Consider the following 108,603-nt stretch of genomic DNA (forward strand, 5'->3'; position numbering starts at 1 on the left):
TGAATACAAGTGATTTTAATTTCTTTCTTTCTGTTTTTCTTTTTTCTTGCTGTGCTTTCCTTGCTCGTCTTCAATAATGGCTGCAGGGCTGGGTGTTTGTCCTGTCCTGCCTAAATGGGAGCCTCCTACTGTATTGGAAGCTCCCATTGTATTGGTGGGAAGCCACCAGTATTTAAAGAAAATATATATATATTTATATTTATTATTTATTTATTTTTTATATTTTTTTTATTTATATTAGATGTATTTATTTTATTTATATATGTATATATTTATACATATATTTATTTATATATTTATTAATCTCTACCTACTTCATGGGAGCCTCCTAGTGAGATTGAGACTCCCATGTATATGACAGATTGGGGCTGCCCAATCATAATCAGAGGACTGGTACTGGGGGGGAGGGGTGAGAGGCAGGGCACATGGTGTCAATCTGACACCCTGGCCCTCAGTGATTTGTGCTACAGGGCTCCCATAGGCTATTGGAGGAGCCATGTAGCAAAGTCCACAGAGCAATTTAGTAGTGTATATGCAGTGCCGTCCACATATACAGAATACTATCCTGTGCACAGGCGGGCGCGTCACATCACCGTCGATGCGGCCGCGTTATTGAATGAATGACGCGGCCGCATGAAGTGTCATGTGATGCGCCCGCCTGTGCACTGGATAGTATTCTATATATGTGGATGGCACCGCATTCACCAACAAGCGGCGGCAGCCCATAGGAGGTACTATACCGAGTGGCCCAGGGGCAGATGCCCCCCTGCCCTTCAGCCCCCTGCCTCTCTGTGAGTCTGCCGGCTGCTGAATATACTCACCCCTTATTTGTTCCCTTCTTTTGGAAGCCTGTTAGCTCCCACCCATAAGAACTAATCACAGACGTATTTATATGTATGGTTTTGCCTCAGCTAAGGTGCAATTATCAAGAAACACCCTGTCTCCAGTTTGCAGGTGATCCATGTGTGTGGACTAATTTTCTCAGACCTAAAGATCTGCAATTTTGAGGGTCATCCCAATCTGTCAGCCGGTAGTGTTGGGGTGCGGTGCATTGTGAAGCGATTGTGTAATACATCTTGTGAGACATTGTGGCTCATAGATTTCTGCAAAAAAATTGTACCTTCAAGACAGGGTCGGACTGGCCCGCCGGGGGACCGGGTATCCCCCGGTAGGCCTCGACCCTGAATCGCTCCCCTCTTCATTGGTGGGGGGAGCGAGAAACTTTAACAAGAAAAAAAAACAACTCATGTGACCGAGACGCCGGCTCCGTTCGCACTGAATGTCACGCCCGATGTTCAGTGAGAAACGCCGAAGACAGAAGAGAAGAAAATAAACGAAATGAGCAGATAGAAAAGGTAAGTGAAGAGGGAGCATGGCAGAGTGTAGGGGGAGCATGGCACAGTGAAGTAGGAGCACAGACAGAATTGGCAGAGAGTTAAGAGGGAGCACAGACAGCATGACAGAGAGTGAAGGGGGAGCACAGACAGCATGGCAGAGAGTGGAGGGGGAGCACAGACAATATGGCAGAGAGTGAAGGGGGAGCACAGACAGCATGGCAGAGTGTGAAAAGAAGCACAGATAGCATGGCAGAGTGTGAAGGGGGAGAAAAGGCAGCATGGCAGAGTGTGAAGGGGGAGCAAAGGCAGCATGGCAGAGAGTGAAGGGGGAGCACAGACAGCATGGCAGAGTGTGAAAAGAAGCACAGACAGCATAGCAGAGTGTGAAGCGGGGGCCAAGGCAGCATGGCAGAATGTGAAGGGGGCCAATGCAGCATGGCAGAGTGTGAAGGGGGCCAGGAGAAGGGGGGAGCAAAAGCAACTTGGAGGGCACACTATGATCATAAGGAGGCACAGCATGGTGATTAAGGGGCACCGCGGGCTTGTGGCAATGTAATGTGTGTATAGTAGGTGGTGGCTAAACAATGGGTGCTATTTTCTTTATAGGGTGAAGGTGGGGCAATTTAATTTTATAGTGGGGACTATTAATTTAAGATGGGGTGGTTTGGGGGCTATTAATTTAATGTGGGGCTGAGTTTGAGGAGCATGAGGTCTATTTATTAAATGTGAATATGAATTATTTAATGGCAGTGACGGTTGTGGGAAATAGGTATATTTATTACACGTAATTGTGTTTAATTTATTGCAGGGGCTGTCTGGAGGAAGGGAAATAGGTTTATTAAATGGGAATAATATTACTTTTATGTTGGGCCTGGAGTAAGGCCTAAGTATTAATTGTGGATCCTATTGATTTAACGCTGGTTGGCATTTTCTGAATGTACCCATTATTTTTCCAAATAGGGCCCTCAACATTCCAGGATCCAGACAAGCCGCAACTAAAAATACCAGCAGCCACAGGTGGTAAAAGTAACAAGAATAGGTAGGACAGTCTGTCAAATGAGTCTAGTGCAGGCTTGGCTAACCTGTGGCACTCCAGGTGTTGTGAAACTACAAGTCCCAGCATACCCTTCCAGCAATAAACTGCTATATATTGGCAAAGCATGCTGGGGCTTGTCACAACACCTGGAGTGCCACAGGTTAGCCAAGCCTGGTCTAGTGGGACAATCCTGATTTTTGGTGACTGTTCTGCCCAATCTAAGGGGCAGGTCAAGACTGTGTACTCTTTATACACACACTGCATTTTTTATATATTACACTAATGTTGCTAGCTGTCCTTCGTGGGCTGAGCACTCCCCCTCTAGTGTCTGGTCTTGCCTCTATGATAGCGGGCCACACGCCCTCTGGTGGGCCCCTAGCGTTGCAGTCCCCCGGTGGGCCCTTAATGCCCCAGTCTTACACTGCTTCCAGACAACTACTGAGAGACAATGTGAGAGCATTGCTTTTTACTGCTAAGAGGTCAGTTTTTACGATCACCACTTGCTACGAGTCAGAGTTTCGCCGGCATACTGGACATCCTTTAAACACAGTTCTCGGCCCTATAACTGGATAATTACTCAAGATTTTGTTTCAGACGTGCATCTGTTGCTCTTGCCTGCCATCTGGTGGATGTTTTCTATACAGTTGCTGGATTTATACATCTACAAGATTCTGCACTTCTGAAACAGTATGTGTACCTGTAACACTTAGAGATTCCTGTGCAGATCTGGCATAACAGACTTTGCAGATTGCAATTGAAGAGCTGAGTATTTCTCCATTTGAACAGAAACAGCTAATAGGGTTAGTGCTTTCATTTTACAATCTGCTATGAATTCGGTATTACAGCTCGATTGTTATTCAATATTTATCTTCATACAGTATAGGTGCCTGTCAGGTCTAGAGCAGTGGTTCCCAAAGTTTTTCAGTTTGCGGCACCCTTAGAGTCACCATAATTTTTTCAAGGCACCCCTGCAAAATAATTACTGAGCAGTCCTATTTTATAAGAAGTTGGGTTAAAATAACGTAATAAGTATTTAGGTTAGGACAGAAATACTTAGTAAGTTGTTTGCAAAAATAATACACATAAATCCAAGGGAAAAGAATAATTTTATATATTTTTTCAATTATATTTTTGTCAAAGAATAATTTACAGCTAATACTAAGAGGAATAAGATCAAACAAAATAAAACAACATGTACAAAAATCATCACACTGTGTCCCTTCACCTTTACACTGTGTCTCTTCATGATCACACTGTGCCCTTTCCTCCTCACACTGTGCCCTTTCCTCCTCACACTCTGTGCCCTCCTTCATCCACACACTCTGTGGCCCCTTCATCCACACATTCTGTGCCCTACTTCATCCTCACACTCTGTGCCTTCCTTCATCCACACACTCTGTGCCCCCTTCACCCACACACTCTGTGTGCCCCTTTACCCACCCACTCAGTGCCCCCTTCATCCACACACTCTGTGCCCTCCTTCATCCACACACTCTGTGCCTCTTTCATCCACACAATGTGTCCATTTCATCCACACTCTGTGCCCCCTTCATCCACACACTCTGTGTGCCCCTTCACCCACACACTCTGTGCCCCTCTTCATCCACACTCTGCCCCTCTTCATCCTCACTCTGCCCCTCTTCATCCTCACTCTGCCATTCTTCATCCTCACTCTGCCCCTCTTCATCCTCCCTCTGCCCCCTCCTTCATTCTTTTGCCCCTCCATTGCTGTTTCCTATCACCATTTCCCCTCCCCTTTCTTTACTTACCGTACTTGGCCTTCATTCTTCTAATTATTCTGTCTTCTCTTCTGTCTTCTTACCAATCCGGCAGCGCCTGGGACACAGCATCTTCCTCTCTCCTGCCGCTTGTCACTGAATATGTTGGACGTGATGACGTCAATCAGTGAAAAGCGAGGAGGATGCCGGGTCCCGGGCGCCGCCAGCATGGTAAGTTTTTTTGTTTTTTTCCCTTTCTTCCTGGCCGCAGCACCCCTGGGAGCCGCGGCGCACACTTTGGGAACCGCTGGTCTAGAGATTCCTGTGCAAGTTTGGCATAACAAACCTTACAATTTGCGATTAAAGTGCTGAGTATATCTTCATCTAAGCAGAAGCAGCTAAGAAGGTATAAGTATAGTGAATGTCTTTCAACATAAATTTGCACTGTTACCAGACATTTTGTAATCCTTTATTGGGGTGAACATAATACAAGTCCGTTATATTATTCACTGCTAGTTTTCGAAGGTTTCTTGTATGTATGATGGGCAGCACGGTGGCCAAGTGGTTAGCACTTCTGCCTTACTACACTGTGGTCATGAGTTCAATTCCTGACCATGGGCTTATCTGTTAGGAGTTTGTATATTCTCCCCGTGTTTGTGTGGGTTTCCTCCGCGTGCTCCGGTTTCCTCCCACATTCCAAAAACATACTGGTAGGTTAATTGGCTGCTAACAAATTGACCCTAGTCTGTGTGTCTGTCTGTGTGTGTTAGCGAATTTAGACTGTAAGCCCCAATGGGGCAGGGACTGAAGTGAGAGAGTTCTCTGTACAGCGCTGTGGAATTAGTGGCGCTATATAAATAAATGGTACTAATAATAATGTACGTAATATAGATCAGTACTTTATTTTAGGTGCGAACAGGGCTACCTATGTTCACTCCTAGATCTCTGGAAAACGTGTTTCATTACAGGCTATAGATTACTGTGTTAATTTGAGAATTTAAACAGAAAATTACTCATTAATCATCACACTACTTATTGTTTTGTTTTCAATGAATATTCTTTTATTACAATTCACATGCAAAACTGTTGAAAACGTGTGATTACCAGATGTATACTGATTTAACTTTTCAGTATTTATGTGACTTGTACACTAATATGTGAATGAATGTTTCTCTGTTGAGGCATCTATTCCTTTTGCTTAGGAGGGGTGTGATTTATATAGGTATTGCATTGACTTAATTTAGAGATAGTTAAGACAGATAAAAGGGATAGAAGGTTCTATTTCTGCACCCCTTACAGGGGTATGGATAGATTCCTAGACAAGACATCCTCTTCCTGCTCTGGACACGCTTCACACGATCTTAAGATGGGTAAGCTCAAACAGACCCAAAGCAAGTCAGCTTCCTCATCCCACTTAAGAGCTCATACTGACTCTCTAGATAATACGAGTAATCCTGTCGCTGACTCTCCATTGCTGACAGTTACCACTGTTACAGAGTTAGCTTCCGAACTTTCTGGTATCCTCATGCCCCTTATTGACAAGAAATTGGAGGATCTGCAAACTAGATATGACTCCACTCTGGCCAAAATTGATGCCAACAGTGCCAGGATTGTTACTTTTGAGCAAAGAGTGAGCAATATAGAGGATAAATCTCACGCCCAACAAAACTCTATGGATTCTCAGAATAGAACCATATAATCTCTGATTGATAAGGTTGATGTTTTAGAGAATAGACACCGTAGAAACAATTTATGTTTCATAGGAATTCCTGAGTCAATTAACAACTGATAGAATATTTGGGTTCCACTTTACCAGAGTCTTTGGATATCCGCACTGAATTAGGTGATCCACAGATGGAGAGAGCACACAGATTGGGCCCAGAGAGGGAGGGAGACGTGAATAAACCCAGGCCTGTGATTGCAAAATTTCTGGATTTTAGAGCAAAGGAGAAATGTATCAGTCAGTAATGAATACACCTGTGTTCCAGCAAGGAGATAAGGAAAACATGCTTAGACCTTTCTTAAGCAGGAGAGCGACAGGACACTGATAGACAATCCACTGTAAAGATTTTCCCAGCACTCCCCTGAGACTAGTTAGTTATAACTATACAAAGTATAGATAATTTCTTACAGGCAAAGAGTATGCAAGAATCTTAACATGTAAAACCAGAGATTCTATCCGGGTGAATTTTGCCTGGTACAAGACAGTGCTGATATTAGGAGTACCACATAAGTCTTGTTGTTTGCTAAGACAACCTTCTTGTGGTGGAACAAGAATGAGCTCTGCCTGATGTAGAGAGAGACAGTAGTATTACCTTTTCCAAGCCCATGCTTTCCCTGGATTATTACCATTTGCAATGCTGCTAGCAGAGCCGGATTTAGACCTCATGAGGCCCTAGGCAAGATACTGGTTTGGGGCCCACATCCCTGAAACAATCCATAACAATATATTTTTTTAGCATAGCATATATTAACTTTTAACACGTACTAGAAAAGATAGTGCAAACAATGTTATACCAAAAAATATTATCTTTTTAACTCCTTACCTAAAACAGAATGTAAATGATGCTGTACAAAATAATTTCTTAGCTTCAAATGCCTTATATCAGACAAAATGCAAACAATGTTAAGTTTGCTCTTTGTCTGATATAAGGCATTTAAAGCTAAGAAATTCTTAACCCAAACGCAAATATTTCAGTGTCTTAAATATATATACATGATTATGTACATGACTATATAATGATTTGTATGTTTTACATTGGATTGCAGATCTACGATGTTTATTTTTCTTCACTTTCTAATTGAAGAAATAAAGCATATAAAAAATAAAGAATCTAATAAAAATCTACCTTTATATCTAGATCCTATACCACTATGTACCTGACATTACTTACACAGATTTGTACTAATTGTGCAAAGGTGCCTATGGGGAGAATCACAGATAAGAGTATTCTTTGCCAATTTGCCTTTAACATTAAAATATATCTTTTTCACTATCCTGATAATGGAGAGCCCAATCTGTCCTGAGAAAAACAAATTAAAGTTTAAAAGGACAGATAATGCAGTCAAGATATTCCCTGTTTAGCCAATAGGTAGCAAAATTAAAATGTGGTTTGGTCACAAAAGTATGAAATTTCTCCTTCCTGTCATTAAGGGGATAATCATGAAATTTAGCATTCAGTGACTTTGTAGCTAGACCTTTAAATTGGCTTCTTCCCTTTCAGCCTCCTCATGCACCATGTCAAAGACTTGAAAGTTGCCGTCTTTTCTTGTGCAGAGGTCTCCACTTTCTCTTGTATGGTCAGCTGGCCCTTTACAAGACTGGCAGCTTGGCAATTACCAGATCCACTGTCTAGCTCATCATCACATTTTAAGCCTCTCTCTCTCTCTCTCAATCTGTGTCTGTCTAAGCTCTCAATCTGTCTCTCTAAGCCCATGTCTCTCTCAGCCTGTGTATCTCTCTTTTACCTCTCAGCCTGTGTCCCTCTCATCTCCCAGCCTAGTGTCTCACTCGGCAGGGGCTGGCCAGGCTTAGCTAGTCAATCCCAGAGAAACTGATCAAGCAGGAAGCCAGTCTCAGGCACATAACCAATAAATAAAGGCTGCAGGCTCGGCTATTGATTACAAGACCTGCAGGTCTGCCGAGCAGGGTCTGCTGCAGCTCACAATGTGCACACAGCCTGTTACTGCCTCCAGGCAGCCTCAGTAAGCCATCGACCTACCGGGAAAAGTCCTGGTAAGGTCTATAACCAATCTGCCTCTGGTAGTAGTGTACAGTTACCAGTGATGAAATGAAAAAGCACTGAGCCATCGTCATTAATAAAAATAAATGATGTAGCTTCATTCTATTTACAGTCCTTCAACCATACTTGCCAGCTTTTGAAATCTGTCCCATGGGAGAGCACAGAGAACAAGTCATGTGACAGGAGGTAGGAGGGGGCGTGACAGCATTGTCACATCAGCATAGCCCCGCCCCCTGTCAGACAATGCTGAAATTCATGGCATTGAATAACGGGAAGGGGCTTAATGCTGTCATTAAGCCCCACCCCCGCTATTCAATTCCTTGAATGTGAATGCCGTAAGTATCCGGGAGGTCATCTACTCTTCTGAAGACTGGGAGCCACCTGGAAATTCTGGGAGAGTAGGCAAGTATGGCTTCAACTCTCTCAATAGCACAAATGACTTTGTTGCAATAAAAACCATGTTGTTTTGGCACATTACAAGAAAATAATCATGTTATCCTGTACAAATTCTGTAGCACTAAACACTTTTATATGTTTGCACCACTTGTCTCAAGAGCTGACATGTTCATAGTATCGGACTGTTTCATTTGCACTGTTGCCCCATTTTAGCGTACTTATACTTTCTGTGTTTCCACATCTCTTGTAGCGTCGTTCCCAAATACACCCAGTGCACATGCTAATACAATTTGGAATACATGCCCAAAAGACTTACGCACCTCATGTATGCGAATAAAATTAATACTGAAACTTATAAACACGCAAATACCAGAACGTGGAAATATTTGATTTTACATTATTTTTTTAATAATTATGATTTACATTATGGAGACTTGTAATTACAAAATTAAGAGGTATTCTCTGTAATCAAACTTATGCTAGCAATAACGTGCAGTGATGAAGAGTGGGCAGGTTACCATGGAATACATAAGAATGTGAGAACGTGTTCTTGGAGAAATGTACTATACCGGTGCTAGTTGTTATTCTACCATCTATATATTGATGTGATCCATATGTTGCTTTTATCTCGCTAGGCTACAAGAGATGAAGAGATGCACCATTACCACACAACTGAATATTTTTGACCAAAAAATTATTAAGCCTGCCACCACGTCAAGGTAGACTCTTGCAGCAGGGCCCTAACCTAACATTATACTATATCTTGTAATAGTCTATTTCTTTTTTTATTCAATCTTTTGCTAAATATTTTCATATTTTTACTAACACCTTATGATATTTTACCTTATTTTTATTCATTCAATACTCTTACATCTTCCTAATCAGCTCACGGATTCTAATAATTTCCTATACAATACAATATTTAATCTTCAAATAGCCTGTTGTAGTCTTCTTATTGACTGAATATTCTATTTTTTTTAAATTCAATATATTTAAAATGGTATTTTTCTGACTAATCCTAGCATATACTAACATTATACCTGTGTATATAACACTAATAAAAGTGTTTCTATTTGTTTATATAATGCATGAAAATTATTGTATCTCAGTTGCTGCTTGCTGTTTTTATCATCTTTATTCTAGTTTACATCCTGCCATGTTGTACTGTAATAATTTATCTGCTAATACCCTGTACTGTATAATGGTGTTACATGAGTTCATTCCATATATGAGCTTATTATACCTGATTATTTTGCTAAATAAGAGTCATTTAGTTTAATCCTTTGGCCAAAAATATACATGGAAATATCTAGAAATCACTGCAATAGCTAGGCTTTGTGTATCGTTATATATTTTTAACGCAGTTCTCTCAGCACCTCTGAGATGTATTTACACTTATAATGTTGTGTCTGTGTATACATGTTTACTTTTATCCTCTATATCTAAAAATTAATTTTTGATGAATTAATTTTGGCTATTTTTGTTTAGGATTTGCAAAAACTTTTGTTATTTTTAGTGGATACTCCAGAGCTGGACACAGGGCAGGTAACAGGGAAATGGAAAGGGACGAGGTGGGTAACACAGACGACACGGTCTCCTGGAATATTGCCTTCTTGCTCCATCATGATGGTTATTACGCTTTCTTTGCCAAGCCCAGTGGTGCTCGTCTCTCATCACCTAAAGCAATACAATAAGAAAAATGTGATTCAACATACGGAGCCAAAGGGCCACACAAGTGACTTTGAGGGTCACTCTCAGATCACAGTCTAGTTGGACATCCATGCTCTAGAATAGAGCAGGGGCGCACGCAGGGGGGTTTCTAGTCTCTGGAAACCCCTGCCTGGTGTGCCTGACTTTTTTTTTCTCCCCACCCGGCGTGGGTGGAGAAAGGGAGGGGGCGAGCTCGGGGGCAGAGGGGGTGCTGCTAGCAGGGGGGGGGTGCAGGGGGTTCTGCGAGTGGGGGGGAGCAAGGATCAATCATTGGTGTTCAGTGGCAGCAACATGCAGACAATCGTGAGGCTGCCTGTTGCTGATTGGCCTCAGACAGGGAGTGCTCACTTCACTTCCTGTCTGAGCAGTGAGGCGCGATGCAGCAGAAGTGCACTTAAAGGTAAGTGAGAGGTGCTGATGTCAGTGTGTCTGTGTGTTGACAAGGGGGTTTGTGGCAGTGTAATGTGTGTGATGGCAAAGGGGGCTTGTGGCAATGTAGGGTGTGTGTGGTGGCACAGGGGGCTTGTGGCAATGTAGTGTGTATGTGTGATGGCACAAGGGGCTTGTGGCAATGTAATGTGTGTGTGATGGCACAGGGGGCTTGTGGCAAGGTAGTGTGTGTGTGTGTGATGACACGGGGTTTGCGGCAATGTAGTGTGTGTGTGACGGCACAGGGCTTGTGTGCAATGTAATGTGTGTGTGATGGCACAGGGGGCTTGTGGCAAGGTAGTGTGTGTGTGTGTGATGACACGGGGTTTGCGGCAATGTAGTGTGTGTGTGATGGCACAGGGCTTGTGGCAATGTAATGTGTGTGTGATGGCACGGGGCTTGTGGCAATGTAGTGTGTGTGTGATGGCACAGGAGGCTTGTGGCAATGTAGTGTGTGTGTGTGATGGTACAAGCGGCTTGTGGCAATGTAATGTGTGAAGTAGGTGGTATCTAATTCATGGGTGTTATTTTGTTTGTGGGGTTATAGTGGGGCAATCTAATTTAAAAGTGGGTTGGTGCAGACTTATTAATGTAGGGTGGGATGATTCATTTAATGTTGGGGTGGTTTGGGCGCTATTAATTAAATGTGTGGCAGAGTTTTGGAAACAGGATTGCTATTTCTTAAAAGTGAATGCAAGTTATTTCATGTATGGTAGGTAACAGGTTTATTTAATAAATGTGATTACAATTAATGTTGGGGTTGTTTGGGGGAAATAGGTCTTTTTACTAAAGGTGAATAAAATTATTTTACAGTCGGGCTAGTTACAAGAAAAGGGCACTAATAATAAAATATGAGTTGTTTTGATTTAGTGTCGGACTGCATAGAGGAAGGGAGGCATACTGTGTTCACTCTTTGCAGGTATTTCTATATCTCATGTACCTATTCTATTTCCAAACAGGGACCCAACATTCCAGGATCCAGACAAGCACAACTGAGCTTAGGACACAAGCAGCAGTAACAAGTATTGAAAGCAGGAAGAACAGGTAGGAGAGAGCAGGACAGTCTGCCAACTGTCCTGATTCTGGTGGGGCAGTTCTGAGTTTGGGGACTGACCCACTCAGTCAGGACTTTGTCCCGACTACAGGGACAGTTGGGAGGTATGTCCCACTTCACACTGCTCTGCTCATGAAGGGAGAGCTGCATGCATCTAACAGTAGTGCACGCAGCATTGCTCGTATATTTAAAGGGGGATTGGAAGAGTTAGAGAGCTACCTAGCACTGTCTAAAATTATAGCCACACTCCCATGCATGCTGGTCACGCCCACTGGTGGTGTGCCGTGGTAACCATCCTCCTCAAATCCTGCGTTTGCCCCTGTAGAGGTGCACATCTTGTGGGTCCAGAATCTGTATTGTGGCCCTGTGACTGTCAGATATGTAAAACATGCTATTGGGAACCACATTTTTGTTGACCATCATTGCTCTGGGATACAGTGCTTTTAGTTCATATTGACAATAGGAATATGATGAATAAAGGTGTCCATGCACAATGAGGAAAGCGTTCCCTTTAATATTTAACCTCAAACGTTTGATCTATTTCCTAGTGACAACATGCACAGATCTATGAGCCAATGCTTTACACTTTAGATATTCAGAGCATGATACTGGCAATTACTAAGAGAGATCTCCATATACAGATGGACAATATCATTATGTTTCATGTTCCACAATGTTGGGTAGTTACTGTGTTAGTGGCATTGTCTCCATAGCAGTTCACATGCAGAGAATCCCCTAGACAGATCAGTCCCCCAACTGACTCCTTGCTTTTAAGTAGTAATTTTTACCTTAAATAACCATTTATTATTTACCACTCAAAGACCCATCAGTAGTTATTTACTGCAGTAAATATATGTAACAGTACAGTATAGTCACATTGCTATAGTCACATCCGACTCCTGTGTCCCAGTCTTCTCTTATAAACACTTCCTGCACTGCTTTCTGTGTCACAATATTGTGCTCTAATTGCATTCTGATTGCACAAGGTCAATAACCATTTAGAAAGTGACAGAGCTCACTTATATCCTTGACATTAAGCACTAGCAGGTAGATATTACAATTAATGCACCACTGTGCCAGATGATCCCATATGCTGTAACTGTGTCAGGAGAACCCAATGTGAAATTGCTGTGCACAGAACTCTCTCCACATTACATCATTCTGTAAGGAAGCCCATCAAGTGTCATCACTGAGTCACATGTCTTCCAGGAGTCTCTGATGCTGGCCGTGTATATAAGGTGGTAGGCAGTGGAGACTGTGGGTGGATATTATGCTAGTCTCAGCTGCAGTCCTTATATGTCTGCATGTGGTGCTACATGCTTCTCCCATGCCATATGGTGACTCCATTGACATGCGATGTGAGGTTGGCTTAAAGAACATCACATGATGTCTCTAGGAAGCGTGTACCCTCCTATCTGGGGGTCATTTACATGTACTAATGTTCTACCCTGTCGTTGACAGCACGGTGCTGACAGCTGTGCACTCTCTGAGCAGTAATAGGTCATTTAATATTGGGTCGAGAGTAGAACCAGGACAACAAGCTTGGAACCCTGGGGCACAGTCTAGTGATGCTGCTGTGTGAATATAGTAAAACAGCATCCTTGTGTAACGCACAATACTAATTACTATTTCAAATTGCTTTGGTATTTAATGTTGTTCAATTGGAGCGACATGTTTTTTTCAGATACATTACACTGTACAATGCTTACAAGAGGTGATTTTCCACTGAACCCCATAATAGTCCATGAATTTCTTCTACTTCTACGTATCCTACTATTTTACACACCTCTTCACACTGTTCCAGAGTCACAAATGTTCGGAGCTGCATTCTGGTCCACAAGGCTTCTGTGTTCTTCAGGAACATCTCGAAAGGAGCATGTCGTGCACCATAAGTGTAGATTGTGTGGTAACAAAATTCTTCCTCTTCCATTTTATATGCAAGTAACCTACAGAAACAGAAGACCATTAGGAGTAGGTACGTCTGTGTCATATAGCCAACAAATTTACAAAATATGTTTTAATTACCATGATTAAAATGAAGCTGCCATATCTTGCATAGTTCCTTTTCTATAAAGTACAGGCTGTGAATAAACTGTGGTGTGGAATAGATAGAGGGTGTATCTATCATAGAGGTAGGGCCCTCTTCTGGTGAAAATGCTTTAATTGAAATCTTTTTACTCTGCATAATGTATTAATGAGATTTCCACCAACAATATTCACTCCAGCGATTGTCTTATTTAACAAGTATCCACCATGATCCCTGATCTGTAAGCGACACCTCAGATTGGCATTAACAGAAAGAATACATTGAATAATCTAATTAACCGAATAGGGGAGAGGGGGAGATTGTAAATATAATATAACATATTTCATATGTACAGTCATATATATATATATATATATATATATATATATATATTATTGACTTTATTTTGCTTTTATTTTTATGTTAACAGCATAAAGATGAGGGGATTGATTTACAAGGTGGAAAGATTGGGAGGGACAGAGGGGGGGTGTCAAGCTGGGGGTTTGCTATATACGCAATATATACAATTTATTGGGTGCCTGGGAGGGTGTGTTCTGGTTCTACAATATATTTTTACATATAGAATTTTTTTTGAATCGAGCTTCTTAGTTACACGCGTGTGCTGGGCCCCGCACATGCTCAGAGGAGAACATGGGCCACTGGATATTTTTCTCCATCACAGCTGAGTATCTCTCAGCTGCCACGGTGATAAACTAATGTTGAAGCACCGAGATAAGTATATTAATATATTGCCATGATAAACTGAGATAAAAGATTAGACTTTCGACCATGATGTCTTTCAATAACAAATATACCCTACAGTGCTGCTCGCCCGGTGTGCTGACAGATATGTGCTTTTTTCTTGCAGCAAATTATGGAGAGGGGAAATTTTTACCTCTAGGCCTTAAATGACCTGTACATTGCTGTGCCCTGATTTTACACCCATAGTTCCTCTGTTATTTGATTGTTTAGTTCTAACACATGATCCTCCATTGTCTGGACAGACAGTAAATTGTTTATTAGGTGAGTATATAACCCATGTATTTGGCTCATGAGGGAATTAATCATGAGGGAAAATACTTACAGTGCGGAGTAAAAATTGATACAGGTGTATTCGCTCACTGTGAGGCCGGCTCTCTGGAAGTAGACAAACACCATTGCCAGTAGGTACTAGAAAATAAATACCCGTTACATAGTCAGAATGGAGAAAAACATGTGTACATAGCCAGCAGTCCTATTGTACAGTGGTTCAGGTCCGTTTCCTGTGACAAAAAGGGTGTGTTCCCAAGAATTAGGGACATGGCTATATGATTTGGGGGCATAGGTTTGGTGAATCTAAATGTGGGCTGAGCATATCAGAGGCATGGCTTAACATGTCCTGATGTTCAAATCGGAAATGTTGGTTTGAAAGTGTATAAACACACTGCAGATAGACTTAGACACAACACAACCTCTTGCTGGAAGACACAGTCTTTGGTGTATGTTGAGAAGCCCCTTACTGGGAGTGACTACATCCATAATGTGCAATAAACATCCCCATAATGATGAAATCCCCTTTAAATTGTTTACATGGTGAAAAAAGTATAAATAAGTTTTGTAACCAGATTCAAACAATCAGACATTATCAGACTGATCATTATATATTACACGCTATTGAGTAAAACTATAAGAAAATAGTAATGGTTAAGTAACAGTAAAATAAATACCTTGTCTGATATTCTCATGCAATAATCTCTTCTCAGAAAACTGTAGATGGTACGTTCCTCTGCAATAAAAAGCATGAAATGTTCAAATGTTATATGATATAGTGGGGAATATTTACATCATCGTTTGTACATGTAACTGTGAGTAAGAGTTGGTGTTGCCCATAGCTGCAATTCAGACATTTACTTTCATGCATAAACTACTAGAAAATTGCAGCATCTCATTGATTGATATGGACACCTGCTTTTCTACAGAGTAACCTATAAAATAATATTCAATATGTTATAAGTGTATAAATTTAGCATATTAGACAGACTTTCTAAAGTCTAAAGGATTTTTCTCATACTAAAGTTGAACATGATGCAATGGGTTTATAGGGTGTTGCTGGTTGCCAGAAGTTAGTCACCACTCACTACTCCGACTGGCACCAATTGGCCAAACCAGCATCTTTTAGTGTTAACTGGACACTAATGTGATATCCCCAGTTGTAGGAGGGTATAGCTGCCACCACCAGGCAGCTTTAAAGGCACCTTGAGCCACTCATGCCTCTTGTGAAAAGTGTAGCTGCTGTGGCAGCTCTTTGCTGGTTGTGCTGACTGAATGCTCTCTGACCACTTACTGTGGATCAGGACTGCTGGGTAGCAGGACAGTGCTGACTCAGGACTCTGGGCTCAATGCTGGACAGCCGAGGATGGATTAAAATGTGCCCTTTAATCAGTTATCACAGGAACACAGCAGGGACAGGTGCCCCCAAAGGAACTAGCAGCCTCTTACCAGTAATGGTATTTATTGGCTCAAATAGCTCCTTTAAGTGCATACATACATTACAAGAAGATAGTGATGTTTTCCCCCTCTCTACACTACCACCTGTTAGTCTGTTCCAGGAAATTTAAACTCTAAATCTCCCACCCAAGCTTTGACCTTTAGATCCAGGGCCCCTTCTCAGCCAAATTCAGCTTTAGGGCATTTGGACCTAGAAGTAGAGAACTGTATTTATTTTCAATTACAATTACCTAGTGCTCCCAATATACAATTTAAATGTTTCCCTCATTATATGTGGGGAGGGGGGGGGGGTCCAAAAATAATTTTTTCTGGTGCTTGTTTTTTGCTAGCTATAACTGTTTTTATAAATCATCATGATGTTAACATTTGTGCTATTTTATTTTGTTCTTTCATTCTACATGTATTGTGGCCCTTTGCATCCTTAATCCATGTTCACCATCAAATAACTAGATAAATAAATGAAAAGTTCCTCCTTCTGAATAGGAAGCTTAGTGGACTCATTCAGTTATCTTGAATGTGGCTTCTGATCAGAATATTGAATTTATTGGCCTAATTTTATTATGCAAAGAATAATGGGCTTTGGTAGCTAAAATCTCAGTTTCCCATAGGTAATATATTAGATGGAAGAATTCCCAGAATTTTCCAATCTTAAAATCCTTTGCAATGGCAGATAGAGAAGACGGACCCCATGGTGTAATGATGGATATATGTACTGCAACATGAATATGTGGCATTCTCACTAGAGGTAATATTTATTTTTAAAAACATGTGTTGTCAAGGTGATATTGTGTAATAAACTGATAGTTGTACACATTCTTACTTCCCACTTTATAAATTAAATTATTTGTTTTTGCATATTAATGCACATATATCTCTGTTATTGGTACTTGTCCTATTGCTTACATTTTTCTGCCACATTTTCCGTGTTCCATAGCATCAGTGTGGATGTATTTTGCAAAACCAAACTTATTTTTTGCCAAGTGTCTACTGTGATTGATCTACAGTAAGTGAATGTTGTCTACAACAATAACGGATAAGTGGTCTGAAATTCTTCAAGACAGGAACCATTTTTGGGATTTTGCACTCTGTCTGATTAGCTGGGAATAACCTTTTCTTCTCTCCAATAGAATGTTACATTGGGATACCAAAGGTATTTGCTTTACTCACAGCCTTAAAGTAGCAGAAACAGGCTGACACTTCTGTGCTGCACAAGCAATGCTCACATGTGAATACTATTTGGAAAAATTACAGAGCTAGAAACCAAGCAAAACATTTACTGGCCCCATATCACTGGACCCTCCGACTGTCACTGACATCTGGGGTTGTACAGGAATAAGATGCCAACATTTCTGCAATGGTTCTTAGAAAAATAATTTTAACAATTTGGTCTTATTAAATGTTAATAAATGTTGAGAAAATAAGTCCTACCCAGCAGTTTGTAAAATGCAGCTTTCTCCTCTTGTCCTAGGCCAGGTGAGTTTTCAGTGCTGCAATGTTGGCTTTGATCTTCATGTAGTTTAATTCGCTTGGCAGGGTTCAGCTTGTCTTCTGTTGTCCTGTTGTGATACATTTTTATTTTATATATGGAAATAATGAATATTTATTTTCAAATAGAAGATAAGGGAAGTGATGTATTATCCATAAATGCACCACTATAATTCATTTTTAATGCGAAAATGCTCCTATTTGTTCACCTAGCACATGAGGGACACATACTGCTTTTGGGAACTACTGCTGTAAAATGGGGATGCAGCTATTTTCCAAGATGCAGGTCACATCTATACACTCAGTACTGCACCGCAGGAATATTCCCCGAGCTAGTGATATTGTGTATTGTATAATATCTGACACAAATATACCCACAGCCCCCATCACAATGTATTTAGCCCCTGAGCGGAGTGACCCCTTCCACTACTCCCCCCATAATCTACTATATGTAGTAACTGGCTCAGTGCACTTACCTCTTGTCCATTCTTCACGACACAGTCACACTCAGCAAAGGACGAAGTGAAAGAAAAATTAAAAAAGAAGGTGTAGGTTAAAACACAAGGGAAATTAATTGAAAATCAGCAAGAAACAATGCACTATACAATACTAAAAACTAAACTAAAGACTAAACTAAAGACTACTTAACTAAATAAACTACTACTTAACTAAATAAACTACTTAACTAAATAAAACCCCAATAAATCTTATAAATAAATATTATACTACAGATAACTTAACAGATCTAAATACAAATATGCTATATAATAAAATCTAAATAAATATAAATATATATGTATGTATAAATAAAGTTATAAACTATTCAAAATTCAGTTTTCAGCTCGAGAGTAAATGGTTGGGTATCGCAGGGCTCAAGAGTCACAGCGATATGAGGACCATCAGGCACCAGGGCTCACGGCCAGTTTGAATATATACAACTGACATCACCATGACAACCTGCTCTGCAGTGATGATGACTGAGGTTATAAAGCTGTTGTCATGGCTTCAACTAGACTTAAACGGCCACTAGAGCTAAAATGCTGCATTACATAAATGTACTAATCTATGAAATCTATTTTAAGAAGCTGTCACAAGTTTGACATGAGGTAATAAATACAGTCAAGACTTAGTCATAAGTACATTAGTCTTTCTGGTTTTAGGACTATTAATAGATACTGCAGTTAAACTACTCTTATCTAGTCAACTGTAATCGATAGTTAATCTATTTTAGGTCCCTAACAATGGGAACTTGGCCCACAGCGCTCATAGATGGTATTAGCAGTGGAGGAACTAATGCCACTGCAAAGGGTATAGCTGCTACGGGGCCAATATGAGGGCCACATGGGCCTGGAGCTGGATAGCCTGAAGGACCTATTGAGAGAAGCCCAGTCCCACCGGAGAGGGTGTGGCCATGAAGTGCATAGCTAGTGCCTCCATTCAACCACCTACATCTCCCTCACAACTTCCCTAACATGAAGCGAACAGCACTAACCGGTTCACTCAGCATTTAAGGAAAATGAATAGTGGGAACATGTGAGGACAATACATTATTTACAGAAAAATTGTAAAACAAGCGAAATATAATATGTGTGTCACTTTTCACCTTAACAGCTTGAGCAATGCCTTCCAAACTTCCAGTAATACACTTGCAAAATTAGTGGTACCAGATACCAATGAAGTTTCACAGGAAATAATTTTTGAGTGAAACTATAGTTTGAAATTAAGTACAAACACGGTATTTCCAACATCATGAATAAAAAAAAGTATAGAATCTACTACCTGGAAATGGTTTACCAGGACATATTGAAAATCAGAAATAACAATGAAATAATAGCAACTATTCATTTCATGAGGGAGGGAAGATAATGGGTCATTTTTTTAATGTAGTTTAATAGATCTTAAGCTTAGTGCTCCAAATTACAAAAAAATCTGTTGTCCAAGTCCAGAGCACTGTCAATGCTAGATCCTGAAACTGTACATCTTGATGTACAAACTCCTCCAGATTTATACAGCATACACCCTTATCCTCACTGATCCCATCATCGCTGCAACAGCTGGTTCTGTGTACTTCTTGTGATGGACAAACACCCAGTCAAAAGTTTAATCACTACAACAAAAATTGTTACATTTGTTAACTTCCAATATTTGTCCTCATTATATATGGCCACATATTATATAAATGCCAGTGATTTTTATCATTAGACTGACACTTGATAGAATAATCATGTGTTAGGAAATCTATACTTATGCCACCTCCTACGAAAAATAAATACATTTATTTGGTGTTTCTGGGACACAGGAAGACTCCGTATCTTGAAGTCACTCACAAAGAAACACTGTGATGTGAACCATGTTTTTGGCAACTCTTTATCCCCATTTTGTTATCAGAACTTCAAGCAATTGCACCACTGTGACAGGCCAAACAAAATGGCTGCTGAACTCCATTTTATTGTTCTTGTACGTTTATTGTGTGTATTGTAAAATGCTATAATAACGAAGGCAAAGCCGGGATATGTCTATATATATATATATATATATATATATATATTTATATACATATATATAATCAGCTAGGCGTTGTCTCAGTGCTAACTGCACTGGAAAGTCCTTTGTAACTTCACTGCTATTACACGTGCGTAGAATAAGTGAAACTGTTACTCATAGCTGTACCAATAAGAAGTTCTTATTTAAGTTTATTCCTAAAGCTGGTCTTGCTGCAAAACAAGTTGCTTCGTCCTGGACCGTCGGCAGGGGGGGGGGGAATCGGGGAGAGAGGGAGCGAGAGAGAGAGAGGGGCCCTGGATAATTGCAGAGTAAACATATTACTAAGAGAACTATCAGAGCTAAGTATATTATTATTATATTTTTACTTGTTTGCAATAAAAGATTGAAATTTTAACTTTGTGTTCACAACTCTTTAACTCCTTGCAACCTGAAAGAACGCAATACGTAGAGTAGTGGTTCCTAACTTTTTTGGTGATATGACCCACCCACAGATATATATGCCACATTATTCATTTCTTCTTTACACACCAGTGTTAGTATTATGTAATAAATAAACTAGAACAATACATAAAAATAAGTGTTTAAAAAAAGTTGATAAATTTGTTTTAAGAAAAAGAACGTAATATATATGCTAATATAAACGGCATTTCACAAATGCATCTATATTGTCACATATCCCTTGATGTTCATGTTTTCACCTAGTCACACACAGCCTCTGTAGGCGCAGCCCCCATCTCACTCAGCAACAGACAGCCTCCAACGACCGGACTGCTCCCAACCAGGGAAGCCGCCAGTGGTCCACATCACCACCCCGCACCGTTCATCACCATGAAACACTGCCACCCTGCTAACGATATTAACCCTTGTGTTGCCAGCCTTGTTTTGGTGTTTTATGATAACCAGCACTAGGCAAGTCAGCTGCGGCTGGTGGCACTATAGCAGGGAAACCCGCACCATGGGGTTCCCCTGTCATAATGACAAATCAGCCCCAGGCTGCTCAGCACTAGTCTGGACCTCCTAGTGAGCTGGGGTCCGCAAAAAAGGTCCCCGCTTAAGGATACCCAGCCCCATGCTGGGAGCACTAACGCTCTTCCCACACCATGGGTGGTGGGTGTGGGGTAATGAAAGTGTAAACAAAAAAAGTAAAAAAATGAATTAAACCCAATTCTAGCTTGTGGATCTACAGGTCCCAGCCAGCCCAGGCTGCCAATAACAGTCTGGGTGTGCAGGTGCTTGTAGAACTACAAGCACAAGCATACCCATTGCAGCCAGAACATGCTAGCACTGGAGCCACAAGTGCCAGCATGCACTGACACCCAGGGCCCATTGAACCATGCAGTACCACAAACTAAAATTTAAACAATGCACACACCTCTTTTATGCCACATAATTTTATTTAAAATAATAAAATCCCAGATATACTTATCGCTGTTAATCCTTGAGTCCATAATAAAAACCAAAACATTCCAAGGTCATGTAGCTGAGCAAAAATAAATACCATCCTATGTCTTGTAGTCCATAAAAATCAAACCCCCAAAAATATTCCACAGATTGTTGCAAAAAAAACATTCTTGAAGAGCCCCACAAAATCCTCAAGATATGGCTTGGTAAAAAAAGATACCATAAACATCACAATGAGAACTTAGTTCCTCTATGGAGGAACACACGCCTCAAAATGAAATATTGAAGGTCACAAGGTCTATTCATAAGCTAGCGGGGTTTCCCATGCTTCCCACTGACAGCGTGGGCCCACCAGACCCGCTGGCTGAAGTTTAACTAGACCCCTAGCTGGTGCAAGGGATATTGCAGAAAAAAAGTAACTTTGAAGCATACAGCGCTTAATATGTCCGTGGCTGCATGCGCTCAAGTTTGGCATACCCCTACTGTAAAATGGCTGAGGCAGAATGCCTCTTCCCACCCAGTTCACTCCCCGATCTTGGATACTGTAGTAAGTGTCCTTTGCACTCGCAGGCGCACGGAACAGGGCTGCATTCACAGTCATATCTGCCAGTTCTGGGCACGGGCAGAGTAGGTTTTTGGACGATGCGCTTCAAATTGACACATACATACCTTGATGAATCAGGCTCTATATGTGCACTCTTCAACTGTGCAATATTTGTCTGAGAGTGATCTTACAATCCTACTTGGAGGCACTGAGGAAACTAACTAGCAGTAGTATCTGTGCAATATGGCTAGCAAGTAATGGTTCTGGCCAGAGCCGGATTTAGACCTCATAGGGCCCTAGGCAAGATACTGGTTTGGGCCCCCCCCCCCCCTATCATGCCCCCATATACATATTATTGCCATCATGCCCCTCATATACTCCCTTAATACCTCTGACATTGCCCCTCCTTTAGTTAACTTACCTTCTATTCTGCTTGTTTACTTCTCCGTTCGATGGCGCGCTGCCGCTGCTCCTCCTCTCTGCTCAGTCAGTGCTCCTCGCCACTTCTTACTGAAAATCACGTCGGGAGTGACGTCATCACGCCCGACGTCATTTTCAGTAAGAGAGGAGAGGAGACTCCCGACGAGCGGTCAGCTGACTTCTTTTTTTTTTTTAAAAAACTTCTTTCTTTTCGGCATTATGCCGGCAGACAGAGGGGGATGGCAGGCGGAGGGGAGCGCCCCTCTGCCTTGCCTGCCCCGCTCACCGTTGGCTCTGACAGGGCCCTCTAGGTACCGCTGGGCCCTAGGCAGTCGCCTAGGGTGCCTAGCGGGAAATCCGGCCCTGGTTCTGGCAAAGGAGTGGGTGAAACTATTCTGTGCCTCCAGTACAATATTCACCATGTAGAGGACTTTGTCTAAAACTGGCTCTGAATGCTGAGATGGGTGAAAACTCTAACATTGTTATGCATACTTGCCAACTCTCCCGCATTGTCCGGGAGACTCCCGCATTTTGCGAGAGTCTCCCGGACGAGTGTGGCAATCTCCCTGATAGGAAGGGGGAAAAATTTAGTTTAAACGCCGCGATTCACCCGGAATCGCGGCGTTTAGCCCCGCCCCCACTGTAAAATGACGCGATTTGCGTCATTCCGTCACGGGGGCGGGGCCAAAATGACGCAATTTCGCAGCCCCGCCCCCTGCACGCCCACGTCCCAGCCGGCATCTCCCGGAAGAAAAAAAAAAAATGTTGGCAAGTATGTTGTTATGCTGTTTAGGGCCCCATTTACTCTCAATCAGGCTTTGGTATTACAGTTATGGTGATTGCTCATGCTTTCATAGACTGGAATGTTGTTACGTATAAATGATTGTATGGCCTGTTACAGAATCGGCTCAGGTGGGGAGGGCAGACTGTAGGAATTGCAATGTAATGTAATTATTAATGAATGTTTTATATAAGCAAGTGTTGATACATTATAATCCACTGCTGCAATAATGGCATGAATATGCTGTTATTTAGGAGGAATACTGCACTGTCATTTATAGATCTGAAATATATAGGATTCTGTCATTGTGCTTAATCAGTGGCAGAACTACCTCCAGAGCAGTATATGCTTTTGGCCAAGCTGTGAAGGTCTTTGCATGACCAGTAGATAGGGCCCTTAAACTCCCCTGTGTCTAATGCAAGTTAGCAAGATATATACTAGTTCTTTTCTGATGTGATATGGTATGGTATGGTATAGTATGGTATGGTAATGTTATGTTGTTGTTATGTTGGTCTTTTAATGTTACTATGTTAGATGCTGTGTACTAAATGGATATTTAGCTAACAAAACAGACAAAGAAACCATGAACACCTTTTTATATGTTCATTGTAACATAGTTGATGAGTTTGAAAAAGACACCAGTGTATCAAATTCAACCTATTTTGGATCTCCTGCGATCCCTAACTCATATTTGAAATTGATCCAAATACAGAAATGACAATCTGAAAAATCCCTCCTGGCCCAATATTGCAGTCCTATTTCTTCCTGGATCCACTACTATTCTTCATTTTAATTAATGATCGTAGCCCAGGTTACCTTTCTCCACTAAAAATTTGTCTAACCCTTTCTTGAACATATCAATTGAATCTGCCATCACAGCCTTCCCTGGCAGTCAATTTCATATCTTGTCTGCCCTTACTGTAAAGAACCCCCCTGGTTGTGAAACTTCTTCTCCTCTAACCTTAGGTGGTCACCATGTGTCCTGTGCACAATCCTTGGGGTAAAAAGTTCCCATGAAAGTTATCTGTATGTGTGTATGACTTATAAACCTTAAGTCATCAATCACTTGACTTTCACTCAGCCAAAAAATGTTTTCTCTCACACATGTAAAATATGGAATAAATATTGATTTAAAGTAGTGCCAGTTTTATAGTACGTACTTGAGCCCTGCCATTTGCCAGAACAAAGGATTGCTATGGCCTTACCTGATCTACAGGTAGAGGCGCTATCTGAACCTTTACCTGTTTATGGATATCAAAAGTCCTGTCTTTGTAGGAGAGTGTGGTGATCTGGGTCCCATACCTTCAAAAGGACATTATGACCTATCCTTGGAAGTAGCTTCCTATCTGGACCACCTGCTGTTTAAGTACCAAGTTGTAGACTTTAAATCAGGACAGGAACCCATATGTAAGGCATGGCCATTTCCATCATGCAAACTTTTTAATGCAATGGAATAACGTTAACGATTTAAATATATTGTTAGTAACCTGGATTATGGAACATGGATTATATACTCAGTGGCCGCTTTATCAGGTACACCTGCTTGTTAATGCAAATATCTAATCAGCCAATCATGTGGCAGCAGCTCAATTGATTAAAACATGCATATATGGTCAAGAGGCTCAATTGCTATTCTTCTCATCCAACATCAGTGCCTGACCCCATAAATGCTCTACAGAATGAAAGGGCAGAAATTCCCTTAGAAACACTCCAACATCTTGTGGAAAGCCTTCTAAGAAGAGTGGAATCTGTTTTTATATATATATATATATATATATATATACACACACACACAAACAAATGCATAAATATTTACCGTAAGTAAATACAAGCATCACAGGTACCACCTGAAATTACAAAACTTTCCTGAGCAGAGATAGTAAGGTTAGTATTACAATATTACAATTACAAAGCTCGAGGTATTCGAGTTTCACTTATTGCACTAACCAGAATCTGGACCCACCCTTCTTAATCTATGCCTAGATTCATACCACACAGACCAGATTTCGTGATATTTGCATTCTGCCCATCTCACAGTGTAAGTGTATCTCTCATGATCCATAGTGTCGTTTACCAAGGCCTTCCATTTATAAAGATCTGGTTTTACATTTGCAAGCCTGTTGCACGCTATGATAAATTTGGCTAGAGTTAAGGCTATAAAAACAAATTTGTACAGAGGTACACTTAAGTTGTCTTCAAGTGATATACCAAATAGGCATGACTTAGGCTAAAAAGGGGGAATCCCTGGTACAACCTCACCAATATACTTCCATACTCTACTCCAAAAAGCAAGCATCCCCTGACAGTACCATAATAGATGCCAGAAATCACATCCTAGCAACCCACACTTAGGGCAGGTTTGTGTTCTGTCTCCCGTCCATAGCTGCCAAGGACATAGGAGTGTGATATACTCTGTGTAAAATATAAAAATGAATTTTTTGAAAACAGACACAAGAAGTGGAAAGTTTTATGCTTTTTAGAATATGACACCACTCTTCCTCTACAATTATGCCAATATTGGATTCCCACTTAGCTTTCAGAGGTAATAAGCTATTGCAAGTTTGATGATAGTTAAGTTCCGCATACACAGATGAAATGACTCTACGACCTTTCATATTCTCTAGTAGCGATCTGACTGGAGAAGTTAGTAGTACGAGGGGTGTGTTTCCGAACTGTGATAGGGTAGCATGTCTGATTTGCAAAAAACGAAAAAATGCCCTATGAGGGACCTGAAAATCTCTTTTAAATTGTTCAAAAGATTTGAACAGACTTGCTTCGTAGAGGTGGCCCAAAGAGGACACCCCTAGATGACGCCAAAAGCAATCCCCGCTCAATTTACATAGTTCAAGTAGGGCATCGTTATATCAGATCGGAGTGTCTGCATCTAATCCATTCCCCTCAAGGATTTTGTGTGCCATGTTCCAAATCCTAATGATAGGGGCATCTGATCTACGAAACCAACCCATCAAAAGTACCTGCACTGGGGTAAATTGAGGCCCCACCCGCTCACCAATAAAGCCCAACAAGGAGCAATTTTCACTACCACTCAACCATTCAATCAAATGTGATAACTGAGCCGCCATATAATATAGTTTGAGAATAGGCAAAGCTAGACCGCCTTCAAACTTGGACTTACATAAAAATGACCTCATCAGCAATTTCAGGACCCGAGATGTTAAATTGGATTTTATTTTTATTTATTTTTTTCAGGTGCAAAAGATGTCCCACCAGGGGCGGGCTGGGCCGAGGGGTAGGGAGGCATATGCCGGACAAAGACATATTATTTTGGGCCCCTCCCTCCGGACCAGCCACCCTCTCCCGTTGGCGCTGCGGATACTAACGATCCGTCCCCCCTCCCTCCCACTCTGTGTGCTGTTCTTGTAGTCACATGGGATGCGCACCACGTGACTGGTGCCATCCCATGTGTGAAGAAGAGATGAAGAAACTTGCGCGTGTGCAAATGAAACCAAGTAAGTGAGGGGTTGCGGTATTATTATGTGTGTGTGTTAGCATATGAATGTAGTGTGTGTGTGTGTGAGGGGGCAGCATATGTATGTAGTGTATGTGTGAGGGGGCAGCATATGTATGTATTGTGTGTGTGAGAGGGCAGCATATGTATGTAGAGTGTGTGTGTCAGCATATGAATGTTGTGTGTGTGTGTGTGTGAGCATGAATGTAGTGTGTGTCTGTGTTAGCATATGTATGTAGTGTGTATGTGTGTGAGGGGAGCAGCATATGTATGTAGTGTGTGTGTGAGGGGGGCATCATATGAATGTAGTGTGTGTGTGAGGGGGGCAGCATATGAATGTAGTGTGTGTGTGAGGGGGGCAGCATATGAATGTAGTATGTGTGTGAGGGTGGCAGCATATGAATGTAGTATGTGTGTGAGGGGGCAGTATATGAATGTAGTGTGTGTGTGAGGGGACAGCATATGAATGTAATGTCTGTGTGAGGGGGCCAGTATATGAATGTAGGGTGTGTGTGAGGGAGGGGGGGTCTCAATATAATGTGGGAGGTAGGCTATTCATTTAATTGTGGAGTGCAGGTGGTTGGTAATTATTGGGTGCTATTTTATTTGTGGGGTGATGGTGGGGCAATTTAATTTAATAGTGGGGCCATGAATTTATGATGGGGTAATTGGACCTTTAATTTAATTCTGGGGTGGTTTGGGAGCTATTTATTGATTGTGGGCTGTGTGGGGAAAATAAGGTCTATTTATTAAATGTGATTATGTATTAATTAATGCCTGTGATTGTTGTGGGAAATGGTTATATTTGTTAAATGTAAACGCTATTTAAATTATTGCTGGGGCTGTTTGGAGGGAGGGAAATAGATTTATTTATTAAATGTGTATGCTGTTAATTTAATGTCAGGGCTAGTTGGAGGGAAATAGATCTATTTATCAAATGTGAATACAATTATTTTAATGTTGGGGCTGGAGGGAGGCCTAATTATAAAACGTGGGTGCTATTTTGATTTAACATCGAGGCAGGTTGGAGTTTTCTATATCTCATGTACCCATTTTTTTCTAAATAGGGCCCCCAACATTCCAGGATCCAGACAAGCAGCAACTAATCAAAAGACACCAGCAGCCACAAGTGGTGAAAGTGACAAGAACAGGTAGGAGAGAGCAGGACAGTCTGCCAACTGTCCTGAATCTGTGGGAGCAGTCCCGAATTTGGGTGACTGTCTCGCTTAGTCAGGATTTGGTCTGACTGGAAGGACAGTTGGGAGGTATGCCCTGCTTCACACTGTACAACTCATGAAGGCAGAACTGCGTACACTTAACTGTAGTGCACACAGTATTGCCTGTGTATTTGTCTAAAATTAAAGCCATGTTACATCATAGAACACCCCCAGCTAAAGTACACTCTGGCCCCCCAGCTCTGGGTCAGGGTGTCAGATTAACACCTAGTGCTCTGCTCCTCCTCCCAGTAACACCCCATATATTATTTGTTTTAGGTTAACCCTAAAACAAATAATAACCTTATTAGTATAAAGTGCAATGAAAAAATCAAGCCCTTTTGCTGGCAAAAACATCAGTGGGTGTATTTACTAAACTGCGGGTTTGAAGTGGAGATATTGGCTATAGCAACCAATCAGATTCTAGGTATCATTTATTTAGTACATTAGACAAAATGCTAACAACAGAAAACCCACAAATATTGGGCGCTAGGTATCGATCTTAGAAATGTAGACCAGCAGCGTCACTAATAGGTTCTGGACCTATGTAGACAGAATATACCAAAAAGGAAAAAATAGGAGCGCTAGGTATACATTTTAATAAAAAAGTTTTATTAACCATTAATAATATAAACAGTGAATATATGGCTATAGACACCGAAACACAAATATATACAGTATGCAAGACTATCATAGATAAGTAATCTAATAGAATTCAAAGAGTAAAAGTTTAACACCATAGAGGATTGTCAATATATATGAGTGTGGAAATAATGCTCATTGAGGACCTAGATATATAAAGCCCATACTGATAGATCCAGGGTTTTATAGATGTAGAATCGCCTGAATGCAAAAAGATTCCAATCTGTGGAATTAAATCTCAAAGTCCCTTATACAGGATATGTTCAGATATCCCAAATAACTAATAGGAAAAGGTTCCTCTCTCTCAACTGATTCTTGGGCACAGCTGCGTGTGCATGTTCAGGAGATCGTAGTTCTCACTAAGCATGAATAATGCAAGTCCCGTATAGTTAGAAGGAGAAATTCACCTGATGTTCTTTCGGTCCTGTCAGTCCGGCGCATGCAGCGCTTACGGAGCTTCCTTTCCACCACTTTAGCTGACAAATAGCAGCAAAATGACAATCCGTACTTAAGGTGTGGAGTCCCTGAGGTCTCAATGGCCAAAACTCGTAAAATCATTCTACAAAATGACAGCTAGAATCTGATTGGCTGCTAAAGGCAACATCTCCACTTTCAAACCCGCAGTTTAGTAAATACATCCCCAGGTTTTTAAAGCAAAAGGGCTTTTGGCATTTTGATTAATCAGCCCCAATGTTCAGTACTGTAATAAAACATTATTATATAATCCATTGCTATAAGATTTATACCCCCATTATAATCAGCCAGGTATGTGTAAAAATAAATTAAAAAAATAAAGTCCTGGAGGGAGAAGGAACATATAAAATAAAATGCAATATAAAGTGAGGTTTGTTTTTTGCTGCATTATTTGTTTTCATTATTTAAGATTTATCAGTTATAATAATAAAGTATCGCTGTCTTAAGCAACAGTACAATAGCCTTTTTTATATTGATCAATATATATTGTACCGAAAACCCACTTTAAGGGTGAGCTGCTACTTATGGGCCAGTGCAATGTGCTTGTCTCCCGGGCTAAAGTCTGCCAGCCAGCCCCTGTGTCCCACCCTTTGATCATCAGCGCAGAACTTTGTAGTATTAAAAAAAAAAAAAAAAAAAAAAAAATGATCTTCAGAGTCTCCCTTTTAACCCAAAAGGGAATCAGGCACCGGCTAATGCATTCATTCTTCATTCTCTGCCTGAGAAGGGGTACAATCCTAGCCCTGTGTATATTGTGGCTCTGGCGATTCAACTCCAGGGTGATAGGCTTGGGTAAATTGTTGGGGAGCAGTGTGCCATTCACCTCCCTCCCAATGATGTTATCTCAGCCAGGCAGTATGCTAAATTATCTGTGCATCAGCTGCTCATAATTCTTATACAGCAATGAATAAATAAATAGCTTTAGTTCATATAATTTCTCACTGTTTTTCAGTGCAGTGCTCTTCATAAAAGTTCTCTCTCTTATTTGAAGTTTGAAACCCTCTTTGTGTGATTACATACGTGAAACAATTACGCACCCTAAAGGGTCCCACGCACCCCTCAATTGGCAAAGAAAACCCTGAAGAAATCCTGAGCGCAAAAACTCTGCCTCCGCTATCTATCCAGCCAACGGGTGAGGCTTGGAAACACTATAGGGGAAGATGCCTTACCGAGCTCCAATTGGTGCAGAGCTCCCTGCCCCACCCCCTCTTGCTGGTCTATCACAGTTTGCGGCTGCATGGGGCCCGCCACGGAGCGAGCAGGCATGCGTGAAATTGCACGTGCCACCTCGTCTACAATGTCTCCTGCTAAAGGCAAAACATGTTACAGTGTGCCAGGCCTTCCTCACCATGGTGGTCGCCTTCTGGCCGCCGAAACAGCGTCAACACGCCCCTCATCCGTCACGTTATGCCATGCCTAAACGTCCTTGAACCCGAATATCAGATTCGGGTGGCCGTCATATTTTGACCTGAACTCATCATACGCTAGCCAGATACCCGTGCGAGATGAAGCATATTTCCCATGTATCATTTGAAGGTACTTCAGCACCTCCATGTACTCCGCGGGGCGAGACTCCAGGTAACATGCCATAAACAAATATGCTCCACTCAACCAATTCTTGTAACTTTTAAAAGTATGTGAAGATAAGGACAAGGGGAATGGGAATGGTTGCACCAATTGTTAAGGAGTGATTATACCCTTCTAATAAAAAAGTTTTTTGGATGGTTATATCATATTTTAAGGGGTGCATCAAAAACCTCTAATTATGTAGAGAAAAGAAAACTGGTTTGGTAAGATGCACTAAATACTCCACTTAATTAAATAGTCCAAAATTGCTAGGGATTCTCCAGTGTAAAACTTAACCTTTATTAAATTAATATTAAAAAAAATTAAAAAAGCGAAATATCCAACAGAATAAAATAGATTAATGGAGATGTAAACTAAATGCTGGTCACATCTCATAAGTCTCAAGTTCACAAATCATATGGGGCAATTGAATTAAGTACAGTCTCAATATATAGTGACTGTTGTAATGATCCCTCTAGAAGATGTGATAGCGGTCCAAATATACGACGTAATATGACTGTATAAACAGACTTGTAGAAAATCCTATAATGGTGGGTTAAATGTTCACTAGATATAACTCGTATAACACTGCAACTATAGTATCAATTATGGCAGAAATATCACCTGTGGACTACTAAGAACACAGATGAGTTAAATGTTCACTAAATAGAACTCTTATAACACTGCAACTATAGCATCAATTGTAGCAGAAATGTAACCTGTGAGCTATTCAGAACACAAGGAGATATTGTAGTGAGGCAGACAGAGTTTAAAGAATCTGCAATCTGGGACTAATGTGTCCTCATACTGGTATTCTAGGTATGTATGAATAGAATAACTGTCAGTTGATAATAGCGTATAACCAATATAAAACCCAAGATATCCAACCTAAAGTCAATCAAGGATCAAATGCAACGGGGAGTGTCACGCTTTTTAGTTATAAGGAAGAATACTCCGACAACAATTAAAAGGATATCTTCTTATTGAGATTGCTAAACATTATATTATGATGTGTTAACCATATTACGGCACATCTATATATTCCCCGCTCCGTGTATAGAAATTGTAAAACGGAGATTACATTGTTAACTTCATATCTCATGCATAGGATGTTAATCATTCATAATACAATCACTCAGATTGCTGGATAATTGGAGAATGGATACTGTGCGAGATACGTGATTAATTAGTATATTGTTTTGTTATCCGTATCTCTAGAGAAAGCTACTTATAAACTGCTTGTTCATATAACCATAAGATTGTCAGTCTTAAGTTCAAATGAAATCTGCTAAACTAATTGGCTCTTTCAGAGTATTAGCCACTCATTAACCACAGAAAACACAGCAGTACTAACGGCCGTGAACAAGCAGATTACCAGCGAAACGCGCGTCGGTTTCACTGGTCACATCTCACTTGAAATTGTCCGATATTATTAATGCAGTCCAAATATCAATCTATAGTGATAGACAGACTTATGCTACCCACCCTGTGAATCTAACACAAACTGGCAAGTTGTATATCTGCCGTATTAGTTACAAGCTTATCAGCGCTTAGTACTGCCGTGTTTTCTGTGGTTAATGAGTGGCTAATACTCTGAAGGAACCAATTAGTACTTGAATTTTACTTGGTATACTGTCAAAGAGCCCTTTAGTTTTAAGAATCATGGCTTCAATAGCTCATCTCTACTATTTAGCTATTAAGCAGGTGGTCTATTAATGAAGAATTCAGAATCCAATCAGACAAACTTAGGAGTGAAATAATGTTTCCCTTCAAGAGGAGATATCTGGAAGTAAAATATTAATCAAACGAAAACTACCAACTGAAGGGCTGTATTGAGAAACTGCAATTCAGTGCAATATTATACACACTATAAACACACATACATACTATAAACTCAATTCTCAGAGGTGCAAATCTCTACCACTACATTCTTCTAAGATCTTTACTCTATTATGAGATTTTCACTCAACGTCCACAACCTGCTCCCTGGACCCAGATCCCTCAATGTTCCTCAGTTCCCTCTCTCCCAATACTTGCTAACACCATGTTCATCTTTTTAACAATTCCCTCTCCACCTTCAAACATGCTCTGATCTCCCCCATTCTCAAGAAAACCCTCTCTTGGCCTTTCTTCTCACATTTCACTGTTGCCCTTTGCTTCCAAAATTCTTGAACAACTTGTCTTCAATTGTATGACCAGCTATCTCACCTCTTCTTCTTGACTTCTCCATGTTTGAGTTTATTACTCTCTCTTCTTTGACACCCTTCATTTCTTTGGTCTTTGTATCACTGTCCTCTCCTGATTCACCTTCCACCTCTCTAGCCTCTGTTTCAGCGAGTCTACTTACGATTGCTGCTCCCGCCCTTCTCCATCGGTTGGTTTTTTAATCGCAGCTTTTATACCTGTACCAGAGCTAGCTGCAATTGCAAGCTCATGACTATACATTTATGTGCTACCGTGCCCACTTGTATTTATATATTTATTATGTTTAATTCATGTTACATTGTTTATTGCATTCATGCATGTTTTATATGCAAGATTGTCTGTCTCTACAGGATCTACGACACCCTTTAAATAAATGATGAAGATCTTCGAGTTCCGCTTCTACTTTGCACTTCTTTGGTATGCCTTTCTGTATTGCATTTGTAAAGTTTTCTAGAAGTTATAGTTTTCGAATAAAGATGGAATGACAGCAATCAATTTATTCTGCTCTGTGGTGTTTGGGGTAGGACTGGGAATCCTTAAGGACAAATTCAGCGGGCAAAAGGTGTGATATTTTATGGCCACATGCAGAATAAAGCGAAAGTTCAGTGGAACAGTCTGTATTTTCCATCATGCTGTACTTAAAAATAAGAAAATAACGCGTTACTGTCAAATAATGTTCTGTGTCTTTGTACACAATAAACATTTTACAACATCCTTGTTTAGTCAACTATTATACCCACTGTCAACTCCAGCAGAGCTATAATCAGAATTAAACAACAAGGTGGTCATATTCTGTTTTACAGAAAGCCTGATGCAAGAGCTTGTTCCACTAAACTAGAATGTGATAATGTTGTCAGGCATATAAGCTGCCATAGTCAGCTATAACAAAGATCTATACCAGTGTTTACCAAACCCTGTCCTCAGGGACCCCTAACAGTGCAGGTTTTCCAGGTCACAAGTGAAATACTTATAGCACCTGTGGATCTTTCAAAATATGTGTCAGTCAGTAATGACTACACCTATGCTCCAACAAAGAGATATGGAAAAAAGAGGATTTTTATACTTACAATAAATCCGTTTACAAAAATAGCCTCAATAGCCTCACCTTCCTCTTCTGATGATCTCTCAGAATCAGAGAGGGATAGGAGGGGATTGGAAGACCGAGACCTCTTATTTCTAGTAAATACCGTTCTTGGTGCTTCTAGAAGGCGGTTTAGTGTGTCTAAGCCTCTTACCAAGGATGAGGACCAAGCTGGTTCTCCGGAGGAAGAGTTTGGGTTAGTGGGCAGTGAAGATGTTCCCACCAAAGGTATTTCCGATGTCACTGCGGTCGCTGGCATCCCTGTAGTCACAGGGAGGGCAGTTTCTCCCATAGCTGTGGGGAGGACAGCAGAAACTGCTGTTAGCCCTGTAGGCTTAGTAAGCAGTGGGACAAGTGTAGTAACCGACTGCTCCAGGGAAGATGCCCCTACGGCAGTGATAGCCTGGGCCTGCGTAGAGAGTGTCCCTGCGTCACAGTCAGTACAAAGTGCCCCCGGGTCCTTTTGTCCAATAGGCAACTTAACTTTGCATTTTGAACATGTGAAATATTTTGTCAAAGGTGCTTTTCCTTTCTCAGACATATTTTTAAGAGGAAAACACACTGAAGTAACAGAATGCAGTCACACAAGGTATAGTGTGAATTATATATTCACAAGAATAGTAAGTAATCTCTAACAGACATGCTACATCTTGTAACAAACAGTATGAGAAAATGCAAGTTGGCCAAGTAGAGTCTAATATACATATAATCTATCAGCAACACAAAAACCAAGCATATAAGGATAAGGAGGAGAGGAGTCAGTCAGTAGTGTCCCCTGAAGTGCTGAGATGAGTCTGCAGTCTTCCTGGGCAAACTCTTGGAGCCAGCAGGGAGAAGCCACTGTGCAACAGAACGAAGTGGGGAGCTCTAAACAGCCTAGCTCCGCTCCCTCCACCCCCACCAAGGACTTCTGATCTGGCTCCCAAACTGCGGCTGCCTCTGTTATTTTTCAGGCCACTGCTGTTTGTCCTCCGCTGTTCCCGGGCTAAGCCCGATGTCTGCAGTCTAAAGCTAAGATACCCCCACTTTACTGAGGAGGGAACTTGGACTGGCCCCGCAAGATGGCGCCCACCATCGCTCCGAGTACCAGCACTCTATGTCTGTCAGGCAGCGCCGGTACTTGGGAGGCTTGAAGTGTGACAGCGGCTTCATAAGCCACCTGTCAGCACTAAACACTGCCAGTGCTGTCAGTGAGAGCCATCAGCAAAGTGTGGCTGCATAACAGGAGTGTGTTCTCTATAGGTAGAACACACTCCTAGCATAAGAACAAAAGAAAACTTCCATTAAAAAATAATAAAATAAAAATGAGAAATAAAGTAAAACTCTAGCATTGAGGATTAGGCCCAATTCCCTTGGGCACTTAATCTAAACTGAGGAGCTACAGGGGGTTGCAGAGGGGAGGGGTCAGTCAACTATTAACTATTTAAGTTCCAAGTTCACACTCCCTTTATACAACCCCATGGCAGCAGTGTCCCCCAGATAGGATGAAAGAGAAACAAGCACTGGTAGGACTCCCTGAGGACTGGGTTTGGGAAACACTGATCTGTACAATGAATACAGTATATACTCATTTTTATTCAAACATACCTTTTTCTTTGTTTTGGCAATAGCATCCCTTTAAGTAAACAAAGCAGAAAGAGTCCAAGATTTACTTACCTGACACCAGTGGTAAATGAGCTTGTTACATTAGTGCAGAAAGAAGAAAGACTGGAGACTACCAAAACAAGGTTAAAAGGATCTACTTCATACCAAATCCATATTTGTTTAATATTATATACACTAGTTAGAAGCTCTTTGAAGTATTTTACATCAAGATGTAAACACAAAGTCAGAGGAATATTATGTAATAAGGGCAGTTGGATAAAGATATATGGACCACAACTTTTATTGCACTTATTAAGAGAATCAATAATTTAAATGTAGTACACAAATTCAATCATAGGCAGGAGAATTTGATTTGATCTCTTGCGCCACAGTCAACTGTACTAGTTTCCCAAATATGCCCACTTGAGTTTGAATTTAGGTGTCAATATTTTTATTGCATTAGGCTTCCTCCAGCTCCACAAGAACCCCATCACAGTCTTTTGGGTGCAAGAAGACAACTGGTTTTCCATGTGCGCCTATTTTAGGTTCTTCACTCAGGACCCTAATGTTTTTCTTTTTCAGATCTGACATTGCACTTTTGATGTCATCAACCTATGAAGAAAAATAATGGACAGGTATTAGAATTATATAATTTCATGTGGTAGAATCCAGCTTCCTGAAAATATTTCATCTCGAAATATTTGCTTAGGACTTTCAGATCTGGTCAATGTTGTCCAAATGTAAGCCTTTAAGCCACAGCTTTCAAAGTTAACACTGTGATAAAAGATAAAATATGGGCTCACATCCTCAAATTAATATCATTGTTTGCAAACAGTTACTCAATTCCCTACTGTGATAGGAATTGAGTTTCTGTTGTATTTCAACCCTACTATGATATGGTTGAAATACAACAGAAAATTATAAGCTTCCCTACAAAACTAAGGGTTATCTGCAAGCAACAGTTTTGCAAAGTAAATCAACTAATAGGAGTTATAACTGCTTGGAAAAGGAGAGACGTGTCACAGTGGCTGAAGCCTTCAGCGCACAAGTAGATTATTTGGAAACACATTTGCCATATGCTTATTTTTCCACGAGAAGACAGGATAAAGTTAATAATTTTCAAATCACCTAACCACCAATTAGGGACTACAAACTAAAAATGTGTGTATATGAATGGGTAAGAAGTGGACAGATGTCACTAACATGAGGTCCCTAAGAATACACTGAGTTGATGGATGGCCCACAGGTTGTGTATTGGAGACCTAGACCAGATCTTCCCTGCATTCCAGCAAATATATGTAGATGTTGTAGTAACTGACATATAACAGAATAATGGAATGACATATTAGGTTAACTGTGAAACATTCAGCACTATAAAGTTTGATATTAATAGGATTCATACTATTAATAAAATCTGTTATATTCCTCAAACAAAATAACAAGTACAAAGCTAATTTGTGGAAATGTGATCAGAGAATGCTCAAACAGACAAAATGCTTCTAAACTAAAAACTTCTAGTCAAAAATTATACTTGAAAAAAAACAAAAAAAACTGAATAAAGAAAATTAATCAACAAGGGTTATAACAGGAACATTACAATTAGAATCCACATTCTAAAGGAAGTGGGTTTTCGCCAAGAAACAGATCTGAAATCCGCTCATTTACAGCATCAAGCCCACACTGTGTTTGGGAACTAGCCAGCTCTTTTTATTCTGAAAGAAAAAGGAAGTGTCCAAATCTTACAGCAAGCTACACAACTACTAAAACTTACAGAAATATTGAAGGGACAGGTCTCCAATTCACTCCCTCATACCCATCTATCCCCTCGCCCACAAATCTCTATTCTTTATCCAAGAAACAACTTCTCCCGTCACACCTCCATCAAAAACTCTCTCACTCCCACAGGTGTGCAGTTTGCATCTCCTCCCTCCACAGTCTTCTCTAGTCGACTTCTTTATCATCAATTCCACAGCCTTTATTCTCATAACTCAATTATTTTCAATACCACCACGTTCCTTCGCCCCAATTTCTTTTTTCTTCCTTCAACAAGAGGCAGCCCCAGGAAACGCTCCATGCTGCGGTAAATGCAACTTTCTGGCTGCACTGATTGCAGCAATATAAGTTAGTGTCTCCAGTTTCTGTTTAGGCACTGTGGTTAGTAGAGAAGAAATCAACAACTCCGTCTCTGATAACACAGGTACCAGACCAGAGGTAATGTACTGAAGGTCTCCCTGTGGCCTGGGGGCAATCTGCTGGGCAACATGGATCTAAATACTTCCAATTATCCACTTTCCTAACTTAGACCCACCACTCAGGATAAACATAAGAATTTCTCTTTAGAAAGCTGAATTGAAGAGGTGCATGAGCAGACTATAGCAAGGTCTAAATTTGTAGATAACCATACCATATAATCCTAAATGTGTTCTTTACTGAAATTAGTGGCCATCATATCTATAAATTTATTCCAGAATTGGACAAATAAAGACCCTCAATACTCTACATGTTAATAACATGTAAAAATAAAGATATGCTGCCCTCTACTGATGGAAAATAAATAGTTGACAGCTAGAAGGGAAATCTAAATGAACCTGATTTACTTATTTTAATTGTATTTGTTAAACAGATTAAATAAACATATCTCATCCCTAGCAACTCATTAGGCTACTGACCATAGTGAACACCTTGTAAATACAGTGTATGTATTTTTATACAATATGTTCAGTATTGCTGCGGCAAGACTGATTTTCCTTGCAAATCGTTCTTCCTCTGTTGAATCACTCTATGTCTCTACACTGGCTGCCTGTTTTGTACCGAATCCAATATAAAATACTTTTACTAACCTACAAGGCCATCAACAAAGCTGCACCAACATACATCTCCTCTCTTGTCTCAAAATATCTCCCAACTCGGCAACTCCGTTCTACACAAGATCTGCGTCTCTCATCCACCCTCATTACATCCTCCCATTCCCGGTTACAGGACTTTTTTCGGGCTGCAACCACTCTATGGAATGCTCTCCCTCGCACAGTAAGACTCTCCTCTGGTCTACAAACTTTCAAGCGTTCTCTGAAAACCTACCTCTTCAGACAAGCTTATAATATTCCCCAGCCACTGTCACGGTTACAAACAGAAGTACTGCTAGGAGTCACGAATATGGTGAAAACACTCTGTGTTTATTTGCAGACAAGTATAAATAACAGGTAGTCAGGAGTAGTGGTAATTACCAGGTGCAGGCTGATGCAGGAAATAATATAAATGTCCAGAAACAAGCAGGTACACAGCTAATGCAGAGAAGCAGGGGTATGAACAGATTCCAGGCAGCATGAACCAGAGGAGCAAGGCAGGAGGAAGAATCCACAGGTAACACAGGATATGACATCAGAATAGGACAACAATAACCAGCCATGTGTGCTGGGAGTGACAGGTATATAAAGGGAAAACCACACCCAGGTGCATGGGATAATTGGTGAACATGAAGGTTAACCCCTAATGCACACAATGAGGCACAATAGCAGCACCTCTGGTGAATGGAGGTACTGCCAATACAAATATAATAATAAGGACAAAAAGGCAGGAGCTGCCATGCAAAGCAGCATGTAATGCATAAGCTGTAGGCAGATCGTGACAGCCACCCTCTTAACCTTGCTACCTTTAGCCTGTTACACAATTTTTACACAAGAAAACTACCCCGACCAACATTGTTGTGTGACGGGATCATTTAGCTTATGAGTCACTTTTACCTTTGCAGTCTGGCTGGGCCAAAATGCATAATGTAGACTTAACCTCATGTGTCAATCTCCCATTGTCCCATAGATTGTAAGCTTGCGAGCAGGGCCTTCTCACCTCTTTGTCTGTTTTACCCAGTTTGTTTATTAGTTTATTATGTTTGTCCCCAATTGTAAAGTGCTACGGAATATGTTGGAGCTATATAAATAAATGATGATGATGATGATTGCTTCTATGGAAATCATCTCACAACAGCATGTTCTAGCAGCAATTGGCATAAAGACAAAATTGACTCTCACTGAACAACTAAATGCTCAAATTTAATAAGTGACAATTTTACAATGATTAAAATACTGCATTACTTAATTTGTATTAGTTAATTGTGATGTGTGTTGCTATGTTGTGTGGCAGTTTGTGTGTTTCTATGTATATACTGTAGTTGGAAATATATGGTAGAAGAGGCATCAGTACAATTTAAAGGACATGTTCACTTTTTTCCTATTATGTTAAGAACAAATGTGCCATATGCATTATTTCATGAATGTGTTAATTTTTATAAGAACAGCGCACAGCTTTGCAAGCCAAACATCTGCTGAGGTTCAGGATGTAGCCTTTTCTTACAGCAGCTGCAGGGCGGATCAAAGTGTTCTTTAGCGAGTGTGGGATCGACTCATTTTGCCTGACAAGATTATTTAAAGTGAGAATGAAGGGGTGGCATTCCCGGTTTAATAGGGGGCCCACAGAGCCTTTTTCAGTGGACTTGAATTGTATATGTCTGACCAGGATTCACCTTATATTTTCACTTGGATGCCTTTCTCATCTTCAAGGCATCTTCTATACAGAAGAGTACATTTCTAGGTGCATTTCAACTAATAAAAAAAAAAGACTCACAAAAGTCACATGCCCTCCTTCTTGCATGATTAATTCAAGATATAAATGAGGCTACACTGAATAGTACTTTAAGAGAAAAATAAAAAAATAATAAATTGAATAAAGGAGTTATCCTTAAGTGGTAGCAGGATATACTTTGCAGTGACATGTTTTCTGTTTGCACAATGCCCACTTCCAGCTGGACCTGTAACCATGCAAAAGCAGGTACAGATTAATTTTCCTGTTTCCAAAAATGGGATGTAGACATGCAGTTATGTTTGCACAACATAAATGCATCTGTGCTCTGCATGCTTTGGGCTTTGGTAGATGTCCTGTGATGTTTTCCACACACTGCTGTTTGTAAATGGAAATTTTTTTCAGTTTCCCTCCACATAATCATGCCTTTTTACTGACACTACCAGGTTCATACTACTAGAACAGGAGACTCTGGGCTGATACAGAGTCATCATGAGGAGTTGTTTCTGCTTTATTAGAGAGTGTTTTCCAACTTGTATTAATGCCTAATAGCGAATGCTTTTATTGCACATAAAATAAATGGATAAAAACATGCGCACAAGTATGATGTGTCTGGCATAAACCGAATGCGTATGCTGCCGGTCTACACAGATGTTAAGATGCATACGGCTCAGCACATCGGCTTAAATACACTATTTTTACATGCCACTTCTATGAGCGTAAATTACACCAAATTTGTACCAAACTCTACATCAGGCCCTCTATGCGGAGGGACATTCAAACAGAGTGCCGTCAGCTCCAGGGAGTAGAATGACCTGCAAAACTGAACATAAACCAGTGGCCGCTACTGATGTACTACGCAGATAATGTCTACAAAATACACAACCTGATTTAGATGTGTGAATGGGGCGCATCCTAGCCCAATGCTAAAATGAAGTGTAAAAATAGTATGTGTACAACAAGTTATTAGCACTTCATGCAAAAAAAAAAAATATAAGTTTGCATTTGCACCCTTTGACGTGCACCATAGTTTGCTTGGCTGCATATTCTCCACTTGGAAAATGTGCGCTTAAATGTAAATCAGCCCCAAAATGTACTATTATACCAATTCAATCTGATACTGATTTAGTGACGGGCACCTCATGTTTTATATTGCACTTAGAAAAATACTTAACCTTCATGATGCCAATGACAGTGTCTTCAAACAATTTAACTGGATCTAGTTCAGAATTATAAGCAGTGACAGTAAATTAGTTAATAAACACTTATATAATGCAATGTAATACCCAATTTAACCTGGTAGTTCTCTAGAAACGTTTTATATAGCACCTAGAAATATGTATATAAATACCTCAATGCAAATGTGATGCATTCCACCAGCCTTGTTTTTCTGCAGGAAGCCAGAGATTGGGCTGTTCTCTCCCAGTGGATGGAGGAGTTCCAGCTTTGTGTTGCCAAGTTCCACAAAAATGGTATATACCCCATGCTCAGGAAGGGGAACAGTCTCACTGACATGTGCACCCAAAACATTCTTGTACAGGGATTTGGCTTTTTCTAAGTCAGGTACAGCAATCGCTACATGATTGAGGCGCCCTAAACTCCACAAAGTGCTTGGCATCTTCTGAGCCAATGTTTGTGAAAATGACATATTCCTCTTTGCTTGGATGATACCATGAACTCTACAAATCAGACCTGTGAAAAACAGCAACATATATCTAGTTATTAAACTGGAAAAATCAGAACATGCTTAATGGTGCAAACAAAACAGGCATATCTGGCTATTTAAAAAGACACTGCTCCTCTGTACTCACCAAAGACATTAATGCTATTATAGCTACTTAAATCTGTAATCTGTATTATAAACAGGGAATGTTAGTTTCACATACGGCAATGCATGTTAAGCTGACCAACTCAATATTTGGTCATTCAGCCTAATCTTCAAGCAACTGGAACTGTAAGCAGTTTGAAATTTGGCCCTTTATTTATTTGGCCAATGGCCCAATTGACCAGGCAACTGGTCTGAGCCGATCACAGAGTACAAGGTACACCAGTTTTCTCCCCAGAAATTCTTGCCAGCCGGGTGGCATCAAGAAGTAGCTGGGTGGAGGCATTAGTAAAACTCTGCAATAATATTGAAAAATGTTGGAAGTTATTGCCCACACCTGTCAGGACTTGTCCGACTGGTGGTCAGTGGTCTTAACACAACTGCTGGCTGTAGTGCTCACATTGTGTCTGTTAAAACAGGAGAAACAACGATTGATTCTATTATAATAGGACTTTGTTGGGTTCCAAGAGCTGGGTGGTAAGTAAAAACAGCTGGGTGGAGCACCCAGGAAAGAGGTGCTAGGGATCATTTGCATACTAAGTGACTAATCACTTTCATGTCAACTTATGACCTCAAACCGGGTCAATAGATAAAACTGTCCAACTTGATATTTAAAATATGACTGCTCAATATTGATCCCATTTTAATTGTGGAGAACTTTGAAAAGAAGAACTGTCTATTTATGTCCAACTTAATGATGTCCTCTCTGGCTACCTGGGAATATCCTGACTCTTGTCAATAATGTGGCTTTCATCAAACAATTTAACTAAATCTAGTTCATTACGACATGTACTAGCCACAATATATGCTACTCCATTTTAATCCATTGGAGAAAGTAATACGCAAGAATTAAAAAAAATTGCCTAGCATGGTTTCAGGGCAAAAACGAGAAAGACTCAAGAAAATTGGACTGGAGTGCAACAAATATCCCACTACTTTTCACAGCCTGACTGTAAACACATAATGTAATTGGCTAATACTTTTAGTGCTATATATATATATATATATATATATATATATATAGTGTATATATGTGTGTTCAGTTTCCAACACATGGGCACCAACTTGCATCCATGGTCCTTCGCTCAGTGAATGCAGCTATAACATCACATGGAATAAGGATCATTTACACCCTATGGAGTAAATCATATATATGTATATATAATCATATATGTATAAGTTAACAAGATGCACACATGCATAAATCAGAATATTCATTAGAGTTCATCTAAACGCAGTACACTCATATTTAAACAATCCTCAGACAGGCAGTCTAGATATTCAGCGTCAATCAGAAAGTAGTTCTCAAGCTTGTACTCAGGCCTCAAAGGCAGTTCATAGTTTGTGATCTTCACACAGGAGCAGACGTTGAATAATTACAGTTGCAATAACCTTATATACCCCCTGTCTACCGGAGAGATTCACAAAATATAATTTTGGTAAGGACTGAGGTGAGGTATAAAAATGACTGCACTTGAAAGACAGACTGGGCCAAAATTATTAAACAAGTTAATTTTTCAAGAATAGCAATTTTCAAACCCAGAATCTGAGAACCAATGGTGCATTCACAACATTTTTTTCTAAATGTTAACGTAAAAGGTACTGCTGCAAATTATACTATGTCACTAATTCCCAACCAGTGTGACATAATGCCAGGCTGGATTTGTCACCAGGACTCAGGGATAACATGTAATCTCTTAAAAGAAGTTCAATATATGCAATGGAGCTTATATAAAAATTATATTTTAATTCTAAATCACACAAATTAACAGTAAATCACTTTGGTTTTCAAACATACTGATATTTTTATTTATGGTTTTATGACTTTTTTTAACATTGGTTTATCACATAAAAAATAAAATTGAATAGTGCATCATTTATAAATTTGTGACAATGAGAACTTTACAGACTTCCGGTGTCTGTCTTATGCCTTGTCCCGACTGCCATTATATGTACATTGTGTAACTATTCTGTGCAATAAAAATGTTGCAGACCCAAACCTTTACATATATTTATATAGTGCATAATTCTAAGTTCAACCCTTGTTCTTATTTCCAGAGACTAAAATCATGTGCACGAGTTGAAATAAAGAAAAAAAACGTACATTTTAAAATTATGTTGCAACTTTCTTTGCCCTAGTCTGAGAAAAGTTTATCCCAGCAATGGGTAACCTGTAAGACTTCAAAGGCTGCACATGCGGAACTACCCCCATTTCCCTTAAACCTTGCCAAATGCCCATCAGATGTTCCCCACTTTTACTTAGTGTTACAGCAGGAAAGGGCTGGCAAATTTTAGACCGGGGGGCAAGTCTCAACTCAGCAGTCTATTAGGAACATATTAGAGGAAAAAAATACAGGTGGCCCAATATCTCAGCCTAAGGTAGCCAACTATGGGACCGGCCCATGGGGCAGATGCCCTCGTCCACCAGCCCCCCAGCCCAGCCTGCCCCTGTGTTAGTTATTTCTTTAGCTACTTCTAGAACAGAGATTTGATGCAGGAGTCAGTTGGTTCTGGTCAGACTTATTCTCTGCTTTATATCAAAAGTAGAGAGTAAGTCTAATTGAGAGCAGCCAACTGGGTAAAGATTTGCGGGATGCTGAATGCCTGCAGACTGCCCACCTGTTGTATTCCCGTACTCTAGTTATTCTTTCCATCTTTGCGTTTCAAAAGTGAAGACACCCACACTGCAAAAGTAGCAAGTCTTCAAAATAACATTATCTTTACCAATACAGTAAAGTATCTAGCACAATGCAAGCACTGCATTTTCAGACAATTTGGTAGCAGGACAACTGTATATTCGGTAATCATTTAAGACTTTGTGGATTAATTTGTGCTATGTCAGCAGTACTGCCACTTGCCGTTTTTATTTTCCAGTTTTTCATGAAATTTGACCCCATTCATATACTGGTTTTAACTTATTGTAAAGTTTTATTTTGGAAGACAAAATAAAATCCAGGGAATAGGAGGTGTGTTTCAGTGTGATTTAGTCATAAAGACACCTTCATCATGCCTACCAGACCTTCCACCAATCAAACAGAAAGAGGGGTCCACCTATCATCTTGTGGTTCCTATGAATGGTCTGTGCATACAGAAGTTGTGCCACTCTAGTTTATCTGCAGACTGAAAGAACAAAGGAAAGAACACAGAAGTTTTCATGTTAAATTTATGTTATGTAAGTGCTCCCGAGTTTTAACTATATTTTGATAAAGAATTTTACCAGGAATTTTGTGTTTTTGACCAGTAATTTTCAGGAATTTTGAGATTGAAACCAAGAAATCCATAACAGGAAAGGCTGGTTACCTTCATTATTTGTAGCAGTACAGTTGTGTTACTGCAGGCATACAAATAAACACCAGTCCTGAAAAGCCAGAACATTTGTAGAAGAAAATACAACGTGGAAATTTTTTTATTTATCTGTGTGTGTCAGAAATATAATTTAAAGCCAGCGTTGCATACCAGAAGTACCATCACTTAAAAATGACCAAAGTGTAAACTGTCTTTTGGCAAATAAACAACTGGAATTGATTTAAAAAGCAATATAACAAGTTGCAGTCTTAAATACAATATATAGACAAAATACAAAAATGTTTCTCAGTGTCTTCTTTCCTTCTAGGTTGCACCCTTCATAGGGAATAACAAGACAGAATGCAAACACATTACCTACACTAAACATGCCACAAGCATATTATGCCATCTATAGTAAGAAGTGGCTCCTCAATACAGTCTGGATTAACAGATCTCTATTACCTGTCACCCTGAACATGGACGCCGCCATGTTGTTTACGATGCTTAAATAAAACTTTATTCCGACTGAAGCAATTACTATATTATGAACAAGCGCTTTCACTAAACGAGATAATACTTCCGCCCACGGATTTGGCTACGTCACTGATACGCATACTCGTTCGGCGGCCATCTTTAAACTGGGCAAAAGATGCAGCCCTAGAGTATCAGTGAATTTTGTAATAGATAGACTATACTACTACCTGCAAGAAAACACTCGGTTTTACCCTAACCGCAATGCATATTATTTCAACTAAAAGCCATTATAAAAACATAGTCTCACTATCTTAACAATATAGCTGTGTAAATAAGTGTGTGCATCTGCTTAATGCGCATCTTTTTTTATTTTAATTGCGGTGTTTGTATGAAACCTTTCTTATCATGTCAAGACAAGAGTAATGAAAAAATAAGCATTGTTGGTTAAAAAGGAAGACTGTCTTAGGAAAACTGGAGTATATTGAAGTCTAACCTGTGGGCTGAAGTAAGATCACATGATATTAATCTCTTGTGAGCATTCAGGCAGTAAAAATCATATATAATTCAAAACCAAGTTCTGGTCAAAATAACCTTTCAGGATCATGAAAATATCAAAATTGCATAACAAGGCTTCAAAGGTCTCATCACAAGGGGTCCTGCATAAGGCTCTTTAGACATGTATGGTGTGTGCTAGCCCAGTGTTTCTGCAGGATCCCTAACTGCATGTTTTATTTATCTCCATGCTTTAGCACAGGTGTAGTCATTACTGACTGATACGTTGCAACAGAGCCACAGGTGGTATAATTATTTCCCTTGTCACCTGGAAAACATGCACTGTTAGGTGTCCTGAGGACAAGGTTTGAGAAACACTGTTCTAGCCCAATATGGTAATATACTCCTATTAAGACCAGTCCCAATCCAGTCCACCCCATAGGACTGGAATTCAGGACCCAGGGATACATCATGGTATAATAGTTTTTACAAAGAACTTTGCATATGAACTTAAAGTTACATATAGCATGTGGCCACTATGTGTTTTCTCACCATTTTATATTGAATCTAATACTGTGCACCCAAAGAGATAGCATTTACAATTTGTGATCAATATAAATCCTGCATTTATGCTGAGTTCACAAATCTCTCCCTTCTATAATAATAATACTCATGAAAGTGACTTTGTTAAAGGACTATTACAATACTGAAGAAGTCACTCTCGTAATAAAACTCGTTCAGTGGTCCAATACAATACATCAAAGCAGTATCAATGGTGATATTACATTTAGAGAACTTTTTTATGTCTTTATATTTATTTGGTGGTTCCCCTTATACTAGCTGCATTGTTTTGTGTTTTCCTTTGTATTATTAGTCAGAGCTCCATAAAGGAATTTTTCTTTTTTTGTTTTTCTATTCTAAACATACCTCCTAATAGTCCCAGGAAAGTCCCAATTTGAGAGGACTGTCCTGCTGTTCCATATGTCGGCACTTTTGTCCCAACTTGTGGGAAGTTAGGAGCTATGTACCCAGTCACCTTGGTGAGCAGTAACTACAAGCACCAGATGCAGGTGCCTAGGGTGTTTGCGGTAATTCAAGGGTGTTTTAGTGGAGAAGAGGGAGTTTGTGGGCTACCTAGCACTTGATATGGCAGGTCCCTAGAGGGTGTGACCTCGCCTATTTTTGTGTGGGCATCTTAATAAAATTTCAGGTGTAAAAGAGGGGATTGTAGATAAATCTGGGGGACACATGAACCCTAGATATTCTGGGAATAATACTTATTTTGATTATAAGGACTATAGACTTATCTTATTCTTATCTCTTGATATATTATGCATTAGAAATTACAGCAGTTTCTTTTTCTTAATAATAATCTGAACATTGGCCATTTGTTTATAAAACTACCAGTTAGTTTTCTACATTAATGATGAAATTTTAGTAATTTTATTCCGTTCTGTGTCTCGGACAAGCCTCAGGTTTTATCATTCACACCTGTGCTATGGCTTTCTTTGTGTTTCAGTTGAGAACCTCAGGTGAGCATTTTGTCAGAATTTGCTGACCCCACATTCCAGAATGCCACACTGAATATTGGACAGGATTATTGATCCCACTGACTTTCACAACTCTGTTATTCGCACAAGCGACAATATAAACAACCGGTTAGTTTGAAATATGCAGCATTCTGATTTTCATATGACTTTACCTCTGATCTATTTGTCATCTTACAACATGTTTATAATCTGACTACTTCTAAGTACAACACTACACTAAGTGCAACATGTATTATACTACTATATACTCTAGTCTATATTATATAGTATGCAGATTCCTATACTAGTTCCATTAAATACAATGAAGTTTACAGTAACATCCTCAGCTTTCTCTGCTGGTCTATGATGTCATTGCTATCTGTCAAAGGCTCATTATCCTGCCATTGTACTGCTCACATGCTTCTTATGCACTCTTCATTTGGTTAACAGATATGAAGACATAGTAAAAATATCTGCCTGTTTTACAAGTTTATCTGCTGCCAAGTCTAACAGAGAATAAAACAGATGAAGAGACCGCCAAGAAAATAAGGTCTGTATCATATATCAGATATATCTGGATTCTTTGTGCAGGTCACTGTTTAAGAAGTTGTTTTCAGCACATTAAATATCATGTTATAATGGCATTTTTTTTCTGGTGAAGTCTTGGGCTCTGGAAAGAAATAGGTAAGTGCTATTTCAGAAGTTTGCTCATTAATTCCTGTTTGTATAGGCCCATTGATCGATAACATTATATATGTATTAGAATCTTTGTGTATTATATAAATATAATCTATAGTAAAGGGTGTACTTATAGCACGTATATATTTTTTTAGATTTACATTTACATTACCAGTGAAATATATGATACAAATAAAAGTTAAAGGAATATTGCATGTAAATGAAACAATAGGATTATAATTGGGTACGTAACTAGAAATGTGTGGGATCCATAGCAAACATTTTTAAAGGGGCACCTTCCCTTCACCTACCTTGCCAGGCTGTGCATTGTACTTCCTGCTCAGCGAGTAAGGTAACATCACAGTTCTTTTCTCAATGAGCACAACTGAATTTTGGAAATCTAGAATGCCAGCTCACGTGCACAACATTCTTGGGCTTCAATTGTCTTGTGATGTCGGTGGTCTCTCAGCAAAAAGCTCAGTACAGTCCCTGCTGACCAAGGACAGCGTGCTATTCTCCTCTGGTCTCAGAACCAGGCCCTGGTAGTGGCGCTCATCATTATAAAAGTACAGTATGCACAAGAGGATTTATGTGTGCTCATAATCATATGACCTTCAGTTATTTTGAGGGTGATGTACATGCAGTTTATTTTAAGCATTTATTTTAACAGTGGGCTAATGGGAATGCCAGATGAATTCATTATGCCTTTATATTGTACTCATCATCATTTTATAGATAAGATTAGTTGTATTATTCTTCACTGGAGAAAAATAATGTCGGGAAAACGCAAGTCAAGTGCTATGTCAGGGAGAGTAGATTCTTTATAACTTTAGTAGTTGTTGCTTGCTCTGCTAAATAAAACAGTTCTCACCAGAGCCCTCACAAGGGAGCTTGGACTTAATTGCAGAATGCCCACAGATCACTGTCGTTAGCAATGTCACATAAAAGGCAGTTGATAAAATCACAGTTAAAACAGTGCAAATGTAGAAAGTAGAAGTACACCCAATCACAACACTCATTCTCCTTTTATCTATACATGTAGCAATAATATTACACCTTTCCAAGAATTGTGGTTTGTGCCTATTTTGGACTTTCATGTGATTCACACAGTACTTCACCACTCTTCCTCATTACCAAGTTAAATTGCATGATGCCCCCCTCTACCCACTGTTCCTCATACCTGCCTCTGGCATCCCAAATCTCCACCATCAACTTAAATGCCTTAATTATTTATTATTATTATTATTATTATTATCATTTATTTGTTAGGCGCCACAAGGTATCCGCAGCGCCGCACACAGTACTAACAGTAGACTATACAGGGTGAAACCATACAGAACAATGAACAAAAAGTACCAATACTTCAGAAACTCCGGCTAGTCATATGCAGTAAAGACGGAACGGAAGAACAGGTATGGAGACAGGAGGGGAGGGGGCCCTGCTCATGCGAGCTTACATCCTAAGGGAGGGTAAACAGACCAGGCACAAGAGGAGCCAGTTGAGGCAAGAGGAGAGAAGGGAGGACGAGCTAAAGGGAGGCGATGGGGGTTAAGGAGATGGTTGGTAGGCTTTGAGGAAGAGGTGAGTTTTGAGTGCACGTTTGAAGGAGCACAGAGTAGGAGAGAGACGGATGGAACGAGGGAGGTCATTCCAGAGAAGGGGGGCTGCACGGGAAAAGTCTTGGATTCTGGAGTGGGAAGAGGTGATAAGAGTGGAGGAGAGGCGGCGGACGTTGGCCGAGCGCAGGGAGCGGGCAGGAGTGTGAATGGAGAGGAAGTTAGAGATATAAGGGGCAGTAGAGTTGGAGAGAGCCTTGTAAGTGGTGGTGAGGAGTTTGAAAAGGATTCTGTAGGGGAAGGGGAGCCAGTGTAAGGCAAGGCAGAGAGGGGAGGCAGAGGAGGAGCGGCGTGAGAGGAAGATGAGTCTTGCGGCCGCATTGAGTATAGAGCGGAGGGGGGAGAGGGGGGAGTGGGGGAGGCCAGTGTGGAGGAGGTTACAATAATCGAGGCGGGAAATTTACTCTGCTATACAACACTATCCCCTCACTAATGCCAGACTTCTAAACCAGAGGGGAATGCGGGAACCCAATGTTGCTGGACTGTCCAATGCGAAGCAGCAGAAGTGCTGTATATCCGCCCACTAGTTTATTCTACTGACATCCTACATAAACCATTTGTGCCTTTACATAATAATAAATTCTGTCTATGTCTCATTGTCCTTCTCTACATCTATTGCTCTTCATATTTGCTATTTGTTGCTATTTCAGATGGTTAATAGATCTGGAAGCACATGCTACAGGTACTCCCAATCACACTATGTTGACCTTCCTCTTTTGGCAAATGGTCTGCTACCAGATTTAGGTCATGAAGAAACTGAAGAAGAGGCTGAAGAACTGCCCATAAAGAAAAAGTAATTTTTATTTAATATATTTTTTCAGGACTAACTATATGGTAGTCAACTAGAGTTGAGATGGTTATTTGTCTCTGCAGAATACAGTTCACAGCATATGAATACCATTAAATGGACAATGGTATCAAATGTTTATGCAGGAATTGAATTGGAAATTAAAAATATTTTCCAAAATGTACAATACAATCCTGGACCTAGCCAAGCTTTCACACTGAAAATGATGGTTTTGGTTAATTCCAATTAATGTTTTTTTTGTGCTGTAGAAAGTAAGATAGACATAGAATTTGAAGAAGACTAGCTAATCCATCTTACTCTGCCCATCATGCTGCCAATTTCATCTTCTTTTTAAACTGTATGTTCCAGCATAAATAGGAGATACTTGCATTTCTCTTTCATCCAATATGGGGACACTGCTACCATGGGTTGTATGTGGGGAGCTTACAGGTAGCACTTAACTAGTTAATTTATTCAATAACTTGCTGGCAGAAATCATCCCCTCTGCAACCCCCTGTAGCCTCAGTGTATTTTAAATGCCCAAATAGTTGGGCTTACCATGCACTGAAGCGCATACACTTGTTGAGTAAGTAGTGAAAAGACTTCCATTACCGAGTCACAAGTAGTGACAGCGGCTTACTAACAGAACGCTATCACTCAGAACCACGCTAGATGTCTGGCGCTGCCATTAGGAAGAGAGCACCGGACACTACAAATGCAGGAGGCCATCTTCCAAATCGGATTACAGCAAGTCCCCCGCAGTAGTGGAGGGGGGACTTGGAATCTTGTTACTGGCCACAAAGGAGTACATAGGAGCAAGAGGCTGCTGCGGGCTTAATATAGAAGCACCACAAAGTAGCCATTATTACCAGATACCTGCAGATAACGGAGAAAGTCCAGTACAGTGGAGCAGCCCAGATAGGGAATCCCCATCTGCTATAATACTTGGTATATACCTGGAACGGGAACAGCAGACAAGAAGGCAGTTACATGGTTACAGTGATTTGGAGCACACACTTCAGGCTTCAATAAAAATGTAACAAATCTGTTCTTATCAGCCCAAATTAAAAAAAATAAAATAATAATAATTTCTTATCACTTTAATATCTGATATGCCCCTATCTGGGAGCTGTGTAGGAATGGACTTGTTGAAGAACTCGCTCTGTCCACCCCAAGCACTGACCTGGTATGGCAGTACTTCCAGGACCGGTACTCCACTTCTTCAAGTGGGTTATTTCTGCATGTAGTCACCCACGATAGGTGATAGTGGGGTGGAATCACAGGAGTCCCTGGCTTCCAGCATTATGTGAGATATATCTACAATGGCTCCATCTGGACGGGCCATCAGCCTCTTCTCAGGTTACAGTAGGGACCTCACTTTATCAAGATTTGCCTTGCCATTGCGCAGGGGATCTCTGTATATTTAAATAGGCCTATGTCTAGTTGTATTGTCGCCCATTCCACTGTCTCCGTGGGGGTAATTTGGGCTACACGTACTGGTACTTCAGCAGATCAGCTTTGATAAGGAATCATATGGTCCTCTGTCTGCATTTTTCACAAAGGTTTACCTAGTTACTGTAGCGTCTCCGGGTGCTGGCTTTGGCTGAAGTGTTGCATAATGGGCTATCAGACCAGTCCCTATCTTAAGGGGGCTGCTTTAGAATGTCCCCATGGTAGCACTGTCACCCAGATTGGATGAAAGACAAAAAAGGATTTTTATACTTGCAATAAATCTGTTTCTCTTATTCCATCTGAGGGACACTATGCCCCCTTCCTTCTGCTCTTCTGCTAATTGGTCTTCGGTTGTGGTCTCCCTTTCCTTGAGGCTTTTGTATTACACTGAGGATACAGAGGGTTGCAGAAGGGAGGAGTTCTGTCAGCAAGTTACTAAACAAATGAATTAACTAGATAAGTGCCAACTCCAGGGTCCCCATATACAACCCATGGTATCAGTGTCCCTCAGATGGAATCAGAGAAACGGATTTATCGAAAGTATAAAAATCCACTTATTTCCTGATATATTTACTTTTTATTAGATACTTTTGTATTTTTTTTTACTAATAGCTATATGTTAGTCTTAGTTTTTAATTTTTTCCAACCACACTTGCTGAGAGACTATCAAATTAATCTATTTTTATATGTAAACAAAGAAACAAAAAATAAACAGTCTGTTACATTTAATTCTCCCTGCAGTCAGTCTAGATTATAATAGGGGTGCAAAGGGGTAACGCTTAGGACTTTGGCCCATCTATGTAATTTCGGAGACCTCTGGCTGCTGAACTCTCCTTCTCTCCAGACACTGAAGCAGTTCTTACCCTATTGTGTTGTTCAGTGGGGAAGGGGTCAGAGTGCTACACTGTAGTAACTTAAGCTGCTGCTCAATGAAGTGGGTTGTTTGTGCAGAGTGCCGATGACATCATCTGTGGCAGTCTTCAGCTTTGCACATAGAGTTGCTTTATACATAAGACAACCAGTAATTTTAATGTACCATCACACAGAGCGAATGTGAAGCTGTCCCTCCACCATGAAAAGAATGCACCTAAAAATGTGTCCTGTATTTAATTTCAGTAATTGTTCTCCGCAAATGGAAAACTGTTTGCGGTACTCTTAAAACTAGGAGCATTGGTGTCTACTCAGTATTTTGCCAAGTGTGCCCTTACTCAACCCAACTCCCCTCGACCTAAGTACTTTTGCAGAAATCTAGATACTCTTGTGCAAAACAAAGCATGTGGTGACCAAAGCTCTTTTAGCACTGCACAGCAGATGTTTTGCAGTTTGTAAATGACTTCCAGAGTGTTTCATAATCCCAATAGAGGGTAACACAGCATTTCTCTTCACATTACTGTTCTGTCAAATGCAGTAACTGTTGCCAGAATAAATTGCTTTTTAGCCCAACATCAAAGTAGCCGCTATTTTATAATTCCAACTGATGTATTCAGACACACCGGATTAAAAAAAGAAAATAGTTTTGCCATGCTATATGTATCAGCTGAGTAAGTGAAAGTACATCCTTCTTTATCAGCCAAGCATATTTTGGGGTATTTAATAGCTATCTTACCATTGATTATTCAGCCCCAGCCAGAGATAATGCTTTAAATACTGAATATTTATATTGAATAAACCTTAATAAGCAGACAAATGCTGGGGACAGAAGCCCTCATTGAGAAGAGTTGCCACAGAAAATGGAATCTGCTGTTTGCATAAATAAAACCCTTGGAATGAGACACCTTTAAATAATGGTCTTTTTTTCATCTTCAACATCAGTTATTATCTCTGTAATGATTAGTATGAGAGTTGGTGCCCTTAATGTTTTTTTTGTTGTTGTGCAGATTGGCTATACCACGTCGGCTATCACTTTTAAGTCTGGTTCTTCTGATCACCAGTGTAGTTCTCATTAATATACAAGAACATTCCCAGAATGCAACCATTTCCATCATTCTACAGATATTGCAGATTGTGCAGTCATTTTTCATTGGTGTGTTCTTGAGGTGTGGCATCTTGCACCTAAGAGGCCACAATATGTCTTAATAAAATTGTAATTAAACTGCTCAAACCGCTACTTCATCATGTTTTTCTTTCTTAGCTTGTCAATTAGTGGTACCTTTAAGATTTATATAGCTCCTTATTTCAAAACCCAAAAATTCCATAATTCAGCCCCCCCCCCCCCCCCCCCCCAAATTAGACCATGTTGCAACCTTCCACACATCGCCTTCGTGAAACACAGCCCTGCCATATCACTATATAGACTCAAAATGCACTATTGTGCTGCCCTCATTTTCTGGCTGTCACAAGCCAGACTTCGGATATACTTATCAAGTTCCGGCGTGCAACTCTGGATGTCCATGTTGGGCGTCTAGCTCTTTGGTGTCCCCGGTGCTCCGGTCTGATTGCATGGCACAGAGAACGGAAAATATGGTGTCAGATCTTCATAACTAGTGAGCTCCCTGCTACCTTGACATTTTGACTTATTTGATTCATTGTGTTCCTTGCATCTTTAACTACACTGTAAAAACAAACCTGGCCACTGTCGATCTGTATTACTATGTTATTGGATCAGCAAAAGAAAGACAATTGCAACACAGGAAACTCCTGCCTGTATAGTCATTGGTAATTTATATCTGTGTCTATTGCAATTATCAATCAGCCCAGCAATGGACCCACACCTGAATTTTTTTAAAAAAAATGTGTGCCTAGTGCATACCTAACTTAATATTTCTCCTAAACCCCTTTTAGCCGTAGTTGGCCACTGCACAATGATGCAAATGGCAACATCAAGTCCCACACTGTTTACAAGAATGAGCGAAGAGATCTGGGAGAATGACTTACTCTCCCGGGACTACTCCCCGAAATTTCAATGTCTCCTGGACATTCCGGAATGTATGATTTTATCATTGTGTGTTTTGTACCCAACATTGCCCACATACATACTGAACTCAACATTACACACATGCACACTATGCCCAATGCCTTATTATAAACAGTGGAAGATAGATATTGTTCCTACCAGTGCTCGCATACATGCTGTGCCCATGGCTTAAATTAATCTTGTGCCCATGTGGTTTATCACAGCCAAGAAACTATACAAAATATGTATATTTTAAAGGGCTATAATTAAATACAATATAGTACCATCTGACCAGCATGTATTGGAGACCTTTTTCTAGTTACCTATGTACAATACAGAGGACATTCTAGTAACTGATATACAATACAAATAGTGCTATACTGACAAATATACAATTCAGAGAGCATTCTAGTGACCACTTAATAAAAATAGTCATTGTATTTTGTAACTGGCTGCATACCGGTGTAACCTGTGGCTCTCCAGCTCTTTTGGAACTATTCCAGCTTGCTTTCTGTCAGGGCATGCAGTGCAGTTCAGCACAGGGGTGGACCAGTGAAAGGAAGATTCAACCAGTGGCTAAATTATCGGTGGTGCTGTTGGTGCATGGCTCATGGACCCATGGAGATAATGGCGCTTACGGTCACCGCCTCGCCAGCTAAGCCTCCAGTCTCTCTCAAATACATTAGGTACAGGTTTATTTTTACCCCCTCAGCCTGTTACCTACATATGAGTGCTGCACTGAGTGACACTCTGTTTTATACCTGTATAAGCTGTTACTTAGCCCCACCTCCTTTCTCTCTGCCTGTGTTCTGACATCACTGAGTGATTAGCTGACTCTCAGCCAATCAGTGATTAGCAAGGCATACCATGCGATAGAGCTCTCTCAGTCAGTTGCTTGAAAGCTATAGCCTGTGCAAGGCAACTTGTTTACTCTCCTCTGCGTCCCAACCAACAAGAACATACACAGGATGTTTCCATCTACCAGCTTACATACTACTTAACTGCAAAGTAGCAGTGCTTTATGAGGATCTAACAAGTGAGAGTCCTGCTTCTGATTAACTGCAGCAAACTTGGTAATCAGTCCTTTCCTCTAATGCTCTTTTCTGATGCTGCTGTCTACCTGCAATTGTGCATTAAGAACATCAGCATTTTCTAGGTTTATATTGCATAACTATTGTGCACATTTTTTAATGGAGTTTCCATCCCACTACACAATGCTCTACTCCGAATTTACCACATTATTTTTTTTTTTTAAAAAAAAGGTTAATTAATTAAGTTGCTGCAATAGTAAATTAAGTGGGAAGCTCAGGAGCAGAGCATTCTGGACTGTGCAGGAGTGGTCATGTTGGAGTAAATGTTAAGTTGCACCTTGGTTTGTATTTTATATAGTTGGTAAAATCAGAGAACATGCTTTTATATTTGTTAAGTTTGGTTGTATGTACCAAATCTGTTCTTGTCCTCTGACCTCCATTTTTTTTGCACACTGTGTAGCTCTCAGCCCTGATTCTAATTGGTTGTATGCTAGACAGCACACACTTAAGCTGGGTACACACTACAGAATTTTCTACCAGCTTTTTATGCCGATCGATTTTACATCCAATCGCTCGATCCATGGACTGTATACTCATTAGCCTTGTTTTAGATGATGAAGGGAAGAGCGGCCCTCCTGTTAGCGACTTATTACAGCCATGTTGTCGTGAGCATTGATTTTAATTTTAAATTTAGAAAAAACATTTAATTTGTGAAGTGCAATGCAATAAATATTCACTAATATTAAAATCCTTTCGTATGTAATGGAATGTTCAATTCTCTGCGAGCATCATCGCTGATTGGTTCACAGCAGAAATGAACGCCCATGTCTGAGTGTATAAAATGACAGGAGCGTGTCTGGCGCCGAGGAGCGTGAGAAGAAGGTGTCAGTGGTGGTTGCGAGTGAGGAGAAGGTGTTATTGGCGGTTGTGGGTGAGGAGAAGGTGTCAGTGGGGGTTGCAGCTATGGAGACGGAGACTGAGATGGTGCTGGAAGGGCCAAAAAATGTTGAATAAGTTAAGGAGGGGGATGGAGATGCTCAAGAAGAGCAAAGAGCAAAGCCAATGAGCCCAAGAGAGGTGGAGATGATGGTAGACATACTGGACCAGTACCACTACGACATTAAAAAAAGGTGAGTAGCACGTGTAGTGTACCTGTTTGAAGGACTTTATTTAATTGTAGTTTCACACAAAGCAATGTAAACGCCTAATTTGTAACATAGATTTTTTTTTTTTTTGTCAGAACGAAGAATTAACGGTGAGAAGATCAGTTTAGATACCACTAATGTAACAACTGTTATCAAACAAGAAAAAAATGATGTTGAATACCAAGATATGAAAGAAGTTATACACAAAGGTATTTCATTGAACATGTATAGACAACTAAATGCTTTGGTCACATATCTGTACCGTTATAATTAGCCAAAATTGCGCTGTTTTCCACAATATATGGAGGTTAAGCTATTATTGCGATTGCACCACAGGGACTACAACATAAACTGATCTCGAGCAGTGGGCAAGGTGAGCATATGAGAGTATTTCTGGTGTTGGATATGAATTACAGATATAGAAGTTTAATGGTAAACAATTTTTATTTCCTTGTTTCGTAGCTAAAAAAAAAATCAAAGGGAATAGAAACCCAAGCGACATCAAGAAAAAAATTAAAAACCTTGAGAAATATTTTGTTGAAATGTGTATGCTAGTGCCACAAACCACTAGCATCTTTAAAGTGTAATATTATTTTTTTCACTTGTCATATTCTGCAATAAAAAAATTTACTTTTTTTTTCCTGCAATAAAATTGTTGCATGAACACTTTCTTTATTCTGGGTATTTTACAAATATTAGTTGATAAAGGTTAATATGACTTTATAAGTTTAATAGTTCATAAAGGTAAAAGTTTATAAAGAGGAAATATGAATAGGTTCCCAACATAGATGCAAAGCGTAAAACACAGACACGTTTCGATCCACAGCTCTTGACCTTGAGAAAGATCCGAGAGCTGTGGATCAAAACGCGTCAGTGTTTTACGTATCATTTTTATTGAAAAACTCTCTACCCCCTGTATTTACCATGTGTTAGGACGTTCACCATCTATCCGCGGATTATAATTATATTCTGATCGTCTAGTTACATCTGATATCGGAGAAACAGAGTTTATCGTGATGTGCAAATACCAAAGAAAGTAGTCTGTGAGTAGGATCCCCTAAGGGGAGTCTTTGTCACCATATGAAGATATATCTGTTACACCTGGTGAAGTGCCGTCATTATATGTCTATTCGATATTGATCCGGAGTACACACCAGACTGGTGAAGGTTATATTCTGGGACACTCTGTTCTACTATCTCAGTGATTGTTTCACCTCAGTCTGATTATATTATTATACTATGATTTCATTTTTCTTATTTTGAGATCAAATGAGAAGTACCTGTATGGATCCACATCAACGAATTTAAGTATTATTTTTGACTTTTATCTTATTGCTGTTCTCTTAATTTTGCATATATCAGTTTTAGAGGTACCACAACGCAGAAATATTGGTCTATTTGTATTTGTTTTGACCAACCAAATGAGACAATCGTTCATTTGGGCAGACTTTCGACCATCGTATCACTACACACACTGACTCGACTTTCCAACGAGCAGTCGTATGTCGGCTGGTTGAGCCGATTATTGGATAAAAACCCTGTGGTGTGTACTCAGCTTTAGGCTGGGTATACACTAAAACTAAAGGTCCGAACGATTTTTGCACGACCAACTGTCCGGGCATCGATTTTTGACAGGCATATCGTTGTTTAAATAAAGAGCTGAACATCACCAGCAAAAAACTCCCACAACCTCAGATTCAGGGAAAGGAAATACGTCATCACCATTCATTCTATAACACATCTTTGTGTATAGTGTACGTTCGCTTCGCAAATGCACATTAACTATTTATTTTAATATAATGGATAATGTTGAACTACAGTAAGCTTGTGGTCTTTGCTATTTGCTATGCAAGAACACTGCAAGCACAGACCCGGAGTGAAAGAAGGAGAAAGAATCGGACCAGTTGGACCAAAAATTGGTTCCAGAGGAGAGACTCATTTTCTCATATGCCCCAATTACAGGAGGTAAGGGATAACAAGCCTGATGACTTCTGGGATTTCCTGAGGATGAATGAACCCACATTCCATGAACTCCTTTAGCTTGTCACCCCACTCATCCAAAAGGAGGACATCCATTTATGGAGACTGGTATCTGCAGAGCAGACACTGGTTGCTACCCTGAGATTTTTGGCCACAGGAAGGACACTGGCTGATCTGAGATACAGCACAGCAATTTCACCTCAAGCTCTGGGTTTGATCATATCCGAGACCTGTGACACGATAGTTCAAATATGAAGGTAGGTAAAAGTAATATTATGTTTTTTAAAAAATATTATTTTATTAAAATAGAAAGTATACAGATTATATAAAAACTGCAATACAAGAAAAAAAGTAAGGTGGTCACAGCTGTTTATAATGCAAAAGTTCACTACTTTCCATTGAGGATGGACTACCTGAATACTATTGCATACTCATGCTACCCATAGGTGTAGATGTCATGTAGACTTGCAGGTTGACAGAATGTCCCCCCATGATGGGATGTTGCATGTAGAGTGGCCGAAAGGTCAGGGCCGGTGTAAGGTCTGTAGGCGCCCTCGGCAAAGTTTCAGCCTACCCCCCCACCCCCACTGCGAGGTTCTCACACACAATTTTTTTGGGGGGAGAAATTAATAAATCGAAAGTCTACATTTATTATTAGTGTAACGGCCTTACCTGGTTTGGATCATCTGTCAGTCATACCCCTTCTTCAGCAACAATCTGTCCACGCCGCTTAAGTCTAGTGGAGAAAGCGCAACAATTACTGGAGTGCAATAATCCGTAGGGAAAGGAAGGGAGGTGTCCATGGTGACGGGCAGAAGTAGAGACTGAGCACTTTACTCCTATTGCAGACACCTCGATGCAAGTTGCAGCAAGTCAAATATAGAGCATGAGGTGCCAATAAAATAATTATTTTATCCACCATAGTTTTTAAATTATAGATAGAGCGTGATGTGCCAAATAATAACCCCCAACCCCAACATTTTTTTCCCTCCCCACTTAATGGGTTGAGCTTTGGGTACCCATTTTCTTAAAAACAATTCCATTAATAATAATACAAAAAATTTAATTGTATATACTCACTGTTTTTTCTCCTGAAGGCTGGTCAGCAGATGCAGGGGGGCTCTTCAGATTTCTTCAATGGCTGCCCACCGCTTCTCGGCTTCTTCACAACAAATAACTTCATTCACACTGTCTGTCACTGACAGACAGTGTGAGACCATTGCAGCACTAAGGCGCCGCCAGACAGTGAGACTGCCGTCAGTGATCACGTGTGAGATGCGCCGGGGCTCTTCTGATCAAATAAAGACGAGGACGGCGGCGGACACTACATAACAGCAGCAGCGCCCTCAATTTCCTCATGACGAGTGAAGCGTAGGAGGTCAAAGTGCCACAACTTTGGCACATACACATCCTCAGATGCTAACCCAGATTCTTTTGGAGGCCTCAATCTTGTTCAGTTATTTTTTAAATACAGTCCTAAGGTTCTGTATCATCCCCTTTGCCCACTCTACATTTGCCAAGTTCTTCCATAGCCACACTCATTTCTGCCTATATGAGTATTCTCTTGAGTTTATTTTGTTTGCGATTATGTGAACACACCCTTTATTGTACTAGGCCTATGATAGACCTCTCCCATCCCGCCTGTCCAACCACAAGTGTAGATGTGTGCAACTTTTCATGTAGTAAATTTTGCATCAGTTCTCAACTTGCAACTTTAATCGTCGTGATTAGAAATCTTCCTCCTCAATTTCCCCTCTATTCTACTGTCTTCAAAAACTGCAGCCACCGAGACAGTTTCCCTTGGTCCTTCTCCTTTGTACTGCATTTGAATACATTACCAAAACTAATAAATGTGTATGAGCCCTAGTTTAGTGCTGTAAACCACATTTTAAATGATGCAGAATTTAGAAGGGAAACCTCATAATTACCAGCCATTACTTTGTATTGTAGGCCGTCACAAATTGCATAGGAACACTAACTTACGTTGCATCATGAGTCATGATATATTTGGGCAGCATTTTCTCTCAAAAAGTTTTTTAGTTAGACTTATATATTCTAATTATGAAGTTTTTTTTTTTTTTTTTCCTTCAATTAATTTTGCAATTTTCCCTGATTACAACTCACTAACACCTGTTTGCGGTTGCCGACAGTCTATTTCATAATTTTAAAAAAAAGTGAACAGCAGGGTTAATAACAAAATTAGACAATAAACCTTATGACACAGCAATATTAACAGTAACGGTGTACCAAGTACCATCATATGTTGTGAATTTGCTTTAACTAAAAAAAAAAAAAACTTGCATGCTATATCGTTTTTCAGCCTTTTGGCTAAAATCAAGTGTAGATGCCCATGTGCGCAGTGAGGCTTAAAGGCGATGGGTCATCATCTGGTCTCCTGTGCATTAGGTCGGCTGCTAGAAGCCCAAGGTGCTATGTGCCCCCCCCCAATGGGGCCTCTGCACAGAGTACTATAGTTTGTGAATACGAACATCGTTGACACACACGGAGCTGTAGAATGAGTCTGAATTTTCTGACTAAGTGATATCTGCGTTTGCAGTTGAATCATCCAACTGGATAAACGGTAAACCCTCGAATGTTATTTAATACCACGTTTTCAAAACACCTTTACATCGAATGAGAATCGAGATCCAAGTGGCTTGTTATATTGCTTGTCGGCTGAGAATGGCTCTTTACAAATATATATTTGTCTATAAACCCTTTTACTCTATTATTCTGGATCAGAATTAGGTTTGTGGGATATGACCAAGTAGGAATGCTATGTATTATCCAATGATGAACTTATAAGGACATACATACCCTAATCTGGAAACATCTATATCTTATGTTCGTATCATCAAATTGTTTATATGAATATGTTTTATGGTGTTTTAATTAGTGTTTGTGCACTAATGCAATAAATTGATTTAATTTAGTCGCAGCATATATTTTTGTTTTGTGCTTCACAATTCACAGCTGCAACTTAGTCTGTGCAGAGTACATCCCTTTGCACTAGCACTTTTAATTCAAGTAGCATTATTTTTTTTCTTTGTCCTAGGCCTTTTGGCCGCAGCAAGGTAAATTTTTTATATAAGTTGAGAGGCTGGGGCCTTAACTGACACGGTTTATTGAACACTAGCACCACACTATACACTCTTTGTACCTCTTTTCTTTGGGTGTGTGTGGCATGTTTTGTTGTCTGGGTTTGGTTATAGACCCTTGATGGGCGTCCCGTTACCCTAGTAATCGGATGCACCATCCTTTCCCTTCACAAGGCCCCAGCAGTCACTGTACTGGATAATTGGATGCACCTCACCTCAGCCTTCAATAATATAAAAAAAAAAAAAAAAACTACCATGCTATATATTTAAAGAATTAAAAAAAAAAAATGCACCTGCATGTAACTATATGGCCGGCCACAAGTCACTAAAGGCTGTAAATCTCTTCAATACTCCAATTGTCATTACACCCGCGTACAGAAGACAGGCAATGAACTATCCCTATGACAGGACCACTCTGCTGTAATTCTATTAACCCATCCACTGTGGTGATTTATTTGGGATTTGTTCCACTACATATTGCATATATTAAACAAAATCCCACTTGTATCACATAACAGTTTCTTTCTGAAAGTGTGAAGTCATTCAGAAGAAGATGGACAGTGAAGGAAAACATGCCTAGACTTGAGAATCACTTTACACAAGCAATTTTTGTTTTCCATTTAAAAAGGATAGTTTACATTTGGACCTCCCCACTCCTTCCCATTGTGGTAACTAAAGAGTGATCTCTCACCCCAGAATCATGTCTGTTCTCATAGCTTACAGTATATGAGAAGTAACTGCTGCCCTGGACGAGTGCTATGCTGTCAGACACCACACTTTAAAACTAGAAACATTCCATGAACTGAATGCAATGAAAAAAAATAAAAGGAATGAAACAGTGGGATAGTCAAAGACCAAGTTTCTGATCAGGATTGGGTAGTTGCTCACACTGAATAAATTAAGCATTTGTACAACCCAACAAATTTTATTTTACAAAACTGTAAAAGGGGCTATTTCCTGTGCCCACAGGCAATGGAACATACAGCTTCCAAACTGACATAAATAGATCAGGATTGCTTGACTGGCATAAAAGTTCACTAGAGTTTGAGTTTATGGGCAGAAAGTTCATTCCCTTTCTTTGGTTTCTTTTGCACTGATTTGGCCCCTTTGATCTGTAATTTGACTTGATCCTGCAGCTGAGAGAAGAACGCTTGTGAGGACTTTAAAGCTTTATCTTTTCCTTCATCCTGCAATAAAACACAGACCGTTTTAATAATCACACATTCAATGTTAACCTCATGGCATATAAAATGAGAGAACATGCTTATTGGTACAGAACCTAGTGTTACTCTGTGTGGCTCCAAACTGACTTTTCCAAATCACATGATTATTTATACCTGGAATACTCATTCTAAATGCTGTTACAAACTGTCTTAGTCAGGCTCTGGTTCATTTTAAAAGCTACATACGGTATATGTAATACATTAAGTATCAAACCTTTCTTATTTAAATACAATTAAAAAAAATATATTCGTTTTCCTTGATCTCCTCTGTCAGTATTTTCTTTTTAAAGGAATGGATTGGAAAATTCAAATATAAAAATTCATAACAAATACCAATCCAGTTGAGTTACCTGAAAACCGTTCCCCTCCCTACTGAGTTAGTCTACATTGAAGAAAGTTAGTGGTGTTCCATTATTGCAGATAAATGCTGGTGTGATCATGTGATAAGTTCTGTAAAGTAACCATGTATAAAAATATTGTATTTTGTGTACAAAAAAACCCCCAAAACCCAAAACACATGAACTTGCCAATACGGCTTTCTATGCAGTAGTCAATAGTTACAGTTGAAATTACCCTCCATTACCAAATTCTTCTCTTTACAGCTACATCATATTGTTTAAAAGCACTTAACAAATGTTCCAAATGTGCCCAATACACTGATGCTAGCTAGACACTGCTCTTGACTATCTCTCTCAATCCGTTGTTTCACTTTGCATACTGTTTGTCATCTTGGAGACCACAAGCTGTATTTTGCCATAAAACAACTCACCTCGTCAATAAAGTATGACTCCCAAGAATGTTGTATCATGAGAAGATTATTACATGTGAAAAAGTTTGACAGAGAAGCTTTGGAAAGAGATAAGTGACAATGGAAGAAACACAATGTGTAGTTCATAGCAAGCTCGTGAAGCAGATTTAGTTAAACTTGTGCAGAAGCTAAAGCTGGGTACACACTACACAGTTTTCGTCCAATAATCGGCTCAATCAACTGACATACGACCGCTCGTTCAAAAGTCGGGTCAGTGTGTGTAGTGACACGATGGTCGAAAGTCTGCCTCATTTGGTTGGTCGTACCGTTTAATATTTTCATTCCAATCTCGTTTCCGTTGTGTAGTGTGTATAAACTTCCGACTGATCCACAACAGTGAGTACGAAATTACAGTCATTGCTCACGACAACATGGCTGTAAAAAGTCGCTAAAGGGACATCCGCTCTTCCCTTTATCATCCTAAACAAGGCTAGTGTGTATGCAGTCCATGGACCGAGTGATCGGAACATCGATCGCATGTAAAATCGATCGGCATAAAAAGTTGGTAGAAAATTCTGGAGTGTGTACCTAGCTTAAGTCCTGCAACAAGAATGTAATACATTTGTCTCCTAATAACAATAGATAATAAAATCTAAAGAGCAAATGAATCAATATATATTGTATTCATGAGTAGGATTTGCACTCCTGCGGTAGAATCTTCCATAGGAACCCTGAAAATAGTTCAGCTTATTGCATGACAGGGCAAGACATGGTAACAGTGATGGAAGTGAAAGCTCAGTTTCATATGAATCATGAACCTGCAAATATCTGGGCACAGAATGAACCAGCACAAAAGTTTACCTTCAGCACAGTCGCCTTTCCTTCTTTGGTGAGCTTTTTCAGATTGGCTGCTGCAGCTTCTTTTGAAGGTTTCGTTCCCTTCTCTGCTCTCATCTTCTCTGCCAATTTCTGCCTCTGTTCCCTTTCTTTTATTTTAACCCTCTTTACAGCCTTCTTCTTCCTTCTCTCGCGCTTCTTGTCTGTGACAGTCTTTTCAGCATTTGTCTTTATATCTCCAGCTTTGTTCTTTTCCTGTGAAATGATAAAGCAAGAAAAGTTAAAGATCTGCCAGCCAAATATTTTTCAGAACTGAGCACTGCAGTCAGGTTCTAGCTGTGGAATTAAAGTACCCTTCCTCCTCCAACACAGACGTATATGCTCTTATGTTTTGTCTAAAATAGCAATGTGTGGTAGCTCAGCTCTTGACATGACTGTTCATAAATGAAGCTCTATATGAGCGGTGGAGTAATTACTCTGCACCACATAAAAGGCAGCAGTGTGCACCAGCATCACTGGATTCCCCATGTTCTATAACAGTATGGGAATCCAGCTTTAGAGTCAGAAGCTATACCAATTGGTCTCTGGAAGACAGAACATGTAGCACTCACAGCGAGTGGTGTATGCAGAATAAGGGTCCAGAGCCCCATTAAATAGATAGAACCTATTCATAATGGGCAATATGGAGGTGTGCTGTGGAAGGGAATCACAGCACAGTGCTGTAACAATATTTCACATATCCATGAGAAGTATAGGACAGAAGGGGGGCCAGCTAAATCTGTTCCTCAAGGCCCCGAGAAAAGCCACTGATCTCTATTATCCCTTGTAGAGACGAAAAGGTCCTTACCTTGATTTCTTCTGGAGCCAAAACAGCTGCTTCACTCACTCCCACCATTGCCACTTCTTCCATACTGATTGCAGGGAGATTTGAAACCACCTTAATTTCAGGAACCGGCTGCAGGACAAGAACAGAGGGTTATAGAATAATAATAAAATTACAGCTCTTTTTTGCTAAATCACACTCATCTGTGAATGGATACATTTCCCGATTTCTAAAGCATTCTTTTAATACAATAAAATTAATTCATCATATTTATACTGCCAAAATAGTGAAGTCTAATTGTTTAAAATCCACCCATTCCAAGGGTGAAAAGATTCAATCCCAGACCATAGACTCCTTGGACTGTGACATTTTTAAAGTTTGACAGTGGTTGTCTGAGAGCACAGAGCTCAAGCCACAGCGTTTTATTTGCTTTAGAGGAGATGACGAGCTCCGCAGGGGTATAACACTCTGCACTCCCACTTATCTAAGAGGGAGGGTGGGTGTGGCTGTGTTAAAAGAAACTCCACCCTTCCCGATTCTTCATCTCACTGCCGCATCAACTGGCCAAACTCAGAGATTTGGACAGATCAGCATGATTTAACAAGCACAATCATTTAAAACGGCCTTAAAAGTTAAAATTCCTTTATAATAACAATTTGAGAAAATATATTCAATAACAGTTTCTTTTAAACAGAGTACATTTATCATAATATCTTATACAACTAATATCTGATCATGTTACTTCACTTTCAGCTTAGTGGATAAAAGACAATACTTCTGAAGACAAGGATTATTAATATATTTCTCAAGCCATTATACTTTCACAAGTTATTTATGGTAAATGCTGTACTGCCTGACTGACGACAGTAAAATTACTTATTACTGACTGTAAAGGACGTATAACCCAAATGCCCTACCATGGGAAATGACAAAATGATTGCCAAATATAATACAAAGAAGTCATCAATGCGTTTTGAAGAAAGTGTCGGTACAATATGGCACTTCCCAGAGCTTTACAAACCATGGATTCTTTTTACAATAGATAATGTTTTTAAATATTTGTAAATACTCTCAGTGGAATCACCCCCCCACTCCTGAATAATGAAAAAAGAAGAAGCAAAAAACAAGAAAACACTCCTTCTAAATACTTGATGAACTCTAGCTGCCCAGTCATCACTCCCCTCCTAGACTGTGCTTTATCAATCTATGACCACTTCAGCACAGTATAGAAAGAACGTTGGCCAGACAGCATGGGGGAGACTAATACTATGCCACAATTAAGGGGTTGTTAAATCAGATGAGGTCAGACATCATTTTAAAGATTGCAGTATGTAAAGAAAGGTTTACCTTACTTTGATGTATACATTATCATCGAGTGTACAAATAATAATAATAAGCCAGGCTGGTCTTACTGCAGTCAGGCACTGAAGAATAAATGATATAAAGCATTACCGGTTTGGGAGTGAAATGGAAATTTGATAGTGCATCAAGCTTCAGGAACAGGCCGTCCATTAATTTCTGGATTTCTACATGCTTTGGGTTTTCTTCCTCTTCTGTCTTTGTCTACAACACAAATTGAAAATCAAGTGAATACAACCAAACTCTAAAACTCTTTTACTTTCATCTGTCAACAGCCAGCAAGGACAATGCGCCACAAATCATCAAACCTTATGGTCAGGTGTCTCTAGCAGTTGCTTTACAGTATAGCAGAAATACTAAAAATATTTTAACATAACCTGTTTTTCTAATAACTAAGCACCTGTCTGGATACATGTGCTTGGTGTATAACATCTGTAGGTTACCTGGTTGAGCTTCAAATACTCCTGTTCATAAATCTCTGCAAGACTGAGTTTGCTCTTATCATGGTCCAGGGTGAGTCGCTTCTTGTACTCAAAGGCATCTTCCTTGGGCTTCTCCTTGCGGACTACATCATCCCACAACTTGGAAACAAAGCAGAAGTATGTTTGAACACTGCTCTTGTAAATCAGTTCAATAAAATATTTTCTAAGTGGTTCTGGGGAAAAGACTCCCCTGAAATAATCTATAATATAAAAGCCTAGCGGGGTGTGTTAGTCTGTGTGTGTGGAAAAAAAAAAAAAAAAAAAAGCTGCAGCGCCACCTGCTGGGCGGAGTTATACACTGACATACTAAATTCTTAGCATTATCTAATATATAAAAGTAAAAGCCTAGCAGCGTGTGTTAGTGTGTGTGTGTGTAAAAAACTATTTTCTCAGAAAGGGCTCATCCAATTGACCTGAAATTTGGTATACTGACATTATTTGACAAAAAAATTAGAATAGTGAAGTCAGTTAACTTCCATCATCCCCCCTTCCCCCTGTGGGAGGGGTAGTAAAGGCTAAATTTACGAGTTGAGGGCTCAAACTCATTTTCGTGAGGTAATTTTACCTCATGAACACACATTAAAAAGGCCGCTTGCGTCAGGAACTAACGCTCTTCCCCTGAGGAGGCCTGGGCTAGGCCCAAATGCATGACAAGAACCTTTTTAAGACCTTAAGTAGCTTGATTTGACTAGAATGCATGAGTATCATGCACGGGTTAACTTGTTGTGTAACATTTACCATATGTAAACCTTACCTTGCATTACTACAGAACACACACAAAGAATTATTTACCAAAATGAAGCACACACTGACCTGGTCTTTTATCCTTTGTTTGATGATGTCTTCCAGTTGAAGTGTGGTTTCCTCTGTGATTACAGGTGCTGTGATAAAACATATAAAGTGTCAAGGCTACAGAACCATATTTGCACCATGAAATGGTTATAGGCTAGGTTTAGATACCTAAGGCATAAGCTTAGATAGTATTACATTATCCTTTATTTCAGCATTCCTCCCATAAGCAAATAAAAACACATTCCAATATAAAAGGTCAAGTGTATATGCCTAAATACAGCAATCTTTTATACAATGAATATCTTGGTAAGAACTTTGCAAAGTTGCCAAAAGAGTAAATACAATGCAGATTTGAATGGGCAGAGTGAACTCAAAGTCATATGCCACAGGAAAGGATTTCCATGACCATCACTACTCTGTATGGGGAAAAGGGGGACGGACGGACACTTTAACCCTTTAGCAAGAGGAAGGAATCTGTGAGGAAGGGGATACTTACAGGGCCTCCTGGCAAAGTGAAGGATAATTGATGTCTTATCCATGTTGTGTTGGTATGTGGACCTTGTGCAAGGCCTGTCCAAGGCCTATCTATCAGGGCAGAATCTCTCAGGCATACTGTTAGACTGGTGTCACACTTGCGTTTCAGATGCACCATTTTGTGGCCACGACTAAGCACACATAGCGAAACGCGCGTCGGCGTTTCGCTGGATGCCCTTCACTTACCTATTTATAAATCCACAGATCCTTTCCTATGCTCCTATTAGACCCAAAGTTAGATGGAGTTCACATTAGGTAGCTAGCAATACACCTTATATAGATCAACGAAGATTACCTGCTAGATTACCGTGCCTCACAGATCCTTTGATAGCTAGACAGCTACGGGCATTATCTAGTCAGCCAGGAGGGAAGTTCATTAACCTATGGCTTATTATAGAGATTCTTGATAATACCCTTTGATCATTTATATTATCAAAACCAGACGTGGTGAGATAATTGTTCTAACGGGCTAATTTATAATGTTATATACACTAATAGGATCCAGTATAAGGATGTAATTATAGATCAATGGTATGCAGTGGAGCATCCAGCGAACTTTTAAGTACACATCACGTTTTAACTTTTTTCATTTCATTTTATATTTCGCTGATATGTCAGTAATAAAAGTTACGTCTTAAGTGTTCCATACTCCTTTCAAGATTTAGAGCATTTGTGCACCTACTAAGCCCTTCTTTTATCAACTTTCATCTGCTTCTAGTAAAAATAATAATTTACCCATCCTGGAGGCATGGTCAAAAAGCAAGGACTCTGATAGAAGGCTGTTCTCTGGCCTCTTCTGTGCTGTCACTTCTCCGCTCAACTGCCATGATTTCTCTTCCAGCATTTGTTTCTGTAAAGACTGAATCTTCTCTGTCATCTGTAAAGAAGTTTCATAACAAATAAAAACAGCAAATTACTAGATAGGTCTTGAAGCACACATTATATTGCAGTGCATGGATTATTTTTCACCAACACAAATAACAGAGCTGAGGCGAAGTGGATTTATTTATGAAGAATCCTCTGTTTTGTAGCAGGATGTTTCATGATAATATACAACAAAACAGCATAGTATAACAATCTGACAATGTGTTTTGTTACTGCAGATTTCAGGAAAAACCATCAGCTACAGAAATTGTGCATCAGGCTCTTTAGAGAGACAGCAAGTTAGGTTTTATTTCGGATGTGTGGCCTAATAGAAGCTGAATGCTTTTACGAGAGGACTCTCACACACTGACCTTTTCTTCTCTCTTCTCAAAGGAAGACTTCAATTCACTTGGTTCCTGGGGTTGTTCATGTTTCTTTTTGCCGCCAAGTATATCGTCAACATTTTCTCCTTCGCTATCATCAGAAAGATCAAACGTCACCCGCTTGAAAGCTTCCTTGGCCCTTTTACTCTCTATTGTTTCCTGCATTATTTCTTCATTATCCTCATCCTCCTCCTCCCCTTCATCATCATCCTCATCGCGACTGCAAGAAAAAAAAACCAAAAAAAAAACAGGCATTATAGAAGTGACAACGATCAAAAATAGCATTAGGAAGAAGTAATTAAATAATGCATTGGTTTGACTATGTTTATTATTTTGGATACTCATCTAGCTTTGTTTATATAGTAGTCATTTCTTAATCTTTAGCTATGAATAGATATAGTCAATAACTGCAGAGCAACAGAAAAAAAGGCAAATTGCAAACAGTGTACAGATTTTATAAGAACTGAAAAAGAGAAGGGGAGGGGGGGGGGGGAATTCAGTCATATATTATACAGTTGTATACTAAATATGTATAACTCAGAGTCTGTCCTCTCCATTGCACCTCTTTTATCTTCCATGCAATCCCTCCACTTCTCTCTCCAGCGTGCCTCTCCTCCTTTCCTACTCACCATAAAATCCCTCTCACCTTTCAGCAGTTGTCCCCCCCGCCCCCCCAGCCATTTTACATCATGCAGTTCCTTCTCTTCCCTCATACCACTAGAGACTGACTCCTACAGCAGAGTTGTAACATCATTACATTACTGGATAACCGCAATGTTGAGAAAAAATAATAATACATGACTCTGTGCAGTTCAGAGATACTGCAGTAATAAATGAAACTCATCAATATCTTATTACTGCTGTATTCTTATACTACCCTTAAATTGTCCACCCATAGTTTCCCCCATGCAACAAAAGATATTGCAACCAGAAATTTCTTACTCTTCAATCATGTCATCATCTTCCATGTCCTCCTCGTCATTATCATTTTCTTCTAGGTGTTCCTCTTCCTCATCAGTGGGCTGTCTGTCTAGGATGTTCTCATCACCATCAACTGGATCGAAGAAGTCCTTATAATGGAGGTCCCGGGAGCTTTTAGCCACCTGAAAAATAAACCGTAAACGCTTATTATTGCACATATCTATGTTATTCTCACTCTACAGGGTGACAGTATAAGGGTATGCAAGAAACATCATACCAGATTACCTGGCTTTTGATTTTACACCAACACCAAAATATCACACAAGTAGACAAGACAGAACATTATAGATACATCAGTGGTCTGTAAAATGCAGCCTTCCAGTTATGAAACTACCATTTCTATTCACCCAGTGGGAATAATGGACTCCATAGTTTGAAAACATTTTGAATCTAGAGTTTCTCAACTCTTAAGTTACCTACAAATAGTTAATAATTTAATGATGTCTTCATCATTCACAGGTGAACTAATCAAATTGGCTGAGAATATGAGACACAATTACTGACTCGATTATATTTATTCACCATCACAATTAAAGAGAAACTCCACCCAAAATGCTTAACATAGATTACTTACCCAAGTTGCTTTGATATCCCCCAATGACTGTGGTCAAGGAAGGCTGTCCTCACTCCTGCTGGGAGCATGTTGTTGAAGGACATAATATTGACAGTATAAGAAAAGCCTGTATCTGCAAGAGTGTATCCCTGGACTGAGGCAGATATCGGGGGAACTCTCCATACTGGCAATGTCCTGTTCATAGCCATAATTTAACACTGCTGAAAACAGCAAGTAAAACCTCCCTGAACGTAGCAGAAATTGGGACCCAACTACTCTAGTGGAGCATTGCAACAAAAGTCATTTAGCATTTACATTTTACTTACTAAACTTCACCTGAGTTTAGATCTCAAGTTATCCTTTTGCAAAGTTAAAAAAGCAGCAGCTACAAACTGTGCGTCTCCTAGGAGATTTCTAAAATCAATCCTCAATTCAGGATTTGTTTTGGTCAGTAAGTATTGCACATATTCTCAAACAATGATATCCTGAAAACCTGATGTGAATGGGCTGCTTCAAGGATATGTTTGATCATCAGCTCCTCTGTCCCCAAATTGCCATACTCCCACAGCAGTTCAGAGATGCTCACCCAAACCCATGCCTGCACTGGATTTTCTCCCAACATCGACAAAAACAGGGAGGTTTGAAAGTCTCCGTCTTCGACACATTTAGTAACTCAGTGCTGTTTGCACCTCCTCTTCCCCCTGTTGACATGGGTATAGGATCTTGCTCAGCACAGATCTGCTAGTTGGGGGACTGGGGGCTCATGAGTAAAATTCATTTGTAACAGGAAATAAGCCCTTAAAAAGGAGTGGTTGCAAAAACTCTCAGTAAAAAAAACAATATGCAGGCTACTTTTCAATGATCACAAATTCCTGCTAAATATATCTAAAATACTATCATGCCTTTTAAAATCACATGTAGTTCTTTCAATATAAAAGGGTTTCAAGCAGAGGACCACCCTATCCTCATGGAAAACGAAGAACGGAGGATTGCAACACAATGCTCAGAGTTCCGAAACTCGGAGAGCTGAGGCAATGGCTAAGAGGAACACCACCTTCCAAGTAACATGACGTAGATCCACTAAATTTAAAGGCTCAAAGGGAGCCCTAAGTGAGAGCACTCCGGACCAGATTGAGGTCCCATGGTTCCACTGGATGAACAAAAGGTGGCTGAATGTGTAAGACACCCTGAAGGAATGTCTGTACATCTGGTAAAACCGCCAGCCGGCACTGAAAATATATAGAGTGCAGAAACCTGTACTTTAAGAGAACCCAGACGAAGTCCCTTTTCCAAACCCACCTGCAAAAAGGAGGGCAAACGAGTAAGGCTAAACCGGGAAGTGTGATAACCCCGAGACTGACATCAGAGAACGTTAACCTTCCAGACACGATGATAAATGGCCGAAGACGAAGATTTTCGTGTTTTGACCATGGTCTTCACCACATCCTGCAGAAAACCTCTTGCCCTGAGAATCAAGGTCTCAACAGCCATGCTGTCAAATTCAGCCGATGTAAGTAATAGCAGAGAAGAGGACCCTGAACCAGAAGGTCTGGACGATCCGGAAGACAAAAGGGAGGCGCTGCCGCCGTTCCCTGAACGTCTGAGAACCATGCTCTGCGTGGACAATTTGGGGCCATTAGAATTGCGGGAAAGCGTTCTCTTTTTACCTTTTTTAGCACCAGCGGGAGCATTGGAAACAGGTACACTATACTGAAGTGCCATGGGATGATATGGCATCCATGTACACCACTCGAGGGTCCCTTGAGCATTAAAGAGGAACCTGAAAATTTAGTCAGGATGCCATGAGGTCGATCTCTGTAGTGCTCCAATGCTGTACCAAAAGGGCAAAGACATTGTTAAGAGACCACTCCCTGGGATGGACCCTGTGACGACTGAGGAAGTCTGCTTCCCAATTGTCCACCCCTGGTATGAAAATTGCATATTATTGGAACATTACACTACGCGCAGGACATGATCCTGGTTGCCATTGGGCTGTGCGTTCCACCCTGGTGGTTTAGATAAGCCACCGCCGTGGCATTGCCAGATTGAATCTTCAAGGGTTTCCCAGTTAGAAACCGCTGTCCCTAAAGTAACATCTGTGAACAGCCCCGAGTTTCAGGACATTGATGGGTAGAGTGGTCTCCTGAGGGGGCCAGAGACCCTGAAACCTGAGGCGCCCGACGACCGTGCCCCAGTAGGACAGCCTGGAATCTGTGGTGACCAGGTTCCACCTCTATGCGCGGAATAACTAGCCCTTTTCTAGATGTCTGCTCAGCCACCATGAGAGGGATAAGTGCGTGGCTCTGGACAGTCTGATGATCTGCCTGTCCATATGTTCGTGGGAGCTGGACGACTTTTGGCGAATCTCTCTCTGAAGAGGACGAGAGTGGAGATGTGCGAAGGGCACCACCTCGTATACAGATACCATTGAACCCAAGAGCTTCAGACAATGGAGAAGAGAGAAATACCTTTGAGCCATGAGTCCTGGTCTTGTGCAGAAGCGAAAGAACCTTATTGTCCAGAAGGTAGACTCTCTGGGAAACAGTGTTGAAATTGAGACCCAGAAAACTCATCTGCTGAGCTGGACTGAGCAAGGACTTGGGTAGAATGAGCACTCATCAGTACTCCTCCGGAAATTGATGTGGTTATGGTGTAAGAGTAGAGCTGCGTCCAGGTAGGGTATAATTGCGACCCCCCGTGAGTGAAAGTGCCCTGCCATCACTTTGGTGAATACTCTTGGGGCGGTGGCCAGGCCAAATGGTAAAGCCCTAAATTGAAAAGGATGTTTCTGTACCACAAAGTGGAGGAGACACTGCGCCCCCCCCCCCAAATGGGAACATGTAAGTAGGCATCTTTGAGGTCTATGGAAGCCATGAACTATCCCTGTTACATGCTTGTAATTACCGTGCACAGGGATTCCATCCGGAACTTAAGCACGCGGACCTGTTTGTTGAGGGTCTGTAAATTTAAAATGGGAAGGAATGAGCCGTCTGGTTTGGGGACCAGGAAGAAGTTGCACTAAAGCCCCTTGCCTCCTTCCTGCAGTAGTACTGGGATGATTACCCCGGATGGTGTCCTGAAGTGCCTTGCAGGAACCTGTACTAGGTCGATGACATAACCTTGTGTTACGATCCACCGCACCCAAGCGTCTGTGGTTCAAAGCCACCATCACGCCTGTAAGTGTAGCAGATGAGTCCCCACCACAATATCCTGGAGTGTGATCATGCCACAGCCTTGTCCCATGGCCTGGGGGATTCTACGTCTGGCCGTGCTTCAGCCTCTATGGTGCGCTCTTCTAAGGGCCAATACTGTCCTCTAGAGGGAGCTCCATGCCCCTTAACGAAGGAATGAAAACGTGACTGTCTAGATTTAGTGGAGCCCACTGGTAGAGAGGTACTCTTGTCCCCCCCCCCTTCCCTGTAGAACACATTCTAATTTGGACCCGAACAGCGCGATACTACCAAACAGCAAAGCCTCTAAAGTGTGTATAGAGTCTGCACCCACCGCCCAGGAGTGCAACCATAAGGTACAATGGGCCACAATGATCAGGCCCAAGAACCTAGAGTTGCCCGACAGCATCCATAGAAGCCTGACCTACATAATCAGAGGCCACCTGGATGTGTTCTGCCAATGTAAGAAGCTCAGTTCCAGGTATGTTATCCTGAAGACTCCTAACCAACTGCTCTGACCACAGCTGATTGGCTTTATTAATCCAGGCTGTGGACATGAGAGGCCTAAAATTACCTGTCACCACATAGGCCTAGAGGACATAAGGTCAGACTTTTGTCCGTGGGGTCCCGCAGAGAGGCCCTGCACAGGGATGGCAGGAGTTGTGGACAAACGAGCAACTGGGGGGGGGGGTCCACCTTATGGGTTTGCTCTTGTTTTACAGATTCCTCTGCTGAAAGTGGGTAGAGAGATCTAAATCTGCCCAGCATCTGGAAATGTTTATTTGGCTTCTGCCAAGCGTCAGACACTATGTCCACCAGCTGAGGTGAAGGAGGAAAAAACACAACCTGCTTTTTAGGTCTCTTAAAGAGTGAAAAGGCGGAGGGATCCTCAGACTCAGGCTCCACAAAACCTAAGGGGCGTCTGACCCCTAGGATAAGACTATCCACATTGTATGCGGAGGAAGAATCCTCTGAACAGAGTTATTCTTCTCCTTCTGATTCAAAATATAAATTGCCCTCAGCTGAAGAGTGGTCTGAATCCTGATTGAGGGCCTGAAAAGAGTCTGGTATTAAAGGCTTACTTCTATGGGGCACAGTAAACATGCGTGCGAGACCCTGGGTGAATTCAGTCAGAGAAACTGGCAATCCTGCCTCAGCCTAGGAGGACCCGCTGTCGACAGCAGGGATTGAGCAGACAGTGTGTGGTGCAGACCAGGAAAGAGAAGACTCAGGTACCTCTGTGGACCTTGACATCACTTTAGTGAGCACAGCTATGGATGTCGCCAGTGATCTGGCCCAGGCCAGCTCCTCCAGTGCTGTCAACACCAGGGTGACTGCACTCTGTTCACGGCTCTCAGCCTCGCATGCTGCACACAGAGCGTCTGGGTCACACTGCCCAAAAGACAATTTACCATTACAATTTGCAGATATAATGCTGCACAGACGTTCCCTTACCCTTGGAAGTCCCTTTTACAGACAATGCCATCTTAAGAAAACAATGTTTTGTTTTTTAAGATAAAATAACTATATATAGGTATATCTATATATAACTGCTATGTAAGAAGAAAAATCTTTAAGAGTCAGTAAACACGGGTAGACTTGAATTATAAGACACCAGCACCCTGAGACATACTCTGAGCAAAGTTCTGTCCCTTGAAAAAAATCTAGGTTAGCAACGGATATACAGAAGAAAACCAGATTATAAGCATCAATTTTAAATAAACAAGGAAATGATACTGCACAGGAGAGACACAGTAAGGTCAGCATGGCAAAGTGTTCTGTGTAGCTGCTGGCCGTCTCCATGCGCAGCGACAGCCCATCTTTACTACGGCTGTCGGCTGCTGTAATCTAGTGCTGCAGAGCTTAACTTAGTGCCCAGCTTCTCTGCAGCAGCTCCAGGCAGTGTTTTCCTCCTTGTGTTAGAGAAAACGCCTGCCTCTCCCCACCATAGCAACGCTCGTTGTCTAGGAGAAATGACGGTGAGTCAATGGGTCAGGAGGAGAGGCTGTGACAGCTTCACTCCCAACCGATTACACACAGCTCCCTTTCAACTGCTGGCTATGGCACCCTTTGCTCATGTCTAGGGGAAGGTGCACACAGCCTGACTGTCAGCAATGGTGTGGGAGTGAGTTGAGCTGTCCGGCTGCTCACCCCTGCGCAGGGACCCAAGTGAAGGAAGCCACTCTCTGGGACTTAGAAGGGGGCCTTGTGCTGACACCCTTTAAGGGAGAGAAAATAAAAACGTGAATGATACTAATACTAACAGTATGGGCAGGAGCCCATACCAATGTTCACAATCTCCTAAGGCACTAAACAAAAAACTGAGCTTGCTGTTGTAGAGGAGGGGTAAGGCAGGGAAGGAGTGTGCATTCAACAAGTGTATTAGTACCTAAACTCCTAGTTCACCTACAATACCTCAATGTAATGTAAGTTTCCCCCAATGGTAGGAAAGAGAAAAATTAGTTGTTGCATTGAGTTTGTGTTGAAAAAACAAAAAAGTAATTGTGATGGCACTAATGAACAAATAACTAGTTTGCACTGTAATAAGATACCTCATTCAAATGTAGAGTGACAAACTCCATTCTTGCATTATTGTGAATAGCCTCTCACTGTACATTCATTAAGACACTTGTATAATTGCTGCAGTTGGCTAGAACTACAATCCATTTACCTCCACCACACAGAACATTTATCTACTCTTGTTTAAAGAAGCTTTAAAAACAGCAATTGGTCTGTGTTGTGCTTTAAAGTAATTTGCTGATTTAACAGATTACGTGTAGCTCCTATATTGTGGGTTTGTGTCTGGATTTTTTGTACTATAATTACTGCTGAAGTACTAACTGCAGGATTTCAATAAAGTGCTTTGGGAAAATCAAAAATAGTAATAAATACAGAGTGCTACAAAGGGAACCAAAGTAGGTAATCAAAACTACTAAGCTGGGTGTAGGAATCAGCCGAACAATAGATTTCTGAGTACTCCTCATACAGACTGTGGTGTCACCATTTAGTCACAAAGCAGCCATTCTAATGTAAGCCCAGCTTCACCTATGTAAGAGGAAAGTAAAACAAAACAGAAACCTCTCAAGTCATTCAAATTGCTGATGTTGGTGTAATGACAGCACGGTGGCTAAGTGGTTAGCACTTCTGCCTCACAGCGCTGGGGTCGAGTTCAATTCCCGACCATGGCCTTATCTGTGAGGAGTTTGTATGTTCTCCCCGTGTTTGCGTGGGTTTTCTCCCACACTCCAAAAACATACTAGTAGGTTAATTGGCTGCTATCAAATTGACCTTACTCTCTCTCTCTCTCTCTGTCTGTGTATGTTAAGATATTTAGACTGTAAGCTCCAATGGGCCAGGGACTGATGTGAATGACTTCTCTGTACAGTGCTGCGGAATAAGTGAGGCTATATAAATAAATGGTGATGATAATGACATGGGCGTTTTGGCAGTCATAGACCACTGCCTGGTCTCTGCATATGAAAAAGTTGCAGGAAAAGCTATACGTTAGATGAACTACTAGTGTGTGCATCTAAGCATTGGTTACATTTAAGATAAGATATTTGCAAACCATGTGTGAAAGTCCACAAAGGTGGAATTTTCCTTTAAATGTTAGAAAGACAAATTATGTGTGGTCATTTCCCCATTATTTGTCCACATATGAGGCAACACAAAACATTCAACCAGAAAAACAATAAAATAATTAATACAACTAGAGGGTATGTCTGAGTTTCTCAAAATCAGAGAAAGCTGGGCAGCGCTAATCGTTGAACTGCAGGCACCCAACACGCCTGTTTGAAAGTTTACCTGTTTTGTTTTTTTACTTTGGAACTCAAGATCTTCGTCACCATCAGAGTCAATATGTTCAAAATAATCCACTTCCTCTTCATCATCCTCATCAGTTTCACCATCTTCCTTCTCCGCTGCTTCCAAAAATTCTTCCATTTCTGACAATTTAAAGAACTTGTCGTCCACTATTGACTTTTCGGTCACCTTTTTTGCAGGTTTTTTATTGGATTTTTCTTTGTGCTGTTGCTCCAATTTGTCAATATCAAAGTCCATATCTGAATCGTCATCACTGAACCTTTCCACCGCTGTCTTTTTGCCATTTTTAGCGACAGATAATTTACGATTTTTTCCTTCTTTACTTTCATGAACTTCTGAGTTTTTCTTAGGAGCTTCTTCTACTTTGTCATTTTCTTCCTGGTCACTCTCAGATTCATCCTCCTCTTCCTCAGAATGCTGCAAAATAAAAATGTCTTTGTCCCTTACAGTCTCTGTGACTGACTTTTTGAAGTAGCTAAGAACTAAACTGTTCTGAAGTTCAAGTTGCTGCCAGATTTGCTCTTCATCAAAGTTTTCAATAACCAGCTCGTTCAGAGGGCTCCCCACTTCAAGAGCGAGTTCTGATTTATGCAAGTCATACAGAGCCTTTGTTAAGTTGGAAAAATCAGTAGCCAATCCTTCTTGAACACTGAAGTTAGAAATATAAAGAAGATTGAAATTATCAGCGGAAATATAAGTACTTATAAAGAAGCAAGTAGTACAGTCCACAATATGATTCTTGCCTACAGTTATCAGTGTTGCAAGTGAAGTACCTTGTCTTTAGGAGAGATGATTGAACATACTGTAGTTTCAAGGAATGTCATCTATTTTCTGTAGATACTATGTTGCACATGGGGGGTATTGCCCCCCCCCCCCCAATACTTGTAGATACTATGTTGCACATGTCTACTGAATTAATATGCATGCATTTAAACGGTCACCATTTTAGTGTGGACAGTATAAGTGTTAACATATTCATCACTATTTATTGATATAGCAACACTAATTCCCCAGCGCCGTACAGAGAACTCACTCACATCAGTTCCTGCCCCATTGGGGCTTACAGTCTAAATTCCCTAACACACACACAGACTAGGGTCAATTTGCTAGCAGCCAATTAACCTACCAGTATGTTTTTGGAATGTGGGTGGAAACCAGAGCACCCAAAGGAAACCCACGCAAACACGGGGAGAACATACAAACTCCTCACAGATCGGGAATTGAACTCATAACCCCAGTGCTGTAAGACAAAAGTGCTAACCACTTAGCCACCGTGCTGCATATTGTACCCAACTCCCTTTAACACCATTTTAATAACTAAAAGCAGAGTTCATGTATTGAGTTTGGCAACAGTGAAATAATTACTGCTCAGTCATATGGATGCCAACCATGGCCTTATCTGTGTAGAGTTTGTATGTTCTCCCTGTGTGTGGGTTTCCTCCCACACTCCTAAAAAAAAACATACTAGTAGGTTAATTAGCTGCTAATAAAAGTATCCCTAGTCTGTGTCTACCTATATGTGTTAGGGAACTTAGACCACAAACTCCAATGGGGCAAAGACTGATGTGAGCGAGTTCTCTGTACGGCGCTGTGGAATTAGAAGTGCTATATAAATAGATGCTAATGGTGATACATACTTATGGATTCAAACATCACAATTACTGGACATTTATCATATGTGTTTGCCATACACATTAAAATACTTGTGTCATGATTTTTTTTCACACATGCATATTAATTGCTCTGGTGGGATTACTTGAGGACAGCAGTTTAATATAAGATACAATGCAAGGATGCACCAAGTTTAACCACTACAACAGCACTAAAATACAGAGCTGAAGGGACATCTTGCATCTGTTGATTAACAACATGGATAAAAAAAAAAAAAAGGTTTAGGGTCTTAAATGACTAAAGCACCAGTGGTTTATATTATCCTAAATGTTCGTACGGCAAAAAAAAGTGTTACAATAATTTATAATTCTAAACTTCATGGTTACCTACATCACATAGCTGCTTCATCAATATGTATTATCATTAGTGCTGTTGCTTTACTGTAAGTGGATGCATTGGACGTACTATGTAGGACATAATGTGTAATATACCTTAGGAGCTGCTCGGGGTGGTCAGTCACTACCTCCAAGGCTTTAGTACATTCCCACAGCCTGGGCCGCGTTACCTCTGCCATCTCCCCGGTGTACGGAGTTATAGAGATCTCTCACATGGACAACGATGAAGCGGATGTGCAACAGAACAAATCATCCGACCGGAAACTATTACTTACACTAAAGTTCCTATGCAACATTTACACTGTGTCCTTTTCCGTTTAAAATGATCATACCGCACACTGACAGCTACAGTAGGAATGGATTCATTAACATTAAAGACCGGTTTCATCAACCGATTTACTCCTGTAAAGTTGTAATTTTGTCTGTGTGAATAAAGCTGTGCTAGATACCGGAATCAAGATGGCGGCGACCATGGACTATGACAGGTAAACGTGTGCACAACTATCCCAGAACTTCATCGTGTGTGTGTATTTCACGCTGTCATTTAGGTTGTTTTGTGTCTACTTCTAACCATTGCTGGTCAAAACTATCGCGCAAGTATGTTTGTAAGATATACATACATGTTGTATGAAGACTGGCATGTTGTTTTGCCTCTTAAATCCACACGTTATAATGTATAAATCCTCACTTTAAGACATTATAAAGCCTTGACAAATATGTAGTAAGAATAGCACAAGGGGCACAAAAGATGCATTTTATTGTGCAGTTTATTAATGCTGAAAACTGGGTACATTTCCATGGGATAAACTGGATATGCATTATACTGTAACTTGGAGTTAGTGTGTCTAGATGTTCTCCATGTTTAAATTTCTAGACAGGGAAGGAGTCACCTTTTGCAAACACACTAAGGGGTATATTTACTAAACTGCGGGTTTGAAAAAGTGGAGATGTTGCCTATAGCAACCAATCAAATTCTAGCTGTCATTTTGTAGAATGTACTAAATAAATGATAGCTAGAATCTTATTGGTAGGCAACATCTCCACTTTTTCAAACTCGCCGTTTAGTAAATCTAGCCATTGAAGTAAGGGGGTGTTCTTATATTGACAGAGCCTGTTTTATGCAATTGCACATTGTAGGGAATCCGTAGAAAAAGATTTTATTCACAAAACTAAAATTTGTCACTTCAAACTCCAGTATTGATTCAAGCAACTATACATTTGCTAAAGATATGTATAACTGTAATAGCCACACAGCAAAGGAGATACAGTGACCATTTGAATGGTGTTCTGGCTATAGGCAAGACCAGGTAAGGGCTCCTGGTTAAATTAAAATTAAGTCTATTAATAAATTGGCAATTGAGAATGATTTTGACTACCTCTAAGGGTGTACTAATGGAATGAAAGCTAAAAGTGCACTTATTTCATGTTTTCGCAGATTCTCCCTGTAGAATGCATGCCAAGAGTAATTTTTTTTAATATATTGCCAATAATAATCCCTATCTTAATGAAAATAAAATTCCTTTTAGTAGAAAAACATGCATCCCTGTGTACCTGACCTGTCACATAATTTTGAAATTTCCTGTGTTCATTAACGTTCAAAATATCCCCCAAATAAGAAGATTTTTATATTTAACAAAAGCATTTCAATATAATGCCATTTAGTTTATTGTAAAATGTGCAATGTATCTACTGACATTTAATGTGATTATTTGTATGAAGGTCAGTCCCAGAGAAAGCTTAGACACTGTTGGCACCCATGTATCGAAACTGTTCTCACAAGAACATATCCAAACAACCATTTTATTTTAAATGTCTTGTCTTGGTATGCAAGGTCTTACTGTTTTTTAAAGTCTTTCTCTAGTACCTTCTAAGCACCTACAAAGTTTATTAAGTGGAGAATATAATTTGTAATAGTATATGCGTGAATATAGAAAGAGGTGGCAGAAATTGCGTAGTATATTTATGCAAGGTGCTGAAGTAGAGTTTAAATATTTACTGTTCCCAAGAGCAAAGGGGGGACACCAGGGTCGTCTGAACAGGTGGGGAAGTGTCTTTCACGACTAATTCAAGATAATCCCTTTTAATATTATTTTAATGTATGTGAATTTACTACTGCTTGTTAAATAGTACCCTGTATCTTCTATTCTCTATTCTTGCTCTCTTTGACTCAAATTGATATGCATCAGTCAAGGTGCTATACAACTGAGTTATTCACACAGGAAAGGAGATCCAGTGACGACAACAATATTACAGATAAGCTCATTCTTATTTAAATTTTGGTATGCAGATATTTATAACCTGCTTCAGTAAAAACACAATTTGTGTAAATATACTACACTATTTCTGGCACTGCTTTTTCTATATGTTGATTTACATACTTAGCAGCTGAAAAACAAAATGGATGCATTTATAGACCTGCCGTCTGAATATTCAAGTTTTTATGTGTTTTATTCCATTGGGGTTTGTGTTAATTATTTCTATTTAAGCTGTTTTTGGAGCATTAAACTTACCACTCACTAGTCCGCTAGTGTCATAAGACTCACTATATCTTTTCATATACATTTGTTCATAAAATTTATTACAACTATGCTTGCACCTGTCATTTAAAACATAATATGTGCACTTACATGTGTTACAGTAAAGCCTTGTGTTATATATGTATATAAAAAAGAGATATAAATGCAATGGATAATGTGAATAAACCACTTCTGCCACGCCCTGTTTATGTTTAGGCCACACAGAGGCCCTTTACCAATAATGACATACATTTGAAACATATTATTTAAAAACTTGTAAATCTCAGTTGCCGCAACATAACAAAGTAGTTCTATAATATGTACATTTTTTCACTTTCCCTGGAAACATTTGTGTGTCAGATTTTAATATATATTTATTTTTTCTGGCCTCTTTCAGAAATTTGAAGAGGTGAATGTGTGAACTCTTGTCATGTGCTTGGTTAGCTATGGAACCTTCAGATCACAGACTTCTGAGACCTCACTCACCTCCTGATGATGTCTATTAACATTCAAATGTACTAAATTTACTGATCCTTTTCTTTTGTAGGTGAAACCATACATAGTTCCTGACATGTCAAAGAAAGTTTTCTGTTTTCATTATGTCACAAATGAAGACTCCTGAAAAGAAAAAGTCCCGTCTCTCTTTATCTAAAAATAAAAGCACCTTGATCGCAAAAGTCAGTCCAACCCCAAAGAAATATTCATCGTCTCCATCGATTCTTGCACTCTTTAAAAATGCACCCCCTGCAAAACTTTCTTGTCCTCTCTGTGGGGAGATGGTACCACGGTTTGGCTTGAACGACCACATTGATGAGACATGCCCCAAAGCAAAGCAAGAGAATCATGATGTTCTGTTAGTTTCTGACCACAATTCCGTGCAACCCACTTCCACATCTCCAAGCCCTCAATTGCCACAAAAACCTAAGACCACAATAACAAGGGCTGATAGTAAAACACATCAATGTGACGAGATAGAAGTCAATAAAAAGAAAGCCAGCCCCTACTTTGAGAAAAATGCTCCTGTGACAGAAACTCCTAAAAATGTGAGGATAGTAACCACGGTGCCTCTGGGAAGCCTTTCATCCAAACTGTCCAGGAGGTATCGGACTCGCAAAGCTACGCAAGATGCAAGCAAAGATGTATGTCTTATAGATTCAACTGACTGCAACAAATCTTCTACAAATGACATATGTAATGTAGCAAACACTTTACATAATGAACCGCTGCCTCGTAAAAGTAAAGCGAAGTCTAGGGGTATACACATCAAAGGAAGTAGTCAATGTACTGGCAAAGTAACACTGTCCTCAAAATGTGACAGTGTTGGTGAAGCACTAGAGATTAACAATAAGCAGAAATGCAGTGAACGTGTTGATGATGGAGTTGATTTGCCACCTAATAATGTTGAGTTTGTGTTTTCTGAACAACCAGATTGTAAGTCAGACAGGCGCATTGAAAATTCAAAGCGTAAGGTAGATGAGTGCCTTGTAGTGAAAACCAATTTATGTAAAAAAGCAAAACACAGTAATACTCCTGAATCCTGTTTTGATCATACTGCTTCAGACCAAAAGTGTGATAATCGAACAGTCATGTCCTCTATTGAGAACAACAGTAACCAACTTCCCATGGAAGATATTACTGTGCTGGATGAATTTCTGAAACCTTTCAATGATACAGATAGTCAGACTGACGCAGATAACTGCAACACAAAGGAAATTGCTTCGGAGCTTGACAGACAGCCTTACTACTTGCGGAACTTCCTTATGGTGCTAAAGACTGTGATGGAGAGTGAGGAAGATATGAGTCTATTCAATGAAGAAGATACTAACACTCTAACAGCGTTTTCTCAACTGTCAGGTACATGTTTCTGTGCTTTCAGTTAGATCTCCAAATTGTCATAAGGTTTACCGGTTCTTAATTATATTACCTGACAAACTTTTTTGCCAAGTTAATTATGTACTTGACTGCCACTGCAAGTACAGTGTTTCGTCTCAGTTCAAACACTGGTTGGGTCTTGCTTTGTTTTCCCAAGTTATTATGTAAATGGATTTGCCAGTTTATGTTCTGCCCCTTTATATGGTGCTATTTCACTGTTTATCAATTATTGTCAATTCCAGCTCTGTTTTAGGTAATGGGAAGGTAGGGATTGCCTTTAATTTATGCTGGCCATACACTCATTGATATCAGACATATATATTGGGCAGTAGACATATTGTAGCATGTGTGACCCAAAATGGCATTGATGTCCTATAATCTTACCTAATCATTATCAGGCATGTAGGTAAATCTGGTTGGATCATGACCACTTTGGGAATGTGTGTATGGTTATCCTTGACCACACTTATAGGCGCACCTTTACCAAAAGTGATTTGGCTTCTCAACATGAGTACCGGATCTTGTTCAATTTGGCCACTTACATGTTTCACCAAACTGGATGCTCTTTGTTAATATTGTCCAGTGTGTAGCCATATTTAAATCTAAAGATTTCCCATCTCCTTGTGGGGAGTCATGCCTTCTGTTTTGTTACGTTTTCCTTGTTCTGATTCAGAGGTTCTGAGCCAGTGGTTCAGCACACAGAAAACAACCATTGTGTTTTTGCAAAACTGTAATGTATTACCCCATAATCAACTATTTTAAAATAATGAACATTTTATTTTTGGTTTAATGGGGAAAAAATAGGATATGTCCAATTCACCTTAAGCCAAGGATAAATACTATGTCTAAACAAATTATTAATGATATTTTGGGCAAGTTGTAGTAATTTCCTAGCAGTAACATTTTGCTAACTATAATGCACTTATCCTATAACCATCAGTAATATAATTAAAAGCAAATTAAATTCTAAACTGATCCACATTAATCTACATCCTGGGCCAAAATAAACCTAAGAGCAGCAAACACGGTCTGGTCCTGTAGCTCGGAGCTCGGGCTGTGACACACAGCCCGAGTTCCGTGCTACAGGATCAGTGTCCAACTTAGCCACACGCAGATGTAACTGCAGGAGCAAACGCAGGATTTCTAGAGGGGGGTTTCCAATGTTTGCCGCAATACCTGTTAAATTTGTATAATTTAAGAAAAAATGCTTTATTCTGTAAAAAAAATATGTTTAAATGAATGGAGGTTTTTAACTATTTTTAAATGTAATCTTTTTTTTTTTTTTTTTTTTTTTAATAAATAAGAAAAGTATGATTTTTTCCCCACATTCAAACAGAATTGGGGCAGAAAAACAAACATGAGGAGACAGGGAGAAGCACACATACAACATTGGAGAAAGAAACACAAAAGGGAAACAAAGAGATGAAAGACAGGTTGGAGGTAGGGCAACAAACAAACATGGTGGGGGAAAAAGGGCTCAGAGATGGACTGGTGAAAAAGTGTCATTGACCTGAGTAGAAGGACGGGAGGTCTCTGCTGTTTAATGTAATGTGCTGCGCGTTGTCTTTATGCTAATGTGGCAGCACATGTGGCAGAGGAGGCGGGTCTACCTAAGTGGGCCGTGTGCTGCAGTAATAGACTGCACAACTCCTGCCTTAAAGAAAAACTCAGTTGCGGTCAATTTCCAGGCTCTGTATTGGAGATGGTGGCGGTAAGTTGAGCATATGGACTGTTTCCAGGCAACTGGAAAACCGCTGCTCCCTCTCAAAGGGCACCCGTGAACTGGAGCCTGATTTACCAAGATGCCCAATATTGAACCCATCGATTTTGATTACATTGCAGTTATTTTATCACACACTGTGACAATGGGTCATTTGCTTGATATTTCTGCCAATATTGCAGTGTGTCAGGCCAGCAAAACATAAATGCAGTCTCCATTTTACCATTACCTTTAATAGTGCTGGAACTGACAATCACAGCTTATAGTAGTTGGTGTCCTGTGACAACCAGGGGAATGCATGATGCAAGTGGAGCTTAATTGTTTTTTAAGTTCAGTTTGAGGAATGACACTTGGCGACCCATCATAACTGCGAAGAGTAATGAATGTTATTAATTTCCATGGCTTCTTTAGCAAATTGTGTTCTGTCTAATTAAAAACGAGGCATAAAGAAGAGAGAATAAGTATTATTTCAAGTAAAATGACTGTTCTTTGATTGGTGTATTCACATTTGTCTATTTTTCTAATTGTCAATCTTATTTCCTGCTCTCAATTGCATGCGTTAAAGCTGGTGGACAAAAGTTGTATGTTCGGCTATTCCAACGCAAGATGAAGTGGATGAAAATAAACAAGATAGAGTATTCTGAAATTGGCTCAAATTTAATTCCCTTTATTGAAGAACTGAATCACAATAGGTTTCTGCAAACAGGTATTATTATATCATTAATTCTTTATTTGGAGGCATAATGTTAGTGGGGCATAACAAACAACAATTTTAACTTTTAAAAGGTAACCCCTCAATTACTAAAGATGGGTTGGGGGGCATAATACATAGAGCCCCGCCATCCTGGCTTTAGTAAACTCAGGTCTTCCCTCATTTGATGCAGTAGAATTTCTAGTCTTCAAAATGGTATGCTTGGTTGTTGGGCTATCTATATTATTCCTGCACATTTTATACATGCCATTTTATACATTTAATTCAAACTAGCAAAAAAATGTATTATTTTCAAGAGCAGATTTTATTATGAAAACCTATGTGTAGAATCCTGATTGTTTGGGAAAGATGGATAGCTGCCAAAATAAGAATCACAAAGTAATTCTTGGTGGTGTTTATAAAAGAAAAAATATACACCATGGCTTTTATATTAAATATAGAATTATATGCCGGTTAAATACATGTATAAGAAGTGTTTTCTGTGTGTTTGTGTGTATGTGTGTATATTCCATATTCCACTACAGTTCCCATACTAGCATCATAATCTCAGCATTCCAATATAGCTCAGCCATATCCTAGTATATACAGCTTGCTCTCAATTCACATCACTGCTAGTCCCAATATATAGCATTGCTCCCATATGCTCAATAGCTGCCAGTATACACCTCCCTCATGCCCAGCAGATGCCCCCTGCCCTGCAGCCCACCAGCCTCTGCATATAACTCCATATAGGTTGCATTATCATATTTTCCATTATGTTCAGTAGTTCCCATATTCGCATACGCTCCAAAAGTGTCTCCCTTTGTGTCCCCATTGCCTTAGAAATGAAAATGGGGAGGGAGAAGTAGGGAAAAAGGGAGATGGGAATATATTTACTATAAGAAGATGTCCAAAAAGAGAACAGAGAAAGAGGAGCGCCAGGTTTTAGAAAATGTGCATGTATGTGTGATGTCATCACACACACATGGATGCATACAGCACATTGACATGTTAGCAACTTATGTATATTTGTAGTAATCCTGCCCTGGAACCTGACAAAATTGTGTAAACTTGTGGGTTTTCCAAACAAGCAGTTTCTCAAACTTTATTCCAAGCTAAATGCATCTTGAGCAAACTGCAAATAAAATAGTACCGTATAAAGATCCATTGATTTCAGTGCTGCAACTCGGCAGTGATATACACAGTTCACAGGAGACTGTCCATACCTTTTTCTCAAGGCCTGCTCAGAACCCCATATATGTTACTCCTGTCTGTGGACAGCAAAGGTGGGATGGCAAAGATATAAATCTTCATGTCCAGCTATTTTTCTGGAGGGTTTCTTGAGTTGTGTCTTTCAAATGTTAAACAGCTCTTTGTACAATCATTCTGAAGTTAATACCTGGAAATCAAATTCCTTATACTAAATCACTAGCTCAGTAAATGAACTGCCCTGTATGCAGTAATGTGTGTAGCAACAGACTTGATAGTACCTCCTTTTCCAAAGAATGAGATTAGAATACACTTGTCACATTCACATGTATGCATAGTTTCCCTTTTACATGGAGTTTTAAACTAGCCATTTTTTACTGTTTTACTACTATGTCACTCTCAATGTGCTGTTGTTTTTTTTTTAGACTGTGAGTTGCAAGATCTTTCTGAAGCCCTAGATCTCCTCTCTGCACCAGAACTAAAGGCCTTAGCAAAGGGATTTCACTTGGCAAACCCCAACGCTCAAAAGCAACAGCTTCTTGAAGACTTCCTGAGGCTTTCCAAACAGCGTTCAATATTCAGTATGGGCAAGAATCAGTCTAGCATTGCTGCTACTATTCTTAAAAAGTAAAGAATAACCTGGTTTTCTGTAAATGTTACATTTTGGGGAATAATCATTGTGTTTACGATGTTCTGAGCATACAGAGATTTTCATCAATAATCTGTGCTGCTGTTTACACCTTAATGCTCTGGCTGTAGGTTGTTCTTTATAAAAAAAAACAAGTAATGTATCTATATAATCTACTTTTAAAGGGGAACTCTTGCCATAGTACATTATATAAACCCCTCCTACCAGCTAGCAGATTAGTGGAAGTCCCACTCCTGGGTAACTGGAGCATATGCAGTACTGACCAGACAGGTCATGTCTTTGTCAGCAACTCTTTCTAGATAAGTTTCTTCTCCTTTAGTTCTCCAGGCACTGGCAAGGGGTGAGATATTTCATCTAAATGTTTCATATTATTGCTTTATTTGCACTCTAATTAGCATCTGTTCTTTCCAGAGCAAAAGACGTTGCTGGGCAAGCAGTTCGAGTTTGCAAAGCTCCCAGAGCGGTATTTTCCAGAGCCCTCCTCTTGTTCTCCTTGACCGAGTCCATGGAGGTAGAGGAAGCTGCCAGCGGAGGACAGAATTTGCTCTCCACAGTCCTTATGGTTAACATGGGCCATATAACATTCCCACCGTACACTGTACAAAGGACAACCAAGATATTCCAGGGCAGAGAGGACCTCATCAGGTAGGATGATTGTTTGGATGTATGCCTATTAACAATATTCATAACATGCACATTTAAAGGACACATTTAACAAAGAAGTGGTGCACTCTCCAAAAAAAAAATCTACCTTTCTCTGTCACCCTATTGGGGGACACTGCAATACCTTGGGTATAATAGGTGGTCCTGGAGTCATGGGCACTTTAACTAAAAAGTGTTTGGAGGATATCTGTCCCTACTATGCCTCTCCTACTGAAACTTTCCTCAGTTTTTTTTAGTGCCCTTAGGAGTTGGGCATATGTGTACAAGGCATATATATATATATATATATATATATATATATATATATATATATATATATATAATCTATCCATGTTTTTCGTACATACTATATACTCACTATGTTAAAGGGATACGGATATATTAGTAATCTTTTTGTGCAAGTAGAATTCTGCTCTCAAAAATCTACCTCACATCACACACATATTGCAAGATATTACTTTTGACTGTTTGTCATAGATTAGTATCTATATCAAGTGTGTATTTGGTGTGATTGCATTCTATATGTGCGACACAATCCTATTCAGAATATGTCTGATAACGGAAAGGCTTCCTGTGCAAAATATTTTGCTTGTTCAAAGTGTAATACAACTGTGATGTGTGGGCATAGGCCGCTCAGGCCCAAACTTGTGCCCCAACACTAGTAGAGGAACTGGCGTGGGTTTCTTCCTTGGCGCAATCGGTTGCGTCATTAGTCAAGCTGCTCGCTAAGCCAGTGGAGATACCAGCAGTTGCTGCGGCTCTCCCCTCCACCTCAGTAGCCATTGAACCCATTACATCAGTCAGGTTCCCAGCATCTGCTGAGACTGCTGATTCGGGACTGGCTGGTCCATCATCCTTCCTCGGTATCTCAGGTCCTCCTTCTGGAGAACCTGCTTGGTCCACATCTTTGGTCAGAGGCCTAGATTGGTTGAACTGTTTCTTAGACTCGCCAAGAAACAAGCGCCACAGATCCACAAATCCTCTTGTGCCCCTCTGATTCCTGAGAGATCAGAAGAGGAGGGCGAGCTCATAGACGATTCTGATTTTGCACAGGTTACGGGCCTGGAAGAATACTCCAGACATCAAGGTATTGATGACCTAATAGTAGCAGTGCGTCAGGCCCTGAGTCTTATGGATTTAGAAGAACCCAAAAGTAAAGATCAAGGTCTCTTTTAGAAAGTTAAGAGACGCACAATTTATTTTCCGCCCTCAGTTGAGTTCAAAGAGATTGCAGAAGCATCCTGGAAACAGCCTGCCCACAGATTCATTATCACAAGGAGGTTCCTTACTCTGTACCCCTGAAGAAGGAAGACCTGGCCCGCTGGGAAGAGATTCCAGTGATGGGAGGTATAGATGATGGGATCCAGGGTGCATGTCCAGGGGAGAGAGAATAATATAAGAGAATGGACTGCGTCAACCGTAGTGGGGCGGAAGGAGCACAAGATGTGGTGGCTGGAAGGAGAGCAGGGTGGAGTGGTAAGGGTAGCGGAAAAGTGATGGGAGGAGGAGATTTTATGTCTATGCCTCAATTTTGGAAGTGAAAAAGGAGGCAAAAGTCAGTGGCAGTAAGGTAGGAAGAGGGAGTGTGTTGAAAGTGGCAAAACGTTGGTAGGGATTTGAGGATCGTGAAGAGATTAGAGACTTAAAGGAGGATTGTTTAGCAAGGGAGAGGGGGCGAATTGTAGGATGAGAGGGTGAGTTTGAAATGGAGGAAGTCTGCCAAGAAATGGGATTTTTTGAATGACATTCAGAGATGCATGTGCTTTTTACAGCACTGTGTAAAACTGCTCTTAAATAAAAACAATAATAATTTGTTTGTGCAGATACACAAAATTTTGTACACAGCCATTAATTCCATTATCTTGTGCTGTTTGTGTAATGTGTAAAATCTGAGAAACAAGTGTAAAAATGTTAAAAAATATGTTCTGAAAAAAAAAAGAAACACCTTAATGACAAAATGTGGTTTTGTGACCAGACCAGTTTCAGATTTTTTGATCTGTGCTTATTAAAAACAAGACTCATTTTTGTCATTTGCCAGAGTGACTATAAAATATACACATAGACATATTATCTATCTATCTTATTTTTGAAAGCAATGGGTCCTAGATGTTTTTTTTTTCTTCTTTAAAAAGTCCTGTGAATAAATAAAGTATAAGTTTTTTTTCTAATGAATAATTAACTTTCAGGGTTTTATTATTATTAGTCTTTATTTATAAGGCAACACAAGATTTCTGCAGCGCCATACAGAAAATAGACAGTGAACCATACAGGGTAAACAGTACAGAACAATAAACAAATATACCAGTACTTCAATAGCCCTTTAACAAGACCAAACAGTTGAACAAACCACCATACTTGAATACCCATCATCATCACAATTTATTTATATAGCGCCACTAATTCCGCAGCGCTGTACAGAGAACTCACTCACATCAGTCCCTGCCCTATTGGAGCTTACAGTCTAAATTCCCTAACACACACACACACACCCAGAGAGACGGGTCAATTTGATAGCTCCAATTACCCTACCAGTATGTTTTTGGAGTGTGGGAGGAAACTGGAGCACCCAGAGGAAACCCACACAAACACGGGGAGAACATACAAACTCCACACAGATAAGGTCATGGTCGGGAATTGAACTCATGACCCCAGCGCTGTGAGGCAGAAGTGCTAACCTCTACGCTACTACCCATAAAGACAAAGGTGATTAAAACCCAAATGAATGCACCTAAACATCCCAGATAGAAATGAGTACAGTGATAGACAGGGGACAGTACAAAATAAGTTAGACAGAGATCATCTCTACAAACTCGGTGGCTGTAAAACAGAAAGTCCCTATCGGCACTGTGATAACAAGCAGTCCTGCACAGAAGGACAGACTTAACCTGTGATGATATGCCAATAGTAAAACTAGGGGGTCTAGTGCCAGAGTTGGTGTGCGTCTGTGTTGCTGAGCAGCGCAATGCCATACAGGAAGCAAGACGTCACAGCTGTTGTGGCCTCGCTTGTTACTGGGCAACCAGGAAATACAGCACAACAAGAGGCACACAGAACATCAAAACAGATAAAGACATACAGTGTATGCAAAGACTACACCAAATTAAAATAATAAAATGAAAATGAATTGCAAATGAATGTGAAAAAATGGAATAAATAACTAATAGGAATAAGTCTGTGCAGACACAAATGCTATACAGTTCTAAAGGCACCTGATTAAATTACAAAAAATGAGGGCAAAGCAGATATTAAACAGCAGAAAGAGGTTACCGAGCAAACGTGTGGGATATCAAATAAGATCAATAGGTCAAAAATATGCAATAAAGTTTAAGCCTAAGGAATGCAGCATAAAACACAACAATGAAAATTATTTAAATAGTTTCCTTTTGATCTTTTGCCCACTTTAATGATGACTACGCTCTTTTTGTACCTCCTGATTTTCTCTCTTTATCCTCTAGTATCTCTTGGTTAGGGACACTGTTTTCTTAACCACTGGTCATTATTTGTATTTGGGCTCACACTTTCTCGGGGTGACTTTGTACACCAGCTATGTACACCTTATTTGTTATCCCACCAGATTGCTTGGTAAGTTCTTTCTGTTTACAGCGGTTTAATATGTGCTTTGCCCCACCCCCACACTTTTCGGCTATTCATTAGGTGCCTTTTAGAACTGTATAGCATATGTGCCTGTACAAACTCCTTCCCATTAGTTCTATTTTCCATTATTTTTACATGCACATTTCATTTTCATTTTATTACTCTCCTTTATCTCCTTTGTCTTTGCATACATTGTATATCTATCTTGTGCTGTACTTCATAGTTACCATACACTCCTGGTTGCCTGGTTACAAGCCATGCACATGATAGCTGTGACATATTGGTTCTTGTATGGCGTTGCATTTCCTAGCGTCTCGGCAATGTGGGCCGCAAACTAACTCCAGCAGCAGACCTCTTGGTTTTATTATCGGCGATCAACATCACAGGTTATGCCTGTCTTTCTGTGCAGGATTGCTTGTTAACACAGTGCCGATAGGGTCTTTCTGTTTCACAGCCACCGAGTCTGTAGAGCTGATCTCTGTCTGTAACTTATTCTGTACTGTCATGTCATCACCATTTATTTATATAGCGCCATTAATTCCGCAGCGCTGTATAGAGAACTCGCTCACATTAGTCCATCATTGTACTCATTTCCCTCTGGGGTGTTCAGGTGCATTGATTTGGGTTTTAATCACCTCTGTCTTTATGGGTAGTGGTGGGCTGTTCATTTGTTTGGTTGTGATAATGGGCTATCTAGAGCCTGAAACGTTGATTATTCTTTAAAATAAAAAATTTGAGTACTTTAAAAAGTACTAGAAGTACTACTAGTACTGCCTCCTGATTGTATGTATGTATGTATGTATGTATGTATGTATGTATGTATGCATGCACACGTGTGTGTGTGTGTGTTTACACTTGTGTTGTTTTTATTTAGAACACTGGATGAATCAAAATGACTGAGGCAACAATTAAGTTGTCTGTACTGAAGCACGGTAATATGTAAAACCTGAACTGCTAGGGGATTTAATGACCAGAGTTGGGGAAACGCTAATTTAAAAACAAGTAATTCTTACCACAGAAGGGTCTCGAGGGGTACAGTAAGCTGCTTCTGCCATTACATGCGATGTACATACTCTTGAATGCCTATACCTGCCAAAACTTTCATGCAGACATGTAATATGATGAATTTAGAAGAAACTATCCAGCTGTAACAGAGTGAAAATGTAAGATTTATGTTTATTTATGTTATATGTTTAATGTGTGTAGGTGAAAGTCCCATTTTAATAATATTTCATATAGGCCCAGTTTAAGGGTGTGAACACATGGGCCTTTAGAAATTCACCCGTTCTCTGTTAGGTTGTGCTTAGCGCACTGTTTTTTATGCTGTGAAGTAACATTTTTGTATTGGGGAAACATTCCACTTGGTTAAATGTAATGTGTTTAGCTACAGAGTTTTTACTGAACTTTGAATGCTGCATAAATTTGGTCCGTTGTCAAATCTGTAAAAATTCCATAATTATACATTGGCCATACCAATGTGATCAGTCATCCCACATACAATTTCCATTAACACTCTATTATCCTCTCATACCATGGGGCACAGAAGCGTATATATACATTGAGGAATTCCCAGGTGCAGCCTAAAGCCTGATGGAAGGTATATGTTATTGTGACTGTGACTTGATAGGTGTTCTTCCAGCTTTTTTTCTCCTTTTAAAACCTTTAAATTCACTGAAGCAATTCTAAAACATATACAAAAAATGTAAAACAATCACTGGTTTCATTTGAACACATTTACATGATATTACACTGTATGACATGTTTTATTAGAGTAAAGTAAATGGTTGTCAGTGCTTGTTCTTATCTTTGTAAAACTGTACATATCTAGTACAGTACAGACAGGAGTTTATGATCTTTCATGTGTCCTACTAAAGCTTAAGGACTCCTCTTACTTACCTGGACAACTAAGGAAGCTGAAGTGGGACGAAAAGGTTGATTTATACTGTGATCCAAATACACTATGTAGCCATACTGGGTGTCTGTAATGTTAAGAAGAGAAGTGATATTTTTTTTTTTTTTTTTTTCATTTAAATTGTGTTGAAGCGCTTTATATGTTTACTTTGGGGTGTTTACTTAATTTGTATTCTGACTTTCCTTAGATATGAATCTGCAATGCATAAGCTGATAGACATCGTAGTCACTGTAACTAATGGTAAATGGAAAGAAGCACATTTGATGTATCAGAATGCCAGGAAGGACTGGGATCAGTTAAAGAATGAGCCCACTTTAAGGTATGTTATCTTCATAAACCTACTTTTCCTTATCATTCATTATAATCATAATATATAGCTTGCAGAAATGGAAAAAAGCGTTTCATAATCCCTTGCTTTAAATTCCAGTCACTGCTTTCCACAGTCATTAGCTGAAAATCACAATCGTATGTTGCCCTCGTATGTCCTGGTGCCGTTTCCTTCCTTTCTACAGTCCCTATTTATGGCAAGGATAGAGGCATATGATTAGTTGTGATCCACGGCCATCATGGTATGCCACCACGTGCCACCTTCTCAGCCTTGTAGTCAATGGTATGAGTTTTGATGTGATTGAAATACTCCTATCCTTTTAAACTTTTCCTTTTTGAAGTAGGAGGGTCACATATCTAATATAAATACATATATGAAAATAATCCTGTATGTTACTTTTTGTTTTTACACTTGCTGCAAGTTACAAACACAGACATTCTACAGCTTCGGCAAATAAATGATCTGTTGTTGGGGGGCTTTATTGACATTACATAATATCATAATATCGCACAAGTTTACACATCAATGCAGTTTGTTAATGTTTGGCTCCAGTGTCAACTCTGTGTGACCTTCCAGAACTCCGGTCTATACCCTCTGGTAACCTGTAACTCTGTTTCTTGTTTTTGGAGCACATATCTAAGTATCCCTGACTGACAAGGAATGCTGTGATTGTGAGAGAGCCATAAGCTGCTTAAAAATTTAGGCTCCTTATTGCTATTTTGTGTTACTGTCATATTGTCTAAGAATGAATGTTTATGGCATTTATTCAAATTTTAAATGACCTCTACACGAGTCCACATTTATGAAAATCTTGCACGGATGGTTCACAAAATAATCACATGTTGTAGGGTGGGACAAGACCCATAGATGATTTTTAACAGGTCATACAACTTGCATGATGCATTGTTGTTGTTCATATAAGTGGAACTCAATTTGTGTCTCGTTGATATTAGTAGTTTCTGAAGAATTTTTAGGCTGAATATTGTCTCGGCTCATACAATGGTAACTCTGTATGTAGGGGACTGATACAATCCTGCTTGTTGGTCTGAGTGCACGCACGTGGTTTGCATGAATTTCATTCAATTTGGCAAGTGGGTGGATCACATGTGGACCACCTGTGTTTATGACTGACTGCTATGTGTGTACGTTAGGGAATTATGACTGTAAGCTCCAATGGGGCAGGGACTGACGTGAATTCTCTGTACAGCACTACGAATTAGTGGTATATATATCCTTGCTAGCTCCTAGAACTTGTAGTGATCTCTTTGTTTCCGGTACAAAAAGCCTCAACCATTGCCAGTATACATATTTATGCTAGAACCATTAAGATGTGGTGTTTGTGGTTTTTTTTTTTCCTTTTTACTACAGACACTGTTTTTAAGGCTCCCAGTCACTAAGAATGAATTGGTGAAAAGTCATGTTAACTTTTAAGATTCCTGCTGTAGTAAATCACAGTATATCACCCTTTTTTGAAGGCTGTGAAGTCAGTTATAATTTGTCAATTTGGTGATCATGTCACCAACCCTTCATATAATCATTTAAATAATGCACCTTATGTACTAAAGGATAGGGGTGCACAATTTTTTTATGCCCAATAACTACATTGGTGATTGTACTCCTTGCTTAAAAATGTAATGGGCATAGATTTTGCTAGAGGAAAAGAGGAGCAGCTTTATAGTATATACATAGTAACATAGTTGATGAGGTTGAAAAAAGACACCAGTCCATCAAGTTCAACCTATTTTGGATCTCCTGCGATCCTGCACTTATATTTGAAATTAATCCAGAGTAAGCAACCGCCAAGCTGTTTCAATTGTAAAAAATCTCCCCAGACTCAATATTGCAGTCCTATTTTTACCCTATATCCACTACTATCCTTCATTTTAAATTAACGGTCGTATCCCTGGATACACCTTTCCACTAAAAATTTGTCTAACCCTTTCTTAAACATATCTATTGAATCTGCCATCACAACCTTCCCTGGCAATGAATTCCATATCTTGACTGCCCTTACTGTAAAGAACCCCTTCCTTTGCTGGTTGTGAAATTTCCTCTCCTCTAACCTTAGGGGATGACCACGTGTCCTATATATAAATAAATGATGGTGATGATCATTCTACCATATCTCTCAACATTGTTAGAAAGTCTAGAGACAGGTGTGTGTGCCCCGCAGGGTGCAAGAAACGGCCTTGTGGGACTCACGTTATGCGCCAGCACCGCGTATAACTGATTCTTATTTATTGCTCTATTCTATATGTATTCTAATCTGACATTTGAGGTGATCGATGTATGTTTCATTATTGCTTTACTTACATAGTCACACAGAAATAAAGAGGTTCGATGTTTGGGGTAGTCACATTATAGTTTATAAACAATGTTTTCTGTATAAATATTGGATTTATATTTTCATGTGCATACAAAATATATATTTTTTTCTTGTTTCATGCTCCACTTTCATCAATCTTCTGCTCTTTTCATAGCTATATTTTTGTTATATAGGTACCATGCAGAGCTGCCATTATACCTGCGTTGCTTTACTGTGGGCTGGGTGTACACAAGGATCCTATCACGTGGAGTAGAAATCCTACAGAGACTGCATTTGTATGAGGTATGGGATTATTACTCCTTTAATTATATCTCCTGTTAACACGATTTTATCTTAATGTTACCGATGCCTTGTATATTCTCTTGAAATGTATGTGCAGGAAGCTGTGGAGTTGCTGCAAACACTTTTGTCTCAGGATGTTTATTGTCCAGACAGTAGGGGGCGCTGGTGGGATAGACTGGTACTGAACTTGCACCAGCATTTAAAGCACACGCAGAAAGTAAGTATACCAGTGATGGTCTTAAATGAGCCATATAAAATGGTAGAATCTTTCTGGTTCTAGCAAAATGTAATGTAAACTTTATTGTTTGTGAAACGCACTGGATGAGCAGTGCAAAATGTCTTGGTTTTACAATGTGCACCTAGATGGTCTGTCCAGTGCATATCACTGTACACTCCTGTGTTCCCCTCTAGGAAGACGCCTTCATAAACGAGAAGTGGAAAAATATAAATGGGCGCACAGTGCAAAAGTGTGCAAACATCACATAGAAAGTCAAACTTCAAGTAAAACTTTAGAACCACTCTTTTTATTGATTGAAATGTTTCAGGTTTTCTTCTAAAAATACCGTTAAACCTCATTGCTGGCTTCATTAATGATGAGTGACGTTGGTGCTGCCTTTTGTGTGTTTAGAAAGTTTTTTTGCTGTTTTTATCGTTGTGTCGGGCAAAGAATGCACTTCTCCGCCGAAGAGCAACCGAAAATGTACCCCATAAAAAGTATTCAGGGCACCTGATCTAGCCAGCTCGAAATCCGTGTCTCTTATGTAGTAGAAATGTCTGTGTTCCCCTCTGCACTTCAAGGAACACCTGCGACCTCTCTACTCCTTCATCTCAGTAATCTGACTGCAAATAATGAAATCTGGATTTTGCACTGCTCCACAAAAATATATACAACTCCGTACTTTTGTAACCCACTTACACCACCCAACTCTTCCCATTGGCTGGTGCAAGCTCCACCATCTGGCACCACAAGCCCATGCGCTGTGGCAGAAATCTAGGCATGCTTGTACCACCTAAGAGTATTCTTAGCTGTGCGTCAGCCATTTCAAATGAGACCCAATTTATTTACTGTAAAGTTATTGAGCATTGAGCCCTCACCTTTTAGTCTCCATTTGTTAGGTCATCTTAAATTCCATTTTTTTGTGTGTTTAACTCCTGTACGAAGGGGATGCAGTGGCTTTAGGGCCTGGAGGTGAGGGGTACCAGCAATACCAGTTCTCCTTCACCCGAGAACTGTGCTCTGTTCAGCATGCATGAGTCCTCATACACAGCTTGGACTTTTACTTCAGGGGCTGAAAACCCAAACAGGACTTCACTGCACATGTATAGAAGAGCAGAGCAGTCCTCCCTCACCTCCAAGTTTTGCTTTATACGTCCCAGCGATGGAGTGTTATACCTCTGTCTATAGATACAATTTTTTATTAGCTTATTGACCACACTCCTTAAACAGAATGTCGATGAGCGACCCTATTCTGTCTACACACAGTCAGCTACACACTTTCCCTTAATATATTATGGCCTTTATATTTTCCACAATGAGCCTATTTATTTAATCTCATTTTATGTCTGGTCAGACAGAGCTGTCATTTCATGAGACATTGATTTGCCTATCTTCACGTGATGCCAAAACGAGACTGTAACTTAAATATTAAACCATTTATGTATATAATGATATTTTACAGTTTTATTACCATGTTGGCATATCAATTGTTGTTCATTACAATATTTTTGTGGTGTTTTTCAGGCAATCCTCTTTATTATGGATGGCTTGTCAGATCCTTATGTACGCACGGGACATCAGCTTTCCCTGTACCAGCGGGCAGTGAGAATGAGAGACTCTCCAAGCTGCAAGAAGTTCCGCAATATGTTCAGTGAACTTCCAGAGATCAATGTAGAGGATGTCCCTCATGTGAGAAGAAGCATAAGTAGCACATAGAGAGCTTCAGCATACCAAAATGATAAAGTAATGCATGTTTAAATGTTTTTCAGGACAGGAAAGGTGATTAGAAAGCTGATATTTTACTAACAATGTATCCCTTTCATACATGCTATGCTGATCTTCCTAAGCATTGTGAGAAATGATGTTTCTCTAATTGGCAGGTCACAATCAAAGGCAAGATGTGTCCTCAGACTGGTATGGGAAAATCTGTATTTTTAATGGAGAACCTGGATGAGGAGGTGGGAGAGGACTTTAGCCTTTCTACCATCATGTGTTCAGTGGAAGAGTTGGCATTAGCCCATTATATAGAGCTTGGCTTTGACCAAGGTATGTTTGCAATTCGTAAAATGAAATGTTGTCTTAGGTTCTGCACCTTAAGCTTTTTTATTAACAATTTGGCAGACGACTTAGAGTTCTACAAAATGACAACATTTACTGAACTCTAACCATGTATTCGGCAGTATGCGGTAAAATTAATGTCAAAGGTTAAAGGATTAGAACCTTCCTTTTTTGTTTTCCATCTCCCCATAAATGTGTATAATAGAAACAAGGGTATATTTCCTGAATGGAACCTTTACTGTATATGCAATTATTGGTTAGGTAAAATCCCTAGCCGAGTGTATCTAACAACTAATTGTTGTGCAGGATGTGTTGTGAATACTCCCAGCCCCCACCACTGCATCATCTGTCTGATGGCAATTGCTTGAAATCACTAGCATGTTGTTGAGATCAGGTGCATGCACAGGACCCTCCCGGCCCATGAAGATGAAAACTCTGTTAGCAGAGGCTGCTACCACACCTCCCCATACAAATGTGATATGTTTATTATACATTTTGCAGAATTTAATGTTGATATTGGTGTTTTTTTGGATAGTTTGTCGTTGGCAATTAACCTGTTTTAATGATAGGTGTAGAAACATTGACAGGCTAAGAGGATTCCCAACACATCAAATAACACTAGCATAACAAGATATAAGAAATGGTTTGTAGGATAAATGGTATAAGATATTGAGTACACATACTTGGAATACATAAACCTCCGAGAATTTTAAATATAGTGGCTACACTTATTGCTAGAAAGTAACCTTAGGGAAAAAACTTGAAATATGAAATGATCTTCCTCTCCCTCCTTTCTGTCCAATGTAAGAAGAGAGTCCATTAGAAATGTAGTATAGTTTCATTCTGAAATCAGTCTGTTTTACATATATCGTATTTATTTTTACTGCATTTATAGCAAAGGCCTTTCCATTCCACTCATGCGATGATGGACTTCTCTCTTCCTCTACAGGAATTCATGGGGAAGGATCCACATTCTGTACTCTGTATGGCTTGTTCATGTGGGATATAGTCTTTATGGAGGGCATCACTGATGTCTTCAGAAATTCCTATCAGGTATTTGTGAGTGGATGATCAGAAACTGTCCAGTTATCCTTCTTCCATACGATCCAAAACAAGCTGCTGAAAAGAGCATAACTGGCTATGTCTCATGTTTTGCAGTCATTCCCCCTGGATCTTTACACAGACAGTTTTTATGAGAACAGAAAGGATGCCATTGAAAGTCGGCTAAAGCTTCTCCAGGACTCGTCCACTGAGACTCTACATGAGTTGATGGCTGATGTGTGGAATGTGCATCAAGGTGAAGCAGCTGCTTTAGTAAGCTGGGAACGTTTCTCCTCTCTACAGCAGGCCCAGGTATCCGTTTTAGTTGCTTAAAGTACTGTTACATAATATTATGAAATGGACAATCCTTCATAGTCTTTTAGATCCACAACTTTATTTGTTAATAATATTGTCTCTAAAATAGATGCAGAACTGTACAGTTGTTCCCAGTTTTTCAACAGGTTCCATCAAGTAACTGTATATGGACACAGGTTCATAAAACCTGTGTTGATATACAGTTTATTAACATCTGTTTCTCTTCCCTTTTCATCTGAGGGACCTTGCTTCACCCTGAGGATATAGGTAGTAGCGGAGCTGGGCACTTAGGAGGAAAATAAACGAAGTACTCCTCCCCACCCGCTCACAATCAACAGTTTTTTCCCTGGATATTTTAAAGGTAATCTCCTTGGAACCTGAAGTTTCTTGCCTGGTTTTACCCAAGATTCTTCCAACATCTCCAATAAATGAGAGGAAGATAAATACTATGCTTCTTTTTTCTTTTCTAAAGAGAAACGACCGACAGTGCAGAATCCTTTGCATCCTCCAATATGCAGAGTCTGAAGAACGGCTGTGACAAGGTCTTCTACACCCTGTGTACTAACAGGCTCCTCATCAAAGTTCAACAGATCCTCATAGTCAGAATCACCATGTAATTTACCGTCCTAATGTGACAAGAGTTCAGAGTCCCCTCTAAGAATCTGAGAAGGAATGTCAGCAGTGTCAGCCCCAGTACACCAACAGGTGAGTAAGGGAGGCATCAAGACATAAAATAATATTAAAAGGAAAAAAGACTCAACCTCACACAAGGTAACTATATAGTGGAGGAGTCCTTTTTTGTTTTTCAACTCCTTAAGTGCCCAGCTCCGCTACCTATATCCCCATGGTGAAGCAGTGTCCCCCAGCTTCCATCAGAGAAATGGATTTAACATCAGTACAAGTATATATGTGTATACCGGAAGTGGATAAAAAAAAAAAAACCACCTGAGGAAACAAGGGACACCAACCATATTGAAATAGAAAAAAAAGTTTGGTTGATGCTTGTTATGCAAATAACACCCCATCATGGTTATGTATAAAAATGCTGGATTGTCCTGGTAGGCAAGAATTATGGTTAGTATGGCTTCAAAAAGATGACCTCTGAACCTTGAAAGAGGGGTGAGCTTAAATTGCTGATGTTTTACAAGCAACAGTCTAATGTGATGTGTGCAGGGAACTCTTGCGAGGAAACTATGATTTGCAAAGGGCAACAATGGGAGGAAACGCATATTCCAGGTCATGGTATCCATACTGCATTAATTTGAAGGGAAATGTGGTGTGAGAGAAGATATTAGTCCAGTTGCAGTGCAGACTGCTCATCTCACTTACAATGCACTTTGGAGAATTCAGGGGTGACTCATATTTCACAAACAGATTAGTGCCAACCTAAAAAAGAAAACAAAGTGTACAACCCTGAGAACTTGTTTTTAAAATTTATAATGTTCTAGCAGCTCTGTAACATTGTGGTTTGGATTTTCCTGGCATGGTTTAGATGAAGCTATGATGCTGCCTTTCTAACAAGTCAGTTCATCAGATCTTGCTAGAGCTGCCTGCACAACTTTAAGTGGGTTATTGGGAAGTAGTAATGGCTAGCAGCAACACAAGCTCTCAGGACGGGACCACAGAGTGCCTGGGTCCCTTAGTTCCAGTGAAGGGAAATGTTAATGCTAGAGAATTGTTTGTTTCCAACTTTGTGGCATAACCGTACCCCAATGCACAAAGCGTGATTAATAAAAAAAAATGGTTTCTGAAGATGTATGGAAGAACTTGACTGGTCTATATAGAGCCCTGACTTGAACCTCATCAAACCCCTTTTGGGTGAACTGGAACACTGACTGCGAGCCAGGCCTTATCACCCAACATCAGTGCCTGATCTTATGTGGCTAAATGCTTACGAATCCCTGCAACCATTTTCTAAAAACTAGTGGAAAGCCTTCCCAGAAGACTGGTGGCTGTAGAGCAGCAATGGGGGAAACAGACTCCATATTAATGGTTTTGGAATGAGACATTCAACAAGCACATTTGGATGTGATGTTCAGGGGTCCACATTATTTTGGCCATTTAGTGTATATGTATTATTTTTTTTTTAATTACTGCTGACTAATTTTAAACATGTTTTCTGATTTGGATAATTTTAATTTGTTTTTCAGAGTTTAGTGTCCTGTCTCGGTGGGTCTTTGGTAAGTGGCATATGTAGGAAAATGTCCATACAGATCCGTCACTGCAAAGGAGGGCTCCCTGATCTAGTGGTATGGAATGCCCAGAAATCAACATGTAAGGTAAATACTTATAATATTTGCTTTTACACAATCACATTATCTTCTAGAGTAGGATGCAGCCCTATGGCAAACCACAAGGGGCACTATTCTGACAAGTGTAGGGAGTTAGGCTATATGACCAGACAGCAGCATCATTTGAATCACCTCTCTTTTGAAGAAAGTGCAGCATTTCCTTGAATATTTGTGGGTGGGGTTGTTCTAGAATATATCAATAGTTGATGACTGACAAAGTTATTTTGAATTTCTAGGTTTATAAATCTTTTAATACATAAAACCATTCTGTCTCAGCAGTTGTATGGCTAGCACGGTTTATGTAGGGCTATATCTGATACAGACTTTGCTGGGGCTTTCTGTACAGGGTGTATGTCAAAAGATGACAATCTTTGTAAATGTGTAATAAAATACCCAGCACACTCAATGCATACAGCTCTTTCACATCGCATGCACAAGTGCCTAGATAAAAGTCTGCATGGGGTACCGGGTAGGGTGACTTTCTTCCTCCATGCTATGTGGTAATGGAGCTTTAATTCCTCATTCACTCCACTTTAGGGTTTATCATATGGTACATGATTGGGCAACCCTTTATTTCTAAACTAAGGAAAGACCTTATGCTGTGTGATGCCTACAGTCCCTATTATTTGAACATTAAGAAAATCTTATTTCATTGCAACATGTTTTTAAGACTCCACACACTGAGCTATGTTTGGTCTTCTCTATCCCAATTCACCTACATATTGTATCTCCCTGCTGCTCATAACTTATGTAAATATTTTTTCCTATGTTTTGCAGCTGGTGGAAGTGAAAGGACCCAATGATCGCCTGTCACATAAGCAGATGGTTTGGTTGCATGAACTTAAGAAGATGGGGGCAGATGCAGAAGTATGCCATGTTGTTTCCATTGGGGCAAAGAGTAATAGACTTAACTGAAGACACTGCAAACTCGTACACAGTATCTTATGTGTTATTTACTTTTCTTTATTAAATGAACTTCAATACTGCAATGTGTCTTCTATATTTTTATGGTACGCCTAAACAAAATTAAAGCTATGTATTATAGGACAACTGTGCTGGCAGAATGATGTCTCGGGAAACAATGCGTTGGCCATCGATGGCCAGATTGGATGATGTCAGACTCCTTGTGCCAGGGGCCTGGTGGTGCCATCAGATGATGATAGTGAACACAGCAGATTAGTGTCACCTTCCAACCAACCTGGCAAAGTGATCTCAGATTGTGGTTGGATTATCATTTTGCAGATCCATTTGGATCACATATGCTGTGATAATTGGGCCAAATGTCCAATATTGACCACAATATTGCAGCCTGTGTGGAAAACATTGAGATGTTTTGATCTTTCCAAATCACAGGTCTTGAGTCATTAAACAACCTTGTTGCCAGCAGTGCATGGGGCAGCAGGCACCTTTACTTTGTGGACAATTTACATAGAGAAGGAAATCAGAGCAAACACAAAGTATGCAATTGTCTTGGATTATATTCCTGTCAATATATAAAAAAGTACAGCACCATGTCAAAGGCTTTTTTCTTACAAGGAGTCATTGTCATCTCATGTTTCATTCCACTTTGCTTTAATGCACAACCTTCCAAAATTACAACAATGTAAACCTTTGTGTGTTGAATTTGCATAACATACAACAGTTCTAAACCCTTCCCATTAAACTTGAAATTTTTAGGAACAACAGTTTCCAGGAGATAGAAAATACCCCAAGATATAATTTTCCTAATGTACATTACACTGCTAATGTTTGTAAAGTGTGCCCCTATGTAAAGAACATTGGATTTAGGACACAAAGTTACTAGTAATTTTTCTACATTCTGTTATGGGCATTGTAAACAAGACTAGTGTGTGTTAAATATTTTGTGTGTTCAATGAATTGGCCAATAGATCCCTTTTATAGCAATCTACCGGTACAGGAATGCACTATACTATTTGTGAATGAATACAATAACACCTTGCTTTTATTCTAGATCAGGTAAGACCTGACATAAGAGAAGTGCCTTAATAGCACCAATTAAATGACCCGCTGCAGTTCTGCCCCTTTTTTGTTAAGCCCCATCCATTCACACCAACTTGTAGGAACGGATCATTTCTCTTTCATCCGTTCTGGGTGACACTGCTTACCATGGGTTGTGGAGGGGAGCTTGGGAGTTGGCACCTAACTAGTTAAACTTTAGTACTGCTGACAAACCCCCTGCCTCTTCCTGTCCAGTTTTTTTTAGGTGCCCAGGAGTTGGGCAGTGTTATTTAGTGCTAGCGTTATTTTAATAACTTATTTCTTTTCTTTATGTATTCTTTTCTTTTTAGGTGGCAGCGCTGGTGTGTGTTCTACTATAGAGAACACACTCACAGCTTGGCAGCGCAGGCATTCCCCTGTCAGAGGAGAGCCAGCGGCTCTCACTGACAGGGACATGGAAGAATGGATGCCAGATTAAGGAGTGAAAAAGCGGTCTCACGGACTGCTGTCACTCCTCCAGCCTCCCCGATAACCGGCACTGCCATGACAGGCATAGAGCGCCGGTTATCGGATATTCAGGATGTCGGCAGCCATTTTATTTTATTTTTTTTAATCTCTGGGCTCCGTCAACAGTGGAGGAGGAAGGGGGCTATACCAAGATCCCCCCCCTCATACATATGTGGGGGGGGGGGGGGCGCGTCGGGTATCTCGCTGCAGATATCTTAAAGGTCTCCATTAATCTTCCACAAGCTATCCGTTTTTTCTATTTTTTACAAAGTAGAAATGCTGCAGGGACAGCATTACAGAAGGGGGGGAGCTAAAGCATAGAGTTCCCGAGAGAGAGCGCGAGAGAGAGAGAGAGAGAGAGAGAGAGAGAGAGAGAGAGAGTCTTTCCCAGCTTTCTGGCGCCAAGAGAAGCCCGGGAAGAGTGGACAGAGCTGAGGGAGCAGGCACAGGATACTGCTGTTGGACTTCTCCCCTTTGTGGCCCTTGAGCTAAGTATCTGTTTTATTTAAACACATTATCTGTTTTGTCGTGCACAACTGGGCTAGTAAGGTTTTACATTATAGTCTCCCTACTTGCATATATATATATATATATGCATTTAATTTTTTTTTACAAGTACAACTTTTATTAACAAGGTTAGTTGATTACTTGTTATTCACTCTGTTCTCTCCCTGCATTACTCTCTCTCTCTATCTCTCTCCCCTACAGTTAATTAACTACTTAAGCTGTGTGTTTGGTGTGCTTTCCATTATTAATATGTCAGATAAGGGAAAGGGTCCTATGGCAAAATATTTCACATGTTCAACATGTCATGTAAAATTACCTTGTGGGCAAAAGGACCCTTTGGCGCTCTGCATGCGAAGCAGGGGTTCCCACTGCGCATACCCAGCAGGTTTCAGCCCCACCGGCGGAAGAACCGGCCTGGGTGGCCTCCCTGACACAGTCGGTTTCCTCCTTAGCTCAGATGGTTTTTCAGTCAAATCAGTTGCTAACTACTGTAGCAACTTCGGTGGCTAGTAACGCTAACCCACAGTCAGACCTCCCAGCTTCCTCAGGTTCGAGTGGATCGGGTTTGCCGGGACCTTCCTCACTACAGCCTGACCCAGCCCCTGCTCTTACAGAACCGGCATGGTCTACAGCTTTTTTTTTTTTTTTACAGGGTTTGAACAAGCTTAACCAGTTGCTTGATTCCTCTAAAACCCCGCCTGCTAAAAGAAAGAGACCTAGATCAGTAAATCCCCTTATGGTCCTATCAGACTCTGGTCAGGATCCAAATAAATTTCCCCCTCTTCCTCAGAGCCTTCTTCAATTACACCTATTGGAACAAGAAGACAATCCCAAAAGCCAATTTGTTAATGATTTGGTTTTAGCGGTCAGACAGGCGTTGGACCTCCCAGAGCCGGAGGATCTTACCCCCAGAGACAGAAGTCTCTTTAAGAAGGATAAGAGGAAGGCCAGCCATTTTCCCCCTTCTGCTGAGCTTAGGGTTATTGCTGAAGGGGCATGGAAACAGCCTGAAAGAAGGTTTTCTATTCCTAGGAGATTCTCCTCCCTGTATCCATTACAGGAGGAAGAGGTGGTTCGCTGGGAGACTATTCCCAAAGTAGATATTCCTATTGCCCGCTTGGCAAAGCATACCTTACTCCCAGCTCCTGGTTCAGCGTCCCTTCCGGACGCCAATGACCGCAAAGTGGAATCCCAGCTTAAATCCA

At 40.1% G+C, this 108,603-nt stretch overlaps 4 protein-coding genes across 7 annotated transcripts; 1 reads left to right on the forward strand and 3 right to left on the reverse strand.

Moving 5' to 3' along the window:
• Window positions 1–8,603: 8,603 nt before the first annotated feature.
• On the reverse strand, window positions 8,604–18,076 carry LOC142151962 (speedy protein 1-A-like). The gene is made up of 6 exons (XM_075208110.1): window positions 17,898–18,076; window positions 17,365–17,492; window positions 15,156–15,214; window positions 14,534–14,619; window positions 13,210–13,369; window positions 8,604–9,907 (listed from the first exon to the last, which is right to left on the reverse strand). Exons 1-6 carry the CDS (start codon window positions 17,906–17,908, stop codon window positions 9,743–9,745), a joined length of 609 nt encoding a protein of 202 aa, XP_075064211.1. The 5' UTR covers window positions 17,909–18,076; the 3' UTR covers window positions 8,604–9,742.
• A 17,379-nt stretch (window positions 18,077–35,455) lies between these two features.
• On the reverse strand, window positions 35,456–45,556 carry MCEE (methylmalonyl-CoA epimerase). Its single transcript, XM_075208111.1, has 3 exons — window positions 45,452–45,556; window positions 41,231–41,571; window positions 35,456–35,919 (listed from the first exon to the last, which is right to left on the reverse strand). The coding sequence occupies exons 1-3, from the start codon at window positions 45,477–45,479 to the stop codon at window positions 35,767–35,769; spliced, it is 522 nt and encodes a 173-aa protein (XP_075064212.1). The 5' UTR covers window positions 45,480–45,556; the 3' UTR covers window positions 35,456–35,766.
• Window positions 45,557–45,874: 318 nt separating this feature from the next.
• Window positions 45,875–105,414, forward strand: FAN1 (FANCD2 and FANCI associated nuclease 1). Of its 4 annotated transcripts, XM_075208112.1 has the most exons (17): window positions 45,875–45,968; window positions 47,475–47,613; window positions 47,935–48,034; window positions 50,429–50,571; window positions 83,805–85,111; window positions 87,415–87,555; window positions 89,175–89,376; window positions 89,810–90,043; window positions 95,755–95,886; window positions 98,395–98,503; window positions 98,601–98,720; window positions 100,245–100,409; window positions 100,601–100,766; window positions 101,728–101,831; window positions 101,937–102,131; window positions 104,285–104,413; window positions 105,203–105,414. In XM_075208112.1, exons 5-17 carry the CDS (start codon window positions 83,857–83,859, stop codon window positions 105,338–105,340), a joined length of 3,090 nt encoding a protein of 1,029 aa, XP_075064213.1. In that variant the 5' UTR covers window positions 45,875–45,968; window positions 47,475–47,613; window positions 47,935–48,034; window positions 50,429–50,571; window positions 83,805–83,856; the 3' UTR covers window positions 105,341–105,414. The 4 variants fall into 4 exon arrangements, with proteins under 4 accessions (XP_075064213.1, XP_075064216.1, XP_075064215.1 ...); XM_075208115.1 differs by lacking the exon at window positions 98,601–98,720; XM_075208114.1 differs by lacking the exons at window positions 45,875–45,968; window positions 47,475–47,613; window positions 47,935–48,034; window positions 50,429–50,571 and adding an exon at window positions 81,004–81,226.
• MPHOSPH10 (M-phase phosphoprotein 10) lies at window positions 63,070–81,104 on the reverse strand. Its single transcript, XM_075208116.1, has 11 exons — window positions 80,838–81,104; window positions 78,718–79,384; window positions 71,152–71,312; window positions 70,198–70,429; window positions 69,698–69,839; window positions 68,450–68,517; window positions 67,598–67,735; window positions 67,248–67,358; window positions 65,820–65,927; window positions 64,997–65,227; window positions 63,070–63,351 (listed from the first exon to the last, which is right to left on the reverse strand). Exons 1-11 carry the CDS (start codon window positions 80,918–80,920, stop codon window positions 63,202–63,204), a joined length of 2,091 nt encoding a protein of 696 aa, XP_075064217.1. The 5' UTR covers window positions 80,921–81,104; the 3' UTR covers window positions 63,070–63,201.
• Window positions 105,415–108,603: the final 3,189 nt, after the last annotated feature.

This window comes from Mixophyes fleayi, chromosome 4 (genome assembly GCF_038048845.1).
Source record: "Mixophyes fleayi isolate aMixFle1 chromosome 4, aMixFle1.hap1, whole genome shotgun sequence".
In the NCBI taxonomy this organism is placed as follows: Eukaryota; Metazoa; Chordata; class Amphibia; order Anura; family Limnodynastidae; genus Mixophyes; species Mixophyes fleayi.

Bases quoted from the DNA above. Each gene is read 5' to 3' on its own strand.
- MCEE (XM_075208111.1), bottom strand. From the start codon at position 45,479: ATGGCGGCGTCCATGTTCAGGGTGACAG. The intron at 41,572-45,451 runs GTAATAGAGATC...TGTTTTTCACAG, and splicing joins GTCCATGTTCAGGGTGACAG to GTCTGATTTGTAGAGTTCAT. The intron at 35,920-41,230 runs GTATTTATATAC...TTTTCTTCATAG, and splicing joins TGCATCACATTTGCATTGAG to GTTGATGACATCAAAAGTGC.
- MPHOSPH10 (XM_075208116.1), bottom strand. From the start codon at position 80,920: ATGGCAGAGGTAACGCGGCCCAGGCTGTGGGAATGTACTAAAGCCTTG. The intron at 65,228-65,819 runs GTAAGGACCTTT...ATCATTTCACAG, and splicing joins TGGCTCCAGAAGAAATCAAG to GAAAAGAACAAAGCTGGAGA. The intron at 63,352-64,996 runs GTAAACTTTTGT...GTTTTATTGCAG, and splicing joins GAAAGGCGACTGTGCTGAAG to GATGAAGGAAAAGATAAAGC.
- LOC142151962 (XM_075208110.1), bottom strand. The intron at 15,215-17,364 runs GTAGGACTTATT...TTTTTATTGCAG, and splicing joins TGCATTTTACAAACTGCTGG to AGGAACGTACCATCTACAGT. The intron at 13,370-14,533 runs GTAAGTATTTTC...CTGTTTCTGTAG, and splicing joins ATCAATTTTTACTCCGCACT to GTTACTTGCATATAAAATGG.
- FAN1 (XM_075208112.1), top strand. From the start codon at position 83,857: ATGTCACAAATGAAGACTCCTGAAAAGAAAAAGTCCCGTCTCTCTTTA. The intron at 85,112-87,414 runs GTACATGTTTCT...CATGCGTTAAAG, and splicing joins AGCGTTTTCTCAACTGTCAG to CTGGTGGACAAAAGTTGTAT. The intron at 101,832-101,936 runs GTATTTGTGAGT...CATGTTTTGCAG, and splicing joins TCTTCAGAAATTCCTATCAG to TCATTCCCCCTGGATCTTTA.